The sequence below is a fragment of the Lynx canadensis genome, chromosome E2 (assembly GCF_007474595.2).
Source record: "Lynx canadensis isolate LIC74 chromosome E2, mLynCan4.pri.v2, whole genome shotgun sequence".
Classification (NCBI taxonomy): Eukaryota; Metazoa; Chordata; class Mammalia; order Carnivora; family Felidae; genus Lynx; species Lynx canadensis.
Window position 1 is genome coordinate 55,288,240 of NC_044317.1, and position 143,319 is coordinate 55,431,558.

The 143,319-nt window shown below is 44.1% G+C and overlaps 6 protein-coding genes and 3 pseudogenes across 6 annotated transcripts in view; 5 read left to right on the plus strand and 4 right to left on the minus strand.

Annotated features, from left to right (window-relative positions):
* Nucleotides 1–1,081: 1,081 nt before the first annotated feature.
* On the plus strand, nucleotides 1,082–2,104 carry LOC115503258 (annotated as a pseudogene).
* Nucleotides 2,105–9,883: 7,779 nt separating this feature from the next.
* On the minus strand, nucleotides 9,884–13,179 carry LOC115502176 (vomeronasal type-1 receptor 4-like). The gene is made up of 2 exons (XM_030297364.1): nucleotides 13,069–13,179; nucleotides 9,884–10,984 (listed from the first exon to the last, which is right to left on the minus strand). The coding sequence occupies exons 1-2, from the start codon at nucleotides 13,177–13,179 to the stop codon at nucleotides 9,884–9,886; spliced, it is 1,212 nt and encodes a 403-aa protein (XP_030153224.1).
* Nucleotides 13,180–23,849: 10,670 nt separating this feature from the next.
* Nucleotides 23,850–24,875, plus strand: LOC115503259 (vomeronasal type-1 receptor 4-like). The gene has a single exon (XM_030299384.1). The coding sequence runs from the start codon at nucleotides 23,850–23,852 to the stop codon at nucleotides 24,873–24,875; it is 1,026 nt and encodes a 341-aa protein (XP_030155244.1).
* An 8,031-nt stretch (nucleotides 24,876–32,906) lies between these two features.
* On the minus strand, nucleotides 32,907–56,222 carry LOC115502177 (annotated as a pseudogene).
* Nucleotides 56,223–56,562: 340 nt separating this feature from the next.
* On the plus strand, nucleotides 56,563–92,733 carry PPP2R1A (protein phosphatase 2 scaffold subunit Aalpha). Its single transcript, XM_030299328.1, has 15 exons — nucleotides 56,563–56,736; nucleotides 70,312–70,402; nucleotides 72,760–72,860; nucleotides 76,906–77,138; nucleotides 78,037–78,184; nucleotides 78,287–78,442; nucleotides 80,404–80,518; nucleotides 80,623–80,693; nucleotides 81,132–81,266; nucleotides 87,449–87,622; nucleotides 87,902–87,962; nucleotides 88,562–88,716; nucleotides 89,699–89,841; nucleotides 92,322–92,413; nucleotides 92,567–92,733. Exons 1-15 carry the CDS (start codon nucleotides 56,659–56,661, stop codon nucleotides 92,581–92,583), a joined length of 1,770 nt encoding a protein of 589 aa, XP_030155188.1. The 5' UTR covers nucleotides 56,563–56,658; the 3' UTR covers nucleotides 92,584–92,733.
* Nucleotides 92,734–105,427: 12,694 nt separating this feature from the next.
* Nucleotides 105,428–113,533, minus strand: LOC115502178 (annotated as a pseudogene).
* A 4,865-nt stretch (nucleotides 113,534–118,398) lies between these two features.
* Nucleotides 118,399–119,433, plus strand: LOC115502179 (vomeronasal type-1 receptor 4-like). Its single transcript, XM_030297365.1, has one exon. It carries the CDS (start codon nucleotides 118,411–118,413, stop codon nucleotides 119,431–119,433), a length of 1,023 nt encoding a protein of 340 aa, XP_030153225.1. The 5' UTR covers nucleotides 118,399–118,410.
* Nucleotides 119,434–119,649: 216 nt separating this feature from the next.
* Nucleotides 119,650–125,821, minus strand: LOC115502180 (vomeronasal type-1 receptor 4-like). The gene is made up of 2 exons (XM_030297366.1): nucleotides 124,815–125,821; nucleotides 119,650–119,677 (listed from the first exon to the last, which is right to left on the minus strand). Exons 1-2 carry the CDS (start codon nucleotides 125,741–125,743, stop codon nucleotides 119,650–119,652), a joined length of 957 nt encoding a protein of 318 aa, XP_030153226.1. The 5' UTR covers nucleotides 125,744–125,821.
* A 17,120-nt stretch (nucleotides 125,822–142,941) lies between these two features.
* The window catches only part of LOC115503262 (vomeronasal type-1 receptor 4-like), a 1,016-nt gene continuing 638 nt past the window's right edge, over nucleotides 142,942–143,319 (plus strand). Inside the window, exon 1 of the mRNA XM_030299388.1 lies at nucleotides 142,942–143,319. This exon is cut by the window's right edge and continues 638 nt beyond it. Within this exon, the coding sequence (XP_030155248.1) occupies nucleotides 142,995–143,319 (325 nt within the window). The 5' untranslated portion in view covers nucleotides 142,942–142,994.

Sequence of the window (143,319 nt, forward strand, 5' to 3'; positions counted from 1 at the left end):
ATCCTAGGGTCATGGATGGTGCCACGCATTGAGTTTGGCACTGAGCATGGGGCGTGTTTAAGGTTCTCTGTGTCTCTCACCCTTTGCCCTCTTTCCCACACATATGCTCTCTTTCTCTCTCTAAAATAAAAAATGAATTTTAAATATTATTATAGTACCAACATAATATAATACCAATCCAGATTCCAGATTATTTCACTTATACAATATACAAAGTTCTTGCCTTAACATCTTTTTCCATGTGTCTTGTATTTCAGTATCTTTCACAAAGCTTGCTATATTGCTACTAATTTTATTTAACTCAGGCATTAATTGTGCGTGCGTGTGTGTGTATACATTGAAGACAGTACTAATTTTGTTTCTAATGCACACAATTTAATCAGACAGTACTTACAGAGCCCCTATGTCTTGTGGTATTGCACTTTTGTTTTTGGAATGAAAGCAAATGATTCTTTCTGTTGCGTTTCCAATATCGAGCCCTCTCACATTCATTAATTCCAGGTTGTCACGGAGCAGGAACCTGCAGCCTTGTAGTTCTACAGTCTGTGCATCTACAGTTTACTGAGATTTCTAGGATGGGATTTACAGTTAATGCTTACCTATTGAAAAATACTTCATAAATAAGTGGAAACTTGTCAAAAATTTAAAATAAAATAACACCATTATAAATTGAAATGACCATGTGCAGACATAAAACTAATTTAGATCTGGTTTATTTGAAGAACCCAGCTAAGTAGTATTTTTGTATATTATGGATTAAATACACTAACTGTTACCGGCCCCCCAGGTTCCAATTCCTACTCTGCCTCTCAATTGTGAATAAATTCAGAGAGAGCACTTAACGTCTCTGCTCTTGTGGTCCTCATCTTCCTAAGGATTGCAGTGATGCCTGCCTCATGTATTTGTGAGAAATCAGAAGCGACCATCTGGGTGGTCATTATAACAGTGATTCACACATACTATGTGTTCTGTAATGGTTGTTCATACATCTCTTGGAAGACCTCAAATGACTGAAGAACTTTAAGTAATTATTTGAAAGTAGGAAGTGTTGGTGAGTGGAGAATATTGGATTTCAGCTGACATGATTCATGTGGCCCCTGCCTCTTATTCCCACACAGGATCCTCTAGCCCAGAAGACAATATCAGTCACTGAGGACACACAGCATGGCCACCAGGGATCTGGCAGTAGGAGTGATCTTCTTAGTGCAGACTGTGCTTGGAATCCTGGGGAACTTCTCTCTTCTTTACCACTGTGACCTCCTTTCTTTCACTGGGTGTAGGCCAAGGCCCACAGATTTGGTTTTCAAGAAGCTGATTGTAGCCAACATTTTGGTCCTGTTCTCTCTTGGAATACACCATACAGTGTCATCTTTTGGGTGGTATAACATGTTCAGTGATTTTGGATGTAAATTTTCCCCTTATGTTCAGGGCGTAGCCAGGGGTGTGTCCATTGGTGGGACCTGCCTCTCAAGTGTCTTTCAGGCCATCACGATCAGCGCCTGGAACTCCAGATGGGCAGCCCTTAAGGGAAAGCTCTCAAGTGCCTTGTCCCTTCACTTGTCCTGTGCTGAGTCTTGCAAATACTGGTAAACACGCTGTATCCCATATTTTTGAGTAGTATCCCATACTTTGAGCAACAAAAACATCACAAACAGGAAAATGTTTGGATACTGTTCAGCTGTTTGTTTGACAAAGCTGGGGACTCATTGTATGCAGCGTTGTTATCATTCCCCGATGTGTTATATTTGGGGCTTGTGCTCTGGGCCAGCGGCTGCATGGTTTTCATCATGGCACAAGCAGGAGGTCCAACAGATTCATCAGACCAATGTCTCTGCCACGTCATCCCCTGTGTCCACAGGCACCAAAACCATTTTTCTCCTGATGAGCCCCTTTGTCTGCTTAAACACCCTTTCTTCTATCTTTAATATTATTTTGGGTCTTTTTGAAAATCCCAGCTGGGTTCTCTGGATCACTGCTTCAGGATTCACTCTGTTTCCCATCTATCAGCCCCTTTCTGCTCATGAGTCGTGACCCCAGGGTATCCACAGTTTGCTTCTCCTGGACAAAGAATATAAAGTCTCCTCATTCTATGAGTAAGATGTAAATTGTAAGTGTTTCGGTGATACTCATCTGGTAGTTCATTCCTCACTCTCAGAGTCCCCAGTACAATGATGAGAGGCTAACCCGAGAATGGTAAACATTACATATTGAGCATCTTCTTCAATTAAGCAATAAGTTGCAATAGTATTTGTAATGAAACATAGTTATCTTTAAGTATTCATGTGATTGAAGTTGTGCTAAACGCTTGCAGTGAAAGAGTTCAGAAATTATGCAGTGTAATATCTGGGTCCTGAAACAATCCGGATATCATTGAGAAGGCTTTGAGCGTGTCCATTAAATTTGTCACAGTAAATTTCCCAGAAGTGAAGTAGGCATGGAATTATAAGGACAGGAGCATGAATGGGTGCCTGGCTGGCTCAGTCAGTGGAGTGTGTGACTCTTGATCTCAGGGTTGTAAGTTTGAGCCCCATGTTGTTTGTAGAGTTACTTAAAAAAAAATTTAATCTTAAAAATAAAACCAGAAAGAGCATGAAAATGGACCAGGTCATCAGTGACACTGCAGAGAATAGTGCTGGAGGGAAAATAAAGTCAGCAAGTAAAGCTTTGGGGAGCCAGGTATAATTGTGTACATGTCATACCAGAGGGGCGGGAGTCAGTCATGTGAAGTATGATGTTTGGGAGCATGGGAGGTGAGCTTGTGGAAACATTTTCAGGGAGAAATGTACAGGTTGGACTGGAAAGGGTAGTGGACAGCATAGAATTACATTTTAGCTGATTCTTTTTTTTTTTTTTAACGTTTATTTATTTTTGAGACAGAGAGAAACAGAGCATGAACGGGGGAGGGGCAGAGAGAGAGGGAGACACAGAATCTGAAGCAGGCTCCAGGCTCCGAGCCATCAGCCCAGAGCCTGACGCGGGGCTCGAACTCCCGGACCGCGAGATCATGACCTGGCTGAAGTCGGACGCTTAACCGACTGCGCCACCCAGGCGCCCCATAGCATACATTTAAAAGCTAAGCACAATGTCATTGCATTATGTAGTGTGCAACACTGCCTTTCCAGTGGAAGAACAACACTGTTCTATTTAGCATATCCCGTCTTTTTTGAATGGTGAGATTCATTTGAAAAATACAAAGGCCTGGGGTGCCTGGGGTGTCTGGGTGGCTCAGTTGGTAGAGTTTCCGACTCTTGATTTTGGCTCAGGTCCTGATCCCAGGGTTATGGGATCAAGTCCCCCATTGAGCTCCACACTGAATGGGGATCCTTCTTGGGATTCTCTGTCTCTCTCTCTCTCTCTCTCTCTCTCTGCCTCTGGCCCTCTCCCTGGCTTGTGAGTTCCATCTATCTGTCTGTCTGTCTGTCTCTCTCTTTCTCTGTTTCTCTAAAAAATTACAAAAAAATCTTTTAAAAAATATAAAGGCACAATCACTGGTAATAAGTATGTAGCTCAAGGAAAGTTCACAAAGCGATCACAGTTGTGTACTCGGAATTTTGTTCAATAAATAGACTATTGTCAAGCCCCAGATGCCCCTGCTCCTTTTCTTATGTCCTCCCCAGATTTTAGGCATATGTTATTATATTTATATCAATTTGTTTGTGAGTTTTTTGATTGACTTTTTACAGAAATATTCATTTTTACTGCTTGTGTGCTCCCTACGTTTATACTGTCACTTAGGATCTCTCCATTGCTCTCAGTGTTCCCCTTTTATATTTTTTGCAGGATACTGGTTTAATGATCACAAATTCCTTTAGTTTGTGTTTGTCTGGGAAACTCTGTCTCTCCTTTTATTCTGAATGATAGCCTTTTTAATAGAATATTTTTGGCTGTGGACTTTGCAAATCAGCACTTTAAATGCCTCAGGCCACTCCCTTCTGGGTTGCCAAGTTTCTGTTGAAAAATCTCCTGCTGCCTTATGGGTTACCTCTCATAAGTTAATGACTTCTTTTGTCTTGTGGCCCTTTAGATAAGATTTCTTTCTTTATCAGTATATTTTGCAAATTTAATTACAACAGGTCTTGGGGTGGATCTGCTTTTATTGACTTTTTGAAAAGTTTCTTCATTTATATTGAGAGAGCGACCAAGAGAGAGCAAGTGAGGTGCAGAGAAAGGGAGAAACAGAATCCCAAGAAGGCTCCATGCCCTCAGCAAGAAGCTCGATGTGGGGCTCGACCCCATGAACTGTGATATCATGAACTGCACCAAGGTCAAGAGTCAGACGCTTAACCAACTGAGCCACCCACTTCCCCCTGATTTCATTCATTTTGATGAGAGTTCCCTGTGCGTCCTGGACCTGGATGTCTCTCTCCTTCCTCAGATTAGGGAAATGTTCAGTAATTATTTCTTCAAATAAATTTTCTGCTCCCTTTTCTGTCTTCTGGGAGTCCTGTAATACAAATATTATTATGTTTGAAGGAGTCACTGAGTTCCTAAGTCTGCTCTTGTTTTGTATAAATCTTTTTGTCTCTTTTGTTCAGCTTTACTTTTCATTACTCTGTCTTCTAGGTCACTAATTCTAGGTCACTAGGTCACTACGTCTTCAATCCTGCTATTCCTTCCACCAGATGTGTTTCTCATGTGTTTATTTTTATTTAAAAAACATTTTTTTAATGTTTATTTATTTTTGAGACAGAGAGAGACAGAGCATGAACAGGGGAGGGTCAGAGAGAGAGGGAAACATAGAATCTGAAGCAGGCTCCAGGCTCTGAGCTGTCAGCACAGAGCCTGATGCGGGGCTCGAACTCATCAACTGATGAGATCATGACCTGAGCCGAAGTCAGATGCTCAACCGACTGAGCCACCCAGGTGCCCCCCTCATGTGTTTATTGAGCCCTTTGTCCCTGCTGTGTTGTTCTTTCAATACGTATTAAGGGTCTCACTCGTGTCTTCCGGTCTTTCTCAAGTCTGGTGAGTATTCTTATGACCATTGATTTCAATTCTCTATCAGGTATGTTACTTGTATCTGTTTTGCTTAGATCTCTGGCGGTGGCCTGTCCTGTTATATTGTTTGCGATAGTTATCTCTGTCTCATCATTTTACTGCCTCTCTGTGTCTGTTTCTGTGTGTTAGGAAAGTCAACTGTGTCTTCTGCTCTTGAAAGTAGTGACGTATGAAGAAGAGATTCTGGAGTTTGCCCATGGTGCAGTGTCCTCTCCTAACCAGAACCTGGCACTTTGGGAGAGTATCTTATGCGTATTGCTGACCCCCTGCTGTTGTGTCTGGTTCACTTTTCCTTTCCGTGTGGTTGTGGGCACTGACTCTCTGCCTGTTGTGGACTGTACTTGCTCTCTGTGGTGTTAGTGGGGCCCTGGAGGCCAGTTGTGAGGGGAAGTGCCTGCCAGGGAATTTGGGAGCCAGGCACCGGTGGTAGCAAATTTGCCCTGGGCCTCCAGTCCTATGTCAGGTCCCACTGAGCACCGTGACGGCTGGAGGCTGTGTACCAGCACTGTCGGGCACAGGGGGGTGGTTCCAGTGTGGGACAGTGACTGAGGGTGTGTGACTGGGTGCTGCCTCTGTGTGGGTCTGTGGGCAACTTTAACAAAATTTGCCCTGAGCCCTTGGCTGAGGTTACAAGTGTCTGTGCAGCCCTGCTTCCTGCGGGTGGCTCTGTGTTTAACTGGTGGGTGGGAGAGGAAAATGACAGCTGCCAGCTACCTCATGTTTAAAGAAGTCCCCCGACCTGCTCTGAAATCTCTATGAACAGATCTGCCTGCCTTTTCCCCTGGCAATGGGTAAACTGCCATGTTCGTGTGCCTCTCTGTGCAGGCTGCTATCTGTTTAATGGCTGGGACTCAGCCATTACTCACCCCCCAGCTCACCCAGGGCTGAGTGAGCTGACTGTGTAAGCTGCAGCCTTCAAGTCCCACTGGGTTTTACAAACTCCCAGAATTCAGCCCCTCTGGTTTTTAAAGCCAAACGTTACGGGGATTAGTCTGACCGATGTGAACACGCCAGTGTGAGGGCCTGTTTCTCTGTCCTCCCTGTGAGCGGAGCTCACTCTGTTCTGTCGGCAGCCTCCTTCTGCCTTTGTGACCTTCCTAGGCTTTCAAATGTACCTTCTTTATATTTACTTGTGGAGATTGCTCTGCCAGTCTTCGGATCGCTCTCTGATATATTGACCTGGATGTGCATGTTGTCTAGTTGTAAATGTGGGATGTGGTGATCTCCTCCTACGCTGTCATGAGTTCCCAAGCTCCTCCGTCCCTGACATTTTGATCTCTGCAAGAGGACAGCCGCCACCCATTAGCCATTCACGCACATTCCGACCTCCCACATTGTGGGAACTACTGATGTGTTGTCCATCTGTTTGAATTTGACTCTTTTGCATATTTCCTATAAATGGAATCACGTAACATGTGGCCTTTAGCTTCTGGTGTCTTTCCCTTAGCATAGTGTTTTCAGGGTTGATGCATGTTGTACTATATGTCAGTATTTCAGTCCTTCTAATGGCTGAACAATATTCTCGTTGTATGTTTACACATTTTGTTTCCTCCTTTGGCTTTTCTGAATAGTGCAGCTGTGAACATGTTTGTATATCTCTTTTGGAACTTTTATTTCAATTCTCTTTTATACTGAATAATAATTGACATATACCATTATAATAGTTTCAGATTTTATTTGTGTGTGTGTGTGTGTGTGTATGTGAGTGTGTGTGAGTGTGTGTGTGTGATGAGAACTTCTAAGATCTAGTCTCTTAGCCACTTTAATATTTTTCTTAATGTTTTATTTATTTTAGAGAGAGAGAGAGGGTTAGTGGGGGAGGGAGGAGAGAGAGGGGACAGAGGATCTGAAGTGGGCTCGTTGGTGATAGCAGAGAGCCTGATGCTGGGCTTGAACCCAAGAACTGTAAGATCATGACCTGAGCCAAAGTGGGGTGCTCCACAGAGTGAGCCACCCAGGTGCTCCTTAACCACTTTAAAATAAGCCATATGGTGTTGTTAACCATAGTCACCATGTGATACATTACATTTCAATGTCTTATTTATTTTATACCTGGAAGTTTGTACCTTTGACCCCCTTGACCCCTTCATTTCTTTAGACTTACATACATAGAAGTGGAATTTCTGGGTCACCTGGTAAGTCCTTGTTTAACTTACAGAGTAACTGCCACTGCATTTTCCATAGTGACTGCACCATTTTCCATCCTTCTGGTAACATATGAGGGTTCCATTTTCTCTACATCCTCACCAACATGTGCTATCTTTAAGTTGTTTTTTTAAAGAATTTTTTTTTAACGTTTATTTATTTTTGAGACAGAGAGAGACAGAGCATGAATGGGGGAGGGTCAGAGAGAGAGGGAGACACAGAATCCGAAACAGGCTCCAGGCTCTGAGCGGTCAGCACAGAGCCCGACGTGGGGCTCGAACTCATGGACTGCGAGATCATGACCTGAGCCGAAGTTAGACGCTTAACCGACTGAGCCACCCAGGCGCCCCAAGTTTTTTTTTTTTAATTTTTTTTTTCAACGTTTATTTATTTTTGGGACAGAGAGAGACAGAGCATGAACGGGGGAGGGGCAGAGAGAGAGGGAGACACAGAATTGGAAACAGGCTCCAGGCTCTGAGCCATCAGCCCAGAGCCCGATGCGGGTCTCGAACTCCCGGACCGCGAGATCGTGACCTGGCTGAAGTCGGACGCTTAACCGACTGCGCCACCCAGGCGCCCCCCAAGTTGTTTTTTTAAATAATACTCATTGTAGTAGGTATAATGGGGTATCTCATTGTGGTTTTGTGCCTTTTTTATTATGGTAAAATATACATAACATAAAATATATGTAACACTTTTACCATATTTAATTGTATACTTCAGTGGTATTCCTGTATTGTGCCATCATCATCAGTATCCATTTCCAGCATTTTAAAATCATCTCAATCTAAAACTCCATATCCTTTAAGCAATAATTTCCCATCTTCCTTCCCCCAGTTGCCAACAAGCATGATTTTACTGTGTGTTTATAAATTTGGTATCTCTAGGTACTTTGTTTAAGTGGAATCATACCTTATTTATCCTTTTGTGTCTGACTTACTGGATATAGCATGTCTTTCAGGCTCATCCAGGTTGTAGCCTCTACCATAATTTCGTTGTTATAGAAGGCTATTTATATTCCATTCTCTGTGTGTATATGTGTGTATCATATGGTAGACTCCACCAAAAAATTACTAGAAGTGATAAATGAATTTGGTAATGTTGCAGGTTACAAAAATCAATGTGTAGAAATCTGTTGCCTTTTTATATAGATGAATAATGAAACAGTGGAAAGAGAACTTAAGCAAACAATTTCCCTCGTGTCTAGCTATGACCCTGCAATTGCACCACTAGGTGTTTACTCAAAGAACAACAACAAAAAAAATATATAAATATTAATTCAAAGGATTCCATGCACCTCAATGTTTATAACAGCATTGTCAACAATTACTAAATTATGGAAACAGCCAAAATGTCCATCATCGGATGCCTGCATAAAAAAGGTATGTATATTATTTAGCCATAAAAAAGAATGAAATCTTGCCATTTGCCGCAACATGGATGCCTCTAGAGAGTATTTCTAAATGAAATAAGGTATTTAGAGAAAGACAAATACCATATTATTTCACTTTGATGTGGAATTTTAATAGTTTTTTTAAAGTTTATTAATTTATTTTGAGAGAGGGACAGAGTGTGTAAGTAGGGAAGGGTCAGAGAGAGAGAGTATTCTAGCAGCTCTATCAGCACAGAACCTGACATGGGCCTTGAATTCACGAACTGTGAGATCATGTCCTGAGTCAATACCAAGAGCCTGAGGCTCAGTCAGCTGAGCCACCCAACTGCCTCTTGTATGTGGAATTGAAGAAACAAAATAAGTGAGCAAAAGGGGGAAAAAGAGAGAGAGGAGTACACCAAGAAACAGACTCTTAATTATTGAGAAAAACTGATGGTTACCAGGGGGAAGTGGGAGGGGGATGGGTTAAATAGGTGATGGGGAGCAAGGTATGCAATTTTGTGATCAGTACCGGGTGTTGTATGGAAGTGTTGAATCAGTATATTGTACACCTGAAACTAATATTGCACTGTATGTTAACTAACTGGAAGTTAAATACAAACTTTAAAGTTTCATTTATTTATTTTGAGAGAGAGAGAGAGCAAGCGTACACATGTGACCAAACACAAGTGGGGAAGGGGCAGAGAGGGAGAGCATGAGAGAGAGAATCCCAAGCAGTTTTCCTGGTGACAGCACAAAGCCTGATGTGGGGTTCGATCAAATGAACCACGAGATCATGACCCGAGCCAAAATCAAGAGTCAGAGGCTTCACTGATTGAGCCACCCATGTGTCCCATTAAATACAAACTTTAAAAATGAAAACATTCCCATTTACAATTGTACCCAAACTAATAAGACACCTACAAATAAACCTAACCAGAGGCAAAAGTCTTTCACTCTGAAAACTGTAAAACATTGATGAAAGAAATAGAAGATGGCACAAAGAAAAGGAAAGACATTCTACACTCATTGATGGGAAGAACAAATAATGTTAACGTGTTCCTACATAGGGTCCACCATAGAAACACATGCAGCTATGCTATAAGATGCTGTATTGACTTTTTGGGGTGCCTGGGTGACTCAGTGTGTTGAGCATCTTGATTTCACCTCAAGTCATGATCTCATGGTTTGTGAGTTTGAGCCCTGGATCAGGCTCTGTGCTGACAGTGCAGAGCCTGCTTCTGGCTTGGGATTCTCTCTCTCCCTCTCTCCTTGCCCCTCCCTCACTTGTACTGGCGCTCTCTCTCTCTCTCAAAAGCAAATGGAGAAACTAGAAAATGATTTTTAGAGCAATGCTATATTGACTTTTCAAGTCTTAGGAAAATAAAAAACTGAATTCTGTGCAAAAACACACACTTTACATTTTTTGGTAAGGTTAGGAGATTTTGTGTTTCTTATGTGAGGAAAGCAGAGCCTGGGTACTGTGGAGTCTCGTGTCATGATCAGAAAGGGACTGAAAGTTGGAAAACACATAGAAGTTAGGGCAGAGGTGTTTACTAACCACCGAGTGGGATTATAAATAAGAGCAATACCAACATGAAAGATGGAGGAGAGGAAGTAGAAAGACACAAAGGTGCTCACCAGGACAAGGGTGCTCTGGATGGCTCTGGACTCAGCAGAGGATCTGGGGGAAACAGTGCTGTGAATGTGTTGGATGCGCTGCTTGTGTTTGTTCAGGATGAAGACCATGGAGCCACTGGCCCAGATCATCAGCCCAGAAAGTGAAACTTCAGGGAATATTATCAGTACTACAAAAAGTGGCCCTGTGATTGTCTCAGGATCAGAAATAGAACAGTATCCATAATCCCTTTTCTTTGTTATGTTTTTGCTGCTCTGTTTCTCAGACACATACAACCCATAAACAGGAATGATAAAATTTACCATGATGTGTGTGATCCAGCAGAGGGTAATGGAGAAACCAACATACTTTGGAGCTTTGACTTTAAGATCCTTCCACCAGGAGTTCATGGGGCTGATCATGATGGTCTGGAAGACACTCAAGAGGCAGATGCTGCTAATGGACACCCCCCTGCCCACTCTCTGAACATACAAAAGAAGTCTGCATCCCAATTTATGGAAGAAATATTCCAGCCCAAAAGCATTCAGTGTATGGGGGACTCCTTTTGAGAGCATTGATAGGGAGTTGGCTATAGTCAGTTGCTTGAGAATCAAATCTGTGGGTCTCAACCTCCCTTCAGTGTGGTAATGGAAGAGATAATGGAAAAGAAGAGAGCAGTTTCCCAGGATTCCAACTATCGTCTGTGATGAGAAGATGATTGCTATTGCCAAATCCATGGAAGCTATTGTATCATTCAGTACATTTTCCCTTAAATTATAGCAACAATCATTCCTGTGAACAAAAGGTTCGTTGAAGGTTTTGACATCAACAACCAGTTTGTTGGTTTGCTTCTGTGGGAGTGCCAGAGACTTGACGAAGCAGGAGCAGATAGAAGTACCAGCATCACAAACCCAGAGCTAGACTTTTTACACATGCTTGGTTTATTCTAGAAATAAAGTCACTTAGATGGTTTCTGCACAATGTGAAGTTATTCTTAAAGTTCCATCCGACTCTTCATTATTTGCATAAAGGCATTATGAGCACATCACTCATAGTACAGTGAATGTCGGCTGTGGTTCATGTAAGGACATGTGGGCAAAACATCAGTTTCTTAACTAAAGTCTTTCGGTGGCTAAGAAAACCCATTTTATTATCACTGGTATTCCTCACCAACAGTCATCCTCAGTGAGGATATCATTACATTATTTTAAGAGTCATCGGGAATCTGTCTTCACTTGCTCAGCTCACAACTGAGGAAGTTTTCCTCCCCTTTCTCTAGCTTTGCCATTGGATCTATTTCTACCACAAGAGAATCCTTCTGGACACACAGGTACTTACTCAGACTACATTTCCTTGTAAACTGTGCCTCTCAGACTGAAGTAGAAGTACTCACTGGACTCTTCCCTGTTGTCAGGACTGTTGGCTCTGTGTGAATCACAACAGCCAGGACATGTGGACAGGAGGCAGCCAGACTCAGATAAAGGTCTGTGAATCTGTGACCTCACCTCCCCTGGAAGTGTAATTATCATTTCTCCTGTACACACAATGACAGTTCAGCCGTATGCAGCTGAGGACACTCATGAATAAGTTGTTTCCCGGTTGCCAATTATAAAGACCAATTAAAAGTTCCTTCTGAGTATCTTCAAATAGACCACTGGAGTGTTTGAGAGAGCCTCTTCATTTTTGATGATCCCTATGGCAGGCAGGGTCTCCTAGGAAAGGAGCAGGAATTACTGAAGTTTGACTCATGGGGGACTGGCAGCCAAGCAGGTATATCTCATTGGATTCACTGCTTCCTTGAGAAGCGCTACACCAAATATATGCCATTCTTAATTTTCAATCCCTAAGTTGCACCATTATTGAAGTATTCAGGATAAGTGATATCAGACAAGGTAATTGAAAAGTTTTCTAATGAGAAAAGAGTAAAAGCAAAAACTTGAAAAGCTTTCTAATGAGAAAAGAGTAAAAGCAAAAACTTGATATCATTCATTTACTTCAGAAATTATTGGACACATTAATAGAGCTAAATGCTAATGGATTTGGAAATGATCTAGAAATTTCTGGGAAAATATACTTTAACAATATCAAGTCTAAACAAACAAACAAAATCCATAGAAATAAATGTTGAAGAAATGTCCACCACAAGTAAAAGCACCAGGATCAGATGGTTTCACAGGCAGATTGTATCCATCTCTGAAGTGTCATTGAAGCCAAAGCTACTTTCTTCATTCAACTATAGTGAATGCTTAGCAGAGTTCTCTAGACTTCCTTATGCTGAAATTTCCTAAGGGCACTCACTGATCATGTAATTAATTTCTTTTTTTTTTTTTTAACATTTATTTATTTTTGAGACAGAGAGCATGAACAGGGGAGGGTCAGAGAAAGAGGGAGACACAGAATCTGAAACAGGCTCCAAGCTCTGAGCTGTCAGCACAGAGCCCGACGCGGGGCTCGAACCCACAGACCGCGAGATAATGACCTGAGCCGAAGTCGGACGCTCAACCGACTGAGCCACCCAGGCGCCCCTCATGTAATTAATTTCTAATTAAAGAAGAAACATAAAGTATAAGAGTCAAAATCATTCTTCAAATTTTGCAACAGAGAAATCTAACATTTTGTGTACGTCTACCCTGCCTTCCCCCTGAGAGTTTTATCTCAACAGAGGAGTTAAAGGGACTGCTGTGCACACAAGACCACACTCAGTGCTGACACCAAGAGTAAGTTTGGATCTTCTGAAAACCGTGCTCAGTTTCCATACTTCTCTAGAAGGACTCATAGAACTCACTGAGAGCAGTTCTACTGACTGTTGTGGTTTATTACAGGGAAAGTGAACAGGTGAACATTAGACAGGGAAGAGACACATGGGGCAGAGTCCAGGAAATGTACCCAGTGTGGATCCCCTTGTTGTCCAATGTCTGGAGTCATGGAGTGTTACCTTCTGGGGTCCATATGGGATAACACTCATGGGGTATTGCCAGCGAGGGTGGCTCTCACAAGCCTTGATGCCCAGCAGTATTACTACAACTCTATCATTTACCTTCTGCATGGCTGACCTCACTGTCCATTCTGTCCCCAAGGTGAACTGATACCTTTAGCCTCTAGCCCTTCCAGAGACTGACATGGTACTTTGGGCCCAAAGGGTCATCCTAAACCTCATTGTTAGATAGCCTGGCGGTCAAACCCTCAAGCAAACAAAGACACCCCTATCAGGCATGAGATTCAAACGATTAGAGATCAACTCCAGTAGCAGAGGGCAAACGCCAGAACTCCCTTAGGTTAGGCTAATTCTTCTCTACACAAATCACTTCCTGGATTCTGCCCAGGACTCTCTCACAACAAAACACACATGTTTGTCTGGGCATCTACCTAATGGAAAGTACATGATCATCTGCAACAGTATAACTGGGAAGAAGCCCACCACTGGAAGAAGCAGGGTGAGGTGGGATGGTTTCAAAGAAACAGCTAATCTGTCCTCAAAAGTCAATACATATATTTTCATAATTTTGTACTAAATTGCTTATTTTCCTTTTGATCCATTGACCTCCCTTGGTAAGAGACGAATTTTTCTTTACTCACACCCTACTTGCCACATCAGGGAAAACAGCCATATGGCTCACAACCCATTCATCAACCACAGAAATGCACACACTGTGGAGGCTCAGACATATGTACAAATGCACGTATGCACACTCACTGACTGAAACATGCTGAAACATGTACTGAAATAAGTCCTTCTCATACACACGCACTGATTTCATGCACATGTCTACGTTCTGACACACAGTGCACCTACCCACACAGATGTCACTGTCCCCCTCACTTGCCCACAGTTACTAAGTCACCAGGTGGATATGTATTCCAGTAACATGTTTGTAGAGGAAAGTTTCATGCATATCTCCAGACCTGTGAGGCAAAACAAGAGGATCCTGGTTGCCTTTGAGACTCCCTGTCACCAAGCCCACAATGGCAACATTTAATGTCTTCAACATTTAAACAGTGCTCAGAGCTTTGCCACTTGAGGTGTGGAGTGTGGTGAGAAACTTTCACTGTGTGGGGTCTGTGAGCTGTGTTAGAAATAGAGCACTGGGAAAGGGGGTACAGGAGAATGGGGTGCAGAGAGCATGGAATGTGGTTGTGGGAGATCAGGGGATAAATATGCACAGGGATAAAATATATGGCATGTTTTAAGGACATCGCTGGGCCATATGGTACAATGGGACAAGGTGTGCAAAACGATTAGCTTGTAGCACCTATTGGAGTCTGTGAGGAAAGGGTGTACAGATCTCATGAAAACAAAAGATAACTGGGAGGAAAAGTGCACACAAGTGAATGAGGAGTATCACTGGGTAAGAGGCACAGAGTTCCTGTCCACAGTAGGTGAAGGAGTGTAGCAAAGGAAGGGGAATATATTTATAAGAATGGAAGATTCTTTTCTTTTATTCTGTTTTATTTAACTGATTTTATTTACTTTATTAATGGTTTATTTCATTTCATTTCATAAGAAATGCAGACTGCCCATGCCGCACCTCATTTGGATGTATCTGGAATCTATGAACCTTGACGCCCCGTACGTTCTGTTACTAATGGATCTTGAGGGTTTGTGTTGAGGGTCCAGCAAAGAGTGCAGCTACTTGCATCCTCTTGACCAAAGTGAGGTCCTCCCTTATCAGGGAAGGTCATCCTCCTCCACCCATTACACAGCTTTGGGAGGGATGCACATGCAGTGGCAAGGGAGGAACGGGTCACCCGCGTAGCCAGCCAGATGAGTGGAATCAACTCTGGCGATCACTGGGGTGCAGATGTAGCAGCCCCATTGCCTTCAAATCTGAAATATTCTTTTGATATTTGGACACAACACAATGACACTCAGATGAAAGGCAGCTTGACTCCAGAAGACAGGGAGGCCACACATGTGTTCCCCTGGAGGTCGAGGGGCAGCTTATGTATGGTAAAGAGAGTGGGGCTAGTTGGGTTTCTGGACTCTCTGATCATTGGCACATTGAATTCCTTAAGTTCTGGGGCATAAGATTGTTCCTCATTTGCTGGTGGTTGGTCCCAGACTGATTGGAGGTGATTCATGGTGGCCAGAAGTAGAGCTCCATGAAAGTGGTGGTGGTTATGTGGACTTGACCAGTTGCTCAGGAAGGAGAGACTACTGTCCTCCAGGCTGGGACTCCAAACTGGGCCAAGGTAGCAAAAAACAGGAAACTGAAAACTCTATTACAATGTATTTGGGGATATGAATTTCCTGGGGATAGTTAGTGTCGAGATAGTTAGTCTTGAAGGGGAGCAGGAGCCTTAGAGCGGGGATAATGGGCTCCTGCAGACAAGATCATTGTGGGTCATGAAATCAATGGGGGGAGTAGTGTGTTTGGGTACACGAAGGGGCCCAAAGGAGAATAGCATATGTAGGGTTGTGAATCGGGGAATACAGGGAGGTAATGACACTCAGTATTTGAAGGCTGGGATTTTGAGGGAAGGGTAAGAATGATAGGGAGTTGGGCTGAGGTCACTGGAGGAGAGGAAATACAGGTCCAGAGGAAGGCAGGGGCAGTGGAAGTCAGGAGTGTTTGGCTGAAGTCACAGCAATGGCATGGGGCAGAAGGAAGCTATTTTAGTGGGTGAGGGTTGGAGGTGGGGTATGGAGGTAGAAGGGTCTGGTGGAGGTGGAGGGAAAATGCAAATTAAGGAAGTAGAGGGTGATAGGGTATGATCCTAACTATGGACAAGACGAGAGGAATTATCGGATGAAGTTCTCAAGGGCAATAGAGATACAGAGGGGATCGGTATGGAGATTCAGGGGATGGTTTGTGGCACCTTGGGGGTCACTGATTCATTTCCCCACTGGTTAATACTCTCATTTCCATGGAGTCACACATTACTCATTGATGGTTTTTCCTTTGATCCCATGAAGCAAAACTTGTGCTTGTACGAGATGCCCCTACACAATTTTTAACATACTGTAAGGCCACAGGTAGGCTGTTGAGAAATCAGCACTCATCCCTATTTCACTCCTTTGTGGGAATTTCAGGTGGGGTGTGTCTGGGGCGCATCCAGCAGGAGAGCCTCTTCACTGGTACCAGGCACTCATTGTTGGCAGCGGGTGGCAGGCCTGACCCTTCCCGATACTGAGCTCTTCAAGAACATTCATTGTCCAAAACTGATTCGATGAAGTTGTTCTTTAGTGGAATATATCTGAAATGTAATGCATGCTATATAGAAGAAATAAAACATAAAACAGAATTGAAAAAGTGTAAGTAACGTTTCTTTCTTGTGTGAAACCATCTGAAAGTAATCCCTGGTAACAGGCTTATGGATGTAATTATAATTAAGAATATTTTTATTTTTCTCCTAAGGAAGTAGCACATTTCTGGTGTTATCCCTTCGTTTAATTGCCTTACATGGTAAAAGGGATTTTGCAGATGTAATTCAGAGACTCATCATCTGACTTAAAATAGGGAGATTATCCTGGATTGTCTGGGTGGACCAAATTATCATATGCCCCTGAAATCAGAAGAGGTCTTGTAGATGTAACAAGAGGAAGAGATTTGAAACAGGAAGGGGATTCATATGCCTGTTACTGGCTGTCAGGGTGGAGGGGGCCTCAAGGTGATTGTCCACAGAAAGGACCTCTGGCAAGAATGTGAATCAGTGTGGAGGTGAATCTTCTTCACAGGCTCCAGGTAAGAGCCCAGGAGAGCCAGCATCTACATTTGGGCTTCCTCACCTACTGACCTGTGAGAAAATCAATGAGCGGTGCTTGAAGCTGCTGATTTCATGGGAATTTGTTACAGCAACAACAGAAAGCTACCACGGTCACACCTCATTTTGTTGCACTTTGCTTTATGGCTGCAGAATCTGTGGTTTTTGCAAACGGAAGGTTTGTGGCACCCTACCTCGAGCAAGTCTATCAGCACCAGTTTTTCACACTATTGCTCCCTTTGTGTCTCTGTGTCACATTTTGGTAATAGTCACAATAGTTCAGACTTTCCCTCTGTCATTTTTTTCTCCTAGTTATCTATGTTTAGTGATCTTTGATGTCACTATTGGAATTATTTTGGGGTGCCATGAACCATGCCCATATAAGACAGCAAATGTAATGAATGAATGTGGGCTGCAGATGTGGTGGAGGAAGCAAGAGATCTGAATTAGATGTTGAGTCTGTCAGTGGGGCTGAGTTTCTGCAATCTCATGATCAAACTTGAGCGCATGAGGAGTTGCTCCTTCTGGAGGACTGAGATGGAATCGACTCCTGGCGGAGATGCTGTGAGGATTGTAGAAATGACACCAAAGGTTGTGGAAGGGTACATAGTCCTAGTTGGTAAAGCAGCAGCAGGGTTGGAGAGGATTGACTCCAGTTCTGAAAGCAGTTCTGTGGCTAAAATGCAACGAGACAGCATCACACGATACAGAGAAATTGGTGTGAAAGGAAGCCTCAATCAAGGCAGCAAACGTTATTGTTGTCTTTTTGAAAGATATTGCCACCTCCACCCCAACCTCGGTAACGCCCACCCTGACCAGTCAGCAGCCTTCAACACGGCGACAAGACCCTCCACCAGGAAAAAGTTTCTGACTCCCTAAAAGCTCAGATGATGGTCAGCATTTTCCTGAAACTAAGTATGGTTGAAACATGATGCATGTTGTTTTTTAAACATAATGCTAGTGCACACTCAATAGACTGCAGTACAGGGAGGACATGACTTATGTGCATGGGGAGGTGAAAAATTCCTTGGAATTCTTTTTGAGATATATGCTTTTTCGATGTGCTCTGGAACCGAATGTGCAGACCTCCAAGGTGTGCCTTTAAATATGGAAACATATGTAACGATAAACAATAACATGAGGTGTTGATACTCAAAACTGATGCAATTTCCATCTCCAAATGTAATGATTTTCTTCATATTTAGATTTATTTTGTTTCTCAACGTAGCATTGGAGTATATCTGATGTTATCTCAGAAATGACATAAAAATAAATACACGCTTTTGAAGTTACTCTGTTTTGATTCAGTGTGTACATAACTATTGTTATACTGGCCATACTTTACAATCAAATAGTTTTTATTGGTCATTAGTCTGTAAAGGAGATATCTTTATGCAATAGAAATAGCTCTCCAATATTCCCCGAAAAACTTCAGTTTATTCCCTGATGATTATTAATGAGTCATTTTATCTAAACACAGGCAAAAGTTTTTATGCGTATAAGAGTTAAATGAAAAAAATTCTTGATAGTGAATATCTGGGTAAGATGAAAAGACCTTTAATTTTCTCTGACTCTTTTTTTGTTAATTAAAACAATTTTAATGTTTATTTTTTTTATATATATATGAAATTTATTGACAAATTGGTTTCCATACAACACCCAGTGCTCATCCCAAAAGGTGCCCTCCTCAATACCCATCACCCACCCTCCCCTCCCTCCCACCCCCCATCAACCCTCAGTTTGTTCTCAGTTTTTAACAGTCTCTTATGCTTTGGCTCTCTCCCACTCTAACCTCTTTTTTTTTTTTTTCCTTCCCCTCCCCCATGGGTTCCTGTTAAGTTTCTCAGGATCCACATAAGAGTGAAACCATATGGTATCTGTCTTTCTCTGTATGGCTTATTTCACTTAGCATTACACTCTCCAGTTCCATCCACGTTGCCAGATGGCCAACAGGCACATGAAAAGATGTTCAGCGTCGCTCCTTATCAGGGAAATACAAATCAAAACCACACTCAGGTATCACCTCACGCCAGTCAGAGTGGCCAAAATGAACAAATCAGGAGACTATAGATGCTGGAGAGGATGTGGAGAAACGGGAACCCTCTTGCACTGTTGGTGGGAATGCAAATTGGTGCAGCCGCTCTGGAAAGCAGTGTGGAGGTTCCTCAGAAAATTAAAAATAGACCTACCCTATGACCCAGCAATAGCACTGCTAAGAATTTATCCAAGGGATACAGGAGTACTGATGCATAGGGGCACTTGTACCCCAATGTTCATAGCAGCACTGTCAACAATAGCCAAATTATGTAATGTTTGTTTATTTTTGAGAAATAGGACACAAGCCCGGAAGGGGCATATTGAGAGGGAGACATAGAATCTGAAGCAGGCTCCAGGCTCTGAGCTGTCAGCACAGAGGCTGACAGTGGGCTTGAACCCACAAACTGTTAGATCATGTCCTGAGCCAAAGTTGAATGCTTAACCGACAGAACCACTGAGGTGCTTCTCACTGACTCTTTAAGTATAGAGAACACGCTGATGGTTACAAGAGGGGAGCTGGATGCGGGGTATGTTTTAAAGACCCAGTGGGGAGTAAGGAGTGCACTTGTTGTTACGTGCACCATGTATTTGATGAAAGTGTTGAATCACTATATTGTCTACCTGAAATTAATATAGCAGTATATGTTGACTAATTGGAATTAGAAGAAAAACCAAAAAACAACTTTCTCTATTTTTTTTAAATAATATCCAACATTCCTATAGTATTAGGAAGAAATAATGATATTTTGTAATTTTTAAAAAAGGGTTAAATGTTGGCTATCCCACACATCATGGGGTATCAGTAGTCGGTCCAGTTGCTTTGTGCACATGAGGATAGTCTCAGTGGTTCTTGAGATGGGATGATCCCTCCACCATTTTTGCATGTTCTCACAGTGCATGCATACTTGCGAAATTGCCCTTGCAATGACTGTAAAATACAATATCCCAGGATCTGTGTACCCTCATGCCATAACTTTTCATTTAACGTTTACTTATAATGTTGAACAATTTAACAGAAAATGTAAAGGAGAAAATGTAATCTGAGAGCAAATGTAAACCTAGAGCAGACTCTTTTTTTTTTTTTTTTTTAAATTTTTTAACGTTTATTTATTTTTGAGAGAGAGTGTGCATGAGAGAGTGCAAGTGGGGGAGGGGCAGAGAGTGAGGGAGACACAGGATCCGAAGCAGGCTCCAGGCTCTGAGCTGTCTGAGCCCGACGTGGGGCTTGAACTCACAAACTGCGAGATCATGACCTGAGCAGAAGTCGGATGCTTAACTGAGTCACCCAGGTGCCCCTAGAGCAGACTCTTTATCTAAACCCACCAACCATTACTGTTTAGTCAGTGTCACACTCAGGATCAGCAGGGGGTTTTAGAAACACCATTACTTGTGCTTCACACCTCCCCCACCTGCATTCTGTGAGTTGTTGTGTCTCCAGGACTCATTTCTGAGAGTGGAGCCCAAGCTCTGGCCCATGGGGAGGTGACAGGGGTCTGCTGTGCCTGGTTTTGTAGGAGGATCTTGGTGCCGTCCTGTCCCCAGTGCTGTAGCAGGATTTGAGATGTTTCTAGGAGGGCAGTGTCTCTAAGACGGGGGAGGGGAAACTCATAGTACGATAACCTTCAGATCAGAGCTGTTTGTGTTGGTCATGAATCCCTCTTGTGGAAAAGGACATAGAAGGGGGGACTTTTCTGCATTCGAAGGTGCTTCTGCCCGTGAGGAGGCAGGTGGAAAGGAAGGTGTGACAGTTGCAGGGGTTGCCATAACAAGGACCCTACAAGGATTGGCTGAAACAACAGACATTTATGTCTGGTGGTTCTGGAAGCTAAAAGTTGAAGATTAAGTTGTCCTCAGGGGTGTGCTTCCTTTGAAGGCCCTCGGGGAATCCTTTCAGGCCACTATCCAACTTCTGCTTCCTTGAATTGTGGCAGCAAAGTTCATGTGGTGTTCACCCCGTGTGCATTTTTTCCCCAAACTTACGCCCCCCTTTTTTGTAAGGACACCAGTCATGTTAGATTAGGAGACTCCCTACTCTAATATGACTTCATCTTAAGTAATTCCATGTGCAATGACCCTGTTTCCAAATAAAGAGACATTCTGAGGTCCTGGAGCTTAAGACTTCAGCGTATTCGGTTTGATGGGACACAGTACAAACCATAAAAGAAGAGGTATGTTGATGCCATAAAAAATGTGTATTTACAAAATATGTTTTTCCAGAGAGTGAGAACATGGGTGGAAAATTGAAGAACAAAGGGGAAAACGTCTTTCTCAGACTCATACTGGTATCCAGGTCAAATGCTGCGTCCTTTCTTCCCCCTGAGAGGCCATTTGTTTATAACTTGAAAACCTTTACTTCTCTCTCTCAACCCTGTCACCCCAGCCCTTGACCTGGGCTCCGTGTCTCACAAATACCCATTCTCCCCTCCAGCGTTTTCTGTCCCGGGCCCACGGTGCCCTCCTGCCCAGGCTTCTTTCCCTCAGGCTTTGCGTCCTTTCCCACATGCCAGCGGTCTCTAGAGGTGCTAGCTAGAAACTTGTAGTTGTTCTTGGTAATTGGCCAGTGGGGAGAAAGTTGGCAAAAATATTCTCAGGTCCCACACCTGTCACTGCCAGTGCTGCTTCAGGTGAAATGCTGATTGCTGTTGTGAGGTGGGGGGGGGGGGCGGTCACACAGTAATAAACACATCTCAGGGCCCGGTTGCCCATCTTGCACACGCACTCACTTCTCTGACCATCAACACGGAGCCCATTATGCAGGCAGTAGGAAGAAGTTCATGGGTTTTCTCTGTGTTCATCTGAGAGGTAGACTCTGTAAGGGAAGGAACTGTGTCAGGAGTCCAGGTAAGTGACCAGATTGAACAAAGGGGGTTTTCTGCGTTTGAATCTGGCTCAGTGCCAAAGCCACGGGAAGCTGGATTATCTCCTGAGCCAGGAGCTGAGTTCGTATAGAGAGATGGGGCCCTAGACCTACACCCAACCCTGATGGCTCCTAAGGCGTGTAGTGTAATCCTCGCTGACAGTGATTATGTGGTTTCACCCAAGTGGTCATGAAATCTGTGTTTTTTAAGTTTTTATTTTAATTCTAGTTGGTTAATGTAGAGTTAATATAGTTATATTAGTTTAGGTGTACAATGTAGTAATTCAATTTCTCCAAAGGAATGTGATTTTTAATGTACTTAAGTACTGTAGTTCTGGAGACAGTCTGCTCTTGATTCTGTGTTACAGGGACCACAGACATTACTGTGAGGTTTCTAAGGTGCCCTCAGAACCTTGATTCGAAATAAAGAGTTTGATGAATCTCTAGTATCATATCACGTGTGTAGGAACAGTGTGTCTAAGGGGTACTTGGGTAGCTTAGTTGGAAGCTCATGGGACTCTTGATCTTGGGGTCATGAGTTTAAGCCCCATGTGGGATGTAGAAATTGTTCAAATAAGTAAAACTTTAAAAAAAAAAATTTTTTTTCCAACGTTTATTTATTTTTAAGACAGAGAGAGACAGAGCATGAACGGGGGAGGGGCAGAGAGAGAGGGAGACACAGAATCGGAAACAGGCTCCAGGCTCCGAGCCATCAGCCCAGAGCCTGACGCGGGGCTCGAACTCCCGGACCGCGAGATCGTGACCTGGCTGAAGTCGGACGCTTAACCGACTGCGCCACCCAGGCGCCCCAAATAAGTAAAACTTAAAAAAAAAATCTATAAACATTCTGTCTGATCACAGGTGCTGGTTTAGAATTGTTTTCTCTAACTCCAGGTATTTGAAGTGTTTAATAGATATAAGAAGTGTCTGTGAATTAAACATGGAGAGGCTTTTCCCAGTTAACAGGGAAGCAGCACGTAAGAAAAATAGAACTTAGTAAGTTTCTTGCAAGATTCTTAGCCTCCAATGTATCTTATGATATTTCTGCTCTATTAAATATTATAAAACCAATCCAAGATTATTTCACTTACAAGTCACACAAGGTATTTGCCTGACATTCCATTATGCATGTGTCCTGTCTTTCTTTTCTTTTTCTTTTTCTTTAAATAGGCTTCATGCCCAGCACAGACCTCAACACAAGCTTGAACTCAGGACCAGAGATCAAGACCTGAGTTGAGATCAAGTTTTGGACCCTTAACTTACTGACCCAGGCACCCCTTGTATTTCAGTATCTTTCACAAATCATGCTTAACTTTTACTAATTTTATTTAACTGAGGTTTTAACAAATTGATACCTATAGATTGTGAAAATAGTAGTAATTTTGTTCCCAGTATACATTGTTTAAGCAGGAACTAATGTTTTCTGTCTTGAGTTCCAAGATCTTAGGAATAGTACTTTTGTTTCTGGAAAAAAACAATGATTCCTTCTGTTGCCTTCCTAATATGGAGCCCTTCTTGCATTCATTAAAACTAGGTTTCCATGAGGCAGGAACCTGCAGCTTTGTTGGACAGCAATCAGTGCATCTACAGTTTTCTGAGATCTCTAGGGTGGTATTCACGGTTTATAGTTGCTTATAGAAAGGGTGTTCATAAATAATGGAACATTTTCATTAGCAAAAATTGCATGTAAATACCGCCATCCATCTTGAAATGGCAAAGTGTAAACATAAAGCTAAATATAGATCTGGTTTATTTACAGAACACAGCTAAGCAGTGTTTTTGTATATCATTAATTGAATGCACTAACTTTCTGCACAGCGCAGCCAGGTTCTCATCACCTGTCTGCCCCTAATTAATGAGTGAATGTAGACAAGCACTTAACCTCTCTGTTCTTCTGTGGTCCTTATGTTTCTAAGGAAGGCAGCAGTGCCTGCCTCATGTATTTAATGAGAAATAAGTTATTTCATGGGTGGTAGTTATACTGTTGTTTCACACATAGCAAGTGTTGTGTAATGGTTGTTCATGCAACTCTTGGAAGGCCTCAAGTGACTGAAGAACTTTAAGTAATTATTTGAAAGTAAGAAGTGTTGGTGAGTGGAGAATATCAGATTTCAGTTGACATGATTTGTCTGGCCTCTGCCTCCTATTCCCACGCAGGATCCTCTAGCCCAGAAGACAAGTATCAGTCACTGAGGACAGACAGGATGGCCACCAGGGATCTGGCAATAAGAGTGATCTTCTTAATCCAGACTGTGGTTGGAATCCTGGGGAACTTGTCTCTTCTTTACCATTATGTGCTTTTTTCTTTCACTAGGTGTAGGCCAAGGCCCACAGATTTGATTGTCAAGAACCTGATTGTAGCCAACATTTTGGTCCTGGTCTCTTTTGGAATACACCACACCCTGTCAACTTTTGGGTGGTATAACATGTTCAGTGATTTTGGGTGTAAATTCTTCCCCTATGTTCGCGGCGTGAGCAGGGGCGTGTCCATTGGCATGACCTGCCTCTTGAGTGTCTTCCAGGCCATCACGATCAGCCCCCAGAACTCCAGATGGACAGTGCTTAAAGAGAAAGCTCTCAAGTGCCTTGTCCCTTCACTTGTCCTATGCTGGGTCTTGCAGATATTGATAAATATCATGTATCCTGTGGTTATGGGTAGCACTTTGAACAAGAATAACATCACAAACAGAAAAAGTTTCGGGTACTGTTCAGCTGTTCGTTATGAGAAAACCAGAAATTCATTGAATACAATGTTGTTAACATTACCTGATGTGTTGTATGTGGGGCTCATGCTCTGGGCCAGCGTTTCTGTGGTTTTCCTTCTGTACCAGCACAAGCAGAGGGTCCAACACATTCATCAGACCAGCGGCTCCTCCACATCATCCCCTGAGTCCACAGCCACCAAAACCATTTTCCTCCTGGTGTGTACCTTTGTCTACTTTAATACCCTTTCGTCGGTCTTTCAAATTGTTTTGTCTGTTTTTGACTGTCCCACCTGGTACCTCGTGAACACCAGTTCAGTGATCACTCTGTGTTTCCCAGCTGTCAGTCCCTTTCTGCTCATGAGCCGAGACCCCAGGGTATCCATGGTCTGCTTTCCCTGTATAAGGAATATAAAATGCCCTCATTTTATGAGAATTGTGTAAATTGTAGGAATTTCCATAATGTTACTCATGTCAGTTATTCCTTCTTCACCTCTGAGTCCTGTATAATTGTGAGAGGCTAACTTAATAATGGTAAGCAGAACACGTTTAACATCTCCTTTAAAGTGAAAAATAAGTTACAATAGTAATCATAATGCAATATTATATCATTATCTTATAAATCCTTATTGAAGTTTTGCTAATGATTTTAGTGGAGGAGTTCATAAATTATGCAATTTCAATCATCAGATCCTGAAACAATCTGGATATTATGCAGAACTCTTTGGGAGTGTCATGTAAATTTGTTACAGCAAATATCCCTGAAGTGATGTAGGCATGGAATTAAAGCAAAAGGAGCCTGGAAATGGGTCAGCCTGTGGCTGCTCGACACTGACACTGAAGAGAATGGTATCAGAGGAAAAATTCAGTAAATGAATAAAGCCTTGGACACCCAGTTATGATTGTGGCACATTTCATCCTTAGGAAGGTGGTAGTTAGGTGAAGTATGATGTTATGGGAACATGGGAGGTGAGCATGAGTAAACATTTTCAGATAGAAATGGTCAGATTGGACTGGAGCGGATAGTGGAGAGCATAGATTAAAATTTTAGCTGATTTAAAAAAAAATTTATTTTAGAGAGAGAGTGTGAGAATAGAGGGTCAGAAGGAGAGAGAGAATCGAGCTGCGTGATAAATGTGGAGCCTGCTTGAGATTCTCTCTCTCTCCCTCTGCCCCCCTCCCAGCCTTGTGCCCTGTCTCTCTTTCTAAAAGAAAAAAATATATAAAAGTATGTTTTTAAAATATATAAAGGCACATTCTCCTGTCGTAAGTGTGTCGCTCAAGGAAAGTTCACAAAGTGATCACACTCTGTACCAGGTATTTAGTTCAATAGATAAAATATTGTCAGACTCAGAAGCCCCTTGTGCTCCTTACCAGTCAGTCCTCATCACGGTCATACATGCCGTGACATGGAACAGCATAGGTACTTTAGGCTCTTTAGTACTGATATAAAGGAAGTAATAGAGCACGGACTCTTTGTATTTGGCTTTTGTCATTTTTTCTGTTGTTTGTGAACTTACTGCTGCATGTTGTTACTGATCATTCATTGGCATTGCTGCAGAGAGGGTTCTCCTGCATAAATTTGAAACTATTAACTCAGTCACTCCACTTTTAATTAGGATAGTGGTGGTTTTCAGTTTGGGTCTATTAGGAATAATGCTGTACGTAAATTTCTACCATGCTTTGTTAGCACGCATAAAACTTTCTGCTGGCCACAGAAGTAACAACGGAGTTGAATGGTGACAGGTTTACATCTCTGCACCTTTAGGAAACAGTGCCCAAGGAGTTTGAAAAATTGTACAAACGTTCACACCCACCAGCAGTGTAGGAGGTTTTTGGTTTGTGGACGTGCTTGTCAACAGTGTTGGGTTTTTTTCCTTTTTCTTTTTGACTTCTGGTTGGTGTGCACTGGTATGAAGTAGTGAACTTCTTTTTTTTTTTTTAATTTGTCTTAAAAAATGCTTATTTTTGAGAGAGAGACAGAGTGTGAACAGGGGAGGAGCAGAGAGATAGGGAGACAGAATCAGAAGCAGGCTCCAGGCTCCGAGCTGTCAGCACAGAGCCCGACACAGGGCTCGAACTCACAAACCAGGAGATCATGACCTGAGCCAAAGTCAGACGCTTAACGGACCGAGCCACTCAGGTACCTCATCAAGTAGTGATTTTCTTATACTCTCCTTGATTACTATGGAAGTTGTGCATTGTTTCACATATTCCTTAGACATTGGGAAATATCTTTTTCAAGTATACCTTAGTTTTATTTTGTCCAGTTTTTTCTATCATGTTGTCCTTTTCTTAAAAAAAAAATTTTTTTTTTACATTTATTTTTGAGAGACAGAGAGAGAGAGAGAGAGCATGAGCAGGAGAGGGGCAGAGAGAGAGGGAGACACAGAATCCAAAGCAGGCTCCAGGCTCTGAGCTGTCAGCACAGAGCCCAACGTGGGGCCGAACTCACAAACCACGAGATCATGACGCGAGCCAAAGTCGGATGCCCACCTGACTGAGCCACCCAGGAGCCCCTCGTGTTGTCCTTTTCTCAATGTTTTGTAGTAGGTCTGTATATTTGTTAGGCGTGTTTCCTTTCTTGGTCTCTTTTTTCTCATGCTCTCTCTGTGTCTTTGTATGTTCATTTTTTTTCTTGAAATTTATTTATTTTGAGCGAGAGAAAGTGAGAGACAGCATGTGCACGAGTTGGGGGACACTCAGAGAGAGAGAGGGAGAGAGAATCCCAAGCAGGCTTGATGCTGTCAGCACAGAACCTGATGATGGGCTCAAACTCTCGAACTGTGAGGTCTTGACCTGACCTGAACTCAAGAGTGGGATGCTGAACTGACTGAGTTACCCACATGCTGCCTGTCGTTGTATGTGCTGATGAGAAGAAAGTCTTTAAATTCTTTTTATTTTCTAATGTTTATTTGTGAGAGAGAGACACAGAGTATGAGTGGGGGAGGGGCAGAGAGAGAGAGAGAGAGAGAGAGAGAGAGAGAGAGACAGAATCTGAAGCAGGCTCTAGGCTCTGAGCTGTCAGCACAGCTGACACAAACTCACAAACGGTGAGACCACGACCTGAGCCAAAGTCAGATACTTAACCAACTGAGCCACCCAGGTGCCCCGAGAAGAAAGAAGAAAGTTTTAATGTTAATATAACTCTTTCCTCCTTTATACATAATGCTTATTTCTGTTCAAGAATACTTCCCTTTTTTAAGTTATTTTTACTTTTATTGTAGAGAGAGAGAGCATGAAGGGGGAGAGGGGCAGATGGAAAGAGCGAGAGAAAGAGAGAGGGAGAGAATCTTTAGCAGGCTCCACTCTCAGGTGGAACCCAAGATGGGGCTTGATCTCCCCCTACTTAGCAGAAATCGAGAGTCAGCAGCTCAAATGACTGATCAACCCAGGTGCCCCCAAAATCTTTATATCACGTTAATCTTTAGATTGGCAGTCCTTCCAGAACTGAATTGCTGTATGTGTGGATAGTGAATTCTATTTTTTTCTGATAAGCTAACAAATTTCAATTCTTTCAGAATACATGATGTTATATGTGGAAACAAGGGGAACAGATGTGACCACGAATCTCTTGCTGCCTATTGTGTTTGAATAATACTGCCTTTTGTCTTGGTCCCTGGAGTCTCATGTCTTCTTGCAGCATCCATGCAGCCGGCAGGCTCACTTACTGGTTTGCAAATGGGGTAAAATCTTATACCCTTTACATTTCTTGAAGTCTTGGCAATGAGGATGGGATAACAATCGAGCAGTACAAGGACTAACCTTTGTGTGTTGCCATAGTAACAGTGGGAAGTTGAGTTGATGTGGTAATTGAGTGCTTTCTGAGTCTGTGTGGACTGCTACAAGAAAATTCACAAGTGTATAGTGTAGAAACGTGTTCGCATCTCCCAGGTATGGAGTTTGAAAATCTGAGATCAGGGTGCCAGTGTGGTTGTTGAGGGCCTTTCTCTGGGTTGCAGCCTTCTGCTATTGTCATAAGACAGAATAGGGGAGGGAGTTCTCAGGTCTCTTTGTAAAGGGCACCCATCACTTTCATGAGGGCAGAGCCTTCAGGACACTTCCCAAAGGCCCCACCTCCAAATGCCATCACCTTGTGGGTTAGGTTTCAATATATGTATTTTTAGGAAACACAAACAGACCATTGCAGGACCCTTTGGAACAAGTTCGACAACCAGTTTGTTTCTATGTCACAATGTAATAGGAATTGTTGTGTTATAGGCTTTGCTTCCCCATTCCAGAAGTTCCAGACGGGATTGTCCCAATCAGGGTGAGGTGCAGGTAGAGAAGTGTTACTGGGACACACAGCCTTTCATTTGCCATCATTGGGGGGTTTCTGTCCACCTCTGATGTACCAAGTTTTGATAACGTATGTGATATTCTGTCTGTTGGCCTGTTAGAGGCCTCAGTCTTAATTGCTCTGTCTAATGTGCCATCACCTCTGCCAGTAGGGGTGGCTGATATAACCCAAGCAATTCAGAACCCGATAAAGTTCACTAGTAAAGTGCTCAGTCCCTCCTGCAGTGAAGGAAAAATCCTCTTGTTTCCTTCCTATCACCTAGAAGGAAGTCAAGTCTTACTGAACCCCTCGGGTGTGGGAGACAGCACAGGTCTCTGTGAGTGCTGTGTCTGTCATTTGGAGCCTCTGGCAAAGGGAGGAAGCCTCGACCCAGAAGCACCCCATGGTATGTGATTTGGGGGCTCGTGCAACACAGTTAACTGGTGCGCTGTTTTGAAACAGCAGTTTTAAAACTAAATAAATAAATTTTTAACAATACACTGATTAACTTGCTAGTGTGCTCTCCTCAAAACTGACCCTTAGTAGTGCTTTCACTGTGTGGCTTCATATTCCACTTTTGGAATGAGTCAACATGGACTCACTGGGAAGAGAGTAAGGAAGGGCCTCACGTTTCTCGTGTCGAATGGAAGTGCCTATTCAAGAATGAGGGCACACTCTTTCCAGCAACATGCCATGTTGACAAGAAAAAGTCCTACCCATCCCTTCCGAAGAAATTTTTAGCTCCACGGCGTAGCCAAAGCCACTGGCACTAGGAACCCTCAATATCCTGAGGGTCCCCTAAATGCATGGCTCCCTTTGCTGATGGTTTAGGTAGGCTGAACTCTGGTGGTGTCCCCTGGGCCACTGGGTCTGGTTAGTCTCGGTGCTGGCTCTGCAAATCCGAAATCAGAGGCAGTCCTTCTTTCACTGGTCGTATGTCAGATTCCTGGGCTGCTGCCAGGGGTCTAGCTGTTGAGTGTGCGACTTGGAAAACAGTGGATGGCAGATGAATGACTTCCCTCACTCCCCCCCACCCACCGCAAACCTTAACGGGCTGTGAACAGTGGAAGCACATTTCACTGCTATAATAATTGTGTGGGTCCCTCATTCAGTGCCCTTGGTGAGGCCTGTTCTCACAGAGACTGATCAGAATGAAGCTGCTGATTGAGCCTGTTTCTGATCAGAGGTATCTGTGCATAGCACACTTGTGACTCCCTTGCACGGTTTTATTGAGGTATATGGGACGAATAAAATTGTATGATATCTAATGTGCAGCCTCAGCTAACAAGACCCAGAGCTGTTGGGGTGGAGCGAGATCCCAGAACATGGAGAGCAAGCAATGAAAAATGCAATGCCTCAACATCTCTTTTTATCGGAAGTCTTGCCCTTCTGTTGACACAATGAAGGGGGAGAGAGCATCCCAGGCCTTCCCTTCCCTATCGGCAAACTCACTGTAACAGTCTTCCTAAGATGTTGGTGGAGGTTGTTTTGAGTGAAACTTGGAACAGAGATTAGACCCAACATTTCCCGACAGTGTCAGAGGAGACAGACTCCAGGACATACTCACGATGCCAGGCCAGGGATGGAAATTCTGGGTCAGGGAGACAGACACGTGGTGGTGGAGTGTGGCTCTGGGGTTCAGGGCCAAGCCTGCAGAGGTGCAGGGAAGGGGAGACATCTATGCAACGATCTGAGAATTGAATGGGAACTGCTCTCTAAGGTATGGAATGGTTTGGACAAAGGCCTGTTTGGTGTGAGAAAGCGTGATGTGCTGAGGGGGTTCCGATTTTCCACAACTGCTAACCTCCACCAGTGGAAGTGACATGGGGCGTGATAGTCCCTGCGGTGCACCCTGGGGACTTGGAGCTCCAGACTGTGTCCTGAGCAGGATGCCTGGGCAGGCACAGTGTCTCTGGCCTCAAGAGACTCATGCCCTAGGTGGTCTCTGATTCAGAGTCTGAGGTGGATGAAAGATAGATAATGCCCTCGTGTTAGAAGTTTATTTGGGTGTCTCACTGAGTCTCAGGAACAGGGAGTATGATGACAAAGGGAGAATTTCTGGCAGGTTGATGAAAGAAGTGTATGACAAATGATAGAACTGTACATTGGACAGTAAAATTTGCTGTATGTACATTAGACATACATATTAAAAAGTTTTTTAAAAGGAGGCAGATCATGGGTGACTTGGTTTGTTGAGCATGTGACTCCTAATTGCGACTCAGGTCATGATCCCAACATGATGGGATTGAGCCCCATGTCAGGCTCCATGCTGAACGGGGAGATTGCTTAAGATTCTCTCTCTCCCTCCATCCTTCTGCTACTCACACTTTCCCTCCCTCCCTCCCTCCTCCCCCCTCTCTCTGTCTCTCAAGAAAAAAAAAAAGAGGAAATTCCTGACACATGCTACAGTGTGGTTGCATCTTGAAAATATTATGTTATTTAAAAGAAGTCAATTCCAAAAGATGATAGATTCCATTTGTAGGAAATGTCCCTACTGGACAAATGGATGGAAACAGAAAATAAGCTTATGGTGCCCAGAGTTTGGAGGGATGAGGCTACTTAGGGTGATGGTTGAAGGCTACAAGTTTTTTGTGTGTGTGGTGATAAAAATATTAGGAATTGATTGTGTTAATATGTGCACAGGTGTATGTTAAAAAAAAAAACACATTGAAACCACTGTGCACTGTAGGTGGTGAATTGCATGTGAATTGTACCACAGTGCTGTCCCAGAGATGGTACAGGAAGATAAGAAAGCTGCAGAGCCTAGTTTATATGATTTTACAAAGGAGACTTCAGGAAAAGTTGTAGGTAGCAGGAGGGATCTAACACTTTGAGAGAAGGATAAAGTTACCAGGAAGTTGTAACAATCCTGAAAGTCTGAGTACCTACCATCAGAACTTTAAAATTTGTGAGGGAGCAAAAGGAGAAATAGAGAATCTCACAATTATGTTTCACAATATTTACAGGCTGTGTATGAAGGTCACAGGAGATCAGTAAGGATATGGAAAACTTGAGCAGTGTGTCGATCATGGTGATCTAAATGGGGCACCTACTCCACAATGGCAGATACACATGCTTTACAAGGTCATGAGAACTATTCAACATGATAAGCCAAATTCTGGGACAAAACCAGTCTAAACAAAGGAATTACAAGACATAATCTGTGATCATAATGGAATGAAGTTAGTAGCTGGTAGGAAAAAGATATTAGAAAATTATCCTAGATAATCTGAACTCAGAAAACACACTTCTAAATAAAGATGAGTCGAAGTGGAAGGCTCCAATCAGGTGCCATCTTGAACTGATTTAATAAGAATAGTGCACGTCCAACTTTGTGGGATAGAGCTAACATACTGCCTACTGGGAAACAAAGCATGAAATGTTTTCATGGATTTTGTTTTCTGCCACTTGATTAAATTCCCTATTTAATTGTAGTAGATTTGTTATTTATGTTTAAAGAACTGCTTATTTTCTGTCAATCTGATTTCAATTTTGTTTTTTAAATTTTGTTCAAGTATGGGCCAGAAAAGCCTGTGTTTTATTTTGAGCATTTTATTTCCCCATTTGGTTAGTGAAGATGCTAATCTATAAATTTCTTGTAATGGTTTTGGCATCAGAAGAATGCTAGATTCATAGAGTAAGTTGGAATATCTCACTTCCTCTTTAAATTTGATTGGAGTTTGATAGAATTGGTTTGAATCTCATTATCCCTCCCCCACTGACTGGATGCTAGGTTATTGATTTTAACTGTTACCGTAGTTGCAAGGTTATTGGTTTGCAAGGCTTCCATGGAGTTGAAGAGATTGGATGAGGATTGGAACAAGTTACAGTGCCACAAGGCTCACTGTGATTTGATGTGTGGACTTAATCAGCTGCTCAGCAGGGCAGAAATTATTCACCTCTAACCAGGGCCTCACAAATGGGTCAGAACAGCACACAAAAAATTACATCAACATTTCAATATTCACCTAATCGATTCTAAGCTTGGAAGGGCAACCTGATCTCTCTGCTCTTCTCCTGACATCCATTTATTTCATATTCTTTCTCTCATCATGTAAATATATTCCTTGGGGTCTCTGTCTATTCTACACTTGACCTAGATATTATCTGGGTCTAGCTTTAACCCTCTGAAATCTTGTCTTTCAGTCTACCAGTTCCACAGTCTTGAAAGGCTAATGTTTTCCCAGGAGTTTGTGCTAATTCCCACAAGCTGACACTATCAGGATCTCCTGTGTTGTGAAAATAGCTTTCCCCATAAAATTAGACATGCTGTCTATAAGGACAGACATCAAACTGAAGCCCTCAGTGAACATTCCCAAAAGAATCCTCTTACACAGAAAAACATCTGAAATCTATGTGGATGTTGAAAGATGTGGTCAGAATGACAGAAGATTCCAGGGCAGTCTAGGGCAAAGAGTTGGTATCCTCTTAAAATAGTTGTTTTTCTTCCATTGGCCCTCTGAACTGCACTGTTTATGAGGCTTCTTGGATCTTTGCCCTCTTCCTATGCAGTGCCTTCCCCTGCAATTCCTCCCCTCCTGTCTGCCAAGTTGCTGATCTGCCCAAACAAGTTACCTTCTTCTCCATTTGGATAGGGATCGGTAGGCTCTCTCAAGTCTCCGTGCTACCCGAATACCTGAGTATATTGTGATTTAAAGAGTAGTTGAGCTTTGCTTCAGTATAATCCATATTTTAAAGAGTTTCTCCTATTTATCTATCTTCTATCACCTATATTTCAATCTCTGGCTCTGCCTGTTTGTTTTGCATCACAACTATGGTTATTTCAGAAACCGTGAGAGTTTGAGATTAGCCTGCAAGTCTTAATAGCTACCAGCAGAACACAAGAGATTCCTAGATTGAATACAAAGCACTTTATTACTCATGGTCCAGCAGGCAGCATGAACATCCTGATTCCAACAGTTTTCCAAGGCCCTCTTCCTTGTCCTGACCTTATTCCAATCATGGTTCCTTGGAGGGGTCCCAATGAATGCTACACATGGAGTGTTTACATCATACCTGAGGAACCCTGACTATACAAAATCCAAGACTTATAAGGGTATTCTAGCACACCTGCTGTACTCTTTGACCCTGGGGAAGACTTTAGCTTTGTTTCCCTGTACAGCAAATAAGTCAGCATGGTGTTCCAGTGGGTGACACTGTCCTTGTCTCCCAAGGTATTTTTCTAATCACACATAAGGTAATCCAGTATAGAAGAAAAGCTGTCCATGCTTCTGTAGGAGGCATGTACATACGTGAGAAACCCACGGTAGAACTGTCTTCCAACAATGTCTAGCAGTCATTTCTGGACTGTATTGGCTCCTGTCACAATTTCCCATGAATTCATCCCTTGTTCAAATGCTCTGATTAGTCTCACAAATGGCTAGGATCAGATTCATTCAATTTTCATCAAATAACATTTGATTGAGACCACTATCAACAGGATACTATGTATCAGGATGAGGTGAACCTGCATTATTCACCTCTACTGTGCCTATATGGTTCCTACATTCATCCATCAGAAGGAATCCCAAATACCCATTAGGGTCCACCATAGAATGACAAGTGGCTTACTCTTCTAGATGCCATATTGGGGTGCGTGGGTGGCTCAGTCAGTTGAGTGTCCGACTTTAGCTCAGGGTATGATCTCATGGTTCATGGGTTCTAGCCCCATGTCGGGCTTTGTGCTGATAGCACCAGATCTGATCTGCTTCAGATTCTCTGTCCGTCTCTCTCTGCCACTCCCCCACCCGACTTTCTCTTTCTGTCTCTCTCACACACACATACACACAAATGAATAAACATTAAAAAAATTTAAAAATAAGATGCTATTGACTTTTCCAATGTGATGAGTGAATAATCAACTGAGGATTGTGCAAAATGATACAACTTACATTTTTCTGCTAAGATAGTGTTCCTTATCCAGAAAAAGCAGAAGCTAGATACTGTGGAATCTTGTCTCATTATCAGAAAGGGACTGACAGTTGGAAAACATGCAGAAATTAGGTCAGTGAGGAAGTAATGGTGGGTTGCTCTAGACTCAGCAGAGGATCTGGGGGAAACACGAGTGCTGTGAATGTGTTGGACCTGTGCTTGTGCCTGTGCAGGATGAAAACCCTGGAGCTGCTGGCCCAGATCCTGAGTCCAGGAAGTGAAACTTCAGGGAATACTATCAGTATTGCATAGAGTGACCCTGAGATTGTCTCATGGTCAGATGTAGAACAGTATTCAAAATCCCTTTACTTTGTGATGTTTTTTTTTTTTTTTTGGCTGCTCTGTTTCCCTGACACATACAACACATACATAGGAATGATAAAATTTTCTATCATACATATGATCCAGAAGAGGGAAATGGACATGCAAACATACTTTGGAGCTTTGACTTGAAGATACTTCTATGAGGAGTTCATGGGGCTGATCACGATGGTCTGGAAGACACTCAAGAGGCAGGTGCCGCCAATGGACATTCCCCTGCCCACCCTCTGAACATACAAAAGAAGTTTGCATCCAAACTCATTGAAGAAATATTTTACCCCCAAAGCTGCCAATGTCTTGGGGACACCTTTTGAGAGTATCACTAAGGAGTTGGCTATAATTAGGTGCATGAGAATCAACTCTGTGGGTCTCAACCTCCCTTCGGTGTGGTAATGGAAGACATAATGGTGAGGAAGAGAGAAATTGTCCAGGAGTCAGACTATCGACTGTGGTAAGATTATTGCTATTGCCAAATCCCCAGAACCTATTCTATCTTTCAGTACATTTTCCTTTAAATTATAACCAAAGTCATTCCTGTGAACAAAAAGTTTCCTTGAAGATTTTTTACATCAAGAGTAACTTTGGTGGGTTGCTCCTTTGGGCTTGCCAAAGACTTGAAGAGGCAGGAGGAGATGGAGAGAAGTACCAGGATATTCCATGGAAGTGTCAGCACTAAAGATGAGGTGGTTTGATTGGGAAGAAGCAAAGGTAAGTGATAGCAAGTGGAAAGAACGCTGAGTACTAATAACAACCTTTTTAGAAACATAATCGTTACTCATATTGGAAAAAAAACATACAACGTGAATCATTACCTACATCATGGGATAAATCAATTCTGAATATGTTCCTGATTTATATATCAAAGAGATAATATGAAACTTGTCATTGCTTGAGTTGATCAAAATAGCAAGAGATGCTTGAGAGATCGATGGTACCATTGGATATGTCCTGCCAAAATTGTGTGGATAGAAAACAAAGTTAGATTCCAAATCATTGAGGAAATGTTTCAAATAACTCTATTCTTGTGGATACCTTTAAGGAGAATGATCAGGACTTGGGTAGAAACAGGTGCTTGAGAATCAAAACTGTGCACCTGAATGTGTAATGAGGGTGGAAAAGGAGGAGATGGGGGTAAGGAAGAGAGAAAGTGCCCGGAATCCCTAGATGGTCTGTGATAAGTAAGCCATTTATATTGGTAAGTGCTTTGATGCCATTCACACAGTTCCCAGTGACAGATCATCATCTTGAGAGCCTGAGGAGCCTGCCTGAGCACATGTGGTGTGGACTATATTGATCATATCAAATAAAATACAAGTATTCACTGAAAAATAATTAACATATTTGTTGTTGTTGTTGTTAAGCCTCCCAGAGTTGAGGTTAGAATTTTATTTTTTTTATTTTTTATTTTTTCAGTATATGAAGTTTATTGTCAAATTGGTTTCCATACAACACCCAGTGCTTATCCCAAAAGGTGCCCTCCTCAATATCCATCACCCACCCACCCCTCCCACCCCCCATCAACCCTCAGTTTGTTCTCAGTTTTTAAGAGTCTCTTATGCTTTGGCTCTCTCCCACTGAGGTTAGAATTTTAAATAACACTTAGTTTGCATGAATCGGTGCTATCATGTTGTACCTCTGGTATTTTCATAGGTCTTCCTACCTGTATAACGTAGGCACTGCCATTGCATTATTTTCATTGTAAAGAGGAGAATTTGGGACACAGAGGTTGAGTGATCTGTCTAAATTCACATGCTGGCAGAGGAGGGGCAGAGAGAGAGGGAGACACAGAATCTGAAGCAGGTTCCAGGCTCTGAGCTGTCAGCACAGAGCCCGATGTGGGGCTTGAGCTCATGAAGGGCGAGATCATGACCTGAGTTGAAGTCGAACGCTTAACCGACTGAGCCACCCAGGCACCCCTTTCTCAGACTCTTAAGTATAGAGAATACACTGATGGTTACCAGTGGGGAGGTGGATGCGGGGTATGGGTTAAATTACTGATGGGGATTAAGGTGTGCACTCATTGTTATGAGCACCAGGTATTATATCGAAGTGTTGAATCACTATATTACACACCTAAAATTAATATAACAGTATACGTTAACTAATTGGAATTAAAAGAAGAACAAAAAAAAAACACCTTTGTGTATATTGTTTGGAATAATATACAACTTTTCTGTAGTATTAGGAAAAATAATTATATTTCCTAATTAAAAAAAGAGTTAAGTATTGTCATTACACACATCATGGGATGTGGATTGTTAATCAAGTTGCTTTGTGCACATATGAATGAATGGTCTCAGTGGTTCTTGAGATGGGCTGACCTCTCCACCATTTTTGCATGTTCTCACAGTGCATGTATACTTGTGAACTTTCCCTTGAATGGCTGTAAAATGCAAGATCCCACCATCTGCATACCCTCATGCCTTCACCTTTTATTAAATGGTCACTTTTGATGTTGAACAATTTAATAGAAAATGTAAAGGAGAAAATGTAATCTTAGAGCAAATGTACACCTGCATCATATGCTTTATCTAAATTCACCAATCATTACTGTTTTCTCACCAGTTCTTTTTTATCTGTTGACATGTCTTTGCTGTTTCATGTGAGAATGATTTGTCACCATATTGACATTTTGCCCGAATACCAGAATATTTATCTCTTTACGTGAAGGTTATTCTGCTAATGCAATAAAACCTTCACACTTTCACACTTAAGAAAGGATACTAGTGTTATGCTATCATTTCATAGACAGTCCATAGACAGATTTCCCACAGTGATACAATGATGCATTTTTTGTCTGTTTTCAGAAATCTAGGATCCAGTCATGTCACAGGGACTTAATTTATTGTCTTCATTCTTTAGTTTCTTTAACCTAGAACAGTTACCACTCTTGTTTTTAATTTGTCCTCAGTGTAAGTGACAGTTTTGAAGAATGCACTCTTTGTTTTTCAGAATGTCTCTCAGCATGGATTTCTGTGATTGTGTCTGTTATCCTGTGTCTCAGGTACAACATTTGAGCAGAACTTCTACACACAGATGATGGTGGGACCTGCTGAGTGTATCACCTCAGAGGCAAAGGTTATAAGGAAATGTTGGTGGACTAGATGTGTGGGTAAGTTTCTTTTTGGGACAAGCAGGAGACTTGCCTTGATTGTTGAAGTGAGCTGGGTAGAGAAATTGTGCCCGGAAGATTTTCAGGGTCCTGAAGGAGCCCTGTCAGCTCCCAGATGCAGACTGATCAGAAGTCTAATTCTTAGCATAGAGTATCCCAAAGAATCTGTTTCAGAAAAATGCCCAGATGATTCCTAGGCTCATTAATTTGAGAAGTAATGTGTACCCAAATGGTCCCTGGCACAGGTTTCACATTTAGGATCACCATGGGGTTTCAGAAACACCATCACGTGTGCTCTACTGACGTCTTCCATTTTCATCCTGTGAGCTGTTATGTCTCCAGGACTCATTTCTGAGAGTGGAGCCCAAGCTCTGGCCCATGGGGAGGTGACAGGGGTCTGCTGTGCCTGGTTTTGTAGGAGGATCTTGGTGCCGTCTCGTCCCCTGTGCTGTAGCAGGATTTGAGATGTTTCTAGGAGGGCAGTGTCTCTGAAGACAGGGGAGGAGAAACTTGTGGTAGGACCTTCAGATCAGAATTGTTTGTCTTTGAATCCATCCTGTGGAAAAGGACATGGAAGGGCAGCCTTTTCTGCCTTTGATGGTGCTTCTGCTTGTGGGGAGGCAGGCAGAAGGGAAGGTATATCAGTTTGCTGCAGTTGCCATAACAAGGACCCTGAACAGAGTGACCAAAACAACAGAAATTTATTGTGTGGCAGTTCTGGAGGCTAAAAGTCCGAGATCAAGGTGTCCTCAGGGCCATGCTCTCTGTGAATATCCTGGGGGAGAGTCTGCTCCAGGCCACTTTAGCATAACTTCATGTTGTGTCTACCCTTCATGTATGTGTGGTTTATTTTATTTTATTTTTTAAATTTACATCCAAATTAGTTAGCATATAGTGCAACAATGATTTCAGGAGTAGATTCCTTAATGCCCCTTACCCATTTAGCCCATCCCCCTCCCACAACCCCTCCAGTAACCCTCTGTTTGTTCGTCATATTTAAGAGTCTCTTATGTTTTGTCCCACTCCCTGTTTTTATATTACTTTTGCTTCCCTTCCCTTATGTGCATCTGTTTTGTCTCTTAAAGTCCTCCTATGAGTGAAGTCATATGATATTTGTCTTTCTCTGACTAATTTCACTTAGCATAATACCCTCTAGTTCCATCTATGTAGTTGCAAATGGCAAGATTTCATTCTTTTTGATTGCAGAGTAATATTCCATTGTGTATATATACCACATCTTCTTTATCCATTCATCCATCGATGGACATTTGGGCTCTTTCCATATTTTGGCTATTGTTGATAGTGCTTCTGTAAACATGGGGGTGCATGTGTCCCTTTGAAACAGCACACCTGTATCCCTTGGATAAATGCCTAGTAGTGCAATTGCTGGGTTGTAGGGTAGTTCTATTTTTAATTTTACAAGGAACCACCATACCGTTTTCCAGAGTGGCTGCACCAGTTTGCATTCCCACCAGTGCAAAAGAGATCCTCTTTCTCTGCATCCTCACCAACATCTGTTGTTGCCTGAGTTGTTAATGTTAGCCATTCTGACAGGTGTAAGGTGGTATCTCATTGTGGTTTTGACCTGTATTTCCCTGATGATGAGTGATGTTGAGCATTTTTTCATGTGTCGGTTGGCCATCTGGATGTCTTCTTTGGAGAAGCGTCTATTCATGTCTTTTGCCCATTTCTTCACTGGAGTATTTGTTTCTTGAGTGTGGAGTTTGAGAAGTTCTTTATAGATTTTGGATACTAACCCTTTACCTGATATGTCATTTGCAAGTATCTTCTCCCATTCTGTCAGTTGCCTTTTAGTTTTGATGACTGTTTCCTTTGCTGTGCAGAAGCTTTTTATTTTGAAGAGGTCCCAGTAGTTCATTTCTGCTTTTGTTTCCCTTGTCTGTGGAGACGTGTTGAGTAAGAAGTTGCTGTGGCCAAGATCAAAGAGGTTTTTGCCTGCTTTCTTCTCAAGGATTTTGATGGCTTTCTGTCTTACATTGAGGTCTTTCCTCCATTTTGAGTTTCTTTTTGTGTATGGAGTAAGAAAGTGGTCCAGGTTCATTCTTCTACATGTTGCTGTCCAGTTTTCCTGCATGACTTGCTGAAGAGACTGTTTTTATTCCATTGGATATTCTTTCCTATTTTGTCAAAGATTTGTCATACATTTGTGGGTCCATTTCTGGGTTCTCTACTCTGTTCTGAGTGTCTGTTGTTGTGCCAGTACCATACTGTCTTGATGATTACAGCTTTGTAGTATAGCTTGAAGTCTGGGGTTGTGATGCCTCCTGCTTTGGTTTTCTTTTTCAAGATTGCTTTGGCTATTTGGGGTCTTTTCTGGTTCCACACAAATTTTAGGATTATTTGTTCTAGCTCTGTGAGGAATGCTGGTGTTATTTTGATAGGAACTGCATTGAATATGTAGATTGCTTTGGGTAGTATCAACATTTTAACAAAATTTGTTCTTCCTATCCAGGAGCATGGAATCTTTTCCCATGTTTTTGTGTCTTCTTAAATTTCTTTCATAAGCTTTCTATAGTTTTCAGTGTATAGATTTTTCACCTCTTTGGTTGGATTTATTCCTAGGTATTGTATGGTTTTTGGTGCAACTGTAAATGGGATCTATTCCTTGATTTCTCTTTCTGTTGCTTCATTGTTGGTGTAGAGGAATGCAACCAATTTCTGTGCATTGATTTTATATCCTGCCACTTTGCTGAATTCATGAATCAGTCCTAGTAGTTTTTTGGTGGAATCTTTTGGGTTTTCCATATAGAGTATCATGTCATCTGGGAAGAATGAAAGTTTGACCTCCTCCTGGCTGATTTGGATGTCTTTTATTTCTGTTTTGTCTGATTGCATAGGCTAAGACTTCCAATACTATGTTGAATAACAGTGGTGAGGGGCGCCTGGGTGGCGCAGTCGGTTAAGCGTCCGACTTCAGCCAGGTCACGATCTCGCGGTCCGTGAGTTCGAGCCCCGCGTCAGGCTCTGGGCTGATGGCTCAGAGCCTGGAGCCTGTTTCCGATTCTGTGTCTCCCTCTCTCTCTGACCCTCTCCCGTTCATGCTCTGTCTCTCTCTGTCCCAAAAATAAATAAAAACGTGGAAAGAAAAAAAAAATTAAAAAAAAAAAAAAAAGAATAACAGTGGTGAGAGTGGACATCCATGTCTTGTTCCTGACCTTAAGGAGAAAGCTCTCAGTTTTTCCCCATTGAGGATGATACTAGCGTTGGCTCATTCATATATGGCTTTTATGATCTCCGGGTATGATCCTTCTATCCCTACTTTCTTGAGAGTTTTTATCAAGAAAGCATGCTGTATTTCGTCAAATGTTTTCTCTGCATCTATTGAGAGGATCATATGGTTCTTGTCCTTTCTTCTATTGATGTGATGAATCACGTTAATTGTTTTGCAGATATTGAACCAGCCCTTCCTCCCGGGTATAAATCCCACTTGGTCATGGTGAATAATTTTTTTAATGTATTGGTGGATCCAGTTGGCTAATATCTTGTTGAGGATTTTTGCATCCATATTCATCAGGGAAATTGGTCTATAGTTCCCTTTTTTAGTGGGGTTGCTGTCTGGTTTTGGAATCAAGGTAATGCTGGCTTCATAGAATAAGTTTGGAAGTTTTCCTCCCATTTCTATTTTTTGGAACAGCTTCAAGAGAATAGGTGTTAACTCTTCCTTAAATGTTTGGTAGAATTCCCCTGGAAAGCCATCTGGTCCTGGACTCTTGTTTGGGGGAAGGTTTTTAGATTACTAATTTGATTTCCTTACTGGTTATGGGTCTGTTGAAATTTTCTATTTCTTCCTGTTTCAGTTTTGGTAGTGTGTATGTTTCTAGGAATTTGTCCATTTCTTCCAGATCGCTCATTTTATTGTCATATAATTGCTCATAATATTCTCTTATTATTTTTATTTCTGCTGTGTTGGTTGTGATCTCTCCTCTTCATTCTTGATTTTATTTATTTGGGTCCTTTCCTTTTTCTTTTTGATCAAACTGGCTAGTGGTTTATCAATTTTGTTAATTCTTCCAAAGAACCAGCTTCTGGTTTCATTGATCTGTTCTACTGTTTTGTTTTGTTTTTTGCCTTTTTTGTTTGTTTGTTTCGATAGCATTAATTTCTGCTTTAATCTTTATTATTTCTTGTCTTCTGCTGGTTTTGGGTTTTGTTTGCTGTTCTTTTTCCAGCTCTTTAAGGTGTAAGGTTAGGTTATATATCTGATATCTTTCTTCCTTCTTTAGGAAGGCCTGGGTTGCTATATACTTTCCACTTATGACCTCCTTTGCTGCATCCCAGAGGTTTTGGGTTGTGGTGTTATCATTTTCATGGGCTTCCATATACTTTCTAATGTCCTCTTTAACTTCTTGGTTAGCCCATTCATTATTTAGTCTCCAAGTATTTGTTACCTTTGCAAATTTTTTCTTGTGGTTGATTTCAAGTTTCATAGTGTTGTGGTCTGAAAATATGCACGGTATGGTCTCCATCTTTTGTACTTGCTGAGGGCTGATTTGTGTCCCAGTATGTAGTCTATTCTGGAGAACCTTCCATGTGCACTGGAGAAGAATGTATATTCTGCTGCTTTAGGATGAAATGTTCTGATTATATCTGTTAAATCCATCTGGTCCAGTGTGTAATTCAAAGCCATTGTTTCCTTGTTGATTTTTTTGATTAGACGATCTATCCATTGCTGTGAGTGGGGTGTTGAAGTCTCCTATTATTATGGTATTACTATCAATGAGTTTCTTTATGTTTGTGATTAATTGATTTATATATTTGGGTGCTTTCACATTTGCCGCATAAATGTTTACAATTGTTAAATCTTCTTGGTGGATAGACCCCTTAATTATGATATAATGCCCTTCTTCATCTCTTGATACAGTTTCTATTTTAAAGTCTAGATTGTCTGATATAAGTACAGCTACTCCGGCTTTCTTTTGTTGACCATTAGCATGATAGGTGGTTCTCCATCTCCTTACTTTCAATCTGAAGGTGTCTTTAGGTCTAAAGTGGGTCCCTTGTAAACAGCATATAGATGGATCTTGTTTTCTTATGCATTCTGTTACCCTGTATCTTTTGATTGGAGCATTGAGTCCATTGATATTAGAGTGAGTACTGAAAGATATGAATTTATTGCCATTATGTTGCTTGTAGAGTTGGAGTTTCTGGTGGTGTTCTCTGGTCCTTTCTAGTCTTTGTTGCTTTTGGTATTTAATTAATTAATTAATTAGTTAATTAATTTCATCTTTTTTCCCCTGACAGAGTCCCCCTTAAAATTTCTTGCAGGGCTGTTTTAGTAGTCACAGACTCCTTTCATTTTTGTTTGTCTAGGAAACTTTTTATTTTTTTATTTTTTTAACGTTTATTTATTTTTGAGACAGGGAGAGACAGAGCATGAACAGGGGAGGGTCAGAGAGAGGGAGACACAGAATCTGAAGCAGGCTCCAGGCTCTGAGCTGTCAGCACAGAGCCTGACGTAGGGCTCGAACTCACGGACCATGAGATCATGACCTGAGCTAAAGTCGCCGCTTAACCGACTGAGCCACCCAGGCACCCCTGTCTTGGAAACTTTTTATCTCTCCTTCTATTTTGAATGACAGCCGTTTTGGATAAAGAATTCTTGGCTGCATATTTTTCTGAATCTGCACACTGAATATATCCTGCCATTCCTTTCTGGCCTGCCACGTTTCTGTGGATAGGTGTGCTGCAAACCTGATCTCTCTTCTCTTGTAGGTTAAGGACTTTTTTCCCTTGCTGCTTTCATGATTCTCTCCTTGCCTGAGTATTTTGTGAATTTGACTATGATATGCCTTGTTGATGGTCGGTTTTTGTTGAATCTAATGGGAGTCCTCTGTGCTTCCTGGATTTTGATGTCTGTGTCTTTTCCCAGTTTAGGAAAGTTTTCAGCTATGATTTGCTCACATAACCCTTCTACCCATATTTCTCTCTCTTCCTCTTCTGGGACCCCTATGATTCTGATGTTGTTCCTTTTTGATGAGTCACTGATTTCTCTAATTCTTAAATTTTTAAAAATGTTTATTTACTTTTGACAGAGCGAGAGAGAGACAGAGCATGAGTGGGGGAGGGGCATAGAGAGAGGGAGACACAGAATCCAGGCTCTGAGGTGTCAGCACAGAGCCCGACGCGGGGCTCAAACTCACAGACTGCGAGATCATGACCTGAGCTGAAGTTGGACGTTCAACCTACTGAGCCACCCAAGTGCCCCTGATTTCTCTAATTCTTAAATCATGCTCTTTTGCCTTAATCTGCCTCTTTTTTTCTCCTTCATTATTCTCTATAAGTTTGTCCTGTATATTGCTGATTCCCTGTTCTGCCTCATCCATCCTTGCTGCTGCAGCATCCATTCGAGGTCACAGTTCAGTTACAGCATTTTTTATTTCATGCTGACTAGCCTTTACTTCTCAAAGAGGTAAAAAATCTGTATGCTGAAAACTATAGAAAGCTTATGTAGAAATTGAAGAAGACACAAAGAAATGAAAAAATATTCCATGCTCATGGATTCAAAGAGCAAATGTTATTAAAATGTCAATACTCTCCAAAGCAATCTCCACATTCAATGCAATCTCTATCAAAATGCACCAGCTTTCTTCACAGAGTTAGAACAATCCTGAAGTTTTTATGGAACCACAAAAGACCTCAAATAGCCAAAGGAATGTTGAAAAAGAAAACCACGGGCGCCTGGATGGCTCAGTGGGTTGGGCGTCCGACTTCGTCTCAGGTCATGATCTTGTGGTTCGTGGGTTTGAGCCCCGCATCGGGCTCTGTGCTGACAGCTCAGAGCCTGGATCCTGCTTCGTATTCTGTGTCTTCCTCTCTCTCTGACCCTTCCCCGCTCATGCTCTTTCCCTCTCTCAAAAAGAAATAAACATTAAAAAAAACGTGTAAAGAAAAAAGAAAGAAAACCAAAGCAGGAAGTTTCATAATTCCAGACTTTAGCCTGTATTTCAAAGTTGTAATCATCAAGACAGTATGATATTGTCACAAAAACAGACACATAGACCAATGGAATATAATAGAGAACCCAGAAATGGACCCACCAATGTATGGCCAACTAATCTTTGACAAAACAAGAAAGAGTATCCAGTGTACTGGATGGTGCTGGGAGAACTGGACAGCAACATGCAGAAGAATGAAACTGGACCAATTTCTAACACCATACACAAAAATAAATTCAAAATGGATGAACAACCTAAATATGATTCAGGAAACCTTCAAAATCCTACAGGATAAAACAGGCAGCAACCTCTTTGCCCTCAGCTGCAGCAACTTCATACTTGACATGTCTCCAAAGGCAAGGGAAATAAAGGGCAAAATGAACTACTGGGACCTCATCAAGATAAAAAGCTTCTGCAGAGCAAAGGAAACAGTCAACAAAACTAAAAGGCAACCAATGGAATGGGAGAAGATATTTGCAAATGACATATTGGATAAAGGGTTAGTATCAAAATCTATAAAGAATTTACCAAACTCAACACCTGAAAAACAAATAATCCAGTGAAGAAATGGGCAGAAGACATGAATAGACCCTTTTCTAAAGAAGACATCCAGATGGTGAACAGACACATGAAAAGATGCTCAACATCACTCATCATCAGGGAAATACAAATCAAAACCACACTGAGATACCACCTCACACCAGTCAAAGTGGCTGACATTAACAACTCGGGAAAGAACAGATGTTGGCGAGGATGTGGGAGAAAGGGGAACCCTCTTGCACTGTTGGTGGGAATGCATGTTGGTGCAGCCAGTCTAGAAAACAATGTGGAGGTTCCTCAAAAAATTAAAAATAGAATTACCGTACAACCCAGCAATAGCACTACTAGGAATTTATCCAAAGGATACAGGAGTGCTGATTTGAAGGGGCACATGCTCCCAATGTGTATAACAGCGCTATCAACAATAGCCAAAGTATGGAAAGAGTCAAAATGTCCATCAACTGATGAATGGATTAAGAATATGTGGCATATGTATACGTGGAATACTTGACGATGTAAAAGAATGAAATCTTCCCATTTGCGACCATGTGGATGGAACTAGAGGTGTTATGCTAAGCAAAATCAGTCAGAGAAACACTAATATCATATGATTTCACTCATGTGGAATTGGAGAAAGTTAACAGATGATCAGAGGGATAAGGGATAAGGATGATCATAGGGATAAAATAAGATAAAAACAGGGAGGCAAACCATAAGAGACTCTTAAATACAGAGAATAAACTGAGGATTGATGGGTGGGGAAAATGGATCATGAGCATTAACGACGACACTTGTTGGGATGACCACTGGGTGTTACATATAAGTAATGAATCAGTGGATTCTACTCCTGAAGAAAAGACTACACTGTATGTTAACTAACTTGAAAATTCAATAAATAAATAAATAAATTCAAGATAAAAAAAAAAAGGCGTATTTTGATGCCATAAAAAAAATGTATATTTGCAAACTACGTTTTTTCCAGATGATGAGAAAGAGGCCCGGAGAACTGAAGAGCAAAGGGGGAAAAAGTCTTTCTCAGGCAAATATTGGCTTCCAGGTAAGGTGCTGTGTCCTTTCTTCCCCCTGAGAGGTCATTTGTTTATAACTTGAAAACCTTTACTTCTCTCTCTCAACCCTGTCACCCTGGCCCCTTGTCCTGGACTCTGTGTCTCACACGCCCACTCTCTTCTCCAGCGCTCTCTGTCCTGGGCCCATGGTGCCCTCCTGCCCAGACTGCTTCTTTCCCTCAGGCTTTGCATCCTTTCCCACACACTAGTGGTCTCTAGAGATGCCAGCTAGAAACTTGTAGTTGTTCTTGGTAATTGGCAAGTAGGAAGAATGTTTGCAAAAATATTCTGAGGACCCAAGCCTATCACTGCTAGTGCTGCTTCAGGTGAAATGCTAATTGCCGTTGTGAGGGGAGGGGGGCGGTCACACAGTCATAAACACACATCTCAGGGCCCAGCTGCCCATCTTGCACACGTACTCACTTCTCTGACTGTCAACACAGAATCTGGCTCAGTGCTAAAGCCACACGGGAAGGTGGAATACCTCCTGAACCAGGAGCTGAGTTGGTATAAAGAGATGGGGCCCTACACCTACACCCATCCCTGTTGGCTCCTAAGGCTCATAGTGTAATCCTCACTGACAGTGATTATGTGGTTTCACCCAAGTGGTCATGTAGTCTGATTTTTAATGTGCTTGAGGGCTGTATTTGTGGACTCCCTGTTCAGCCCACTTTGCAGGAACCATAGACATAATGGTCAGGTTTCTAAGGTGCATTCAACTAAATAGTCAGATGAATGTACAGTAATCATCTGATTGTGTGCAGAAAACTGTGTCTGATCGCTGTTGCTGGACTAGAAATGTTTTCTGTAACTCCGCATCTATGACGCACTGAATAGATTAAATAATTGTGTCTCGATTATGGAGACACTTTTCCCAGTAATGTCAAGAAAACAGCTTTTAAATAAAATGTAACTTTGGTTTCAGGGCGAGATTTTTAGGCTCAAATGTATCTTGTGATATTTCTGATGGTTTTAAATATTATAATAGCAATCCAAAAAGTTGTATCACTTATACAATATACAAAGTTCTTGCATTAACATTTCATTTTGCATATTTCTTATATTGCAATATCTTTCACAAATCTTGCTTTATTGGTACTAATTTTATTTAACTCAAGTATTAATAAAAGCGATATTATGTACATATATATGTGTGTGTGTGTGTGTGTATGTGTGTGTGTGTGTGTCACCATACTTACAGAGTTCCTGTGTCTTGTGGTATTGCACTTTTGCTCATGGAATGAAAGCAAATGATTCTTTCTGTTGTCATCTTAATGGAACATGGGTCAGCATGTGGCAGGTCATTAAATCCAGGTTGTCACGGGGCAGGAACCTGCAGCTTTGTAGTCCTGCCTCAGTGCACCTACAGTTTACTGAGGTCTCTAGGGTATTATTCACAGTTTATATTTGCCTATAAGAAAAAGTCTTCATAAATAACTAGAAACTTGTTATTAATAAAAATTCAAATTAAATAGCACTAATCTAAATTGAAATGATAAGGTACAAAGACAAATCTAAATTTAGATCTTGGTTTATTTTAAGAACACACCTGGAACACTTATGTGGCTCAGTTGGTTAAGTGTCCGACTCTTGATTTCAGCTCAGGTCATGAGCTCAGTGTTCCTGAGATCGAGCCTCACGTTGGGCTCTGAGTTGGGATTTTCTCTGTCCCTCTCACTTCTGCCCCTCCTCCACTTGCTCTCCCTCTCTCTAAATAAATAAATAAAATATTTTAAAAATACAGAAAAAATAAAGAACACAGCTTACTAGCATTTTCTTATATTATGGATTAAATGCAGTAATTTTGTTCCCCACCCAGCCATGTTCCAGTCCCCACTCTATCCCTTATTTGTGAATGAATTCAGACAAAGCAGTTAACCTCTCTGTGCTTATGTGGTCCTCATCTTTATAAGGAATGTAATAGTGCCTGCCTCATGTATTTATAAGAAATACTAAGTTAGTACATGGGTGGTTGTTATAACACTGATTCACATGTAGCAAATGTTGTATAACGGTTGTTCATGCACCTCTTGGAAGGCCCTAAATGACTGAAGAACTTTAAGTAATTATTTGAAAGTAGGAAGTGTTGGGAAGTGGAGAATATCGGATTTCAGCTGACATGATTCATGTGGCCCCTGCCTCCTATTCCCACCTAGGATTCTCTAGCCCAGAAGACAAGTATCAGTCACTTAGGACTGACAGCATGGCCACCAGGGATCTGGCAATAAGAATGATCTTCTTACTAGTGTTTCCTGTCTTCTCTTCATTGTGATTCCTCAAAACCTAAACATAAGTGGAAGCATTTATTGTTCTCAGTATGTGCTGCTAAATAAAAAGGAAAAACGGAAAAAAAAATATAAAATCCCCTCGTCTTATGAGAAATCTGTAAATCGAATGTATTTCCATAATGTTTGTTTGGTAATTTACTCATCCCCCTCAGAGTCTCCAGTACAATTATGAGAGGCTAACCCAAGAATGGTAAACAGAACATACTAAGCATTTTCTTCAGTGTTAACAAAAAATTATAATAACTGTAATATTATATAATTATCTTGTAAATACTCGTGTGATTGACGTTTTACTAATGTCTGCCATTCTGGAGGAGTTCAGAATTTATGTGTATATAAACACCAGGTCTTGAAAAAATCCAGATATTATGGAGAAAACTTTGAGCATGTAACTTAAATTTGTCACAGTAAAATTTCCAAAAGTGAAGTAGGCATGGTATTATAAGAAAAAGAGCCTGGAAATGGGTCAGCATGTGGCAGGTCATCAGTTACACTGAAGAGAATAGTGCTGGAGGGAAAATAAAGTCAGCAAAGAAAGCTTTGGGGAGCCAGGTATAATTGTGTAATGTCATACCAGAGAGGCGGGAGTCAGTCATGTGACGTATGATGTTTGGGAGCATGGGAGATAAGCTTGTGGGAACATTTTCAGGGAGAAATGGACAGGTTGGACTGGAGAGGGTAGTGGACAGCATAGAATTACATTTTAGCTGGTTCTTAACCAATATCAAGTGATTGTGACATTTTTATAAGCCATGAATTCCATGGAATTGGTACCTGGAGAAGAAAGATTTTTCCCTCCTTTGTGAAGATGATTTGGGCATGTTGGGAAGAAAGAGGTTTGGAGGTGCACACTTGAGTCTTTGAAGTGAAGATATTAGTTAATGTTGGAGACTTCCACTCAATTTGGAGCCCTGAAGGGAGTGCCATCTGAAGGGCAGAGACATGAATCCATTCTGTTTATGTGGATTTTGTGACTACTTGACTTTCAATTCTCTTTGATTTTAGGAGAGATTTTTATATAGCTATCTCTGTATTCACATTCTGAACCTGATATAAACTATCGAGAATTTAATAATTTGAAAAAAATTTTTGACCCAATGGATATATCCATTTTTACAGATTAAAGATAGAACCTTGTACCACAAATGGAATCCATATTTGTAGCTCACATGAGGCACGTAAATATTAACTACATTTTTAGATCACAAAACACGAAGAAGAAAAATATATAAATACATGCCTACCTTCAATTATTGTGTGTAGGGATCTATATCTGTGTGTGATCTGTGTGTGTTTATACATATAAATGTAGACTTAATTATGTTTGTTATCTATCAATTAACATATTGGAAAATTGTACATTAAGAACAATTTTAGGGGTGCCTGGGTGGCTCAGTCAGTTAAGTAACCGACTTTGACTCAGGTCATGATCTCAAAGTTCGTGGGTTCAAGCCCCACGTCAGGCTCTGTGCTGCACACTTGCTCGGAGCCTGGAGCCTGCTTCAGATTCTGTGTCTCCTTCTCTCTCTGCCCCTACCCTGCTTGTGCTCTGTCTCAGTCTCTCGAAAATAAATAAATGTAAAAAAAATTTTTTTTTAAAAGAATTTTAAATAGTACTAGTTACAATTATGACAAAACTCAAAATGTATGTGATAGTATGTGTATATTTCCATGCTAGTTGTTTGATTGTAAAATTCCATAAAATGTATTTTTAATTTTTATACTTTAATTCAGTTTCTTTGCCATACCTCTTATGAAAACATCCAATGAATGTAGTAAAAATTGCTTGATTTTTAAAGGTATAATTAATGCATTTAACTGTAATATAATAATTGATACATTTGAATGCAATGGGGTTTATTATTTAATCTATGTTAACTACTCTTCTATGGATTGCAAAATATAATTTTCATTTATAATTCTACATTATAATTGAACTTCTTTCTTTGAAGTTGTATACTCATCATTTCTGTTTTACCTAGAAATTTCAGCTCACATTTAAAAGCTAATCACAGTGTCATTTTATTTAATATTCTTAAACCCCACCTTTATAATATATGGACAGCTCTAATCTATTTACCATATCCCATCTTTTTGAGGCTGATATGTATTTGAAAAATTTAAAGACACATGCACTGGTGATAAGTGCATTGCTCAAGAAAAGTTCACAAAGTGAACACATTCTGTACTCAGTACCTAGATCAATCAATAGAATATTGTCAGACTTTTGCTCCTTACCAGTCACTATTCCTCTGGGCCATCAGTACTCTGACATGCATGGCACAACATAGGTTACTTTAGCCTGTCTTGCATCTTATATAAAGAAGGTAATAGAGCATTAACTCTTTTGTATTTGCTTTTGTCATTCCTTCTGTTGTTTATGAATTTATTGCTGCATGCTGTTATTAATCATTTATTGGCATTGCTGTGTAGGGTTCCATTGTGTGCATATAAAACAATTTACCTAATCATTCCACCATTAATTAGCATATGAGTGGTTTTCAGTTTGTGACTATTAGGAATACCACTGGTATCTAAATGTAGACCATGCTTTGTTGGCACACATACATATTTCTGTTGGCTATATAAGTAACAGTGGAATTGGTGGGTGACAGGTTGACAGTTCTGTAGCTTTAGGAGATAGTGCCTAATGGGTTTGGAAAATGTACAGAGTTTCACACCCACCAACAGTGTAGGAGATTTTTGGTTTGTGCACATCCTTGTCAACAGTTTCAATATTTTTTCATATTTCTCTTTGACTTCTGGTTAGTGTCTGATGGTACCAAGTAGTGATTTTCTTTTAATGTCCTTGATTACTATGGAAGTTGAGCATCCTTTCACATATTTATTAGACATTGGGCATCCTCTTTTTCAAGTATGTGTTAGTTTATTTTGTCCATTTTTATTGTGGTTTTTTTGGTCGTTTGGTTTTTTTTGGTTTGTTTATTTTTTCTTATTGATTTGTAGTAATTCCTTTTATCTGCTGGATAAGTTTCCTTTGCTGGTCTCTTTTCTCACACTGTCTCTGTGTCTCTTGGTCTTTCCTGTGTGTGTTGTGTTTTGATGAGGAGAAAGTCTTAATGTTAATGTAACTATTTTCTCTTTTATAGATAATGTTTACTGTTCTGTTCAATAAATTCTTTCCTATTCTAAGACTACAGTTATTCTCCTTTTTAAAAACCCATATATCACTTTAAAATTTAGATTGGCAATCCATCCAGAATTGTTTTGCTGTATGTTTGGGTAATGTATTGTGTTTTCTTCTGAGAAGATAACAAGTTTGAATTCACTGAGGATATGTGATATTGTTCCTTCTTTTCATTTGCTTTCATCTCTCCTTGCTCATGCAGGTTGACACCACTGCTCCTTTGGATCCATCTGTCCTGTGAATGTCCTGGTAAATCTGGGTCTTTTCCTGCTCCTTCAGTCTTTCACAGTGCCACAGCACCACACAACCAAGGGCAGTCTTGGTATCAAAAATCTTCAATGGATCTTTTTACTCAATCAATCATAACCAAATTTTTAAGGGAAAGGTGCACCCTACGGGGAAACGATTCTGCATGATCCTCTCATTTTTTTTTTTTTTCATATCTTGTTTCAGCTTCTGTCCTGGAATGGCTTGCAAACATTTTTGTGTAACAGCCTCTGAGGATGGCAATACTGTCTTTCTTGGGGAAAGGGCAGATTAACTACCTGGCCAATGTACTAGAGATAATGCCTTCCTCAGAGGCAAATGTTGGGCAGATGCATTTCTCATTCAACTGAAAAAATTGGGTTTTCTGAACTTAATTTTCTCCAGCTGTGACATGAATCTACTGTGTGTGCAGCATCTTTGCATGGCCCCCGTGAGACCTGTGGAAGCAAAGGGAAGAGATGTGAACACAAAGCTCTTGCTGCCTGTTGTGCATGCATAATACTGCCTTTGTCTCAGTCCCTGGCATCTCGTGTCTTCTACCAGCATCCGTGCAGCTGGCAGGCTAACTTACTGGTTTGTAAATGGGGTAAAATCTTACACCCTTTACATTTCTTGACAGTCTTAGCAATGAGGACAGGGTAGCTCTTGAGCCATACAACCACCAGCCTTAGTGTGTTGTCATAGTAGCAGAGGAAAGCTATGTTGATGAGGTAGTTTGGGCCTGTCTCAATCTGTGTGGACTGCTGTAAGAAAATTCCACAGGCTGGGAATCTTATAAATGAATTCATGTCTCACAGTTTTGGAGGCTGAAAATCTGAAATCAGGCTGCCAGTGTGGTTGGCACGGGCCTTCCTCTGGGTTGCAGTCTTCTTGTATCTTATATTCACAGGGTGGAAGGGATGAGAGAGCTCTCAGGTCTCCTTGTAAAGGGCACCCATCCCATTCACGAGGGCAGAGACTCCCAATCATGTCTCAAAGGCTCCACCTTCAAATGCCATCACCTTTGGGGTTAGGTTTCAATATATGAATTTTGAGGAGATGCAAACAGACCATAGCAGGACCCTTTGGAACAAGTTCAACAACCAGTTGTTGCTTCTGCTGTTAGAATGTGACAGGAATTGTGTTATAGGCTTGTGCTTCCCCATCCCAGAAATTCCTGAGGGGATTATCCCAGTCAGGGTGAGGTGCAGGTAGAGAAGTGTTACTGGGACACACAGCCTTTCATTTGCCTCCAGTGTGTGTGTATAAGGGCTAAGGATTTAGGTCAACCTCTGATGTACCAGGTTTTCATGATACACATGATGTACTGTCTGTTTGCAAGTTAGAGGCCTCAGTCTCAATCACCCTGTCTCACGTGCTATCACCTATCTGCCAGTAGGGGTGGCTGATACCACCTGCTCAAGTTCAGAGTCCTGTATTCCAATGAAAATAGGTTAGAACTCTATGGGCACGTTTACAGTGCTCAATCCCTCCAGCAGTGAGGGAAAAACCCTTGTTTCTTTGCCTTCCCATCACCTAAAAGGAGGTCCAGCCCTTACTGGACCTTAATGGTGTATGGGAGATGGCACACGTCTCTGCGAGTGAGAGTCTGTCATTTGGAGCCTTTGGCAAAGAGAGTCAGCCTCTACCTAGAAGCTCCCTAGGGGGTGTGAATTTGAGGCTTCTGTGACACAACTCACAGGTGTGCTCTTTTAAAATAGCAGTGCTTAAAAACTAAATTAAATAAAGAGTTGTTTTTTTTTAATTTTTTTTCAACGTTTTTTATTTATTTTTGGGACAGAGAGAGACAGAGCATGAATGGGGGAGGGGCAGAGAGAGAGGGAGACACAGAATCGGAAACAGGCTCCAGGCTCCGAGCCATCAGCCCAGAGCCCGACGCGGGGCTTGAACTCAGGGACCGCGAGATCGTGACCTGGCTGAAGTCGGACGCTCAACCGACTGCGCCACCCAGGCGCCCCTAAATAAAGAGTTTTTAAATTTTTTTTTTTTTCAACGTTTATTTATTTTTGGGGCAGAGAGAGACAGAGCATGAACGGGGGAGGGGCAGAGAGAGAGGGAGACACAGAATCGGAAACAGGCTCCAGGCTCCGAGCCATCAGCCCAGAGCCTGACGCGGGCCTCGAACTCACGGACCGCGAGATCGTGACCTGGCTGAAGTCGGACGCTTAACCGACTGCGCCACCCAGGCGCCCCTAAATAAAGAGTTTTTAAAAGACTGATTAGCTTATTAGCTCTCCTCAAAACTGATCCTTAGATGCATTTCAACTGTGTGCCTTGATATTCCAATTTTGGACTGAGTCAACACGGACTCACTTGTAACAGGATAGAAAGGGCCCCAAAATTCCCATGTCCCATGGAAAGTGCATATTCAAGAATGAAGGCAAACTCTTTCTAGCAACATGTCAGCTTGACCAGAAAAAGTGGTACCTGCCCCTTGAGAAGACATTTTTAGCTCCATGCTTTGGTGAAAGCCACTGGCACTAGGAACCCTCAATCCTCTGAGGGTCCCCTAAAAGCATGTCCTTGTTCGCTGATGGTTAAGGTAGTCTGAACCCTAATGGTGTCCCTTGGGCCACTGGAATGGGTTAGTCTCAGTGCCGGCTCTGCAAATCTGAAATCAGAGGCAGTGGTTTCCTTCATTGGTCACATGTCAGATTCCTGGGCTGCTGCCAAGGGTCTAGCTGTCGAGTGTGCGACTTGGAAAACTATGGATGCCAGATTAAGGACCACCCTGCCTTTCTTGGGCTGTGAACTGTGGAAACCAATTGCATCGCTCAAATACTTGCCTGGGTCACTCATTCAGATGCTCATGGTGAGGCCTGTTCTTTACAGAGTCTGCCCAGAATCAAGTTGCTGTTTGAGACTGTTTGTGACTCAGAGAGTTGTCTGTACATGGCACGCCTGTGACCTCCCCACCCCAGCCTTAGTGAGGTATATTTGAGAAAGAAAATTTTATGATATTTAAAGTGCACTCTTACCTATGAAGACCCATAGTCTCAGTGAGCTGTTGTAGTGGTGGGGAGATCCTGGGCACATGCAGGGCAAGGATTGAAATATGTAATGCTACCACCATCTCCGTGTATGAGGAACAGTTGTCTAACTGGAGTGGGTAGGCATGTTTGGAAAAGAAGCTTGGGCTATTCAGACGTGTCCAGGAGTCCTAGCTCAGCTCTGGCTTTCAAGGGGGCAGTGAAGGGGGGAAAAGCATCCCAGGTCTTCTCTTCCCCATTCCCCAACTCCCTGTGTTAAGGTGCTCTTAAAATGCGGTGGGGGGCTGTGTTGAGTAAAGCTTGGAATAGAGATTAATTAGTAAGACCCAACACTGCTCCCACTCTGTGAGAGGTAAGACTCCAGCGCATAGTCACAGTGCCAGCCCAGGGATAGAAATTCTGGGACAGACAGATGAGAGACTGAGAGATACGTGGGTTTAGGGTGGGGTGGTGGTGGTGGTATGTGGTTCCGGGGACTGGAGGACCAAGCCTGAAGAGAGGCAGGGAAGGGGAGACATTTATGCAGAGATCTGAGCATTAAATAGGAACTGCTCTCCAAGTAGAAGAGATGGTTTGGACAAATGCTGTTTCACGTGAAAAAGCACGATGTACGGAGAGGGCTCTAATTTTCCAGGACTGCTGAAGTGCAAAACGGGGAATGGATGTGCCTAAACACTGCTTTGGAACCAGAACCACACGGGGCTTGAGCTTCAGGCAGAAAGTAAGGCAAGTCGCCGCCCTTGTGTGGGCCTCCGCAAAATAAAGCGTAAAACCAAAGTCTCAACCCCTACTCCTCCTTCACAAAGTTGCTGGGGATAGATCCATCAGCCACTAGAGCCACCAGCTCACAAGCCAAAACCTGCAGACTGTCTCGCTCCCCACATGACGTCATGCAACCCTAGCGACGCCGGCGCAGAAGCTTTGTGCAGGCTCGCCAGAAGGCAGGTTTTGCCTCCTTCGATTCCGCCCTTCATTGGCTAAAACAGCCGCTCCTCTGGGCCGTTGTTAGCGGCAACGTAGGCGGGCACAATCTTGGTCGCTAAGATACCACGCACTTCCGTTTCCTTCCCCTCTCTGCTATACTTAGGCAGCTTCAGCTCGTCCCCTCGACCAATGGCAAATGGGCAGTGGGCGGGGCTTCACTTGTCCGGACCAACGAAATGCAGGCTTGGCCTGGCGTAGCGCGGCCAATGACCGTGGGGCAGCCCCTGTAAAGTGGCTCGGGCGCCCCCACGCTCGTCTTTCGTCCTCTTCCCATCCCTGCCCCTCCCTGCACCGGGTTCAGCACGGCGCTGGCCGCGGTCTGACAGGAACGGGACGGAGCCAAGATGGCGGCGGCGGACGGCGACGACTCGCTTTACCCCATCGCGGTGCTGATAGACGAACTCCGCAACGAGGATGTTCAGGTCCGGAGGCCACGGGGAACTTGGGGAAGCCGGGAAGGGGTAATGGGGGCACGGACGGCCCTCGCGGAGAAAGCTCAGTGTTCGCTGGGAGCGGCGGAAGGGGGCCGCGGCCAATCAGCGTCCAGCTCTCACGTCTTCGGGTGCCAGGACTGGATGAGACGGCGCCGGGGATTGGGTGTCGGCCCACCGGAGGGCGGGAGGCAGGCCACCCTGGAGGGTCCCAGGCCTGCCCTGTCGAGTGCTTGCGGCTGCCGGGGTCCTGGGAAGCTTTGGCCGGGGAGGGGGTCGGGCCACTGGGTGGGGCGGAGGGAAAGCCTCGGTGATTGGCCGCAGCCCCTGAGTGGCCCTTTGGGATGGGGAGGGTGTGCGACTTGCTCCGAGTGGGGGAGGGGCGCCTGGTGGGTCGGGACCCGGGTAGGTTTTCCCCTTCCTGGGAGATCCGGCGGCTAGGCCTTAGCGCTGTGGGGGTAAACTCTCTAAACGGGGACTGAGAGATGACGGCTGTCTTTCCAGTTCCTGCTCTCCCTCCCTCTTCAGTTTTGGTGTAGATTCCCGGAGGGGAGGGGCGGCGAAAACCCCACTCCCAAGGGGGCAACTAGCTAAATTTAAGAGCGGATTTCGAGGTAGAAATTCTTTCCCCCCGCTTTTGGGATCCTGCGAACTGCGGGTGGGCAGTTTACTAAATAGGCTAACACTTTTCTGGTGAGTGGGATGGCAGCCCGGCTGAGCCGGGCTGGCCAAGGGTTGAGAAGACTAAGGACTCCACGGTTTGCCCATCCCAGCTCCACCTCCCACCCGTCGTGTGACCTTGTGCACATTACTTCACGGCTCTGGGCCCGCTTTCCCCGAAACGTGGGCTAATGATAGTTCAGGCCTCACTGAGTGCTTGTGATGGACTGAAGGAGTTAATACCGCAAGTAAAATAGAACGGTGCTTAGTTGTTATGAGGGCCTAATAAACGTTGGCTACAATTATTGGAGTGAGAAGTAATTGAAGAGGTCCCGTCCTCCCTTTATAGGGGCCAGAATTTGTCTGTTTATAAAATTGAGCGGATTGCGCTGGGCCCAGCCTCTGAGTGATCTCGAGGTAGAGCTTTCTGGCTCTGGAGTCAGACCGGTTGCTGTTGTACTCCTGGCTCTTCCACTTCTTGCTAATAGACGTGGGCAAGTTGGTTAATCTCCTTAAGCCTTGATTTCCTCTTCTCTCAAACGGAGGTCATTATCTGGTTCATGGGGCTGTTGTGTAAATTCATTTGTTCAGTAAACACCTGCCACATATCACTTATGGTGCTGAGGATATAATGGTGACACCATTTGTTATACAAGAGGCAGATGTGAAACAGCTGAATACATTATTAACACGTGTGTCATGTGGGGAGGAAACAACAGCGTATTGTGATAGTGAATGGGTTAGTATTTATTGGGCCTCTCCTCTGGGTAGGGCATTGTTCTAGGCACAGGTACACGGCAGGGAACAAGATGAACAAAAACTACCCGCCTCCTGGAGCTTTATGTTGCCATGTGGGGAAGCAGATAATAAGACAGTTAAGTAAAACGTATGCTGTCAGGATGGTAAAAGTGCTTTGGACAAAAATGAAGCAGGGATGGGGAGGACAGGAGAGTGTTACAGGTTCAGATAGAATGGCTAGGGAAGGCCTTATTGAGAAGGGGACATTTGAACAGAGATGTGAAGTGAAAAGCAGGCCCCATGGATGTCTGGGGAATAGCATTCAGCTAAAAGAATCAAGTGCAAAGGTCCTGAGGCAGGAATGGTGCAGCACGTGTTCTGGGAACTGCAGGAAGCCCAACGTAGCTGGAGCCAAGAGAATGAGCTGTTGGTGTTGGGAGATGAAGGTGAAAGGGGTCATGACTCACAAGGCTGTCCTGAGCAATCACTTAAACCAGGTGTTCCTGGATCGACGGTCAGAAAAGAATTCTTGAGATATTTTATGGTGCAGCTTAGTAAATTTATTTAAGTAGCACAGGGACAGGACCTGTGGGCAGAAAGAGCTGCACTTTGGCTGTATGTAGCCAGTGGTTATTATATGCTTAGTGCTCAAGGGTGAGGGATTTTGCAGGGAGTATTAGATCATAAATGTTTTCTTAGAATTTCTACTCCTAAAACTACTTTCAGAAGGTTTATCTAGTGATTATCATTTAGCTTGATATTAACTATGGGTGAGATGTACAGGCAGTCATGAGCCTCTTTAAGAATGTAGTAACCAGTACATATTTGGTCCTTATTGAAAGTAGGCAAGCTATAGGTCAGCCTTCTGGGCTAAAGGTGGACGTTTTCTGCTTCTGTCTTTCATCATCACAGGGGTTGGCAAATGGCCACGGGTGGCCCTTTGCCTATTTATTTTTAATAAAGTTTTATTGAAAACACAGACCCATTCGTTTACATACTGTCCATGGCTGCTTTTGTGACACAACAGTGGGGTAGAATTGAGAACAGAGACAGTCTGGCCCCTTTACGCCTTAAGTATGTACTGCCTAGTTCTTTACAGAAAAGAGAGTGCCAACCTTTGACTTAAACCATCTCTGTAGCAAATCCCATCCTCTCCTCCCCGCCCCCAGAGTAACCCATGTTGTCAGGTCCTTACAAATCTTCATAGGCGTGTGCAGTTCAGTGTGGTAGCCACTCTCCATATATGGCTATTGAACACGTGAAATATGGCTAGTTTGAGTTGAGATGTACTTGGAAGTTAAATGCATACCAGATTTCAAAGACACACAATGGAGAATGGAGTGAAGCTTTTTATCTTGATTACCTGTTGAAATGATAAAAATTTTGTTATAGCAGGCTGAATAAAATCTATTAAGATTAATTTTGCATGCTTCTTATTTTTTTAATGTTACCAAAAGATATAAACTTAGATCTATGGCTTGCATTTATTATCTGCATTAGATTTCTTTTGGAGTCTGCACTGTATTTGAGTGTGCTCCAGTCAAATATAGAAAAAGAAAGCAAGTGGCTTTTTATTTTTTTAGACATTAAATATTTTTTTCTGCAACTTGCACTTTTCCCTTGTGTTTTTTCCAGATCTTTTCACACAGATATATACAGATCTGGGTGTGAAAGGAATTTGAACATTTTCCTAAGAATCAGAGACAGAATCTCAGAGATTGCATCTGTGTCCATGTGTATGGTCTTTCTGAGGACAGGGCTTGGCTCTGATTCATCTCTCAGGATTCAGAGGCTCAGTACAGGCCTCAGAACAGAACCCAAAGTCACAGTCATCACCAGGAAGGCCTGTGGTGGTGCCTATGATATCCAGTGATACAGGAGCTCACAAAGGGTTGGATAAATAGTAATGATAGCTGATGTCTGTTGGGTGATCGCTCTAAGCTAATGGCTACAAAAGGCAGTACATTTGTGGGCTTACTGAATTCTCATAGCCATTCTCTGAAGTGGGTCCTGTGTGTACCTATATTTTCCGGATGGGGAAACAAGCACAGCACAGTAAGTAACTTGGCCAGATTTATGCAGCTGAAAAGTGGAGGACCCGGGAAAGGTTCCCAAAGGAAGGGTAAGACCTGAGGAGAGGACAGTATTTGGGGAGGGACAGAAACTTGCTATTTCCATATGCCAGATACTTTAACTGGCCTTTAATGAGACAGCCTAAGATACTAGAAAAAACATGGGATTTGCAATCCTCTAGTCTTGATTCATTTCTCAGCTGATACTTGTTCAGCACCTCCTACGCACCAAACTGTTTTAAATGCTAGGAGAGGGGTGCCTGAGTGGTTCATTCAGTTAAGCATCTGGCTCTTGGTTTTGGCTCAGGTCATGATCTCATAGTTCGTGAGTTGGAGTCCCACATCTGGCTCTGCACTGACGGTGTGGAGCCTGCTTGAGATTCTTTCTCTCTCCTCTCTGCCCCTCCCCCACTTGTGTGCGCATGTGCATGCATGCCCATCCTGTCTCTCTAAATAATAAATAAATAAACTTTAAAGGGTAGGATACACTGGGGAGTAAAAGAGCAAAGCTGCTGCCTTTGTGGGACTTGCGTTCTAGTAGAGGAGGCAGACGGATCAAGAATGTGATGCCAGTGGCAGTAATTGTTTATTAGAAAAATAAGGCAGTGACCCGGGAATACAGCAAGCCCCGGGCTGCTTTTTAGACAGGGTGTGTAGGGAAGGTTCTGTGAGGAAGGGATCGGGAGTAAGGACTTGAATGAATTGGGGGCAGGGAGGACTCTCCCAGCTGTTGGTACGTTGGTACAAAGGCCCTGAGGTGGGAGCGTGCCCCTTGTGTTTAGAGAACGGCCAGCAGGCCGGAGGCGTGGCTAAAGCAGAATGAATGGCAAAGTGGTGAGAGGTGAGGACCAGTCTGAAACGAGATGGAGTGAAGGCCTGTGGACCAGAGCAAAGGCTCTGGTGATGCTGCAAGGCTTTGGCTGGAGGAATGACATGTTCTGACTTAATTCTAAAGGATCCTTGTGGCTGTTTAGTGGGGGCTGGGCAGGAGCAGATAGACCTGCTGGGGTGCCGTCGCAGAGCACCCAGGACTGGTGTCGGCACGTATGTAGGGAGAAGAGGTTAGATTCCAGGTCTGTTGAGAGAAGGGCTGTTGGGGTTTGCCGGTGGATAGGATATAATGTGGTGGGTGGTGAAGGGGGAGTCAAGGATGACTGAGCTTTGAATCCCAGCTCCGCCACTTTGCTCCCTGTGTATCCTTGGACCAATTCCTTGTCCTCACTGGGCCTGGATTCCTCGTCCTGAGAGTGGGGATAATGATGAAGAAGCAGCATCTGCCATGGAGGTTGTGAAGATGCGGTAGACCCGACACGTTAAGTGGCTGCTTAGAAGCAGGCATGCGGTAGTGACGACCTTGGTCAGTGGTCGTGGTAGCTCATTGTTTATACTCGGGAAGGTGATGTGCAGAAAGATGGTGTCCCTTAAGTAAGGCCTGCCCAGTCCGTGAGTGGCAGAGGCCAGGTTGCAGTATCCACGAGGCCAGGTTGCAGTATCCACGGGTGCTTGGGACACGGTGATACTGACAGCATGGTCCCCTGGCTGAGAGGGTGGGTCTCTGTTAGGCTCTGTCTCTCTCAGTCTTCTCGTCTATAAAATGGAGTGGTTTTGTCATTTGGGAGTTCCTAAGGGTGTTGTGAGGATTCAGTAGTATAGCCTGTGGAAAATGCTTAGAACAGTGCTTGACGAATTCTGAGTGTTCGGTAAGTGTTGGCCGGGAGTAGTCTTAGTGGTGCTGAGATAATGGGGGCTTTGTCTGTCAAGGTGAGGGGCTTCGGGCATTTTTAAAAACTATTCGTGATCACTCTAGAGCAGTGGTTCTTGACTTGGGGTGACTTCGTTTCCCCAGGAGACAAATGTGGAGATGTTTTGGGCTGTCGCGACTGGTGGGAGAGCGCGTCTGGCATCCGGTGCAGGGATGCTGCTCAGCGTCCTGTGCAGCACAGGACGACCCCCACCGCGGAGACGGTCCCGTAGTGCTGAGGTCTAGAGCTCCTGCCATGTGCCCGGCGGCATGCTGCTGAGTACTCAGTGTGTGTTACTTGAATCTTCACAAAAACATCTTGCCTACTTTCCTTTAAAAGTTTTTTTCAGGGGCGCCTGGGTGGCGCAGTCGGTTAAGCGTCCGACTTCAGCCAGGTCACGATCTCGCGGTCCGTGAGTTCGAGCCCCGCGTCGGGCTCTGGGCTGATGGCTCAGAGCCTGGAGCCTGTTTCCGATTCTGTGTCTCCCTCTCTCTCTGCCCCTCCCCCGTTCATGCTCTGTCTCTCTCTGTCCCAAAAATAAATTAAAAACGTTGAAAAAAAAAATTAAAAAAAAAAAAAAGTTTTTTTCAGAAGGGGTGCCGGGTGACCCAGTCGGTTGAGTGTCCGACTTCGGCTCAGGTCATGATCTCCCAATTCGTGGGTTCGAGCCCTGCATCGGGCTCTGTGCTGGCGGCTCGGAGCCTGGAGCCTGCTTGGATTTCTGTGTTTCCCTCTCTCTCTCTGCCTCTCCCTCACTCCCGCTCTGTCTACCCTTTCTCTCAAAAATAAATAAACATTAAAAAAAAATTAAAAGTTTTTTCAATGGTTAAATATCAAATATCAACTTTTTTTCCTGTGTTCCTTTCCCTCCCTCAGGTTTTGGCAGGGGTGGGGGGTCGTTTGTTTGTTTTAAGTATTTTAAACATTTTTAAAAAAAAAAAATTTTTTTTTCAACGTTTATTTATTTTTGGGACAGAGAGAGACAGAGCATGAACGGGGGAGGGGCAGAGAGAGAGGGAGACACAGAATCGGAAACAGGCTCCAGGCTCTGAGCCATCAGCCCAGAGCCCGACGCGGGGCTCGAACTCACGGACCGCGAGATCGTGACCTGGCTGAAGTCGGACGCTTAACCGACTGCGCCACCCAGGCGCCCCTGGCCTTGATTGTTTAAAAGAAAAGAGGACGGAAGACAAACAGGCTGGGTTAGCGAGCTGTACCGCGTAGACAGGGCAGTCACTAGCCACCGTCTGAGACCTTGCAGCAGCACGCCCCATGGCCATGTCTTAGGAACGTGGCGTTACAAGCCTTGACTTCTTTGTGTGGAATGCGTGGGGGATTGGTGAAGCAGACCTTAGAAATGAGGTTGCTGTCTGAGAGTTTAAACTAGAGAAAGAGAAGTTGTGTAGGATGGTAGTGCGGAACTGGGTGCGAGTTCCAGGTTCTGCCACGGTTCGTGGGGCGGCCTGTGTTCCCCTCTCTGTACCCCACTTGCCCGTCTGTGGAATGAACACAGGGCTGGCGTCTACCTCTTGTGGGGTTACCAGAATAGCAAGAGAGAACATGTGTAGAGTACCTGGCTGTGTGCCTGGCATGTAGTAAGTACTCTGTAAATTAAATCGTTTCTATTTATGCCTTTTAGTGTGCTCAGCCCTGTCAAAGGTTCAGGAATCACCACTGGTAACAGTCCTGACCCTCGTCCCAGAGACCAGTCACTTTCCAAACCAGGGAGACAGGCGCGTCCATAAATAATCATCATGCCAGGCCGGCTGCGGTGGGAGGTACTCACTCTAGTGCTGCAGTTTCTGAGGGGGGGAGAGATTACTGTTGTTCCTCCCCCACCTCCGCCACCTCCCCCACGAAAAGCCAAATACACAAGAGACATGATAAGAATAACAGTAATACTTACGTGCTTGGTACCTGCCAGGCTCTGTCTCTAGGTTTCCCTCATTAGATCATCCCAGCAATCCTGTGAGTCCACAGGCACTGTTGTGATTCCCACTCTTCTCGTGAGGAAACCAAAGCTCCGAGTGGCCAGACTGGCCTGGGAGCCCTTAGCTAATGGGGAAAGCCAGAGTACACGCTCCTTTGTTACTAAAAAATTCACGTGATCTAGAAATAGAGGTTGTGATGCCCATTTCCACTCTTCAGCAGTGCTGAACGATTGCCAAGTGGATGCTTCATTTTTCACATCCACACACATTGTGTTCATTTAGAAACGTGATCCTTTGTGGAATAAGGAGGCAAGATATATAGGGCGTTAGAGGAGGTGGAGAGACTTCTGTCACTCACTGGGCACTTCCCCAGGCCGCAGCTCCTTGGTAAAGCACACACATTACGTCACAGACCCCACTGCCCCATTGCCAGCCACCAGCTGCTGCAAACAGTTCCAGTTTGGAGCGCATTCCTCTAAGAAACTTGTTATTGCTGCTTGTACTAACATCTGTGTTTCCTTTATTAAAAAAAAAGAGAGAGAAAACATTAATCCGGCAAATATTTCTTGTTCTAGCTCCATGCCAAGTGTTGTCCTAGGTGCTTGGCGCACAGGGTGGAGAAGGACAAACTGAACAAAGAAGTCTGTGTCAAGAGCGATGAGAGTTCATGCATGTGGAGAGCGATGGCCTGCTGTTTTCCCTGGGAGGGTCGTGTGTGAGGATCCGGCAGAGACCGGGGGTGTCTGGAGGGACAGTGTCTCTGGCTGAGGAAACAGCACATCAACAAGTGCAAAGAGCTGGGGGAGAGTTGGGGTGGCATTGGTTCGTTGGTTATTGTCAAGGAAACCGTTGTGACAGGATTTCTGGGGGCAAGGGGGTGGTGGGCGGTGAGAGTGGGTGGGGAGACGGGGGCGAGATTGTGCTTGGGCCTCGTAGGCCACAGTAAGGCCTTTGGGTTTCGCTCTTGATTGTGAAGGGAAGATGGACTGCGTGTGGCTCACCCCATACACACTTGGGTCAGGAAAGCTCCCTGGGGTCACACTGTGCATGTTCACGTCAGGGAGGCTTTGTGGATCGAATGGGAACATGGGCCTTAAAAAGCCAAGTAGTGCTTTTTATAGGTGGATGTGGTGGCAGGACGGGAGATTTTATCCATCATGTCGTTGGGTACTGGGCTGTGTGCTGAAGACTGCTGGGGATACAGGCATACCCAGCCCAGGGGCCAGTTTGGGGGACAGTGCACAGGGTACTCTTCCAGCACTGTGACATGATCAAGGAACAGGAAGGATTTCTTTTTTTTTTTCTTCTTCTTCTTCTTTTCTTATTTCTCATTGATGTCGGTAGCTACTCCATCAGGAATGTCACAGAGAGCCCAACAGTTGTCCCTACAAGTAAGGGTTCGTTTTTCCCTTCTGTAATGAGTTCAGCAGCTCAAGGGTATCACAGAATTGGGTCAGAGTATGCTGGTTTTTTGACCTGCCTAGTGTGGTCACAAGATTGCTGCAGTGTCTGCTGTCATTAAGTCCTCCCAGGACCACACTGAAAGCAGGGGCCGACCCAGGACAGAGAGGGTTGTTTGTGTTTGTTTTTGTTTTGTTTTGTTTTGTTTTGTTTTGTTTTGTTTTGTTTTGTTTTGTTCTGTCCTTCTCCCTTATTTCCCAAGGAAGAAAATCTTTTTTGGAAGCTCCTTGGCCAACTTGCTCCTTGTCCAGAACTAGGTCATGTGCTGAGTTCATTGGGATTCAGTTTGGCTGTAAATCATAGGAAAATTCAAAAGGAAGTTTAAATGAGCTTGAAGTTTATTTCTGACTCCTGTCTGATGGCAGTTCAAGCTGGTGTGGCACTCCGTGGTGTCAGGGTCTCAGGCTCTTACACATTGTTCGGAAGAAGAGTGTGACCCCAGATCCTCTCAAGGACACTTCTAGAAGTTACACACACCATTCCCGCTTGGATTTCACTGGCTGGGCGTTAATTTCCTAGTCATGTTGGATGCAGGCACGGTTCAGAAATGTCTTGAGGGGATCGTGTGCACAGCTGCAACCCAGGGGTTACGAGAGGCAATGTAGCCCATTGCAGGAGCTCTTAACCCAGGGCCTGTTTAGAATTCCAGCAGAGAATTCCCATCTGAATTCAGATGGGAAAAGTAATGCCTTTGTTGTCACTACCCTAGAACTCCGGTTTACCTTTCCTTCTATTACAAACTGTAGTGTTACGATAGCAGAGCGCAAATAGCGTCAGCAAAGCCTGTGGAAGTCATGACTGTTCATATCTCATTTCAGCTGTTGCAGATATTTCTAGGGTCGTCTGTGCTTTCCTCTCTTTGGGAATTGTGGTTGTTATTAGACCTGCTCAGGGTACCCCCACCCCCAAAGGAAACACACAGAAATACAAATTGATGGTTCTGGTGAAGAGCCAGGTAGCTGGGTTCCCATCCTGGCTCTGCCACCTTTGAGCTGCTTGAGGTTACTGAACCTCCCTGTGCCTTTGTTTTCTCTGTCATGTGGTGGGTGATCCTGTGTTTACCTCCTGGGGTGGTTGTGAGGATCCAGTGAGTTAAGACATGAAAGCACCTAGAACGGTGCCTGGCACACAGTATGTACCACGGAAATATCTCCCTCGAAGAGAAGGGAAGAGAGACGTCAGTGGATACCTACCCAGCTGCCACATAGCCCTTCTTGATACCTGAACAAAATCAGGTGCTACAGCAGGTGAAGTGGACACAGCTGCCATTATTGTCTTAGCTGGTCCTAGGGTGTTCCCAGGATATGTCACTCGGCACTCACAGTAACCTGAGGATAGGTGATGTTGTAATCCCCAGTTCACAGGTGAGGAAATTGAGGCTCAGAAAGGTGCAAAGAGTGGCTCAACATCCCATAGCTAATAACGCAAAGCTGCTTAGCCTTGAACCCAGGCCGTGTGGCTCCAGAGCACCACCCCGTGCTGCCTTTCTTGAGTGTTCACGGTGCTGTCTGTGCTGAAGAAAGTAATCTGACGTTCTCAACGACACCAAAACCAGAATCTCCAGGGACAGCAGGAGGGAAGGGGGCTCTCTCCCATGGCAGAGATGCCCCGGTTCTCATGCGTCCACCCCTTGGGCGTCTTTCCTTAACTATAGTGATGTTGAGATTAAGAGTCAGGGTTCCTGGCTTCCAGCCTGGGCTCTGCTACTTTCTGGCAAATGACAGCTTCTCTGTGCATCAGCATCCTTACCCTTAAAAGGAGGATTCCAATGACAATACCTGCCTCAGAACCCATTTCTAGGGATCAAATATGGTAATTCTCCACATCAAGCACTTGAAGGCTACCAAGCCCATAGTAAGTGATCAGTAAACATTAGCAGCTGTTGTTGCTGGCATTATGCATATGATCATTCCTTGCCACCATCTCCTTGTGCTCAGGACTGCCATTCACGTGGTGTGTGTGGCCCTGGCCCCTCTGTACATTTCCCCATAGCCCAGCCAAGAGAAAAACCCAGAGATCCAACTTGGAGGCAACAAGGTGGAAAGAAACTGGCAACTGAGTCAGTGCTCCCCCTGATATTTTATTATGGAAGACTTCAAACATGCAGAACATTTAAAGGCTAGTACCAGGGCCAGCAGACTACAACTCATGGGCCACATTAAGCCCACGGCCTGCTTTGCAAGTGCAGTTTTATGGGAACACAGCCTGGCCCATTTGTTGGCATATCGTCTGGTTCCGTGACTGCTTTTGTGCCAGTGCACAGGTGAGTAGTTGGGACGGACACTGTGTGGCCCAAAATGCTCAAAATATTCACTTGCCGGCAATTTACAGAAGAGGTTTATATTTACCACCCATATTCATTAACTGTTAGTGTTTACCATATTTTGCTTTTATGTTTTTATTGGCCTGTCTCTATATGTGTTTTAATTTTTGGCTGAAAATAACACGGAGGCCTCGTGACGCTTAATCTTGAGGTTCATTGCTGCCAGAGAGGTGAGCGTTTGGACCAGATTAAACCCCAAAACCCAGTGACATTGTATGAGAAGTTGTGAGTGCATTTTTCTGAGAGCTGAGGCTGCCGTAGCATTTGCTCAGAGTCCCACCAGTGTCTGTAATCTCAGAGAGACTTTTGAACCCCTGGACCGGGGGACCCACGTGGGATCGCAGTCACTGGCAGGCAGACCTCTTTGGGAAAAGAACCCGCCCAGGGAGCCCCGTGCCTTCTTGCTCGGCCTCTCCTTCCAGGAAGAGGATGCCCTCTGCGTGCCCGGCAGTGGCTTACTCATTCACAAGGGTGTTTCCTTCTACTCCCACGCGCGTGACCTCCCTTCATTCTGCCACAGCCCCTGTGGAACTGGAGGACCGAGAGGGCTTTCCGTTCCGGGCCTGCGTGCCAGGTCCCTGCTCTGCCAGCGCTCGCGTCTGCATGTGTCCGCCTCTCTGAGCCGGTCTCCGCGGGAGGGAAGGGGGCGTCGGATGCTGACCTCCCTGGGAGGTACTCCGTGTGAGACGGCTCCTGTGTTAGCCAGATGCGTTAGAGTCCTGGTGCCACAAGTGACCGCTCGCTTGGTGGCTTAATGCAACAGAAATGATTCTCACCGTTCTGGAGGCCAGAGGTTGAAGCAAGGCCTCAGCGGCGTTGGCTCCTCCCGGAGGCTGAAGATTCAGTTCATGCCTCCCTCCTGGCTTTGGGCAGCAGCTGGCAGTTCTTGACGCTCCTTAGCTTGTGGACCCATCGCCTCGGTCTCACCCTCCATCTTCACGTGGTCTTCCCCCATGGTGTCTCCATGTCTCCTTCTCTGTCTCACTGGGACACGGTCATTGGCCGTGCAGAGCAAAGCACTACCACACTCAGCGCTTCTGACACCACGTGTGAGGTTTTCCTCACGCCAGGCAGTTCTCTGTGACTCCAGCTGGGTGTCCCACAGTGCATTTCAGTTCTGACACTAACTGGAGTCAGCACAGATCCCGCAGGTTAAGGGCGCGGTACCCCGAGACCCCCGACCTCAGATGCCTGTTGCGAGTAATAGGTCCCCACGTCACCCACAGCTTCTGTCAGACTTGGCTACAAATTGGAGGTTCCCACGACCCTGTCCTTGCATTTGATTATTTGCCAGGACAGCTCAGAGAACTCAGGGAAACACTTAGATTTGTCAGCTTATTTAATAAAAGGTTTAAAGGATTCAGATGAACAGCCACGTGAAGAGCTACCTACAGGGTAAGGTCTGGAAGGGTCCTGAGTACAGGAGCTTCTGTTCCTCTGCATTTGGGATGCACCACCCTCCTGGTACGTGGATGTGTTCACTAACCTGGAAGCTCCCCAAACCCTATGCTTTGTGGGTTTTTATGGAAGCTTCATCATGCAGGCATGATTGATCATCGGCTCCCATTTCCAGCCCCTTTCCCAGTAAGGGGGGTTCCTGGCTGTGACCGTGGCTTGGTCTTCCTGGTGACCAGCACGCATCCAGGAGCCCACCCAGATTTGCTTCATTAGAACAAAAGACATTCCTGTCACTTAGGAAATTCCAAGGGATTTAGGAGCTCTGTGTCAGGAATCAGGGTCATAAACCAAATATTAAAATGGAAGATGCTCTTAGTGCTTTTACCACTTAGGAAGTTGCAAGGGTTTTAGGAGCTCTGTGCAGGAACAGGGGCAGGGACCAGTAAACATATTTTCTGTTTCACAGGGCTCCCCCTTGAATTAGATGATCTCATCTTGAGATGCTGACTTCATTACATCTGCAGAGTCCCTGTTTTCACGTTCATGATTACTGGGGTTAGGACGGGAGCATAGCTTTTGGGGGCCGCTATTCAACCTGTTACACTAGTGGTATTGTTACAGTTTACTGTAGTTTACAGTTTACTGTTTATGTAGCAGTGTTGCTGTAATATTGTTTGTCCTGTCATCATCACTGCTAGCTGGTGGTCCTGGGTTTCAGTCCCTGCCCCACGCCATGTGAGCTGTGTGACCTGTAGAAGGGACTTTTGCTCCCTGAGCCTGTTTCCCCCTATATAGAACGGGGCTTACCACAACTCTGCCCTCAGGGTTGTCGTGTGAGTGCCTGGCCTAGGACCACAGAGTAAACGTGCTGGAACGTGGCCGCCCCTTTTGGAGCCTGTCAGGTGCTGAGTGCAGGAGGGGCGAAAGCAGAGGAGGAGGATCGGGAGTGTGGGGAAGCAGTGAACGGTTTTAGAGCGCGGTCTAAGCGTGGTTTTAGAGTGTGGGAAGCACCACAGAATGAGTGTTGGCTCCGTAAGACTCATTACGTGCTTTTTCTGAGGCCGCGGCTACCATTGTAGTTACTGACTCATGCACCTGGTCGGTGTGTGCCAAGTCCCCGTTCCACCTCCTTCCACACATTAGTGAGGCTTCCAGAGGCTGTCTGGATCCAGAGCTGTCCCACACCCCTAAGTTGGGGCTCGCTAAGATTCTCTGACCCTGCTGTTCTTTTCTCCCATTAGCTTCGCCTCAACAGCATCAAGAAACTGTCCACCATCGCCCTGGCCCTTGGGGTGGAAAGGACCCGCAGTGAGCTTTTGCCCTTCCTGACAGGTAAGGAGGTGGGGCCCCGGGGCCCGGGCGGAGTGGGGGCTGCCAGGGGGGGTTCCTGCTAGAGAGGCCTCATTGGGGATTTAACACATTGTTTTGTGAGCGTCTGCCCTGTGCCGGGCACTCGTGGGTTGGGGGCTGGATTGGGAAAAGGGGTCTGGAGGCGGATGGAGCCAGGCTGGCACTGCTAACAGTCAGCAGCTGGTGACGTTAGGTGAGCTACTTAACCTAACTGTTCCTTATAGTTTTTCTGTGCAGAGCAGGGATGAACGTGTGCGTGCCGTAGCGTTGACGTGAACGTTAAGTAACAGTAATAATAAATGCTGCCGCTTCCCTGCCTACCACGTGCCCGGCAGTGCTCGCGACCCCCTCTCGGGAAGATTGGGTTAGTTCACGTCCTCAGACTGGGGGCCCGTGCTCAGTAAGTGCACGTCCCCATCGTTCTCCGAGTTCATCTCACAGCAGCTGTGTAGGTGAGGAAACTGAGGCAGGAAGAGGTGAAGTAATATATTGGCCGGAGATCCTACATTTAGGAGGTTATTTATCTGATCATGGGGAGTATGGGGAGTATGGGGCATGGGGAGTATGGCGTGTGGCACGGCACTGTAATAAAGTGGGTAAAGGAGTTGGCGGGACCTGGGTTTGAATCCAGCTGTGCCGGATATATGATATATGGAGTCTAGATTTTAATTCACGTCTCAGAAACCATTGGAAGATTGAGGCAGGAGAGTGTGGTGATTTGAAGGATCACTCAGGATTCTGGGAGGAGCCTGAGCAGTTTGGGGGCCAGGGCAGGAGCAGAAAAACCAGTTAGGAAGCAGTTGCAGTCACCCAGCAAGGAGGGTGAGGTCAGAGTGACCCTGAGGTGGAGGGTTGGCAGGTCTGTGTCAGGCGGGAGGAGGCGGCCCTATGCCTTTGAGGCCAGGAGAGCAGGGAGGCTGGGAAAGCAGTTCTGTGGAGCTGGGGACGGTGACAATGTGAGGTGCTGGCAGTTCTGCAGATTTGACTTTCAGGAAGGCGAGGAGTCTGGACTGCAGACTGAGTTGAACGTGAGTTAAGGCCGTGGAAATGCACAAGGAGATAGAGGAAATGGGGAGGGTGAGGTTAACTGTGTACAGGTAGGGCTTGGGAAACTGAGGTTGGGAAGGACCCGAGCGCCTGGTGGGCCCGGAGCCACTCTGGCCTGCATTTACGGAAGTCCTGACTCGGGCCAGGCCCTGTGCTGAGCTCCTCGAAGAAAGCGCCTCTTCACTTGGGTCTCACAACAGCTCTGCTGGGGTCTGGGGGTGAGAAGACAGGCTCAGAGGTGAGGTGACTTAACCACCACCACCCCCTCGCCCCCCAGCCAGCAGTAGAGCAGAGAACCCAGCACAAGATGAGCATGTGATGACAGAGCGCCGTGAGCAGAGAGGGAGGAGATGAGGAAGCGACCTGGAGTGGAACTGACCACTCGTCTCACACCCTGTTGGCCCAAGCATGGTCACTTGGCGTGCCAGCCGCGCGGGAACCTCAAGATGTCTGGCTGGGTTGCTGTATGCTTGGCTGAATCTCAGGAAGTCGAAATGCTAGCATAGGTGCCAGGGGTATTAGCTTCTTCTGTCACAGAGGTGAGCAGTTCCTGCCAGAAACGTCTTCTGCCACAGAGGTCAGCAGTTGAGGACAAAGGTCTTTGGGTTGAACGTGAGGACACAGCAGCTCTGTCTTCACACGGTCATCTGTCCTCTCAGCAAACCTGGGCTGAGCTCCTGCGGTGCTCGTCTCTGGCAGAAACTGGGGTACAGAGAGGAGCCAGTCCTAGACCCTTAACATAAGGACTCTGATCAAGGTGGCTTGAAGTTGGGGGGAGTGTGGAGAAGGGACGTGCCCTGGTCTGGTCAAGAAAGCTTCCAAGAAATAGTAGCTGAACTGAGCCTTGCAGGACAGAGAAGAATTTCTCAGGCTTAAGAGAAAGATGACCTCTTGGCAGAGAGGGCAGTGCTGAGGGTAGAATCTGGACCGAAGTGAGAAGCCCCCATGTCTCAGGTTCTGCACTCTGGTTGCGTGGTCTTGTTTGCTCCTCATTGACTCGTGGTGAGAGGTGGGCTAGCACCATCTTACAGGGGTAGTAATGGGCTCGCAGAGTGGTCTCACTTCCCCAGGGTCCCTCACCTCGTAAATGACAGAAGCGGGACTTTGGTGCTCTGTCCTCTGACCCAAGCCTGTGCCCCAGTGTCCGCACCAGCCCAGGTGGAAAGTGGGGAAACTGAGTGCTGACGGTTTGAGGATGCAGAACGGAGCCTGTTTGTTCCCAGCTTGGGTCACTGAGGCGCTGGGGTCAGACTTGGGGCGGGACTGTAACGGAGTCTGTCTTGGTTCCACAGACACCATCTACGATGAGGATGAGGTCCTCTTGGCCCTGGCGGAACAGCTGGGCACCTTCACCACTCTGGTGGGAGGCCCCGAGTACGTGCACTGCCTGCTGGTGAGTCTGGGAGGCAGGGTGGTCCCCTTGCCCTCCCCTTGGGATCAGACCCGTGGCCCTGGCAGGAGCAGGGTGGGAAGAATACAGCAGAGGCGGGGGCCACCTTCTAGGAACAGGCAGGCTTTGGACATTCTCTTTAATGCAGTAAGTCAGTAATGGCATTTAAGTCAGCAGTACCCAAAACGCACTTGTTTGCCTTACTGTTAGCTGGACACTTGCCTGAGCAGTGGCAGGCCCCACCCTTGGAGACCATCTGAGTTCTGCCGCTTATTTGCTGTGTGACTTGTAAGAGTTACTTAACCTCCCTGCGTTATACTTTATCTATCAAATGGGAGTCCTTAAAACCTGTCTTTATAATTGATTTAAGACCTTGGCATGTGGTAAGTACTATCAGGTGTTCACTGTCAGTGTCATTATGGTGTCCTGAGGTGATGTCCACCCTTTGGGGTAGGGACAGTTCCCTTTTTGTAGATGAGCCACTGGACACGCCAAGAGGTTGAGCATCTTGGCCAAGGCCTCACGGGTGTTAAGTGGCTGAGCTGGGATTCCAGGAACCTGCGTGAGCACCCCCGTGCTTGGTGGCATCTGGGGACACAGAAGGGGTTTAGATACTAATAGTAACTGCTGTTTGTGAGAAGAGAAGGGAGGACTCTGGTCCTGCGACCCGGGAGGGAGGAGCCTTGGGGGGTTCCCAGTCCTTTGGTTCCCACCACCCCTCAGAGCCCTGGGCCACTGCTGCCCCACCTCCACCCCACCCCCAGGAATTCTGTCTGTCATGGTTCGTAAAGACACAGTTGTATACTTGGGCATCTGCCCTTAATGATGTCTTAAATTTTTTATTAGTCTTTCTTCCTTTTAGTAGTGTATGCAATAATGACACTTCTTAAAACTAGGGAGTTTGGGATTTGAGCAGATGCAGTAATTTTTCTTCCAAGGAGAGGTACGTCTGAAGAAATTTGATAATTGTCATTAAATTTTGGTCTGTCCGCTTTCGTCTGTGTGTACATGTATAATTTACGTGTATGTACACACAGAAAATTGTATGCAAATGAGGCCATTTCATACATTTTGCATAGATTAGGGTCGTTTAACAGGAACATGAGGGGGTCTGGGGACCAGCCTAAAAGGAGTCCCTTGAATTCCACGGAACTTTCTGCAACCCCTGGCAGTTTTTCTGAGGAGAGAATGTATAGCTTTCAGCAGCGTCTCTGAGGACTTAGGAGCAGAAAACACGCACCCCATAGCTTCAACAAGGGGCCCAGGGCCCTCATCTGGCGTGGGCCTCCCCACTGGGGAGCAGGGCTGGAACCCTGAGGTTCTTTCCCTGCCATGTCAGGGTCATCCCATACTTCTTCTGGGGGAGAGTCACATGTCCTCTGGGGCTGCTGTTCTGGTGTTCACATGAGCTGGCAGGCACGTCCTCAGGGCCCTGGGCCGCGGAGCACTCAGAACCCCCAAGCACCAGCAAAGGCCAGTCAGGTCCAAATGCTGGTGCTCCTTGGTGCCTGCAGGTGCCTTCTGCACAGTCACCTGTCACCTCCCCTAGCGACCCTAGGAGATGCACGCTGGTGCTAGCCCCAGTTCACAGATGAGGAAACTGAGGCTCCAGGTCTGGTTAGGTGGATTGCCTGAGCTGAGAAGAGACAGAGTCAGGATTTGAACCTAGGCCCCTGTCTCTTAACCATTGCCACTCCTCTCTGCTACCCTCCAAGGGCTCTTGGTTGCTCCACAGGCTGATTGGAGCTGCACAAGAGGGAAGCTGGGGGAGCTTAGAGCCCAGAGGAGGCACCTAACCTGTTTCAGATGGGGTGGGGGAGCTGTCCAGGAAGTCCTCCTGGAGGAGGTGGCAGTGAGTCTGGATTTTGACAATTAAAGAGCGATGGAAAATGGCTGTTGTGCAGTTTGTTCATTCCACAAACATGAGTACCAGCTATGGGTCCTGGGAACCCAGAGGTGTGTCCGAGCCCTTGTTCTCTGCAGAGGTGAAATGGAATTAATTTCACAGGGACCCGTGTAGTTATAGCACGAGGATTGATTCTGTATCATCAACTCTTAACCCTTTTGGATTTATGGGTCCCTTTGAAAATCCGATGAAAACTCTAGACCCTCTCATAAAAGTACAGTGATTTTAGGAGATTCACACCTCTCCCCTCCCCTGCATGTTCTCTGGATTTGAGAGCTCCACCCTCTCTACTTTGTAGAGAGGCCCCGCGGTACAGCTCATCATGGGAAAACATTGTCTGAGTTTCCTAACCACACACCTTCCTGGGCCCCAGGATATTCTTATGGTCTGATATTCTTAAGGCCTGTGCTGGGCTAGGCCTCCTGAGTGATCCTGTTGTGGGTGGTCCAGACCTCGCTATGACAACCACTGCCTTCGGCAACCCACTGGGCAGAGACCCTTGCATGACATACGAGCCGCCTGGCCTTGGTCCCCAGGCCTCTGTTCTAGTGATAGGTTTTTCTCTGAGTGGAACAGGTAAATACTGATTGAGGTAAATACTGAACCTGGCAAATACTGATTGAGGACCTCCCATGTGCCAGCCGGGGGGGAGCAAGAAAACCAGGATAAGAGGAACCCAGCCCCTGCAGCAGCCCAGTGATATACCACCTTCAGCCACGCTCTGAGCTGGTCCAGAACCAGAAACCCTGCGATAGCCTGGCTTTATGACAGAGGCCACAGACTGGTGCCCCCCAGGCTGGAACAGCATTACATTTTCCTTTTGAATCATTGCCAGTCTTCGTAAATGAGATTTTTAAATTTTTGTTTTTATTGTGGTAGAATATATATGAAATTTACAAATTTAGCCGTTTTTAACTGTACAGTTTTGTGGCATGGAATATATTCACATTGTGGTGCAGCCATCACCACCATCTGTCCTCTTCCAAAACCGAAATTGTCCCATTAACCAGCATCTCCCCATGTCCCCTCTTCCCCTGCCCCTGGGACCCTCCTTTGTACTTTCTGTCTCTATGAATCTGATGACTCTAGGGTCTGCATATAAAGGAATCCTACAACACATGGCCTTTTCTGACTGCCCTGTTTTGCTAGGCAGAAGGTCTTCAAGATTCATCCGTGGGGTACCATGTGTTGAATGAGATGTTTGACGTATAAACACCTGGCCCTTTCGGCTGCTTTTGGAGAACAATAGATACGCTTTTACCAGCTGTGTTTTCCTGCCAAGCTAGTTGATGAAGCTGCCCTCCCCAGCTCTGCCGTTTTCCCTCCTCCCGCCCATCATCTTTGCTCCTTATTTCATTCTGTTGCCTTCCTGGGCCCTGGAGGCATTTCCATTTATGATGTCTTCCTGAATTTGACATGTGTCCAAGTACACTGGACTTTAAACTGCAGGCCTCCACACCTTTATTTGCACAGACTAGAGTCACTTAAGTCTCCCTTCATCTGGTCAGTAATTGCCAAGTTCCCACCCTATCCGAGGAGCTCTGCTGGGCTCTGGGGACATAGGGATGAGCCAGTCAGACATCCCTAAGGGAGCTTGCCCCCTCCAGGGTTTACGGTCCCCGGGCCCAGGTTCCCAGTGATGTGAGCTGCTGGGGGCAGTCGTCTAACAGAAACCACAGCCGTGCTTTCTACTTTCTGTCTGTGTAAGCTCAGGAGCCTGGTGGCCTGGTTTGGGTCCTGGCTTGTAGCTAGCACTAGCATGGGTAAGTGATTTAGCTTGTCAGTGCCTCAGTTTCCTCTTCTGTAAAATGAAGACAGTCACGGGACCTACTTCATAGGCTTCAGTGAGTTAGAGCCAGCATTGTCCCCTCCCCCCATCCTGAGTTGTGCGAAGCAATGGCCCTGTTTAGGACACCCAGCAAATAGACGTTCAGTCAACGTCTGTGACTATCCCTGCACTTTGAGAGCTAATGACAACTATGGCCACCTGCTCAGAAAGTGATGGGTATAAATGTGAGGTCCGTGGCTTTCACCGAAGCACCTTCAAGGGCCTTGGAGGAGATGCGCGAGCGGCATGAGGCGGGGCTTGAGGCTGGGGCGGTGGGGAGGGACCCTGCAGTGACCTTGTACTCTCTGCCACAGCCGCCCCTGGAGTCGCTGGCCACAGTGGAGGAGACAGTGGTGCGGGACAAAGCGGTGGAGTCTTTGCGGGCCATCTCACATGAACACTCGCCCTCTGACCTCGAGGCCCACTTCGTGCCGTTGGTGAAGCGGCTGGCGGGTGGTGACTGGTTCACCTCCCGCACCTCAGCGTGTGGCCTCTTCTCTGTCTGCTACCCCCGTGTGTCCAGCGCCGTCAAGGCAGAACTTCGACAGTGAGTCCCAGCCTCGCCCTTAGCGTGGACCCCTTCTGTCAGCTCAGCCCCCCTCCCCCACCCACCCCTGAGAGCTGGTGTCCCCAGGCCTGGTCCAGACACAGCCTCATGCTCACTTAGGAAATGAAGAAATGAGAGCTCCTTCCTCCCGTTGGGTGTGTAAGGATTTACAAGAATTACCACATACAAAGTACTTAGAATGGAATCTGACTCATAAAAGCACTCCACCCGTGCTGTGTGATGCTGTCTTCGCCTGCCCTAGGTCCAGAGCCCTCACACGTACGCTGGCTCAGTTTGGCTGCCTCCTCCACCCTCCTCCCTTAGTCTTGATACCCCAGAGAATTTCTTGTATGTAAGACTCTCCTGGAACAGTTCACAAAAATGCTTCTAATTGGATTAAAATCTCCCATTACTATGTGTTCCTGTCCTTGAGCAAGCTCAGGCCCTGAGCTCTTACATGACAGCATACTGATTTACAGCTAGCCACACGTGCTTCGTGTGTGTGTGTGTGTGTGTGTGTGTGTGTGTGTGTACACGTGTGTACGCTTCCCCCATGCATCTCTAATTGGAGCAGTCGCTCCTGAAAAGTAAAACCTTTGAGGGACCCCTTAGCTCAACAGCTTTATATGGTCATAATGATATAATCACCTTCCATGCACTGGAACTTAACCATGTGCAGACTGACTGCTCTGCTTTCACCCACATTATCATTTAAACTTCTTATCACCCTGTGTGGTAGGAAGTATCGCCGTCAGCTCCATTTTGTAGGCCTGGGAACACTCGGGAGAGGGGTCCTGACTTGCCCGGGGTCATGCAGGCAAAGCCAGCTGCTGTTTTCACTGTATACTGCTGTGAGATCTAGGGATTCCTCCTCCTGAGCCCCGTTTCCAACCCCCAGGTACTTCCGGAACCTGTGCTCAGATGACACCCCCATGGTGCGGCGGGCCGCAGCCTCCAAGCTGGGGGAGTTTGCCAAGGTGCTGGAGCTGGACAACGTCAAGAGTGAGATCATCCCCATGTTTTCCAACCTGGCCTCTGACGAGCAGGTGGGTGCTCCCCAGCCTCCTCCCCCTCCAAACCGTGTCTACAAGGAATCCCAGAGCTAACGGGCCTCTGCCTCCCTCTCCCTGCTCCAATCCTCTCCCCAGGACTCGGTGCGGCTGCTGGCGGTAGAGGCGTGTGTGAACATCGCCCAGCTCCTGCCCCAGGAGGATCTGGAGGCCCTGGTGATGCCCACCCTGCGCCAGGCTGCCGAGGACAAGTCCTGGCGTGTCCGGTACATGGTGGCCGACAAGTTCACAGAGGTGAGTGGGGACTGTTGACGTCTCACAGATGGGGAAACTGAGGCCCTCAGAGGGGAAGGAGCGGGGCCACATACAGGAGCTGGGGTTTTAGTTAAATCCAATGGAGTCATCAGGTATTTGAGCATGAAGATCTCTGATCATCTGGCTGGGTCTCCTTTCACATGGCCAACCCGGTTGAGTAATACTGGCAACTTGAAGTGCTGTGTTGGGAAGGATTCTGAAGCCAAGTTCAGGTTCTGCAGAGAGCCATAAGAGCAGAGAAACGGTAGTACCTGTGTACTCTTGACCTAATTGAACTTTGTCCTTTTAAAAAGGGAAGGCATAGCCTGTATTAGTTTTGGGGGCTGCCATAACAAAGTACCACAGACAGGGCGGTACTTCATTCCCTCACTGTTCCTGGGTGCCGGAGGTTTGAAATCAAGGTGTCCTCTGGGGTGGTTAATCTGAGGCTTCTTTCCTCGGCTTGTAGATGGTCTTTTCCTGTGTCTTTGCATGGTCTCCCCGTTGTGCATGCCTGTGTCCTAACCTCCTCTTACAAGGATTCTGGTAATTTTGGATTAGGGCCACCTTAATAGCCTCTTTAAAAATCCTGTGTTCAAGTCAACTTTGTGAGATAGTGAGGGGTTAGGACAGTTCAGCCCATAGCACAGCTCAAAACTTGGGTCAGAATGACTCCACTGGGCAGATAGAACAGGGACAAGATCCAGTGTCTCTGACTCTGAGGACAGTGCTCTTTCCATGGAGACCCAAGTTTGCTTTTCCCACCATCATGTTTGTTGACCACCAGCGCTTTTCTGGGTGCTGGGGATCCAGTGAATTCGCATTCCTGGCCTCCATGGGGCAGGCAGTCTGAAGGGGAAGGTCTACTGAGGTAGAGGGAAACAGTGCCCAGGCCGACAGACACGCATGAGGCACTGAGAATAGGAGGTGGTGCTGCAGCTGGTTCTAGAAGATGGGTGGGTGGGAGCTGGGATAGGGACTGTGTCCCAGCGAAAGGACAGCATGCGCACAGGGCCCTGGGAGGCCAGAGCCAGTGCGAGGGGCAGCATTTGGGGCTCACTCTTGGGGGCCCCATGTGAGGGAAAGCCAGAGAGGGGCTCAGGGTCTGACCTTGGGTGCACTCCACCCCATGGCTCCCCGTTCCTGTAAGTGTGTTTGTGGAAGGACTGGGAGCCTCCGGATAATATTTCCTGGGACCATCCATGTTCCCTGTGAAAATGTTAGCACGTGGCCGCACCCTCGAGGCTCAGCACCATGGTTAAAGACAATTCTGTCCTTGGCTTCTGGACAGCATGAACTGGATCACACTGGGTTTTAGATAAAAGCTCAGCAAAGGCAGGGATTTTCACACTGTTTGAGCCGCACTTGGCCTGCAAGAGATCCTCAGTAAATACCTGTTACGTGGAGAAGAGGCAACATTTGTTCCAGGTAGCATTGGGCCCTTCAGAGTTTTTGTCTGTCCCTCTCGGTCATGAACTGTCCTGCTTCCTCCTAGGGCTTCAAGAGTCAGGGGATAGGCAGGGCCTAGCAGGCCTTCTTCCCCCTTAATGTGTATACATTTATTTTCATTAGAAAAATAATTCATCTTCTGGTAATTTGAAAAATACAGATGAATATAAATTAAAAAGCAAGAGCCATCACATGACTGGAATGTTTTTTGGTGGGGGGAGAAAACCCCACTCCAAATAGCTTGAGTGGTAGAGATGTGTTACCATTCTTAATGCAGACAACAGCGCTATGCGATAGGTAGTCTCATGGCCCTCATTTTGCTTTTAAGGAAATGGGCTCAGAGAGGCTTGAAGACTTGGCCCGGCTCACCCTGTGGTGCTGGGATTAGATCTCAGCAGTGATTCTAAGGGCGCACTCTTACCCTCACTTCTGGTGCCTTGAACTTTGATTCTGGTCTCAATTGCCCAGAGTACCTGCCCAGCTGTCTCACAGCCCCTGCTTTCTGTCTGCAGCTCCAGAAAGCAGTGGGGCCTGAGATCACCAAGACAGACCTGGTCCCCGCCTTCCAGAACCTGATGAAAGACTGTGAGGCCGAGGTGAGGGCCGCAGCCTCCCACAAGGTCAAAGGTTGGTGCTGGCAACCAGAACACAGCAAATGGATCGGTGTCTGAGGGGTTTGAGGTAGAACCAGATGTCAGGTTTCACCTTCTTCTGCCTCCCTTCTTCCACAGAATTCTGTGAAAATCTCTCAGCCGACTGTCGGGAGAATGTGATCATGACACAGATACTACCCTGCATCAAGGTAATGGAGTTTGGTGGGAGGATTAGGGGAGATCTGAGTCTGCTAAAGGGATGGAGATGGGGCTTTATGGACATCCAGACGCAGATAGTCCCCAGCCTTCTGGGGCCAGGCAGACTTGGGTTGGAAGCAGTTGGGTTTCCTGAGTGCAGGCAGAATCTGAAGCTTGGGGCCGAGCTTGGAGGTGGGAGAGCTTCCTCTCAAAAGTCCCAAGAGCCTTGGGATTGGGTGGAGGCTACTGGGAACATGGAACTCTAAGCAGGTGGGACAGGTAAGAAACTGCCGTGTACCTGTGTGCCCTAAACCGTCCCTGCTCCTTGCGGGAGATGGGCAAAAGCAGGCCGTGGCTCAGGCCTCTTAGGAAGTGGGAGTCTGCTTGGCCATTTGCTGCTGCGGGGGTTGTCCTGATCCTGTGGCTCCCCTTTTCCCTGTCCCCCCCAGGAGCTGGTGTCAGACGCCAACCAACACGTGAAGTCAGCCTTGGCCTCCGTCATCATGGGCCTCTCCCCCATCCTGGGCAAAGACAATACCATTGAGCACCTCTTGCCCCTCTTCCTGGCTCAGCTGAAGGATGAGGTAATGGTGCCGGGAAGGCTCTGAGCTCTGTATTGGCAGAGGTGACAGGTGGGTCAGCTGCTTTCCTAGACTGGTCTGGAATCTCCTAGAATCTCAGCAGACACCCAGGTCCCGAATGAGTTGGATATTGGTGGGCACAACAGAGTGTGTGTTCACTCATTCACTTATTAGGCAATGTTTTGCACTCCCTTGCTCTGTGCTGATTCTTTCTCTGGGGATCAGGGACACCAAAAGAGACTAAGACACTTTCACTCCTCAGAGACCTTCAGAGACTGACACTGGAGAGAGAGAGATGGGCAATCCCATGATCGCATAGGTGCTGTGATAAGTTCATGTCTGCTAGGATTTAGGCAAAGATGCCGTAATAAAGACCCCCAAATACAGTGGCTTATGTAAGATAATTTTCTTACAACAGTTCAGAGCTAGGTGGGTCCTATATGAGGGGTTACCTCTGCTGACCTCCACACTCTCTGGGTCTGAGGCAGCTGCTCCAATCTTCACCATCCCCAGCCAGGATGAAGGCAGAAGGTATTAGACAACAGGAAATGTGTGGTCCTTGTAAGAGGGCACCCACCAGTCTGTTCCACGCCCCACACGCCCCACTGGCCAGAGCCAGTCATTTGACCACACCTTGCCATTCATTTGGGCTGGAGTACAGAAGATGAGAGTGCCAGGCGGGGGCTAGACAGGTTGTGGGGTGACAGCCAGGGAAGGAGTTTGGACTTGAACTATGGGCGTCACAGATGTGGGTGCCAGAAAGGAACCCTGAGGCTACTGTCAAAGAAAGATTGCAGCATGGAGGCCAGAAGAGGTGCAGGGAGACCAGACTGGTGGGAGAGGAGGTGTAGCTACAGAGATGGGGAAGGTCTATGTGGAGGGGGGTGGTTTGCAGGCTCCCTGGTTCCTGTCATGGTGGTGACCAGGCGGACGGTGAGACTCTTCAGTGCTTTGTGACTTCCTCGTTGCCAAAGGCCTCTGTCTCCCTCTCTCCCTGCCCTCCCCGCCCTTCCCCCAGCACACACAGTGCTAGGAAATCGCATCAGATTTCAGTCCCCTGCCACTCCCCAAAAATATCACATAATTAAATTCCGCTATGATGGGATAATCTCTCAGCCCCAGAATTACAAATCAAATTTGTACAAATTACAAATTCAACAAATCTTGTGTTGAAGACTGTGCACCTGCTAAAGAAAAGCTTAATAATCTTACTGTTGATCATTTATTTGTGTCACTTGTTACAGTTCAAACCAGAATTCATTTTTATAATGACTCAAATTTTATGACCTAAGTGAAGTGCTTCACACACACGTTTTCTTTTATAAGCATGCTTTTTGTAGCTATAGCTTGTTACAAATATAGTTTGTATTTGCTTCTGATGCTTAAGTGGAGACAGCTTGGCTGGTGAGCGTTGGCTTCTGTGTCCTTTTAACACCTCACCAGGGTCTCGAGGAGCATTTTGCTTCCTGGCATCAAAGGGAGCTCCACATTCAGCTTGCGTGTGAAGGTGAGCCCACATGTGCTACAGCAGTGCCACAGCTAGGGCCGGTTTCTGCACCGGCTTCGCCTTCAGCAAGTGCTACGTGATGGTCCTGTTCCCGCAGCCGTAGTGCGCCCCAGGGCAGCTTCTCTTGCAAAGGAGACAAGACCCATCGTGGTTTTCTTTGTCTTTTTCCTTTGTATTTTTTTTAAATATTTATTTAATTTTGAGAGGGAGAGATCGAGCATGAATGAGAATCCCAAGCAGACTCTGCACTAACAGACCGACATGGGGCTCAAACCCACGAACTGTGAGATCATGGCCTGAGCTGAGACTGAGTCAGACTCTTAAAACCAACTGAACCACCCAAGTGCCCTGACCCATCGTGGCTTTCTTGGTGTGCGATACTCATCTGGCTTGTATCTGGAATTTCAATTCTAGACCTGTAAACTTTACATTTCATACTTGATAAGATTTATAAACTTACCCAAATAAAAAGGGCCTTTTTCTGGGTATGCCTAAACAGAGGTTTTTAAATGGTTTAAGCCATCGTATTTGTATCTTCTCTTGTGTTCAGGACACTGGCTTGTGCAGCAGGGGCTCAGAGATGACCTCCCAGGAGCTGGGCAGGCGCTAGCCCTGTACAGTCCAGGCCTGCTGAGTTAACCCTTCACTGCACACACTCACTTGGTTTATTGGTTCATTTCTACGCCTTGTTCTTTTGTTTGCTTGTGTTTTAACAAGGAAATAGTTTTTTGCCATCCCCGAGGGCAAGTGGTGTCTGTGGGAAAGCCTTCATCTGAGAAAGGCCTCTCTTGTCTCTGGTCTCTGGCTGACACGGAGTCTCAGAATTGTACCTGACCTTTTCAGATGCCCCAGCGAGGGTTGCTCTTGAGCTGTGGCCCCGAGTTCTTCTTCTGGGCTTTCTGAGACGGCAGGTGCTCCACATCAGGGAATGACGTGGCAGCCGGGGCGAGGAAGCCTGTTGACAGAGGAGGCTTAGCTCGGCTCCTGTGCTGCTGCAGAGCCCAAATCCAGTTAGACGGTGTGCTTTGTTGGGGGCCCATTTCTTCCTTGTCTCCAGAGGTGAGACTCCCAAGTAGGCACACACCATATTTTTCCATCCTTAGAATTGTGTACGACTAACCTTCGGAGAAAGGAAATCGGCCCACTCACTGTCGGGACATTTCCGTTCACATCCCTGGATAAGTGCTAACTCCCCTAATTTTTCATCATGTTTGAAAACTGAGGCCGGACTCCTCACATGGGTCTCCGCTCAGTGCAGGAAGGCCATCACAGTGGTTTTATATGCATTTCAAATGTCTTTTATTCAAATGAGCCATCAATCCAGTTAGTTTTCAACTTCTTCAAAGAAGAAATTTCCCTCTCTTTTGGGTATTACAGATGCCTTCATTCCAAGTGGGGAAATGCACAAGGCTCTCTCCTCTCCCTTCCCAGCCCTGACTCTGACCGCATCTTGGTCCGCTCAGTTGACTTGAATCATCCTCATTACTTTCCCCTGGAGTAGATTGTGACTCATGTACGTCTACACTAACGCGCTTTTTCTAACCTGGGGTTAGGATGGCAGACAGGGCAGCTCCCGCTCCAGGAATCTTTCTTAGGAAAAGAAAGAAGAACAGGTATAGTCTCTCATGTAAGTTCAGGCTTTTAAACAACTGTCACAGGAAAAGGACACCAGCAGGGTGGACAGCACTGGAATAGTTCCTCCCTTCCTCAGCATCCTTGGCTCTAGAAAGAACTGAATTAATACCTTGTAGGGAGGGAAATGGTGTTGGTTCTGAGAGTTCTTTAGCCGTTGGACTGGCCAGCCGGAAACTGGCTGTCTTCTGTTCCTAAATGAGACCTTACAGTGTTTGATAAAGAAAAGATGTGCTCGTAGGCAGGGCCTCCGGGGATTCTACTCTGGAGGTAGCGGCCAAGCCATGCTGTCCTCACAGTAGTGGCCGTACCCGTCACGGCCGCTGCATCTACGTCCCCACCTCCATGCTCAGGGTCAGCGATAGGCTAGAACAGCCCTCTGCCCAGAAGAGCTGTCACACTTGTGGTTGCTGTTGATCAAAGTGAATGGATAAAGTCAGTGAGGGAGCAGGTGCACAGGAGACCCGGCACGAGCTCCCAGATGTCCTCTCCTTGCAGTCCTATGGACGGCGCTTAAATCTCCCACAAGTGATGTGTGACCGCGTGTTGCCAACCAAGGAAGCTCACTGAGCCTTGGTTTCCAGGGATTTTAGAGAGGGGTTGGTCAGATAGCCAAGGAATGGAGCTGCCTGCATGGCTGACCTCAGTTACTCTGTATCCAGCCCCTCCAGAGGTCAAGTTGGTACCTCATGGCCCACAGCCCTCCCTGTAAGTCATGTTGTTAGAGTTGTCTGTCCGGCATGGCCCAGGCTTCCCAGGTGACCACAGAGACGCTCTCATCAGACAGGATATTCTCCCAGGAGCTGGTCAGGGGCCCAGCCCTTGTTTGGAACATGCCTAATTGGATCTGGATCGACCTGGATCTGCGGAGTTAAACCCATTATGGCACTGTGTACTTGTTTACTTGGTTCATTGATTCGTTTCTTACTTGGTTCAGGTTACAAAGAACTAGTGACGTTTGCCATCTGGGAACATACGATTTGGAACAAGGTTCTAGTAGGGCTTCTGTTTTTTGTTTTTGTTTTTTAAATTTGCAAATTTTTTTTCTTTTCAGATTTCTATATAAATTTTAGTTAGTTAACATATAATGCAGTATTAGTTTCAGGAATAGAATGCAGTGATTCGTCACTTGCATACGGCACCTGGTGCTCATCACAGGTGCCCATCCCCCCACCGACCTCTTTCCATCAACCCTCAGTTTGAGTCTCTCATGGTTTGTTTCCCTCTCTCTTTCTCCCCTCCCATATGTTCATCTTTGTTTTTGTTTTTTTAATTTTTTGTAACGTTTGTTTATTTTTGAGAGAGAGAGAGACAGCATGAGTTGGGGAGGGGCAGAGAGAGAAGGAGACACAATCTGTAGCCGGCTCCAGGCTCTGAGCTGTCAGCCCAGAGCCTGACATGGAGCTCGAACTCACAAACCATGAGATAATGACCTGAGCCAAAGTTGGACATTTAACCAACTGGGTCATCCCGGCACCCCCATCTGTTTTGTTTCTTAAATTCCACATATAAGTGAAATGGTATGGTATTTGTCTTTCTCTTGACTAACTTCTTTCACTTAGCATGATACACTCTAGCTCCATCCACATTGTTGCAAATGGCCAGATTTCATTCTTTTTCATGGCCAAGTAATATTCCATCTATATTTATATGCCATATCTTCTTTATCCTTCCATCAGTTAATGGACATTTGAGCTCTTTCCATACTTTGGCTATTGTTGACAATGTTGCTGTGAACATCGGGGTGCATACACCCCTTCGAATCTGTATTTTTGTATACTTTGGATAAATACCTAGTAGTGCAATTGCTGGGTTATGGGGTAGTTCTATTTGTAACTTTTTGAGGAACCTCCATACTGTTCTCCACAGTGGCTGCACCAGCTTGCATTTCCACCAACAGTGCAAGAGGGTTCCCTTTTTTCCACATCCTCGCCAACATCTGTTTCTTATTTTGTTAATGTGAGCCATTCTGACAGGTGTGAGGTGGTATCTCATCGTGGTTTTGATTTGTATTTCCCTGATGAAGAGTGGTGTTGAGCATCTTTTTGTGTGTCTATTGGCCACCTGGATGTCTTCTTTAGAAAAGTGTCTCTTCATGTCTTCTGCCCATTTCTTCACTGGATTATTTGTTCTTTGGGTTTTGGGCTTGATAAGTTCTTAATAGATTTTGGATCCTAACCCTTTATCTGATATATCATTTGCAAATATCTTCTCTCATTCTACAGGCTGCCTTTTAGTTTTGTTGACTGTTAACTTTGCTGTGCAGACTTTTGTCTCGATGAAGTCTAAGTAGTTCATTTTTGCTTCTGTTTTGACTAACAGTAACTGTGTTTATGTGCCTTTTCTTTTAAGTTGTTCTCCTCCTTTAGGGAAGTAGGTGGGGTACATGTGTTTGTGTCTGTGTATCTTATATATGTGCATGTACTTATATAGTAAGTCAGCGCTCATAATATCGGTAGTCAACAGGCAGCTGTAAGTGCATTCCTTCAGCAGAAGTGTATTGAGTGCCTGCTAAGGGCCAGAGACTCTGCCGGGTCCTGGAGACATAAGGATGAATGAGACTTACTCCTTACAGAGCTCAAAGACTAGCGGGAAGAAGAGAAGTCATAGAAGTGATACTAATGAGCTCCCGCACATCACGCCTCTTGTGGATCAGACATCAGCAGGCACTTTAATGGTCTCAACCACCCTCGAGGCAAGATGTATGTTTCCCTGTCACAGATTAGTATCCAGGGAGGCCCTGTCCTTTGCTGCCGGGCTCACAGCTGCCACATAGCAGAATGGGAATGTTATCATGTCTGTTCTTTCCAGAGCACCATATTTTTGCAGCAATTGCTGCCAGTTCTTCAGAACAGCTAAGCATCTCTTATGCTCTGTGGTGAGATTCAAAAAGCTGCTCACATAATGTGCTTGCTGAAGAGGAGCTGGACAGGGCAGTAGCAGGCCCTCGGGAGGTGGTGTGGCTTCTAGGGAGTTGATGCTGTGCGGCTCTGTGAGCTGTCTTCTGGGCCAGGTGCATCCTCTTAGACCCCCATCCTCCCTTCAGTGCCCGGAGGTGAGGCTGAACATTATCTCCAACCTGGACTGCGTGAACGAGGTCATTGGCATCCGACAGCTGTCCCAGTCCCTGCTGCCCGCCATCGTGGAGCTGGCCGAAGACGCCAAGTGGCGGGTGCGGCTGGCCATCATCGAGTATATGCCCCTGCTAGCCGGACAGCTGGTGAGTGAGGCGGCCTGGAGTCAGGCCTTGTTGTGTTCAGCGTGTCCAGGGCTCTCACAGTGTCACCAAGGCCCCCCGAGGGCTGTCTGGGGAGTAGGAGGAAGGGGCATGGGAAATGGGGCTGTAAAGGTGAAGAGACTTCCGTTAGAACAGAGAAGGGAAGGGAGTCCCCCAGGGGAAGCTGAGGAGTATCTGATGTGTTTGGGTGGGTGTGTTTCCCTGTGTATCGCTGGAAACTCCCCAGTCTCCTTTGATTCCTTCTCTTTTTTTCTCCTGCAGGGGGTAGAGTTTTTTGATGAGAAGCTCAACTCCTTGTGCATGGCATGGCTTGTGGATCATGGTGAGTCCCTCCGACAGGCGGCGGAGGATGTTGGTGCTCCAGGAAGGATGGACTCGGCATTGACTGGGGCTTGCAGGGGTGTGGAGTCACTGCCCCAGGCCATCTGCCGCTTATGTGGACCAGCTCCCTTTTTAGAATCCTGGATAAGGGCAGGGTGGGAAGGGAAACAGCAGATCACCCAGGGGCGGCCTGGCCCGGTACAGTGTAGAGAGTGCCAGGGCGGCTGGGCAGGCGACTCGGGCTGGAATCCTGCCCCTGGCTGTGGAAACTCGAGCACACTCCTCTGTGAAACGGGTGAGAACTGCTCATTGTTTTCACTGAGGTAAAAGTGTTTGTTTGTTTCACTGCCATTCCAAGTATTAGTTGCTAAATAATTTGCTTAGGCATATCAGTTTACCCATCTGTAAAAAGGTCAGTAGTGGAAGCTGTGTCTTGGAGCTGTTGGGAAGATACTGCACGAAAAGAAACCGCACTTGAGCAAGTAGCACCGGCTTTGCTTCACCTGCAGCCCGGCACCCAGGGCTGCCCGGTCAGCAGTAGCGAGGGACTGCTCCCTGCCCGCTCAGCCCTTCACCTTCTGAATCCCCACCCTTTTGCAGTCTATGCCATCCGTGAGGCGGCCACCAGCAACCTGAAGAAGCTGGTGGAGAAGTTTGGGAAGGAGTGGGCCCATGCCACTATCATCCCCAAGGTCTTAGCCATGTCTGGGGACCCCAACTACCTGCACCGCATGACTACACTCTTCTGCATCAATGTGAGTGCCCCCACCCGCCCGCTGGCCTGTCCCCCAGCGAACTGAGAGTACCTGGGAAAGGAGGGATGGCCGGGGTCCTTAGGAAGACATCTGGCTCGGGAGTGGGGACGTGGTAGAGTTGGGGGAGGGGGGGAGGGCAGGCATGGGTCCCTGGGGAACTACAGGCCAGGGGTAGGGACCTGCATGGGGGAAACCCGGGACTGGGGAGGTTTGGCCTGCTGAGCAGTGACTGCCAAACCTTTCGGAGCATCCCTCTTGTTGTCTATAAAGTATATGTGTATATTTACATATGATACATTGTTTATGTGTGCAAGCTCTAGAGTCAGACCTACTCATTAATTCTAGTTCTGCCATAGATTCGTCATAGACCTTGGGACATTTCCCAACTGCTCAGTGTTTCAGTTTTCTTACCAATAAAGCACTCATCCTGTTAATCACAATACCTTACTCAGGAGGTTGTAAAGATTAATCTGGCCATACACGCACAGGGCTTAGAACAGTTGTGTTATGTGGAGCGAGGGCTCCTTTCTAGTCACTTAAATAAACCATCCACATAGCTAGAAATTAAAAGATAGAATTTAACAACATATAAATATAACTGAGTGTTCTAATGATTTCTTCCCACATCTCACTTTGGAAACCATCACACTAAGGAAAGCATCCTGGGGTTAGGAATCCAGCCCATCCCCAGAAGATAAAGGGAAGTCTGAGGATGGGGAGATGGGACCAGGACAGTCTGAGCTGAGGGCTTCCAGGATAGGGAGACAGTGGTATTAAGGTGCTAGGAGGGCGTTAGTAGAGATGGCAGCCTCGGGAGAATAAACTGTTCCAGAGTGAGTGAACCTGGGCTCAGAGGCCCCCATGTTGCTCAGCGACACCCTCAGGCGTGATGATCACTGAGGTGGCCTGGTCAGAGGAAGGAGGAAATGGGAGTTAGCCATGAGCTTTGTATAATCACCTCTCTGTCACTCACCGCCCCCAGGTGCTGTCTGAGGTCTGTGGGCAGGACATTACCACCAAGCACATGCTGCCTACAGTTCTGCGTATGGCTGGGGATCCTGTCGCCAATGTCCGCTTCAATGTGGCCAAGTCCCTACAGAAGATAGGGCCTATCCTGGACAACAGGTGAGGTCTGGACCCTCCTTCACACACCGGCAGGGCTGATTCTAGGCATCTTAATCTTTGACCTTTGAAGTTGGAGCCTAGGGTTGGAGACGCAGCGTGGCTCTTGCTGTGTAAGCCTGGCCGGTCTCTTCATCTTCCCAAGGTCTTAGTTTCCTCAGATGTGGAATGAGAATTCCCATGGCCCACCTCATAGTGGGAGGGAGGCAGTAGGATGGCAGTTGTGTATATACTGGTAGCAACAGGGAAGAAAATGAAATTAGCAAGTTTTAATTATTTTTGAATGTGTGTGTATGTGTATTCTTATTGCATCAAACCCGTCAGATATCAAGGAATAAATTTAATAAAAGATGTATAACATTTTTAGTGAAAACTATAGAACATTGCTTTGAGAAATTAAAGATTCACTTAATATTCTTGGATGGAATTGTTCCCCAAATTTATGTATAGATTCAGTATAATCTCAGTCAATCTTAGCAGGTTCTTTATTGAAAAATTGACAAGTTGATTCTGGAATTAACAGAAACGAAAACATCTGGAGTAGCAAAAGTGGTCCCAAAAAAGAAAAAAGTTGGAAGACTTCTAATACCAGATACCAAGACTTACGATACCATGGTAATTAAAAAGTGAGGTGTTGGCACAATAATGTAGCCCAATGACCCAGAATCAAGGGCACAGAAACAGACCTGTGTGTATGTAACAGTAGGTGCTACTGCAGTTGAGGAGTGAAATGTAGGTATTTTCATAGACAGCCCAGTCAGTTGGATATGCATGGGGGGGCGGGGGGCGGGTTCCCACTTCAGTGTGTGAGCGAATTAGAGATAATCGACCATAATCAGAAAAATAAAAAAGATTTTAGAAGAAAATTTGGGACAAGATCTTTAAGACTTAACAAAGATTTATTAAATTGCTCAGATTTGTTAAATAGCTCACCAGGGGAAAAGGTTGGTGAGTTCTCCTTGATTGAAAAGAACTTCATTGAAAGAGAACATTATGAGGGGCCCCTGGGTGGCTCAGTTGGTTAAGCGTCCAACTGTTGACTTTGGCTCAGGTCATGATCTCAGGGTCGTGAGATCCAGTCCCAGGTCGGGCTCCGCGCTGGGTGTGGAACCTGCCTAAGAGTCTCTCCCTCTCCCTCTCCCCCTCCCCCACTGCCCATGCCCCCTCTCTCTCAAAAAAAGAAACACATTATGAGAGTAAAATGGCAAGCCACTGATTGGGAGGATTGGGGGTAATACCTATTTCTGACTAAGGATGGACTCATCCAGACTACTTTCCTACTAATCAATAAGACAAACCCCCAAGAAAGATACGGGCAAAACCGACTTGAAGACGCACTTCTGAAAGAAGATCTCCTTGTAGCCATTAATATGTGACAGGGTGCTCAACATCATCAGCCATCAGGAAATCGCAAATGAAAATACACCCCAGAATGGCTTAACCTGAAAAAAATTCGGGGTCATTCGGCGTTTGTAGAATGGCTGGAACTCTCATACACAGCAGGTGAGGCCGTGAGTGGCATATAGGTGCAGTCACTCTGAAAACTGGTAGAATCTAGTGGAGCTAAGTGTAAGTACACTGTGAGCCAGCACAGCACGTCCATTCCTGGAGAAACGAGTGCTTATTTGTAGCAAAAGGACGTTCGTGGTAGCTTTATTCATATTAGCCACAGAATGGAAACACTCCCAAGTGCCCACCAGCAGTGCAGAGGATAAAATCCTGGTTTGTTCATACCGTGCGAGACTGTATTGAGCAATGAAGACGCCTGCTCTACTTAACACAGGTGATTCTCACCAGCGTCATGTTGAGTGAGAAGCCGGACGGACCCAGGGAAACAGCCTGTGTGATTCCACTTCTGTCAAGTTCCAAAATAGGCAAAACAGATCTAGATGATAGAAGAGAGAATGGTAGCTGTGTGGGGCAAAGGAACGGTTCTGTTAACTGGAAGGGGACATGCCTTCATTTCCCCAAACACTTGACTTGCCGTGTGGGTGCATTTCCCAGGGGCCCTTACTGGAGAGTAGATACCTCCCCCTTGGCGCCTATTGGGCCAGGTATTTCTCCTTCAGCACTTGATACGTCTCTGTTAATTATCGTCAGTTTGGTCTGTGTCTTCCTCCTCGCCCAAGCCCTTGCCACGGGCAAGGCTCAGGTGTTGGATTTACCACTCTGCTCACACCTAATGCATAGTAGGCCTCAGTAAATATGTTAAATAAAGACATCCATTTGCTGAGCCTCTGAGACTTGTGGGTCTTGTGATTCTCTGCCCCACTTTCCCAGACTGACTGACCTCCTTTGTCTGTTCTGGATCCCGAAGACCTCTGTCCTAGTTTGTTAGACTTCCAGCCCGCAAAGCATTTCATCTCTGGGCACATGTGCGTGTCTGTACCTGAACCCCTCCTGGCCCAGAAACCCTCTGCCTCCCTCACGCCCCCAGCCTAGATTGCCTCACCCTTTCCCTCGCCTTTCCTTTCTCCTTCCAGCACACTGCAGAGTGAAGTCAAGCCCATCCTAGAGAAGCTGACCCAGGACCAGGATGTGGATGTCAAGTACTTCGCCCAGGAGGCTCTAACTGGTAAGGCGTGAACTCAGACACCCCGGCGGGAGGGTGGTGTACAAGGATGAGCCTAGGCCTGAGAACAGCAGCTCCTGGGAGGGAGAGATGCAGAGCAGTTGGGGGCAGAGGGCTAGCTGTGGTTCTGACTCCCTCCTGTTCCTGTTCCCCCAGTTCTCTCTCTCGCCTGATGCTGGAAGAGGAGCCGACGCTGGCCTCTGGTGTTCACCCTCCCCCCCAAGTCCGTCCCTCAGGGAGACGGTGGGGGGCCTTTGGCTGTCACTCCCTGTGCATGGTCTGACCCCAGGCCCCTTCCCTCAGCACGGTTCTTCCTCTCCCCAGCCTGGGAATCCGACTTCTTGCTGTCCACCTCCCGAGGGCCTTGGGGAGCACAAGGTGGGACAGGGCAGTGACCCTGGGAGGAAGGGGCCACTTCCATCCGCAGAGATGTGAATGTCCAGGGTCACTGGCTCCGGCTGCTGTAATGGGGACCCCCTACCCCATCTTCTCCACCTCCTTTCTCCCTTCCTCTCCCCACCCCCCTCAGTGGTTTTTTTGTGTGTCGACTGTGCCGTTTTTATTTTGTTTTTTCCCTTTTCACAGAGAAATAAAGGTCTAGAAATAGCTGGTCCTCTGGTTTTAGTCACTAGCATGGAGGAGGGGTGCCACACCAAGGCCATGCTTTCTCCCACTCTCTTTGGGGAAGACCTAATTATTGGGCTTGGGATTTCTCTGGGGAACCACCAGGAGTGTAGCTGGCCTGCAGGGTAGAGAGGGTCCATGAGGTGTCTGTGGCCAGCAGAGGCCTGGCTGCAGCTTAGACTCACAGACATCAGCCAAGTATGTGGTGGTTCATAGCAGGTGCCTTGGAGCCAGACTGCCTGGGTCCAGATCCCAGTTCTTTTAGAAATGGCTGTGTGACCTTGATTGAGTTGGTTACCCAGTTTCCCCAAGCTCAGTTTTGTACTTTGTAAAATGGGGAAAACGGTAGAGTCGAGATTGCAGTGTGAAGACTAAAAAAGTTCATATATGTCAAGTGGGTAACCGCGCGTAGCACGTGAGAAGCTATGCCTTGCTGGAGAGCCCCCTGTGGGTCAGGCCCTGCTGCTGAGGAAGCCCCAGGGCCATCACAGGGAATGAATGGGAAGGGTTCCGGCAGGATGGAGCCCGTTGTCCCTCAATACCAGTTCTTCCCATTTCTTCACTAATAGAGACACTCTGCTTTGTAGCTAGGCACGTCTTTCTGGATTCAAGGCATTTTCCAGGTCTCTTGACATTCGAAGTGGCATTGTGACTAAATTCTGCCCAATAACATGTGAACAGAAGCGGTGTGTGCAGCTTCTAGGAAGTGTTCCCCAGGAGGAGCTATGCACCCACTGCTTTTCCTCCTTCCTGCATTTTAGACTATAGATCAGATGACTGGAGTGGGAGCAGCCATCTTGGGCCAGTAAGCCCAGCAAGGTAGCAGAACAAGATAAGAGGAGCCTGGGTCCCTGATGCTGTGACAGCCCACACCAGTGTGGGTTACTTGGGGGAGTTAAACTGTTTGACTCACTGTTCATTTGGGGTTTCATCACTTGCAGGTCACCAAATTCTAACTGATGCAGGGGCCAAAGAGCCCCGGAGAGAGGAACAGGAGACTTAGTGGATGGTGGTACGTGTAAGGTTTCACAGAGGACACGATACTGAGTGAAATTTTGCTCAGCCGGGTGGACGGGAACTTGGCACTGGGTGGCAAAGCGATTTCACCAGCTCAGCCCTCGTGTTACTGAGTCCCTACTGTTAGGCCCGACTGCGCCCTGGGGGATGGGGGTGAAGGAAACCGTTCTTCCCGTTTTTGACTTACGTTGGTTTCATAAGGGAAGGGTCTGTGGCTTACATTCAGGCCCCACCCTGCACCCAACACAAATGTACCTTTCCTGGGGTATAAATATTTGAAGGACTGACTGAGTGAAGAATTGATGAAGTTGGGGGTGGGGCAGTGTGGTCACTTTCAGCATGATGAACGTTCAAGTTCAGTAGGCAGTCTACCACTAATTGTTGAAAGAACATTCAGATGGATGCTGCGTGGTGTTTCATCTGTATTTTACTGTGTAACAACACACCTGCAAAACTTGGTGATTGAAAACAATGAAAATGTATTCCTCATCATTCTGCAGCCTGGGCTCAGGTCAGTTGGAAGCTTCCTCCATATGGTATCTGCTGGAGTTGGAATGTTCAGGATGAGTTTGTCACTCCCGTGTCTGGGAGTACCACCTCATCCGAGACCTGTTACAGCACCGTGACCTCTCCAGGGTGGCTGGACCTCTTTATCTGATGGCTTATGGTTCCAAAGCAGCTTCCAAGAGAACGAGTCCCAGTTTACTCGCTTTCAAACCTCTGCTCGCATCACAAACCAAAACAAGTCACATGGTGAAGCTCAGAGTCTGTGTGGGGAGGGACCTCGCAAGATGTGAAAACCTGGAGGGTATGGTTCACTGGGGGGCTGCCAGTAATAATCTCCGACACATGGTCCAGAGAGAAACTTCGAGTTCCATCTTAGCTCTGTTAGAGGCGGGTGGAGGCATCAACAGCATAAGGTGAGGCTGATGGCAGAGAGTATAGAGCATTTGGAGAAAGCCGAAGATGTATACTTTATCCTGGAAGCTGAAAGCAGCCACAGGGATTTTGGTAAAGGAGTGACAGCATCAGAATTAGAGGGGGTGGGAGGACCTGGAGGATATGGTCTAAGCAAGAGAGGAGTTTTGAGCTGGAGCAGGTACTGTGCAGTTGGGGAGGTTGTGGGTTAAAAGGGAAGCGAAGCTTCTCAAGGGGACAGATTGAGACTGCGTAACACTTGGATCTGGGAGTAAAGGGAAGGATGCAGTCCTCTTGGCAACCAGGGTTCAAGCCTTCTGAGACCACCTGCTCTTCTCTGAGAAACCGTCTCGGTTCCTGCAAAGCTACACGCGCTTCAACATCGCCAACCCTTTGCGCGTAACACGAACCTCTACCTGGAAAGCTTTCCCTCCTCACTCCTCAGGAAACAGAAGTAATTCAGTGTGGAGAGTGGGAAAACAAGTGGGGAGTGGCACCGAGGAGAAGTATGTGGGGGCAGATTTTGAAGAGCCCTCAAATACAGTGAAGGGATTGATTGTGACCCTGAGGGAAGATCCAGCAAGATTTAGGGGAGATCCTTCTGGGGTCAAATGAGGCCAGGGGGCCAGAGAGGAGGCTGGGATGATGGTCCTAGGGGGCAAGGGCAGGGCCTCAGCGGGGGCTGTGGCTGAGGAGAGCAGATTGAGGAGGTAGACTTGAGGCCACTTCTGCTTTTCAAACGCACAGGGAAGTTACACAAGATGAAGCTGGAAGGAAGGCCCTGTCCCCATCCTGTTCTCAGATCTAATCAAAATTTAAAGCCTCAGCATGTGCCTTGTCATCGGCGCTCCTGTCTAAGGAAATCCCTGCTCCAACCACTCCCTTTAGTCCTTCTCTGTGCAGCTGTGTTTTTCAGATGACGAAACAGACCCAGAGTGTTTTGGGTTTCTGATGTGGGCTCTTATGGGCATGCCAGATCAGAACTCCACAAATCTCTCCCAGAAGAAAAAGTGCCTTAATTTCTTCTAGTAGCCCAAGATCCTTTTAGGTCCTAACCAAGGAGGAAAGCTGGCCCTATAAGCTAGGCGAGAAGAAGCAGAGCATGGCTGGCCCTATAGGAAATAGGGTCCTGGTCTCTTAACCATAATGCAAAATCTAGAAATCCATGGTCAGCTTTTTAATGAGTTATTGGGGGCAAAACCTGATCGCTCCTGAACTACTATAGTCTAAACAAAGCCTAACTTTAGAGCTTTTATTCCTCTTACATAGAATATACATCACAGCAGAAATCTCTATATCAGGAATATATGGAATGCATTTGATGGGTAATCAAGAGTATCCACAAAAGTCCAGGCCCAGATGGCTTGAGTAAATTCTACCAAAACATTTAAAGCATTAATACCAATTTTTCACAAACTCTTCGCAAAAGTAGTAGTACTTCCCAACTCATTTCGAAGCCAATGTTACCTTGATACTAAAACCAGACAACAACACCAGAAGAAAACTACAGACCAATATCCTTCATGAACATAGATACGAAAAACCTCTACTAAATACTAGCAACCCAAATCCATCAGTACACAGAATTAGGCACCATGATCAAATGAAATTTATCCCAGTCATGCAATGTTAATTTAACATCAGAAAAATCAATAAAAGATAAAAACCATGTGATCATCGATGCTGAAAAAACATTTGGCAAAATCCAACATGCTGTCATAATAAAAACACTCAACAAATGAAATAGAAGGGAACTTCCTTAACCTGATAAAAGGTATCTACAAAAACCTGAAACTAATGTAATGGTGAAAGACTGGATGCTTACCACATAAGATCATGAACAAGACAAAAATATCCACTCTTGCCACTTCTTTTCAACCTTGTGATAACAGCTCAGAGTAATTAGGCAAGAAAAGTGAAAAGGCATGCAGATTGGAAAAGAAGAAGTAGAACTGTATTTGCAGATGATATGACCTTCTATAGGAAATCCTAAGAAATCCACTAAAAAAAAAAGAGTCTAATAAACAAGTTCAGTAAGATTGCAGTATGCAAGATAGATACACAAGAATAATTTGTATATCTGTACATTGGCAGATAAATGTTGGTAAGGATGAGATACTGGACTCTTCATATACTGCTGATGGGAATGTAAATGGTATAGTCACTTTGGAAAACAATGTGTTGGTCCCACAGAGTTACCATTTTGCCCACTCATTCCACTCCTAGGTATATACCCAAGAGAATTGAAAACATACGTCCTTACAAGAACTTATACGCAATTATTGGTAACAACATTCTGGACAATAGCCCGAATGTGGAAACCACCCAAATGTCCATCAACTGATGAATGGACAAATGAAATGTAGTGTGTCCATATAATGGATATGAGTCAGCCATAGAATGAATGAAGTATTGATACATGCTACAACATGGGTGAATTTTGGAAACATGTCAGGTGAAAGCAGCCAGACATAAGAGGCTGAATATTGTAGGATTGTTTTACTTGTACCTTTGGTGTCATTTCTAAGAAATCATTGCCAAATCTAATGTCATGAAGGTTTTGACCTATGTTCTCTCTCCTAAGAGTTTTACAGTTTTAGCTCTTACATTTAGGTCTTTGTTTCATGTTGAGTTAATTTTTGTATATGGCGTTAAGTAGGGATCCAACTTTTTTTTTTTTTTTTTTGCCTGTGGGTATTCAGTTTTCCTAGTACCATTTGTTGAATGGTCTTGGCACTCAAAAATCATTTGACCATAAATGCCAGTACCATGATATTTTGATTACAGTAGCCTTGTTTTCAAATCAGGAAAGTGAGTCCTAGCTTTGTTCTTTGTTTTGGTTTTTTTTTTTTTTTTTTAATTTTTTTTTTTTTCAACGTTTATTTATTTTTGGGACAGAGAGAGACAGAGCATGAACGGGGGAGGGGCAGAGAGAGAAGGAGACACAGAATCGGAAACAGGCTCCAGGCTCTGAGCCATCAGCCCAGAGCCCGACGCGGGGCTCGAACTCACAGACTACGAGATCGTGACCTGGCTGAAGTCGGACGCTTAACCGACTGCGCCACCCAGGCGCCCCCTTTGTTTTGGTTTTTAGGGGCCCTTGAGATTCCATATGAAGTTTGGGATGGGTTTTTCTTTTTCTGCAAAAAACATCATTGAGGTTTTGATAGGGATTGCATTGAATCTGTAGATGGCTTTGGGTCATAGTGACATTTTAGCAATAGTAAGCCTTCCATTCCATGAACAGGGAATACATTCCCATTTATTTAGGTCTTTAATTTCTTTCAGAAATGTTTAGTAGTTTTCATTGTAGAAATCTTTCACCTTAATTAAATAAGGTTAATTCCTTATTTTATTTTTTTATGCTCTTATAAATGAAATTGTTTTTGTAATCTTTTCAGATTGTTCATTGCTAGTATATAGAAATGCAACTGATTTTGCTGTTGACTTTTTATTTTGCTACTTTGCTGAATTCATTCATTCTAACAGTTTTATTCTGGAATTTTTAGGCTTTTCTACATAGAAGATCATATCATCTGCAAACAGATAATTTCACTTTGTCCTTTCCAATTTAGATGCCTTTTTTTTCTTGCAGATTTATTCTGGTTACTATATTTATCATTATATATTGAATAGAAGTGGTGAGAGTGGGCACCATTGTTAATGTCAGGAAAAGCTTCGGCTGTAACTCTTGAGTATGAGTTTTACAGTTGTGGGCATATTATATATGAAGAAGTATATATGGTTGTGGGGATATTATATATGACCTTTATTTTGTTGAGGTACATTCCTTCTGTACTCAATTTGTTGAGAGTTTTCATTATGGAAAGATACTGAGTTTTAGGTGCTTTCTGCAACTATTGAGATGATTCTATAATTTTTATTCTTCTATTAATGTGGTCTGTCACATTTATTGATTTGCATATGTTGGACCATCCTTACATCCCAAGGATAAATCTTATTTGATTGTGATGTATGGAACTTTTAATATGCTATTAAATTTGGTTTGCTAGTTGGTTGTTGAGGATTTTTGCATCAATATTCATCAGGTATATTGACCTGTAGTTTTGTTTCCTTGTAGTGTCCTTCTCTGACTTTGGTATCAGGGTCTTGCGGACCTTGTAAAATGAGTTTAGGAGTATTCCCTCCTCTTCAACTTTTTGGAAGAGTTTTAGAAGGACTGTTGTTAATTCTTCTTTAAATGTTTGGTAGAATTGACCTGTGAAATGAACTGGACCTGAGTTTTTCTTTGTTGGGTTTTTGATTCCTTATTCAGTCTCCTTATTGGTCTGTTCAGATTTCTGTTTCTTCAGTATCCAGGAATGGTAGGTTGTATGTATCTAGGAATTTATCTGTCTTCTAGATTATCCAGTTTATTAGCATATTATTTTGCATAGTAGTTTCTTATGATCCTTTGTATTTATGTGGAATCAGTTATAATGTTTCCTCTTTCATTTACAATTTTTCTGAGTCTCTTTCTTGATTTGTCTAGTTAACACTTTGTCAGTTTTCTTTCTTAAAGGAACCAATCCTTAGTTTCACTGATTTTCTTTTGTCCATCTTGTCTCTATTACACTTTTTTCTGCTCTGGTCTTTATTATTTTCTCCCTTCTGCTAGGTTTCTTTTAGTTTCTTGAGATATGATGTTACATTGCTTATATGAGATCTTTTTTTTCTTAATGTAGGCATTTTCTTAATGTTGGTGTCTGTGCATTACATAAACTTCCGCCTTAAAAGTGTTTTGCTGCATCTTACAACTTTCGGTATGTTGTGTTTCCATTTTCATTTGTCTCAGTATACTTTCTGATTTCCCTTTTGATTTTTTTTATTTGTTGGTTCAGGAGTGTTAGTTTTCACATTTTTGTGAATTTTCCAGTTTTCTTCTTTTTATTGATTTCTAGTTTCATGCCATTATGTGTTGGAAAAAATATTTGATAGGATTTTAGTCTTCTTAAATTTGTTAAGACTTGCTTTGTAGCCCAACGTATGATCTGCATTATAAAACGCTCCAGGTACACTCGAAAAGATTGTTTTCTGGTGCTGTTGGATAGAATGTTCCATGTATGTCTGTTAGGTCCGTTGGGCTATAGTGTTCTTTAAGTCTGCTATTTCCTTGCTGGTTTTCTGTCTGGATGATCCATCAATGTCGAAAGTGGGGTATTGAAGTCCTTTTACATTATCGTATTATTGTATTTTCCCCTTCATCTCTGTCAACATTTGCTTTAAGTATTTAGGTACTCGAGGACTGGCTTATATATATTTACATTTGTTGCATCCTCCTGATGGATTGACCCCTTTATCACTATATAGTGACCTTGTTTGTCTCTTGTGACTGATACTGCCTGAAAGTCTATCTTATCCGATAGAAGTGTAGCCACTCTTGCTCTCTTTGGTTTCTATTTGCATGGAATCTTTTTCCAACCCTTCACTTTCAGCCTACGTTTATCCTTTCTTCTGCTCTAGACTGTTGTTCAACCCTGAAGTAAATCTTTCAGTTCAGTTGTTTTATCCTTTGGCTCCAGGATTTCTGTTTGATACTTTTTTCTTTCTTTTTTTTTTTTTTTTTAATTTTTAAATGTTTATTTTTGAGTGAGACATAGAGACAGAGCATGAGCAGGGGAGGGGGAGGGGTAGAGAGAGAGGGAGACACAGAATCTGAAGCAGATTCCAGACTCTGAGCTGTCAGCACAGAGCCCGATGCTGGGTTCGAACCCATGAACCGTGAGATCATGACCTGAGCCGAAGTCGGACACTTAACTGACTGAGCTACCAGGTGCCCCGGATACCTTTTTCTCTTTTTTAATATTTCTTCTGTCTTTGTTGAAATTCTCACTTTGTTCATGCATTGTTCTCCTGACCTCATTCAGTAACCTTATGATGGTTATTTTGAATTCTTTGTCAGGTAAATCATATTATTTCCATTTCATTAGAGTTGGTTTCTTGAGATTTATCTCATTCCTTTGTTTGAGATATAGTTCCCTGTTTCATCATTTTCCTTGACTCTGTGTTGGTATCTGTGCATTAAGAAAAACCCAGCCACCTCTACCAGTCTCCATGGACTGGTCTTGTAGATTCTGGGAGTCTCTCAAATCTTCACACTAGTCCGAAATACCATCTTTGTTGTAGTGGCCCCAGGCATCTAAAATATGCTGGGTCCTGTCAGTCTGAGACAGGTGAGACAGAAGCCAGTCCTTCAGGCATCCCACAGAGAAGTTGGGACTTTGGATATGTGGTCCATTCTTTCTCTGCCCAGGGAGAATATGGTATCTGAAATTTTTCTTCTGCCTGTACTGTGTTGAGCTGAAAGAGGGGTTATGGCGCCTGCTTGTATGTTGGTTTAAACCTGTGTTTATTCTCACTGGTCTCCAGGCGTCTAGAATATGCCAGGTCCCATCAGCTGTCTGAGACACAAAACAAGCCAGTCCCTTGGGCAGCCTTTGGAAAAGCTGGAACTTTTGACGTTTGATCCAGCTCTTTCTTCCCTAAGGGGAAAGCTAAGAGCTATGCCAGGGGTAGGTATTATGGCAAGGAGACTCAAATTTTCCTACTGGTCTCAGTCTGACTGGTTTGACATTCACCCAGGATGCAGGAACCTCTTAACTAGCTTATGGATTTCTTACAAAAGGAATTCATCTGTTTATGGTTGTTGAGTCACTGAGTCTATTGGGGAAAGGAGCTTTCTGGGCATCCTGTTCTGCCATTCTGCTGACATGACCCTCATACGCACATTTCCTTTTTGTTTTCAGTAGCCTTTGGCTGTTTACAGGTCAGTGATATGAAAGTATAATGCTTTTTATTCATGCATTTCTGTGTCAGTCTTGATTAACTCCTCAAAAATAAATAATAAACTACAGTCAAGCGTCTTGTTTTGGGCCTGCCTCTTACCCATCAGCCTCTTTAACAGGTAGGACAGTACAGGCCCCTAATGCCACCTGGCCCAGCTCTTGGGTAAATTTGTCCCAGAAAGCCTTTTCATATCCCCTGTCATTTAGTATTTTCTGTCATTTTCACTTTAGTCTTGTGGTTGGTGTGTGATGTTAAACCAGGGAGTGACTTTATTTGCAGTTCCTTTATTACTTGGGAAGTTGAAGAGGATTCTGAGGATTCTGAAAGGTCTTTGTAATTGCCTCTTTGAGAACAAAGGTTCATCTCTCTCAGTATCTCATCCTCACTAAGACTGTCAAGAAATGTGAAGAATTGTCTTAGATTTTACCCCATGTGCAAGATAAATCCTGTCTATTTCATGAATGCTGATGGAAGGCATGAGACTCCTGGGTCTAAGACAAGATTTTATCATTTATTTTGTTTATTTATTATTTATTTATAATGACACAGTAAACAGCAGGAGCTTCATGTTTGCATTTGTTCCCCTGGTACTCCTCAAGTCCTATGGTGGTGATGCAAAGAGACCCAGGTGGACGCTGTGCACTTAGTAGGTTTGCATTACCACTGAGTAATGTCAGTGCTTAGGACTTAAGAATCTCAACCTTTTAAAGTTGTTACAAGCGGGGCGCCTGGGTGGCGCAGTCGGTTAAGCGTCCGACTTCAGCCAGGTCACGATCTCGCGGTCCGTGAGTTCGAGCCCCGCGTCGGGCTCTGGGCTGATGGCTCAGAGCCTGGAGCCTGTTTCCGATTCTGTGTCTCCCTCTCTCTCTGCCCCTCCCCCGTTCATGTTCTGTCTCTCTCTGTCCCAAAAATAAATAAACGTTGAAAAAAAAAAATTTAAAGTTGTTACAAGCAAAACTGCCCAAATTTTTGCCTCGGGAAGCATTATTTTTATGGTGGTCAAGTAATTTGCCCTTTTCCCTGAAGAGGGATATTGTAGGCATTGCCTGAGGCCAACAAAAATCCTTGAAATGATAATTCAGAAGCTGATACAAGCAGTGAAAACACTTAAACCAATGGAGAACTGTCTCTCATCTTGGTGCAGCTTTCCCTGTAAAGCAGGGGAAATAATCCTCTGAACAGAAAGTTCCACTGAAGATTTCTGACACCAAGACTAACCTTGATAGTGTGGTACACTGGGGTCGTAAGTATTGAAAGAGACCCAGAGAGAGAATTACCAGGAGGCTGGACAGAAAGCTGCCAAGGCAAGGTGATGTTAAACCAGGTGAGGCAATGATCAGTAACCAAAAAGGAAAACGAAATATCACATTTTTTCTTGAAGGGGGAGAAAAAAAAGACTTAAGTCACTACCTATACATAAAACAAATAGTTTCCAAATGGATGCTGATGGAAATTTTAAAGGCATAAATGGTGTTTTGAAAAGGAAACAACACCTATGAGATTTTATAAAAGGACTTCTTAAACAACGACATTAACTATAAAGGAGGACAAATTGAGAGCTGCTACTCATCAAAAGACACTAAGATTAGAGATAGAGCCAAGAAAGGATTTCCATCCAGTATACTAAAGAACTTTATAAAATTCAGTAAGAAAATGATAAAAAATAAAACAGGAAAAAATGAACAAAATAAAAGCAGACACTTCAAGAAAAAAGTACCCAATATCTAATAAACAACAACAGCAATGAAAAACACGATCAACTTCCTAAGTAATAAAGGAACTGCATATAAAGTCACTACCTGGTTTAATATCACACACCAACCACAAGACTAAAGTGAAAATGACAGAAAATACTAAGCATGAATAAAGACGTGTATAAACTGGGCATGTTGTACACTGTTGGTGGGTATGAAATTCACACAAACGTTTTGGGAAAATTGGCAGTTATCTCCAAAAGCTGAGTAGATACAGACCTGTGGCCCAAAAGTTCTTCTATCACATATGTACCCAACAGAAATGCATACATGTATCACCAAACCACATTGTAGCGTTTACATGCCAGTGCTATTCATGATAGCCTCAAACTGAAACCCACTTTTGTGTGCATGGACAGAAGGGTTAACTTGACTGATTGATATTCAGACAAGGGAATTCTAACACCAACAGCATGAGAAAATACAGATAAATTAACAAACGTGGAATTGTATTTAAAAAAAAATTTTTTTTTACATTTATTTATATTTGGGAGACAGAGCACAAGGGGGGCATGGGCAAAGAGAGGAGACACAGAATCCGAAGCAGGCTCCAGGCTCTGAACTGTCAGCACAGAGCCCAATGCGGGACTCAAACTCACAAACCACGAGATCATGACCTGAGCCGAAGTCACACACTCAACTGACTAAGCCACCCAGGCGTCCTGACAAACATGTGGAATTTTAAAAGCCAAATACAAAAGAGTTCCTGCTGTAGGATTCCATTCATACGAATTGCAAAGAGGTGAAATTGTTTTAATCTAGGATCTATACACAGGTGTGTTCAGTTTGGTATTTTAGTGCACTTATGAGCTGTGCATAAATATTTTTATAATACATATCGGCAACTAAACAAATTAGTTGTAAGAAGGTAAATTAGGTTAATATGCAATGACCCTATATTGTCATCTGTATTAACTATATTAAATAACTTTACATAATGATTAGTTTTTACAAGTACTTTGCAGAATAGTTTTTACAAGTCAATTCTGGGTTGGAATCTATGAGATGTTAAGTTTATAGCACCGATAAAAAGGGGTAAAATGTAGAATTATTAAAATAAACACAGAAGAAGTCAACATTGGAAGAATAAGAAAATAGAACAGGTATCATGAAGCATACATAATAACTTGGCAAATGCTTTCCAGATTTGCCCATTATTAAACTTGAAAGACAATTGGGGTGCCTGGGTGGCTCAGTCACTTAAGCGTCTGACTCCTGATTTCAGCTCAGGTCATGATCTCATATTTGTGAGATCGAACCCCATGTTGGGCTCTGCTGGGCCTGGAACCTCTTGGGATTCACTCTCCCCCCTCCCTCTGCTCCTCCTGTGCTTGCATGCACATGTGAACATGCACACACTCGCTTCTCAAGAAAGAGACTAATTAATCTTGTTAAAGTCAAATATTATTTGACTTCATTTGGATATGTTTATCAAGAGACATTGCTAGGACATAAGAACTAAAGTAGATAAGTGAAAAATACATTCCATGTATTTTGACAGGATAATCAACTAGAAGGGCAAGATGAAGATCAGTATTTTAAATTCTCAGTTTTACATTGTTACATGCAATTTTCCAATACTGTTGCCTGATGGGTAATCATAATCAGATTGGTATGCACATACGCATGTGCAAACACACAGCATACATTTATAATATACAAATATGTGTACGTGTGTGTGTGTTTACCAACACTCTTGTAATGTCACTGTTTTGTACAATCCCAAGGGGGAGGAGTGAGTAAATGACTGAACATTGTGCGAAAACACCTAGTTTACATGTTCCTCCTAGATGAGGGACTTCATATTATTTAGGCAAAGCAGAGCATGGACAAACTGGGGTCTTGACTCATGAGCAGAAGGGCTGATGGTTGGGAAACAGTAATGACTGAAGTGGTACTCAAGAGCATCCAGTTGGTGTTAATCAAAAAGAGACAAAATGACTTGAAAGGTGGAGGAAAGGATGTTACAGTAGACACAGGTGCACACCAGGAGAAGGATGGTTTTGGTAGCTCTGGACTTGGGATGATCTGGAGGAAACATTGGTCCTGTTAATGTGATGAACCACTGCTTGTGTCTGTGCAGAATGAAAACCATCATGGCCCAGATCATGGGCTCCAAACATAACACATCACGGAATGATGACGCTGCATACAGTAAGTCTCTGGTACTGTCCAAGAACAGTATCCAAAATCATTTGTTTTTTGTTTTTGTTGCTCTGTTTACTGGTGATATACATAAGAAAAATTGTGTTCACCAGCATGTGTAGGATTCAGCACAGGAATATGGAGGTGCTTATGTACTTGGGAGCTTTCACTTTATTGTCCACCTGGAGTTCCTGAGACTGATCATAATGGCCTGGAAGACACTCAAGAGGCAGGTGTTACCCGTTGACATGCCGTGCCCACTCCCTGGACATACAAAAAATGTTTGCATCCAAAATCATTGAGGAAATGTCTCAACCCAAAAGGTGTCATTGTGTGGGGACTCCTTTAGGCAGAATGCCCAATGAGTTGGCTATAATGAGGTGCTTAAGTATCAAATCTATGGACCTTGACTTGCAAAGTAAAGGATGATATGATGGTGAAGAAGAGAGAAATTGCCCAGGATTCCAGCTGTGGTCTATGATGATATCATTCCCACTGCCGAATCCCTGGCAGCTATCTTGTCAGTTCCCAGTGACTGAATTTGTCTTCTAAGCTAAAGGACCCTGAATGAGAACAGGTTAGATGTATCATGTCAATAGTAATCCAATATTCTCCACTTACCATTAGTTCTAAGAAATGTTGGCTTAATGTTTTTCTTTTACTAAGAGTTTTCCAGAGGTTGAACATATAACTTTTAAAGAGCCCTCATAGCACCTTTTGGGATGAGCACTGGGTGTTGTATGGAAACCAATTTGTCAATAAATTTCATATATATAAAAAAAAATAAAGAGCCCTCATAATGTAAAACCAGTCCTGTGAAGGCACTCATGTGAGTGAAGCCTTCATGCTTCACAAATCTGTGGGGCTGGCACTGCCGTGGCTGTAATTAGCAGATGAAGAGAACATACACACAGAAAGGTTAAGCATTTGTCAAAATTTGCTCCTTAGGGCAGAGTGGGGACTTGAAATGGGTGGGCTGTGTCAAAAATCCAGAAATAGAATTAAAACACCCAAATCAACACATAGTATTTAGTAAGAGTTTATTGTGCATGTGAGAAATGTTCATGAACAGGGAGTTTTCAAAATTAAAACTGATAAGAAGGTCAGGGGCGTAATGTTACAGGATGGCTTGTAAAGGGATTACAGTGGTTGGTTATTACAATGGGGGTTTCCAGATGACAAGGGGTTGGTTAAAGGTGATTGTCTTATGCCATTTTTAGGAAGATAAATTTTTATGATTATCAGAGGCATTCATAAGAAATAACCTATATTTTGCTTATGTTCATGAAATAAGCTAGATTTTAGTTTATTTTATGTGGCTTCAATGGTTTTGTCTGCTCAGGGAATTTTCAAGTCCAGTATCCATTTTGTATGTAATTTAATGGCTGGTAACAAATACAGTGCATTAAACTACTACTCTACTAAAAGCTAGTTCATCAAATCATCCAAATTTCTGTTAGTTTTCATTTTATACCTTGTCAGCTGACTTTAGATGTTTGTTATTGCAGTGTCAGATATAACAAGTTTCCATTTATTTGTAAAGCTTTATAGGCCAGTATCAATTATGAATAAAGCTTTAGAAAGCTTAGGAAATGTAGATGCATTGCTGGCAACAGAATACTACAGGAACCTGCTCCGTGACAAGTTACATATGATGGATGCAAGACCGGCCTGATAATAGAATGGCAACGAAAAGGCTCATTTGCTTTTATATCAAGAACACAAGTGTAATGGCACCTATCACAGAAATTGTGGAATAATCAACAGCATTCCTTACATTTGGGGACATAAAACACCCATATATAACAAAATACTGTAGGCCAGAAACTGAATTATTATTTTTAGATCCCATATTTACTATTAATATCAGAGTTAACTAAAATTATTTGCACCGATGCCATATTCATAAACGATACATGTACAAGATGGCAGGCGTAAAGCATGAAATCTTGTGTATTTTATAAATTGATATAGTAGATTTTTGGATTATAATGAGAATATAAATACTTTAACAGACTTCATTTTTTACATCAGTTTTAGGCTCACAGCAAAATTGAGCGGAAGGTACAGAGACTTCCCATATACTCCCTATCAGAATCCCACATTAGCATGGTACCTTTGTAACAAGATGGTAGGAACCAGGCAGTTGCTATGTGAAACACATAATTATTATGTCAACCTTTCCTTTAATGTTCCTCCCCTACATTTAAGAGGGAAAATAGCTTCACCATAATCAATAGACTGCAGAGTTTTCAAGAGACCCATTATGGTCTCCATTAATTGTCTCCAGAGTTAGAGGTAATCTTTCCATTCAAGCCATTACCATTTGGATACACATTCTGTGTGGGATCAGATAATTCCTACAAATTCATCGTACTCTTTATTCCAAGCATGGAGGTATTATAGATGCACCTCTGGTAATCCTGAAATTTTGGTCTGTGATTCCTGTAAAGTAGGCCGGAATGGCAGATTGGTTTCACAACTACATCCTTAAGCACCTTAAAACTCAGTTTTTATTATTACATTAAATACCACCAAACTCTGCCAGAGAGGATTTTACTACATTGCATTTGGAGCTATCAGGTAGGATGTAGAACTCCCATCTCTCTTTACTAGCTCATCCAATACCTCAGGAATTCTCCCTCCTGTGTGCTTTGGCACTGGCCCAGGTTTAAAACCAGAGAATGCCTTTTTCTGACATAGTCACCTATGCAGAATCCTGATATGCCTCCTTCCCGTACAGATTCTGCCTCTCAAACTGAAATAGAAAATACCCGACTCTTTCCTGCTGCCAGGAGAGTGGGCTCAGTGTGATGGTCACTACAGGCAGCCAGACCCTGACATGAGTTTGCAATTTTGTCAGATCATCTCCATCAGAACTGCAATTACCATTTCATCTGTGGCCGCAATGGGAGCATAGGCTTGGGAGTTGAGAAGACTTTTCTGAAACCTTTTTTTCCTGTTGCTAATTACCAAAAACAATTACAAGTTTCTAGTTAGCGTCTCCTAAGAGTATTGGAGTAATTTTGAGAGGCTCTTTCTTTTCCATTATCCCTGGAGGCAGACGGGGTCTCATAGGAGGGACAGCAGGAAATGCCAGGGTCTGCTGTGTGAGGAACTGGCAGCCATTACATGTGTCTCACTGGGATCTTTGCTTCCCCAAGCACTTTCCCCAATGTCTAGTTCTTTCCCAGGCTTCATTCCACTGAGCGTTTAAGTCATTCGCAGAGAAATGGAATGAGACCAAATACTTAGGAAGGGCTTTCAAAGAGATGCAAATAGACAAAGAACATGATGCCAGCAATTTACAAACTGAAACCATTGAACTCAAACATCAGAGTCCAAATTTGGACTCATTTGCACAATTAATTGCCAATTATTAATGGAAATTTTGAAGGAAAATAACCTTTACCATTGTCGACCTCCCTGTAATGATAGGAAGTGGTCACAGAACAATACCCACAGAAGGAAGAGAGAAGATTCTAAAAGGACCCCTCACAAGTAAAAGCAGTGGGATCAGATGGCTTAACAGGGAGATTCTACCATTCCTAAAACTATCATATTAGCCAGTGTTACTTACCTAATTCCAGAGCAGCAAAAAGTTACCAGTTCTCCACACTTTGGCTAAATTTGCAGCATGAGCACTTGATGCTTTGATAATTAAGAAATATAAATTTGGAGTTCAGGTTGGCTCTTTGATTTTTCTTACACACAAATCCACAATTTGATCCGGATTCACCGTCCGATCACCCCCAGTTTTCAAGTCAGGGTTTGGAGCTACAATGGTGGGCAGTCCAGACCACACACACACACACACACACACACACACACACACATTCATTTATACACTTCCACAAAGACACAATTGCATGCACACTCACGCAGTGAAATACACACTCATATGCATTCACACACACACACGAACACTTACTGTGGCATCACCTTAGCTATACGTTCAAACATTCTGGAACACACCACACACAAACTTGCAAACACAGCCTTGACAGTTACTCCTTTTCATAAAACCACACAGAGTCACCCAGCATGTGTACATCTCAATAGCATGTTCTCATACAGAAGATTTATTTTTTTTCAATTTTTGTAAATGTTTATTCATTTTGAGAGAGAGAGCGCATAAGTGCACATGCGTGAGTGGGGGAGGGACAGAGAGAGAGAATGCCAAGCAGGCTCCACACTCATCACAGAGTCAGACATGAGGCTTGATCTCCCAAACCGTGAGATCATGACGTGAGCTGAAATCCAGCCAGACATCTAGCCGACTTAGCCACCTAGGCGCCCCCCAGAAGAATAGTTACACCTCCATACCTCTGGATGCCTAAAAATGGGGCGTTCTCTTTCCACCCTTTATAGTCCTAATCCTGCAATAGCCTACAAAGGCAGTATTTATAATATGCAGGCTTTTAAAAATGCTATAAACAATACCAGCTTAGGTCAGGACATGTGGTAGGAACATTGGGGTGTGTAGGAGAGTGGCAGTGCATGGGTGAGTGACAGAGCAGGTGAGAGAGAGGACACAGGGAAAGAAGGACTTAGGGACTGGATGGTGGTGCAGAGGTCTTGCGAGTGAGGGGAGAAGAGAGGGCAGGAGAAGAAAGAAGGCAGAGGGATAAAGACTGTGTGCTGAATATCACAGGGGCATTGCCATGTTTGCGGGTACAGGGAGACAAAGTGTGCAGGGGAGTGAAGGGTATGAGGCATATTGGGTTCTGGGGAAAGAGGTGCGGAATTTCATGGGAAGGAAGTGGTTAAGGAGGATGAGCACCAAGTAGGGAAGATACTAGTGGCCTGTGGTTGGAATTCACAGGAGACCAGGTCTGCCTTCCATCTATTGTAGTGTCATTCTGTTACATCCCACCATCGAGAGAGTCCTTAAATCTTCCAAAACATAGACTCCTCCTCCCCTGTGTTCTTTATTCCTTGTGGACATGAACCAACTCACCTGTTCCTTTTACCCAGCCCTGCCCTTCGTCACTTCTGCCCACTGTCCCCTGCCAAATATCCCCTTGGTTCCCAGGACTGCTGTAGCCCTTATCACGCAGCGCCCAGTATGTGTTGCACCCTCCACTGCTTTGCACACTTACCCTCTGTGTGCCCTCGGATGCCTGAGTGCCCTTTACACACACAACACCTTTGAACTTCGTGTGCACTTACCTTCTGCACCCTCTTCCTCTGTGTCCCCCAAACCCCATGCTCGTGAACCACCTCCCTCTTACCCTTATGCCCCCTTTCCTGTGCCTTCTCTGTCAGCCCTGTTCTCAGTCACACCCACACTCCCCACCTTCGCCTCATGTGGCAGAGCTCATGGGACTTTTTTTTCCTAATTTTGAAGATTGTGATAAATCTTAAATGTAACATACATTTTACCATCTTAACTGTTTTTAAGTGTACACTTCAGTGGTCAAGTGTTTTCATATTTTTATGCAACCTTATCACCACTTGTCCTTCCCCAGAACCCTTCATCTTTCAATTCTGGAACACCGTACCCATTAACACCCAACTCCTCATCTCTCTTCCCCCAACACCCCGGCCCCCACCATCCTACTCTCTGTCTCTATGATCTTGACCGTTATAAGCCCCTCATATAAGTGGGATCATACAGAATTTGTCTTTCTGTGACTGGCTCGTTTCACTTAGCACAATGTCCTCAAGGTTCATCCACGTTGTAGCAGGTGTCAACTTCTCCTTCCTTTTTAAAGCTGAACAACATTCCACTGTAGGTAAATATCACGGTTTGCTTATCCATTCATCAGTTGTTAGACACCGGATTGCTTGCACGTTTTAGCTATGGTGAAATAATGCTGCTGTGAACACGAGCTCACGACTATTTCTTCAAGACCCTGCTTCCGATGCTGCTTTTCAACATATACCTGGAAGTGGGGGTGCTGGATCCTGTGGTAATTCTGCTTTTAATTTTTTGAGGAATTGCCAAACTGTTCTCTACAGTGCCTGCTATTTTTATTCCCCACTCTCAGAGCACAGGGGTCCCAATTTCTCCACATCCTTGTCCTTACTTGCTATTTCCCATTGTTTGTTTGTTTGTTTTATAGTAGCCTTCCTAGTGGATGTGAAGTGCTACCACATAGTCATTTTGACTTACACTTCCCTAACCAATTATGATGTTCCATTTGCTTTTTTGCCATCTGTGTATCTTCTTTGGAAAAATGTCTGTTCGGGTCCTTTGCCAGGTACTGAATTGGTTTTTGTTTTTGTGTGTTTTTGTGTTGTTTTTTTTTTTTTTTACTGTTGAGTCTTAAGAGCTTAAGAGTTCCCTATGTATTCTGTATATAATCCCTTAACAGATACATGAATTGCAAATATTGTCTCCCACTTTGTTGGTGGCCTTTTCACCCTGTTTATAGTGACTTTTGATGCACAAAAGTTTTAAATTTTCATATACTCCAGTTTTTCTATATTTTCTCTCGTCACCTGTGCCTTTGGTATCATACTCAAGAAATCATTGTCAAATATACTGTCATGAAGATTTTGACCTGTGTTTTCTATAAGGAGTTTTATTGTTTTAGGTCTTACATTTAGGCCTTTGATCCATTTTGAGTTAATTTTTGTTTATGGTGTTAGGTAAGGGTTCAACTTCACTCTTTTGTCTGTGGACTTGGACTTGGTCCTTCCTTTTTTTTTTTTTATTTTATTTTTCCCTGTATGTGACCCTTTCTGCCTTTAGGGATCATGAAAAAATAAGAGCCTCTCCCAAACACTACAGTGGTCTCTTTGGAGATACTCACAAGAAACTTGTAATTGTTTTTAGTAATTAGCAACTGGGAAAAAGGTTTTCAGAAATGTTCCCAGGTCCCCAAGCCTGCACTGTCATTCCCACTACGGGAGAAATAATAATTGCAGTTCTGAGAGGAGGTGAGATCACATATTGACAAACCTCTGAGTCTAGCTGCCTCCCTCCCACCTGTACTGGCTGTCCTGCCTGATCCGCACACTGAGCCAACCATCCTGACAGTGGGAAGGATTCCAGTGAGTATTTTTAATTCCAGTCTGAGAAGCAGGGTCTGCAAGGAAAGGAAGTCTGAGTAAGCGCTCAGGTCTGGAGGAGAAATAGATCTAGTGGCAAAGCCAGACATAGAGGTGGAATAATTCCTTAGCTAAGAGCTGAGCTGGTAAAGAGAGATGAGGGTCCTAAATCCTGTGCCCAATCCCTGATGGCTCCTGATGTAATTTAGTGTGATCGTCACTGAGGACAGTTATTCGTGAACAATCCCAGTGATAATGAAATCCAGCCTTTAAGTGCTTAAATGTTGTAGTTATGAAATGAATACACTATTCACATTTCCTCACAGGAATCATAGATTACATTTCAATGTTGTTAGAGGTATGCTTGTAATACCACCATACTTATAATAAAGAGTACGATGAAAAGATAAGAATTATTTCAGCCTGTGCAGGAACCACCTATCTGCATTTGTTTCTGGAATACAAATGTTTTTGATCTAAGTCTGGGCCTAGGAGGCACTTCATGAAAACGGTACTCGTGTCTCTAAAACACCTGTGAGTTGATTATGGCCAGACTGATTTCTGTGTTGAAGTTAGAGAAGAAGCATTTAAGGAAAAGGTAACTTTAAATTATGGGTTTGAGACAAGAGGTGTCAGGACCACATGATTTTATTTTTGTTTTATTTTACTTTATTTTATTTATTTGTTTTATCATGGTAAGAACACATGAGATTTACCTTCTTAACAATTTTGTAAGTGTACAACCCAGTATCGTTAACGGTGGGCACAATGTTATACAGCGGGTCTTCAGAACTTACTCATTTTGCATAATTGAAACTTCATGCCTGTTGATCAGCAGCTCCCCATTTGTGCCTCCTCTCCAGTCCCTGGTAACCACCATTGTACTCATTGATTCTATGAGTTTGACTCTTTTGGATTCCTCACGTAAGTGGAATCACGCAGTATGTGTCTAATGACTAGCTTATTCTACTTAGCCTAATGTCTTTCACATTCATCCGTGCTGCCCTGTATTGCATTATTTCCTTCTTTTTTAAGGCTGAATAATATCCCATTGTATATCTATGCACCACACTTTGTTGTTGTTTTTTTAATTTTTTTAAAATTTATTTTTGAAGGAGAGAGAGAGACAGAGCATGAGCGGGGGAGGAGCAGAGAGAGAGGGAGACACAGAATTCAAAGCAGGCTCCAGACTCTATGCTGTCAGCACAGACCCTGATGCGGGGCTCAAACCCATGAAACATGAGATCATGACCTGAACCGAAGTCGGACCCTCAACCGACTGAGCCACCCAGGCACCCCTGCACCACACTTTGTTTTTCACTCATCCATCGATGGGCATTTAGGTGGTTTCCATGTCTTGCTACCGAGAATAGAGCTAGAGCAAACAGTGGGGTGCTAATATCTCTTTGATTCTATTCTTAGTTCTTTTGGATAAATACCCTAAAGTGGGATTTCTTGAACACATGGTAGTTCAGGTTTTTTGTTGTTGTTGGTGGTGGTGGTGTGTGTGTGTGTGTGTGTGTGTGTGTGTGTGTGTTTGAAGAAACTCCACACTGTTTTCCATAGTGGTTGTACCATTTTGCATTCCCACCAACGGTGTACATAGGTCCCAGTTTCTCCATATCTTCACCAATAGTTGTTGCCTTTGATTTTTTTGATAATAGCCATCCCCACAGGCGTGAGGCGGTATCTCAATGTAGTTTTGATTTGCAGACATTGAGTGTCTTTTCATAAACCTGTTTGCCATTGGTATGTCTTCTTTAGAGAAGTGTGTTCCAAATGCATTTTGTGTTCTTTTCTCTGGTTTAATAATATTCTAACATCAACCCCAAAGTTCACTACCCATTTCCCTTACATTTCAACTTACATAACGCACATACCTCTTTCAACTTACATGACACACAGTCTCACCTTGTTGCCAGTATCTTCATTTAACGTAGGTATTAATAAACAGATAAGCACTTGAATCAAAATTATTAATGATTTAGTTTCTATCCTACACTGTTTTATCATATATTAATGTTTTGTGCATCACAGTTTAGAGAACAAATAATTGTTTTCCAATAGCTTCTTTGACAAATGACATTGTATTTTTCTTCCTATACCAGTATGACAACAAATGAGTCTTTCTAATGTCAAGCTAACATTGAACAAACCCTACATTCATTCATCTGACTTGGACTTGGGGCAGGTTCCCGTGTGATAGACTGTAATTAGTGAATCTGCATTTTATTAGAATCTCTGAACCTTTATTCATATTTGATATTGACTTTTAGACTAAATCAGGAGACATAAAAAATTGTTCCAACCAAAATTGTAAAATAAAATACCAGTATTGTAAAATAAAATGGCAGAGCAGTAAAACAAAACTAAATCTAGGTCAGGATTACTTGAAAACACAGCTGACATGATTTGTTAGTGCACATAGTGGTTAAGGCTCTGTCTTTCATCCAGTCTAGCCAGGTTCAAGTCCCTTTTGGGCCCCTACCTAGCATGTGGATTTAGATTATTCAAACTCTCTGTATGAAAGTCCTCCTTATGGTGAAAATAATGGCAGTATCTCCATGAAAAACACAAAGAAGATATCATATATATGGCATTATAGCAGCCATACATTGTACATTGTAAGTGCTATTTAAAGGTTGTATGTTTAACTCTAGGAAGACCTTTAACCAAACAAAACCTGTAGTAGATCCTATAGTGAGAGTAATGAATGTCTGTTAATATATAATAAATGTAGCCCACACTTCATATTCTCATGCAGGTTCTCCTGGCTCTGAAGACAAATACCAGTTAGTGGTAACTGGCAGAATGGTCTCCAGAGATTTGGCAATAGAAATGGACTTCTTATAACAGACTAAGTTGTAATCACAGGCATTTCCTGCCTCTTTATCATTGGACCTTCCTTTCCTTCACTGAAGGCAAATTGAAATCCACAGTTTGATTTTCATACATCTGCTTATAACCCCTCCTCAGGCATTCTATGCAACGGTGGCTCCTAGATTTATGGCAGCTTTTAGGTTGAAGCATTTCCACAATGACTTTGGATGCAAATTTGTTTTATTCCCCCACAGAGGTGGCACAGTAGGCCACTGACATCATCACCTTCCTGCATGTCTCCACCATCACGATCAGCATCAACTCCAGGTGGGCAGAATAAAAAAAGCTCCCAAATATATTGAGGTTTCTGTTTTCCTCTGCTGGATCCTGTATATGCTGTATAAAATTCTTCTTATTTATATAAGGTCAAACACAGCAGCAAAGACATAACAAAACTCCAAAGATTTCAGATACCATTCTGCTGAATTTTGTGACAAAATCACAGGTACTCCCTATGCAGCATTGTTATTAGTCCTTTATGTTTCTTGTTTGGGCTCGTGATCTAGGCCTGTGGCTCTAAGTTTCATCCTGCACAGACACAATCAGCAGGTCACACATATTCACAAGAACAACCTTTCCCCAGCTACTTCCAGTTTTTTTGGGGGGGGGGGCGGTTTGGTGTTGTAGATTTTTTTTAATTTTTTTTTTCAACGTTTATTTATTTTTGGGACAGAGAGAGACAGAGCATGAACGGGGGAGGGGCAGAGAGAGAGGGAGACACAGAGTCGGAAACAGGCTCCAGGCTCTGAGCCATCAGCCCAGAGCCCGAAGCGGGGCTCGAACTCACGGACCGCGAGATCGTGACCTGGCTGAAGTCGGACGCTTAACCGACTGCGCCACCCAGGCACCCCATGGTGTTGTAGATTTTTTAAAACATTGTGGTGCCTGGGTGGCTCAGTCGGTTAAGCGTCCGACTTCGGCTCAGGTCATGATCTCACAGTCCATGAGTTCAAGACCCATGTCAGGCTCTGTGCTGACAGCTCAGAGCCTGGAGCCTGCTTCAGATTCTGTGTCTCCCTCTCTACCCCTCCCCTGCTCATGCTCTGTCTCTTCCTGTCTCAAAAATAAATAAAAACATTAAAAAAAATTTTTTAAATAAAAAAATTAAACACACACACAGGATATAAGTGCACAGCTCAGTGGAATTTCACAAACAGGATGTGACCCTGTACACAATGCCAACATCAAGAAACAGAATTCTGTCATTCCCTCAGAAACTCTTGTGCCCCCTTTAAAGTACTGTCCCCAAGGGGCGCCTGGGTGGCTCAGTCGGTTAAGCGTTTGACTTCGGCTCAGGTCATGATCTCACGGTTTATGAGTTTGACCCCTGCATCAGGCTCTGTGCTGATAGCTCAGAGCCTGGAGCCTGCTTCGGATTCTGTGTCTCCCTCTCTCTCTGCCCCTCCTCTGCCTGTGCTCTGTTTCTCTCTGTCTCAAAAATAAATAAAACATTAAAAAAAAATTAAAGTACTGTCCCCAAGGGTATACTTCTGCTGCATATATTCATAGATTTGGAGTTCTTGGGAATAAGTTTACAGCCATTCTAACATTTAAGAGATTAGATCACTGTTGCCTGTATTGCACTTTCTATAAATGGAATCATATAGAATGAACTCTCTCATATTGGCCTTTTTTTCCTCAGTCTATCTGATTTTGTGAATTTATCCATATAGTTGCATACAACCGGTTACTAGCAGTCATTAGCATTGCTGTATAGGACTCCATTATGTGAATATCACTTGATTGACTCATTCTACTGTTAATGGGCAGGTGGGTAGTTTTGAGATGGGAGCTACTATGAGTAATGGAGTAGTGCTGGCATATAAACTCTAATAAGTCTTTTGGTAATACCTGTACAAATTTCTGTTCAGTAAATTTGTAAAGGTGGAATTGTTGAGACATAGGATTACATCTGGTCAGCTAAAGTAGATACTACCACACAGTTTTCTAAAATGTTTGTAGCAATTTTAACACCCACCAGCAGTGTATGAAAATCTTGGTTGACCCACAACCTTGCCAAAATGTGGTATTAACTCACTTCATTTTAGCTTTCTGGTCAGTGTATGGTGGTACCAAGTAGTGGTTTAATTTTAATTTTCCCAATTACTAAGGACATTGAACATGTTTTGGACATGTATTACCCATTGAGTAACCTCTTTTGAAGTTTCTGTTGGAAAGTTTTGTCCATTTTTTTCTATTGTGAGCCTGTAAGCGTTCTTTGTACTATACACAATCTCAATCTCTTCTCTTCTCTTCTCTTCTCTTCTCTTCTCTTCTCTTCTCTTCTCTTCTCTTCTCTTCTCCTCTCTCTCTCTCTCTCTCTCTCTCTCTCTCTCTCTCTCTCCCGTGTGTGTGTGTGTGTGTCTTTTGAGGAGAACCGGCTCTGAATTTTTATAATTTACTTTGTCATGTCACATATACAGTTAATATGCTTTGTGCTGTTTAAGAAATATGTTTTTATCTCAAGGCCACAGAATATTCTCTTTTTGTTTTTCTATAAATGTCATTATTTATCTCTAAAATTTAGATGAGCAATCCATTCAGAATTGATTTGTTGTATGATATGGGTAGTTACTGCGGTTTTCTTTTACCTAATATGGCTAGCAAATTTCAGTTTATTCTGAAAATGTTGTATTACGCTCTCTCTATATGCTTTTGCTTATCGTAGCTTCACCCAGTTATGATCACCTCGTTCTTAGTGCTGACTTTTCCATGGAGTATACTGGAAAGTTTCTCCATTTACTCCTGTCTCTTGCAGTCTTTGGCAATCTCACAGGACCACAGAAGTTACTCTTGGTGTCAGATTCTTCAATGAGTCTCTTTGCTCAGAAGAATGATTGTTACTACTATTTAGAGGAAAATGTGCTAAATGACAGAATGGCCCCCAGGGATTTGGCAATAGCAGTCATCTTCTTATCACAGACGATAGTTGGAATCCTGGGCAATTTCTCTCTTCTTCACCATTATGTCTTCCATTACCACACCGAAGGGAGTTTGAGACCCACAGAGTTGATCCTCATGCACCTGATTATAGCCAACTCCTTGACGATGCTCTCAAAAGGTGTCCCCCAGACATTGGCAGCTTTTGGGCTGCAATATTTCCTCAATGAGTTTGGATGCAAACTTCTTTTGTATGTTCAGAGGGTGGGCAGGGGAATGTCCATTGGCAGCACCTGCCTCTTGAGTGTCTTCCAGACCATCACGATCAGCCCCATGAACTCCTGTTGGAAGGATCTTAAAACCAAAGCCCCAAAGTACATTGGCTTCTCCATTTCCCTCTGTTGGATCCAGTTCACGTTTGTAAATTTAATTTTTCCTATGTATGTGTTATATGCATCTAACGACTGGCACATGAAAAACATCACAAAGAAACGAGATTTGGGGTATTGTCTTTCTGTAGATACTGAGACAATCACAGTTTCTGTATATGCAGCATTGATAGTATTTCCTGAAGTTTCACTTTCTGGGCTCACGATCTGGACCAGTGGCTCCATGGTCTTACTCCTGCACAGACACAAGCAGCGGGTCCAGCACATTCACAGCACTAATGTCACCCCCAGATCCTCTGCTGAGTCCAGAGCCACCCAGAGCATCCTCGTCCTCGTGAGCACCTTTGTGTCTTTCCACTCCCTCTCCTCCGTCTTTCATGCTTGTATTGCTCTTATTTATAATCCCAGCTGGTGGCTGGTGAACACCGCTGCAGTAATTTCCGTGTGCTTTCCAGCCATCAGCCCATTTCTGCTCATGAGACAAGACTCCACAGTATGTAGGCTCTGCTTTTCCTGGATAAGGAACACAAAATCCCCTAATCTTACCAGAAAAAATGTGAATTGTATGTGTCTGAGCAATGCCCAGTTGTTTATTTACTCCTCCTGCTGGAAAAGTCAATACAGAACCTAGGAAGTAACCACATGACTCTCCAGCGTGGACACTAATGGGCATTGGTGGTTGCATCACCTGGTTGAAATGGGCCATATACTGGCAGACTGGAAGTGGACAAAGCTGTTTGGCCTCATTCTGATGCCTAGTATTCTGAATATAGCTGTCTTAATGAAATGCTATTGAGGGAAATTGAGTGGATTTGATTCTAGCTTCTTATCTGTTGATTGGAGTGCTTCACTCAGGGATGTACTCATAGAAAAATCTGCCAGAGTTTAATACTGTGAAAAAATGGGTTATCAATATTGTTGGAAGGCAATTCTCCATGGGTTTCTCATGTATGTGCATGTCTTGTGGGCAGAGGCATGGGGAACTTTTGTTCTGGACTGTTTTTCATAGATGTTTGTATAAAGAAGTACCTTTGAAGATAATAGATTAGTGTCATCCTTTGGAGCAGTGGACAGATTAATTTGTTGTACAGGAAAATAAGAAGCTTTAGCCGAGAAATGGCAATGACAAAGGTGACAAGAATTTTGGAGATCTGAGGAGAGAGTTAAGCCTGAGAAGTCTGCTTGAACATCTAGTGGAGTCCTGAGACATAGTGAGTTAGAAAATCCTCAGAAGTTGAAAGGATATCTGAGTCCTCATCTAAGAGCTTCAGGAACCACACCATCTCCCCTCCACAATAAGTGCTGGTTGCCACCATTCTAGGAAAGTCATTCCTTGAAAACATCTTACTGGTGAGTTTAAACTAAAACTGGAAGTAGATGCCCAGAGCCAGCTTCAAATATGTCCCACTGTAATAACCTTGCTTGAGATACGTATCAGCTTTTAATGTCGCATGGCTTCATTCTCGGACTGTGCTCAGAAAAAAGGTGATAGCCTCTCAGGTGCTATATGTCTGTGTGGAGGACAGAGGATGCAGGTTTATTTGGAATCCTATGCCCCAAAGCTGCATGTTCCAAAGGATGAGAATTTAGCCCCAATTGAATGATGATGATCCTAGAAGAATCCTAGGATGAATGGTGATTCTAGGAGACTGAAATCAGTAGGGCATTAAGGAGAGAATGTGAAATGATATGTCCCATTCAAGAGGGAAATCCTCCTGCCCCAGACAAAAGTGTGGTTCAAAACCTTGTGAGTGAGACAATCCATTCCTGCCACAGAAAGGGCACACTCTCCCAAAACTTGAAGTCAAAAAGAAGACGAAACATATGTATCAGTTACTGCACCCCAGAAAACAAATAATTTGACCTTTTTTTTTTTTTTGGCATAAAGACAAGTCAAAGTCAGCTTCTGACAGAGGTGAAATCCACTTGAAATCAGATCTTTCTTTGTGAACAGTAGAGACTCTGAAATTCGGGAAAGTGAGACAGTCATTGGCCCAATCCCAGGGGAGAAGCTGTGCTTTTCATATGGACCGCAAATCTGGGAGGAGAGTCAGTTCAAGGAGTGATTCCTGTCCAGACAGTGCCCATGGATGGACACATGAGTGACTGCAGGGATTCTTCCTAACTTGAACAAAGGACAGTGATGAGTGTTACATTCAACGTCCAAAAACCCACCTCTGGGAGCCGGAGATCTCTCCTCTTTACAGGTTCGTTCTCTCTCTCTCTCTCTCTCTCTCTCTCTCTCTCTCTCATATCAACCCAGAACTTCACTGGGGATGTGAGATTGCACAAGCCTGGAATTGCAGTGCAGATGCAGGAAAGAAAGAAGAGAAGGGTGAACTACTTTTCAAAAAAAAAAAATAGGAAGCTCTAGTGGTACCTTCATCTAATTCTCCAAGCTGGAAACTAGGAGCCTTGTCTAGAGGTGGTAAAATAAAGGGTAAAGAGATTTTTTGTTAACGTCTATTATTGAGAGACAGAGAGACACAGAGCGTGAGCAGGGGAGGGGTAGAGAGAGAGGGAGACACAGAATCTGAAGCGGGCTCCAGGCTCTGAGCTGTCAGCACAGAGCCCGATGCGGGGCTCGAACTCACAGACCGAGAGATCATGACCTGAGCTGAAGTCGGCCGCTTAACCGACTGAGCCACCCAGGCGCCCCTAGTTCATTTTTTTAAAGATTTTTTTTTCCAACTTTTTTTTTGGGGGGGGGGGGACAGAGAGAGACAGAGCATGAACGGGGGAGGGGCAGAGAGAGAGGGAGACACAGAATCGGAAACAGGCTCCAGGCTCTGAGCCGTCAGCCCAGAGCCCGACGCGGGGCTCGAACTCACGAACTGTGAGATCATGACCTGAGCCAAAGTTGGTCATCTAACCAACTGAGCCACCCAGGTGCCCCAAGGGTAAAGAGATTTTACAGGAAGGTGAGAAGAATGCCCTTTTGGGTGGAGTCCAGTACCTTTAGGATCTGACAGCATCAGGAACTGGGTGCAAGGACAGAAGTTCTATGAGCATAACATGAAGGCTCACACAGGTGCTTTCACAGGGAGAATCCCTGTGAGGGATGCAGGCAACATGCCATCTCCCAGGAGGAATCTGACAAGCAGGGAAGTTAACATTTGTCCAAAGTCGGGACTGAAAGTTCCGCTTCCAAACCCAGCCAGCAATCCCCCCACCCTCCACTGAACCTCATCCTCCCCCAGTGGAAAATAGCCTGTGCTGACTCCCTTCTCCTGATTCCCGTGGATGGGCAGGCAGAGTACGGGAGACATGTCCCAGCCTCTGTTTCCCTGCTGTGGCCCCCCTGTAAGGGCTCTGCTCCCGGAGAGAGTCAGGCCACAGCAGCTGACATCTCAGAGACTGGGGACCTGGGATCCCATTGAAAGAGATCAGGGAAGCCAGAGACACAAGGATTTTTTTCCTTTACTCCTGGACGGATTAAGCACTGTGAACCTGTCCATAGATTTTCACTTTAATTTTCACTGGAAAATAGGGCTCTCAGTTTGGTGGGGTTATAACAGCCACACATATTGGCATAAGACAAGGTGATTGAGACTGAAGCCTCTAACTTGCCAACGGAGAGCACATCATGTATGTAATGAAACTTTATTTGGTGATCATGTCTCCTCTGACTCCTCTTTGCTGTGACAATTTATCGGATTTTCCTCATTTTTGACGATCATAATAAAGACAAACCTTGAAGTATATGTTACCTGATATGTAATTGCTGTGCTACATTGTTAAAGTGTTTTAAATTCCATACAATATTTTTCACTTTTCTACTTCAATTCTTATTTTCAATGTTATTCTTATTTTTGACTGTTCTTATTTTCTATTTCAATTCCTGTAGGTCTTGAAAAACCTCTTACAAACAAGCATACATTTGACCCCTTTCCTTTGGAAGTTGTACCGTTAGTATTGGTTTTTCAACCTAGAAATTTCAGCATGATTTGAAAAACTAATCAGTCTTTTTGGCTAGTACATTAAACTCTTTCTTGACAATGTAAGGACATTATGCATAAATCTCACAAGAGCCCATGATTTTATTGGTGATATATGTTTTTAAATACCTACAGCCCTTTAATACAGTACATAGATCAACGACACTATGCCCACTGATCACATTTCTGCATGCAGCGCAGACATCAATGCACAGAATATCATCAGACCCCCAGAAGTCCCCATCTGCTGTCCCTCTCAGTCACCACTCATAGGGTAAACACTGCTGGGACCCCTACCAGCATAGGTTATTTTTGCCTGTTTGGTATTTTATATAGTAGAATAATAGAGCATGAACTCTTTTGTATTTGACTTTTTTCATTTCTTATGTTGTTTGGGAATTTATCCTTCCATATTATTCATCCCTGGCATTGCTGTATAGGATTCCATTTTAGGAATATCAAACAACTAATCATTCCACTCTTACCAGGAGTGAATCTAGAGAAACAAGATTTAAGGAAGAGATTTCTGAATGGGTTCTTGAGTAGAAACCAAAGAATTAGATTTCAAATCCCTTTAGATTTAAAAATGCAAAAGAGGGGCGCCTGGGTGGCGCAGTCGGTTAAGCGTCCGACTTCAGCCAGGTCACGATCTCGCGGTCCGTGAGTTCGAGCCCCACATCGGGCTCTGGGCTGATGGCTCGGAGCCTGGAGCCTGTTTCCGATTCTGTGTCTCCCTCTCTCTCTGCCCCTCCCCCGTTCATGCTCTGTCTCTCTCTGTCCCAAAAATAAATAAACGTTGAAAAAAAAAATTTTTAAAAAATAAAAATGCAAAAGAGAGCACTGATAACCTATCACGCAATATCTTCCCTCAACACTCCTAATCAGCTACTTAAAAAAAAAAAAAGTATCTGGGTGAACATGTGTTTGATACTTGCAAAGAATTTTGGAAAACTAATAAACATGATAACATTGGCTGGTTGCTCTTAATGTTGCTGGACAAAGAGGTCAAAGAAAAGGCTGAACTTGGGAGTTTGAGGTTCCAGCTGAAGCTCCGTGTAAATAAATGACCCCAAGGCCTGTATGTGCCCTGAAGGAGACCCAAGCGTTTCCCTCCAGACCCCATCTTGCCAACGTGCCCAGGTCATCTTAACATAATAGAGAAAAATCCACTTTTTCCTGATCACAACACATGTCTGTTTACATTGTTAACACTCACTTGACGGTCTTCAAATATCAGTGGAAACAGTTTTTCGTTTTTGTACTTTCCTTTGCCCCGATGCTCTTTATCCTGGCCATTTCCTCATGAAAATATAGTAAACATGGTGATCTGCCTTCGTAACATCATGTTTCAAATGAATCAGTGCCCTCTCTGTAAGGGTGTGACTTACCTACAAAAGTCCTAACTGGCTCCCAGAGACACTACTGCCCAAGAATGGATTTTTCCTCCAGCCCCACCCAGGCTATTCATTATTTAGTGGGGACATTATATTCTTCGGTTGAAGGCATGACAAGGCCACATGCTAAGCCATATTCGTATAACTTTTCCCCAAATTTCATGCCAGGTGCATTTCTTGGAAATTTATTGCATTAGATTGAAAGCCACACACTGGAAGACTTCTCTGGAATATACAGATTGTTTCCAGACCAGGCATTTATTACTGCATATAAATTCTGAACTCCTCTACTGAAAGTATTAGGAAAACTTCAATTATATAAGTATTTACAAGATAATTTTATTTCATTACAATGTTATTATGATTTATTGTTTATTTTGAAGAAACTGCTCAGCATGTCCTATTTATCATTCCCTTTTGACTCATAGTGTTATTTAGAACACTGAAGGGGTGAATTAATTGGCAACTACGTTATACAAATACACACAGTTTACATATATCTCCTAAGATGAGGGGATTTTATTATTTAAAAAAAGTTTAAGTTTATTTGAGAGAGACAGAATTTTTATTTGAAAGAGAGAGAGTCTTAAGCAGACTCCATGCTGATTCCACGACCCTGGTATCATGACCTGAGCTAAAATCAAGAGTGAGATGCTCAGTGGACTGAACCACCCAGGCACCCTGGATGAGGGGATTTTATATTCCTTGTCCATGCAAAGCACAGCCTGGGTACCCTGGAGTCATGGCTCATGAGCAGAAAGGGGCTGACAGTTGGGAAAAACACAGACACAAGTGCAGTGACATTCATGATGATCCAGCTGGGATTTTCAAAAAAAGCCACAACAACTTGAAAGATGGAGGAAAGGGTGTAAAAACAGACAAAGCTGCTCACCAGAAGAAGGATGATTTTGGTGGCTCTAGACTCATGGGAGGATCTGGAAGAGGTGTTGGTTCTTCGAATATGTTGGACCTGCTGCTTGTGCCTGTACAGGATGAAAACCATGGAGCTGCTGGCCCAGAGCATGAGCCCCAGACATAACACATCAGGGAATGATAACAACACTGCATTCAATGAGTCTCTAATTTTGTCATGACGAACCGAAGAACAGTATCCAAAATCCTTTCTGTTTGTGATGTTCTTATCACTCAATGTGCTCGTTAAGTAGATAGGAAAAATGATATTCATCAGCATTTGCAGGACCCAACACAGGAAAATAGAGGGGAAAATGTATTTGGGCGCTTTAACTTTAAGCTCTGCCCACCTGGAGTTCCCAGGACTGATGGTGATGGCCTGGTAGACGCTCAAGATGCAGATGCTACCAATGGACACTCCCCTCCCCACTCTGTGAAGAAGGGAAAGAAGTTTGCATCCAATGTCACTGAGGAAATGTTTCCGCCCAAATGCTGCCATGGTCTGGGGGACTCCTTTGCAGAGTAGGGCTAAGAAGTTGGCTACAATCAGGTGCTTATGAATGAAATCTGTGGACCTCCACCTGTACTCAGTGAAGGAAAGGATGATATAATGACAAAGAAGTGAGAAATTGCCCAGGATTCCAACGGTAGTCTGTGTTAAGAAGATCAGACCGATGGCCAGATCCCTTTTGACCATTCTCTCTGGTCCCAGTCACTGACCGTTGCCTCCTGGGCTAGAACTTCCTGCATGGAAATATGAGACATAGGCAACATGTATCACGTCAGCTGAAATCCACTATGTTCTGCTTTCCATTCCTTGCCCCTTGGATACGCCTACTTGAGGTCTTCTTTTCACAGCAGCTTCTGAGGGCTGAATGTAGAACTTTTCAAGAGCCCTTATAATGTAAAATCACTCCTGTGAAGGCACTCACGTGAGAACTTCTTCATGCTCCACACATCTATGAGGTCAGCACTACTGTGGCTGTAGTTAAAAGATGAACAGAACAGACACACAGAGAGGTTAAGGATCTGTCCAAATCTCCTTCAGGCTGTCATATTGGTCTGCTAGACGGCTAGTTAGCTGTGTCCATCTAACAATCCAGGTCTATAGTTACTTTTGACTTGACCCCTTGTAGTTGATTTTCGAGTGGTGGTATTATATAATTTTCATTACAACAAGTTCCCATATACTTGTAAAGATTTATTTGATGGAACACTATCAATTCCGGGTCAAGCCTTAAATATCTTAGTGAATGTCATGCACTGCAGGCAGTAGTTTACTGCAGGAACCTGTCCCGTAACTAGTTACATGTAGTGGATGTAAGAGGAGGTTGATACTAGGAAGGCAGAAGAAAGACTAATTTGATTTTATGTCAAGAACCCAAGTGTAATGGCAGCAATCACAGGAATTGTTGAATGATCACATGTGATGCCATAAACTTTGGAACATAAAACACTAATGCCTGATAAAATAGTGTAAGGCAGAAACTAAATTATTAATTTCAGATGATACAATTATTAATACCTGAGTTAAGACTACTAACAACTAAGATTTGTGAATGATACTAGCATAAAAGATATTAGCGCAAAATGGCATTTGCAAGGTGTGTGTTGTTATGTAGTTTATAAATCAAAGTACTAGGTTTGTGTGTTGATAGCGGAATAATTTTTAACTGGGTGGAAAGAAGATGATATGAACCTGAGAACTGCCACCCGGAACTTAAAATTATGCCAACTGTTCCTTACCTGTTCACTTCCTAACTTTCAGAATGAATGTAGTTACACTATAATCAACAGCTTATGGATGTTCTCAGTGGAGACTCAGTTACTGTCCCCAGTAATTGCATGGTACATCCAAAGGTAGAGGAAACCTTTCAGTTCAAGCCATTATCATTTGGATACACTTTCTGCACAGGATCATATGATTCCTGTAAATTCATCATACTCTTTACTGCAAGCATGGAGGTGTTACAGATGCACCTCTAGTAACCCTGAAATTTTAGTCTATGAATCCTATAATGTAGACTGCACAACAAATTGATTTTATAACTCAGTCTGTAAGGACTTAAAAATCTCTGTGTATTATTACTTGCATTAAATGCCAAGAAATCACTATGAACAGAGATGGCATTTACTGCATCAAGAGCCATCAGCGATTGGTGAAGGGCTAGGACCCCATCTCCTCTTAACTAGCTCAGCTCAAGCCTCAGAATTATTCCACCTTCCTGCATGGCTTTCACAATGAACCAGCTAATATAAAGAAGATTTCTGATATGATCACTCACCCGGACTCTTGATACAGACACTGCCTCTCAGACTGAAAGAGAAATCCTCACCGGCTCCTTCCTGCTTCCAGGAGGGGCTCAGTGTGAAGGGCATGGCAGACAGTCCATGTGTGGGAGGGGGGCAGCCAGACACTGTGATATAGCTTTGTGATCCTGTGAGGTCACCTCCCTCACAACTGCAATTATTTCATTTGTAGCCACACTGGGAATACAGTCTTGGGAGCTGAAGATGTTTCTCAAAAATTTCCCCAGTTGTTAATTACAAAAAATGGTTATGAGTTTCCAGTTAGAACTGTGTAAGGAGACTGAGTATTTGTGAGCAGCCTTTTTCCCACTTGATCCCTGTAGGTAGACAGCATCTCCTATGAAGGACATCAGGAAATACTGAGTACTGACATGTGAGGGATTAGTGGGGAAGGATGTGTATCTCCCTGGGTTCTTCACTTCCCAGGGAAGTTCCTCTACCCAGAAACTAGTACTTTCCTAATCTTCAGACCACGGAACTGAACCATCAATTAAGGTTATTTGTACAGAAACAAAATGACACAAAAATACCTGGGAAGAACATGCAGGGATACAAGTAAAAGGAAGTCCATGATGTAAATAAATTATTATTGAAGTCACTTCACAATCGAAGTTAATGAATTTGGACTTGTTTGAATAATTCAGTGCCAATTCATATGAAAATTATGTAGGAAAATGTGCTTTACCCACTACCTCACTCCCACTACCCTAGCTGGCCCCGACTGCCTGTGCCTCTTTCACCTCTTTCACAGTCTCCTCCAGGTTTCCTCTCCTAACATTCTGTATCTAGCTTGTATCGCACTGTCTTCCTCCAAGGCCCAACTGCCCCACATATAAATAACCTCCTTGCTCCTCTCCCACCATGATTGTAACCCCTTCGAGACATTGTCCCATGCGAATTCCACCAACTGCAGACCACTAAGAACTTCGGTACAAAGTGCCCATCCTTGGGGCGCCTGGGTGGCGCAGTCGGTTAAGCGTCCGACTTCAGCCAGGTCACGATCTCGCGGTCCGTGAGTTCGAGCCCCGCGTCGGGCTCTGGGCTGATGGCTCAGAGCCTGGAGCCTGCTTCCGATTCTGTATCTCCCTCTCTCTCTGCGCCTCCCCCGTTCATGCTCTGTCTCTCTCTGTCCCAAAAATAAATAAACGTTGAAAAAAAAATTAAAAAAAAACAAAGTGCCCATCCAATCACGTGGCGCAATCTAATCCCCAGTGTGATGGCGTTTGGATATGGGGCTTTGGGAGATGCATAAATCATGAGGATGAGCTCTCCTGAATAAGAACATTGACCTTGTAAAAATGACTCCACAGAGTTCACTAGCCCCTTCCACCAGGAGAGTACACAGCTATAGGATGGCCATCTATGAGCCAGAAGTGGGTGGGCACGGGAAATGGTAGTTCTTAAAATCTCTCAGGTGACGGTAACAGAAGCTAGCGTCGAGGACCAGTTAACCAAACGCTGCCTCTCAAAGTGTTATGTGTATGTGAATCTGCATTTCTGTTGAAACAGAGTCTACAGGAGAACCCTACTCTAAGAGATTGAGATACAGCTGCGGTCCGGCCGATGAATTAGCATTTTCAACAGAGTCTCTGGTGGTGCTGCTGCTTCTCTCCCCAGAACTCTGTTTCCACAGCATCCCCCACCCAATCCCCCTTTCGGTAGCACTAGAGAGAGCAAGCAGAGCACACCTGACCCTCTTACTCGCTAACGTCCCATCTCAACACAGATGCTGTGGGTTCCTCACATGTAGCAAATGAAGAGGAAGGAACAGAACCAGCACAGGTGATTCCCGTGGGGACGGAGGGGCTGCTAGAGGGAAAGTCTGAGGACCCTCCAGGGGAGCCTGAGCGCGCAGTTGCACGTGGCAGGTCCTAGGAGGGGGTTGGCCTTCTTGGGCGGCCTCTGCGCAGGCGCGAGCTCGGGGATGGGCGTGTGGGCGTGGCTACGGCCTCGTTGCGCCTGCGCGCCTGCCCGGCAGGGTCAGGTGAGCGTTGAGCTCCCGCAGACGCCCTTGGCCCTTGCAGATGAGGAACTGGCTTAGAGCTGCGGCTTCTCCTCCTGGAAGGTGAGTTCTCAGGGAGTGTGGGCTGGCGGTGGCCTGGGGGTGCTTGCGGGCCCCAGGGAGGCACGGGACCGCGTGCTGAGGGCAGCTCGGCTCTGGGCTCACGGCTGCCCGGAGCCTGCCCGCGACAGGCGTGTGTCAGGGTCGCGTGAGAGGGACAGATGCGCACTAGAGTCTGGTGGCGCTTTTAACCGTGTGTCTTCGGTGACGGGTCCCAGTACCCGGTGCTGCCCTCGAGGGCGTCTAGGTTGGAATGGAGGAAGGATTTGGGTTCCCGGGTGGGGGTGGGGTCGAGGGGAGTTGCAACGTTCGCCCTTTGGTGCGCACGCACGAGGTCCTGGGCTGCAAGGGAGTGGAATGAGCGAGTTCCAGGACCCACCTGGAGAGGAGAGAGCGCGTGTCAGTGCCACGATGGGTTTTGTGCTTCCATTTGAGGCTGCAGGTAGAGCGGAATATGAGCCCCGGTCAGTGAGCTTGGGTTGAAATGATCTTGTGGGGGTGGTCGAGGGGTCCAGATGGTGGGGGATCAGGTGTGGACTGGAGGTCCTGAGCGTGACGGGGGCAGGGTGGGCCGGAGACTTGGGCATAATGCGAGGTGGGTGAGGGGGCGCGTGTAGCAGGACGTCTGGTTGTGTGCGGGGCTGAGCCACCCGGTGTGCAGGCGCCGGCGCAAGTGTGGGCCGAGCAGCGAGCACGCCGCTTCTAGCACTCGTGATCCACGTGGCAAGTGCAAGCGCTCGGGCCCAGACGCTGCCGGAGGAGAGCCGAGCTGCCAGCCACGTGCAGAGGCAGGGCCTCCAGGGCCTCCACGTGGCCACCTCGCTTGACTCGTGTCTTCACCTGGACCCGCGTGCTTCTGGAGGAGTGGCGCGATGTCCCGGCGTAAGTCTTGAAAATTGCACTCCACGTTGCCCGCCGATTCTTCTCACGGTCGGATTTGTCTCAGAGATTCTCGCAGCGCACACGTGAAGGTATTTTCATCCCAGATTTGTTTGAAAACGAACAAGTGGAAGTATTTTAAACGGGCAACGATAGATGTTTGAATTATGTGTGTAAGGGACTGAAGCCTTTGGAACCGTTACCGTAAATGTATATTCGATGACATACAAAGATATCTTTAACCCATATAAATAAAAGCGGTTATAACACAGCGTTTAGAGAGTGTCAGTTTATTGTCACCTTTTGAGTGCAATATATGTATCCTAGGGGTGTCAGGTATGGAAAATAACGTGTGAAGGTTATCGTATATTCACATCACAAGTTTGAGCGTGTATTTCACTCTGTTATAGGACCACAGGCTTTTTTTTTTTTTTTAATTTAGTGATAGTTTCTCGTGTTAATAAAGTGTATTGGTTAAGATAAAATTGTAAAATAATCATTTCAGTTTTCCCATGTAGTTTTTTAAAGATTTGTTTACTTTTTAAAGTTTGTTTATTTAAGGAATCTCCACACTGAATGTGGAGCTCCAACTCACAACCCAGAGATCAAGAATCACATGATCTATAGGCTGAGCCAGCCAGGAGCCCTATTTTTTTCCCATATTTTTTAAGAACATTTAATCTGTTCACAATGTTACATGTAGTAATGTGTTGCATTGTCTACAAAGCATTACAATTAAATCATATCTAGAAAAATAAGGCAAGTTGAATATTTAGGTTATAAGATTAACATAATTTAATGCCTCTGTACCAAAAGTTTTCATTAAGTGATTTTTTGTTAGAATTGCTTAACACCTCTATAACACTGATCCCTAACTAGGGTAATTTTCCTGTGGTTTCCCCCCCATCCCCTGCCCGGCCCAAGATCATGTGGCAGTGTTTAGTGACCTTTACATTTGGGGAGGAGTGAGGTGCGGGTTGCTTCTGGCACATAGTGGAGTGGGAGATATAGACACATATCCTGCTATGTACAGGACACATCCCACCACGGAGAGGTATCTAGGTCACAGGTCAGTAGTGCCAAGGTTGGGAACACTGATCCAAAGGGTCTGATGATTTTTCTTCTATAAAATTCTCATTCGTTTGTATATTGGTGGATTTTGCACAGAAGTACATGCATTTCCTTTTTCAGAAATTGCAAAGAGTTCTATCTTTGGGGGAGGAAGACAGACGTGTGGAACTGTTGGAAGAAGGGATGAAACCTGTGAGGTTGAATTGCAGTTGGAAATTCCAATAGGAGATTCAGTTTTTATTTTTTTAATTAATTAAGTTTTAATTTACATCCAAGTTAGCATAGAGTGCAACAATGATTTCAGCAGTAGATTTCTTATTGCACCTTACCCACTTAGCCCATCCCCCCTCCCACAACCCCTGCAACAACCCTCTGTTTGTTCTCTATATTTAAGAGTCTCTTATGTTTTGTCGCCCTCCCTGTTTTTATATTATTTTTGCTTTCCTTCCCTTATGTTCATCTGTTTTGTATCTTAAGTTCCTCATATGAGTGAAGCCATATGAACTTTGTCTTTCTCTCACTGACTAATTTCATTTAACATAATACCCTCTAGTTCCATCCATGTAGTTGCAAAAGGCAAGATTTTATTATTTTTGATTGCCGAGCAATACTCCATTGTATACATAAACACCACATCTTCTTTGTCCATTCATCTGTCAACGGACATTTGGACTCTTCCCATACTTTGGCTCTTGTCGATAACACTGCTATAAACATAGGGGTACATGTGCCCCTTTGAAACAGCATACCTGTATCCCTTGGATATATTCCTAGTAGTGCAATTGCACGGTCATAGGGTAGTTCTATTTTTGATTTTTTGAAGAACCTCCATACTGTTTTCCAGAGTGGCTGCACCAGTTTGCATTCCCACCAGCAGTGCAAAAGAGATCCTCTTTCTCCGCATCCTTGCCAACATCTGTTGTTGCCTGAGTTGTTAATGTTAGCCATTCTGACAGGTGTAAGGTGGTATCTCATTGTGGTTTTGACCTGTATTTCCCTGATGATGAGTGATGTTGAGCATTTTTTCATGTGTCGGTTGGTCATCTGGATGTCTTCCTTGGAGAAGTGTCTATTCATGTCTTTTGCCCATTTCTTCACTGGATTGTTTGTTTTTTGGGTGTTGAGTTTGATAAGTTCTTTTTAGATTTTGGATACTAACCCTTTATCTGATATGTCGTTTGCAAATATCTTCTCCCATTCTGTCAGTTGCCTTTTAGTTTTGCTGATTGTTTCCTTTGCTGTGCAGAAGGTTTTTATTTTGATGAGGTCCCAGTAGTTCATTTTTGCTTTTGCTTCCCTTGCCTCTGGAGACGTGTTGTGTAAGAAGTTGCTGCGGCCAAGATCAAAGAGGTTTTTGCCTGCTTTCTGCTCGAGGATGTTGATGGCTTCCTGTCTTACATTGAGGTCTTTCAACTGTTTTGAGTTTCTTTTTGTGTATGGTGTAAGAAAGTGGTCCAGGTTCATTCTTCTGCATGTCACTGTCCAGTGTTCCCAGCACCACTTGCTGAAGAGACTGTCTTTATTCCATTGGATATTCTTTCCTGCTTTGTCAAAGATTAGTTGGCCATACGTTTGTGGGTCCATTTCTGGGTTCTCAATTCTGTTCCATTGATCTGAGTGTCTGTTCTTGTGCCAGTACCATACTGTCTTGATGATTACAGCTTTGTAGTGTAGCTTGAAGTCTGGATTGTGATGCCTCCTGCTTTGGTTTTCTTCTTCAAGATTGCTTTGGCTATTTGGGGTCTTTTCTGGTTCCATACAAATTTTAGGATTATTTGTTCTAGCTCTGTGAAGAATGCTGGTGTTATTTTGATAGGGATTGCATTGAATATATAGATTGCTTTGGGTAGTATTGACATTTTAACAATATTTGTTCTTCCTCTCCAGGAGCATGGAATCTTCTTCCATGTTTTTGTGTCTTCAGTTTCTTTCATAAGCTTTCTATAGTTTTCAGTGTATATATTTTTCACCTCTTTGGTTAGATTTATTCCTAGGTATTTTATTGTTTTTGGTGCAACCGTAAATGGGGTCGATTCCTTGATTTCTCTTTCTGTTGCTTCATTGTTGGTGTAGAGGAATGCAACCAATTTCTGTGCATTGATTTTATATCCTGCCACTTTGCTGAATTCATGAATCAGTTCTAGCAGTTTTTTTGTGGAATCTTTAGGGTTTTCCATATAGAGTATCATGTCATCTGCGAAGAGGGAAAGTTTGACCTCCTCCTGGCCTGTTTGGATGCCTTGTATTTCTTTGTGTTGTCTGATTGTAGAGGCTAAGACTTCCAATACTATGTTGAATAACAGTGGTGAGAGTGGACATCCCTTTCTTGTTCCTGACCTTAGGGAGAAAGCTCTCAGTTTTTCCCCATTGAGGATGATATTAGCATTGGCTTGTTCATATATGGCTTTTATGATCTTGATTTATGATCCTTCTATCCCTGCTTTCTTGAGGGTTTTTATCAAGAAATGGTGCTGTATTTTGTCAAATGCTTTCTCTGCATCTATTGAGAGGATCATATGGTTCTTGTCCTTTCTTTTATTGATGTGATGAATCACATTAATTGTTTTGCAGATATTGAACCAGCCCTTCCTCCCAGGTATAAATCCCACTTGGTCATGGTGAATAATTTTTTTAATGTATTGTTGGAGCCAGTTGGCTAATATCTTGTTGAGGATTTTTGCATCCTTGTTCATCAGGGAAATTGGTCTGTCATTCCTCTTTTTAGTGGGGTTGCTGTCTGGTTTTGGAATCAAGGTAATGCTGGCTTCATAGAATGAGTTTGAAAGTTTTCCTTTCGTTTCTATTTTTTTGGAACAGCTTCAAGAGAATAGGTGTTAACTCTTCTTTTTTTTTTAAATTTTTTTTTCAATGTTTATTTATTTTTGGGACAGAGAGAGACAGAGCATGAACGGGGGAGGGTCAGAGAGAGAGGGAGACACAGAACCGGAAACAGGCTCCAGGCTCTGAGCCATCAGCCCAGAGCCTGACGCGGGGCTCGAACTCACGGACCGCGAGATCGTGACCTGGCTGAAGTCGGACGCTTAACCGACTGCGCCACCCAGGCGCCCCAGGTGTTAACTCTTCTTAAATGTTTGGTAGAATTCCCCTGGAAAGCCATCTGGCCCTGCACTCTTGTTTTGGGGAAGGTTTTTTTTTTTTTTTAATTAAAAAAAAATTTTTTTTAACGTTTACTCATTTTTTTGATATAGAGAGACAGAGCGTGAGCAGGGGAGGGGCAGAGAGAGAGAGGAAGACTCAGAATCTGAAGCAGGCTCCAGGCTCTGAACTGACAGCATGGAGCCCAACGCAGGGCTAGAACTCACGGACTGTGAGATCATGACCTGAGCTGAAGTCGGATGCTCAACCGACTGAGCCACCCAGGCACCCCTTGGGGAAGGTTTTTGATTACTAGTTTGATTTCCTTACTGGTTATGGGTTTGTTCAAATTTTCTATTCCTGTTTCAATTTTGGTAGTGTATGTGTTTCTAGGAATTTGTCCATTTTTTCCAGGTTGCCTATTTTATTGGCATATAATTGCTCATAATATTCTCTTATTGTTTTTATTTCTGTTGTGTTGGTTGTGATCTCTCCTCTTTCATTCTTGATTTTATTTATTTGGGTCCTTTCCTTTTTCTTTTTGATCAAACTGGCTAGTGGTTTATCAGTTTTGTTAATTCTTTCAAAGAACCAGCTTCTGGTTTCATTGATCTATTCTGTTTTTTGGTTTTTTTGTTTGTTTGTTTGTTTCGATCGCATTAATTTCTACTCTAATCTTCATTGTTTCCTGACTTCTGCTGGTTTTTCGTTTTATTTGCTGTTCTTTTTCCAGCTCTTTAAGGTGTAAGGTTGGGTTGTGTATCTGAGATCTTTCTTCCTTCTTTAGGAAGGCCTGGGTTGCTGTATACTTTCCTCTTATGACCTCCTTTGCTGCATCCCAGAGGTTTTGGGTTGTGGTGTTATTTTCATTGACTTCTATATTCTTTTTAATTTCCTCTTTAACTTCTTCCGTAGCCCACTCATTCTTTAGTAGGATGTTCTTTAGTCTCTAAGTATTTGTTACCTTTGCAAATTTTTTCTTGTGGTTGATTTCAAGTTTCATAGCATTGTGGTCTGAAAATATGCACGGTATGATCTCGATCTTTTTGTACTTGCTGAGGGCTGATTTGTGTCACAGTATGTGGTCTATTCTGGAGAACGTTCCATGTGCACTGGAGAAGAATGTATATTCCGCTGCTTTAGGATGAAATGTTCTGAATATAACTGTTAAGTCCATGTGGTCCAGTGTGTCATTCATAGCCATTGTTTCCTTGTCGATTTTGCAATTAGATGATCTGTCCATTGCTGTGAGTGGGGTGTTGAAGTCTCCTACTGTTATGGTATTACTATCAATGAGTTTCTTTATGTTTGTGATTAATTGATTTATGTATTTCGGTTCTTTCACATTTGGTGCATAAATGTTTACAATTGTTAAATCTTCTTGGTGGATAGACCCCTTAATTATGATATAATGCCCTTCTTCATCTCTTGATACAGTTTCTATTTTAAAGTCTAGATTGTCTGATATAAGTACGCCTACTCCGGCTTTCTTTTGTTGACCATTAGCATGATAGATGGTTCTCCGTCTCCTTACTTTCAATCTGAAGGTGTCTTTAGGTCTAAAGTGGGTCCCTTGTAAACAACATATAGATGGATCTTGTTTTCTTATGCATTCTGTTACCCTGTGTCTTTTGATTGGAGCATTGAGTCCATTGATATTAGAGTGAGTACTGAAAGATATGAATTTATTGCCATTATGTTGCTTGTAGAGTTGGAGTTTCTGGTGGTGTTCTCTGGTCCTTTCTAGTCTTTGTTGCTTTTGGTATTTAATTAAATTAATTAATTTCATCTTTTTTCCCCATCACAGAGTCCCCCTTAAAATTTCTTGCAGGGCTGGTTTAGTGGTCACAAACTCCTTTCATTTTTGTTTGTCTCGGAAACTTTTTATCTCTCCTTCTATTTGGAATGACAACCTTTCTGGGTAGAGAATTCTTGGCTGCATATTTTTCTGATTCAGCACACTGAATATATCCTGCCACTCCTTTCTGGCCTGCCATGTTTCTGTGGATAGGTGTGCTGCAAACCTGATCTGTCTTCCCTTGTAGGTTAAGGACTTTTTTTCCTTTGCTGCTTTCATGGTTCTCTCCTTGCCTAAGTATTTTGTGAATTTGACTATGCTATGCCTTGTTGATGGTCGGTTTTTGTGGAATCTAATGGGAGTCCTCTGTGCTTCCTGGCTTTTGATGTCTGTGTCTTTCCCCAGGTTAGGAAAGTTTTCAGCTATGGTTTGCTCACATAACCCTTCTACCCGTATTTCTCTCTCTTCTTCTTCTGGGACCCCTGTGATTCTGATGTTGTTCCTTTTTAATGAGACACTGATTTCTCTAATCTTAAATTGTGCTCTTTTGCCTTAATCTCCCTCTTTTTCTCTGCTTCGTTATTCTCCATAAGTTTGTCCTCTGTATCACTGATTCTCTGTTCTGCCTCATCCATCCTTGCTACCACAGCATCCATTCGTGATTGCAGCTCAGTTATAGCATTTTTTATTTCATTCTGACTAGTTTTTACTTTTTTTTTTTTTATCTCCACAGAAAGGGATTCTAATCTATTTTCGACCGCAGCTAGTATTCTTATTGTCATGATTCTAAATTCTGGTTCAGACATCTTGCTCGTATCTGTGTTGGTTAAGGCTCTGGCTGTCGTTTCTTCCTGCTCTTTATTTTGTGGTGAATTCCTTTGTTTCATCATTTTGAAGGGAGAAGAGGAATTAATGAGGTTAAAAAGTTAAAATTAAAAAAATTAAAATTAAAAAAATATTACGATTAAAAAATTAAAAACACACACACACACAAATTGAATGAATGATGCTAGATCCTAGGTGTGTTTTGGTCTGGGTGTTTAAGTTGCTTGATGGATTAGAGAAAAAAGGGGAAAGAAGAAAAAAGAAATTGTGTGAAAATTTGAAAAAATGATTACACTGAAGTGGACTAAAATGAAATGATGTAAGTAAACTAGAATTTGAAACAACTGACACAAAAGTGAAAAATATAGTAGAAAAAATTGAAAATATTTTTAATAAAAATTAAAAATAAAAATGAATTCTTTCTCTTTCTGTATTCAAGGAAAAAGAAACAAAAAAGATAAAAAAGGAAATTGATAATTTGAAGAAATGAATATAGTGAAGTAGAGTAAAATAAAATGATGGAATTAAATAGAATTTGAGAAATTTACACAAAAGTAAAAAATATAGTAAAAAAATAAAAATATTTTTAATAAAAATTAAAAAGAAAAATGAATTTTTTCTCCTACTGTAATCAAGAAAAAGGAAATGGAAAAGAGAAAAAAGAGAAAAGAAAAGGGAAAAAAAAAGAAAATTGAATAGATTGGGCTCCTAACAGACTGAAATACGATTGAAATTACTTCGTTTTTCCCCTAGAAGTCGGACTATGAAGTGCTTTATAGTCCACAAACTAAGCAGGTGTTGAGACTTCTGTTCTTGAAGAGTGAGGTTGGCCCAGTTGGGCGGGGCTTAATGTAATGGCTCCATTCTCCCCTAGTTGGCGCTGCCAGCCTATTGGGGTGGATTGTTGTGGCGCTTGTAGGTGGGTATGCGCATGTGCAGGAGCGGTGAAAATGGCGTCACCCAGCTACCCCGTCTCTAGTATTGGAACTCTCTTCTCCCTGATCAGCAATCGCTCACCTGTCCTTTGTCTTCAGCTTTCATTCACTCCCCACTTTTATGCTGTCCCTGACCAAGCCCCAGGTAGTACCTCTCTCCTGAGTTTTGTCTCAGATGCGACTGCCTTCCCCGGCCCCCCACTTCTGAGGTACTGCGGCTTTGACTCATTGGAGGGTCTCACCGAGCAATGGCCAGGTGCCAGCCCCACCCAGGCAAGTTTGTGGGACTGTGCTGCTGCTGATGCCCAGAGACTGCAGCCAGGTGCCAGCCCGCCCCAGAAAAAGTTCACGAGATAGTGTAGCAGCAGCATTTCAGGGATTATGGAAAATCAAAGCACACATCTGGCACCAGGCTTCACCCTTAATGACCTTGTTCAGCACCAGTGAATGCGACCATTGTCTGGGGTCTGCTGGGCCCAGGTGGCCTCACAGCCTCTACCAAGTGTCCTTCCAGCAGTGGAACCGCTTCTCCCTGTGTGGCCCAAGAACCTCCCAGGCCCCACTCTGCTCCTGGGGATTTGCCCTTCCCACCAGAGCACCACCAGGTATCAGGGACGCCAGGAATTGGGGACGTCTGTGAGACACACACACTCACTGCCAGTCCCTTAGTTGTCTGACATCAGTATTTCCTACTCCTTCCCTGTGAGCCCCTCTCTGCCATCAGGGATCGTGAAAAGTAAGAGCCCCTCCTAAAGCAGACAACAGTCTCTTCGGAGATACTCACAAACTTGTAATTGGATTTGGTAATGAGTCCTGGGAGAAAGTTTTTCAGAAGTATTGTCAGCTACCGAAGGCTGTGCTGTCATTGCCACCACGTGTGAAATGATAATTGCAGTTCTGACGGGAGGGGAGGTCACAGATCACAAAGCCTTATCTCTGGTCTGGCTGCCTCCCTCCGTCACACGTACTGGCTGCTGTGACCTTCACGCTGCGCCCCCATCCTTCAACATGACGAGTCCAGTGAGTTCTTTCTCTGTCAGACTGAGAGGCAGCACCTGTAAGGAAGGACGTGTGAGTAAGTGTTCGTGTCTGGAAAGGGATCCTGAGGGTCGGGACAGACCAGGGGAAGAGCTAAAGAGGGAGGTGGAGTAGTTCCTTGGGTGTGAGCTGAGAGTTTTCAGTGTCAGTAGAGGTGTCCTTGCAATGCCTTATGCTTATAATACAGAGAAGGGTAGAGCAGAAACAGTTTTCTAATCCTTTACAGAGATCATGTAGATGAATCTGTTTTTAGAATTTTTTAAAAATACGTTTATTTCTTTATTTTGAGAGAGACAGAGATAGCAGAGTGAGGTAGGGGCAGAGAGAGAGGGAGAGAGAATCCCTATCAGGCTCTGCACTGTCCGTGGGGATCCCAACATGGGGCTCAAACTCACAAAACCATGACATCATACCAGAGCAGGAACCAAGAGTCAGTTGGGGCAAAGTTCACTGTAATTATGGGACCAGACAAGAGGTGCCTGGGGCATGTGAATCTTGGCTCATTCTCTCTGGTTTAATAATATTCTAATATGAATCCCACTCTCAGAACTAATATTCTAATGATTTTTAACTTACGTGACACACATAATTCCATATTCTTAGAACCATTTTACATGTGTCTTGTATTTTACTGTCTTTTACAATCTTGCCTTAGTGCTAATAGTTTCACTCAATGCACATTTTGTTAAATACCTCAGCATTTAAAACATAATCATCAATAACTGTTTCATCTTATAGTAGGATTTTATAAACCGTTGATTGGAGAACAAGGTACTATGATGTAATATTGTGTGTGTGGAAGCCATGACTTTTGTTCTTACTGTGACAGGAAATGACGCTTTCTACTGCCAAAGTATTGTTAGCAAATACTGCATTTATTAAATCTAATGTGGACACAGGGATGTCTCCTGCAGGATTAGCCTGTAATTCATGCCTCTGAACTTTATTATGATATTAAAACTTTATTTACATATGTTATTCACCTAAATAAAATATCCTTAATGAAAAATGTATGCTTTTTACACCAAACATATAACATATAAAATAAAATATAGTGTGAAATAAGATGGAAAAGTATAAATGCAAAATTAAATATGCGTCTGGATTATTTGAAGGCACAGCTGACGTGCATTGTTAGCGGAGTACAGAGGTTCAGACACTGTCTTCGCTCCAACGTGCCAGGTTCCAGTCTCCACTCGGCCCCTAACCAATGTGTGAACTTAGATTGCTTACCCTGTGTGCCTAGCTTGTCTTTATCTCTGCCATGGAAATAATGTTCGTGCCTCCATCATGCATTTAGGAAAAGAAAAAAGATTCCATACGTATGGTAGTAGGCAGTGATTCATGCATTTTAAGTGGTATTTAAAGGTTATTTTTTGGGGGCGCCTGGGTGGCTCAGTCGGTTAAGCGGCCGACTTCGGCTCAGGTCATGATCTCGCGGTCCGTGAGGTCGAGCCCCACGTCGGGCTCTGTGCTGACAGCTCAGCCGGGAGCCTGTTTCAGATTCTGTGTCTGCCTCTCTCTGACCCTCCCCTGTTCATGCTCTGACTCTCCCTGTCTCAAAAATAAATAAAACATTAAAAAAAAAATAAAGGTTATTTTTTCCACTGTGGGAGGCACCTTGACACAGTCAAACTGAAGTAAGTATGTTTCCCAGAGATAATGTGTCTCAACTGATATGATACATGCAGTCGAAAAGACATGTTCCAGTGCAGGATACTCGAATTCTGAAGACCAGTATTACTCACTGGGATCTGTCAGAATGGACTCCAGGATTTGGCAATGAGAACAGTTTCCTCTTCGTTGATGATGGTTGGAATCCTTGGCATTTTCTCACTTCTTTACCATCGTCTCTTCCTCTTCTACAGGGAATCCAGGTTGAGAGCCTGAGATGTGATTCTTAGGCACCTGATTATACTTGCTTCTTGGTCATTTCCTTTTACAGGTGTCCCCAAGACATTGGCAGCCATTAGTTGAAACATTCTTCCATGCATTTCTGAGTGCACATCTGTTTTCTGTCCTGACAACGCTGGCAGAGTGTGTTCATTGGCACCAGCTGCCTCTTCGCCCTGAGACCTCCAGGTGGGTGGAGATTAGCTAAAGCCTCCCCAGGATATTGGGATTTCCATTGTCCTTTGCGGACCCTGTATGTGCTGGTAAATATCGTTACTCCTATGGCAAATATAGCAAGAAGGAACAAATATTTAGGATGCTGCTCTCCTGAATTTTTTTAAACCAAATCTCAGACTCATTATAAGCACCATTATTATTCTGTGATGTTTCCTCGTTGACCTCCAATCTGGACCTTTTGGTCCATAAGTTTTCTTTCTGTACGGACTCATTGAGCAAGCCAAACACATGCACAGAATCTTCTCAGCTCCCTGAAATTTTATTTCGATGGTTTGTATTTAAAAAACTAGAAGATCTACACGTTTTAATGATGCAACTCACTGGTATTTCACAAGTGACCACACCGGTGTATGCAATTCCAAGATGAAGAAACAGGTGGTTGTCAGAATTCCGGGTATCTTCTTGTGTTCTCTCTAAGTCACTGTCCCCACAGGTATAGTTTTCTTGGCTATATTTGTAGGATTGTGATGTTTGGGAATAGGTTCATAACTCTCCAAGATTTGAAAGATTAGATCACTTTTCCCATTTTGTAATTGATATACATGGAGTCGTACTGCCTGAATGTGTAATGATGACTTATTTCTCATGCCATATGACTTTTGAAAATTGATTTGTATTCTTGCGTAGTCTTGTTAGCATTTTAGATCTGCTGTAGAAGACTCCATGGTGTGACTATGAAAACATTCACCGATGGCTGGTCCTGTTAATGGGAAGTGGGTATTCCTGAGTTTGGACTACTATGAGTAACGAGTAGTGCTGGTATATAATTCTGTAACCAGTCTTTTAGGGATACCAGACAAACTTTGTTGAGTATATTTATAGCTGTATATTTGTTGGGACATAGTATATCTAAGACAGCTAAAGTTTATACTACCACACAGTTTCCAAATTTTCATGTTTGCCAGTAGTTTCAAGATTCTTGGTTGATCCACAAGTTTGCAAAGACTTGTTGTTTCTCTCATTCTCCTTTTATTCTTTTTTTTTAAGTTTGTTTATTTTAGTAATTTCTGTACCCAATGTTGTGTCTGAACTCACAACCCTGAGATCAAGAGTCTCATGGTCTTCCACCTGAGCCAACAAGGCACCCCTGTCCTCCTTGTTTTAGATTTTTATGTTGTGTTTGATGGCACCAGGCGGTAGTGTCATATTTGAAATTATGTGACTACTATAGACATAGAACATTTTTACACCTGTATTATCTATTGCGTAACCTCTTATTTGAAGTTTCTGTTGGAACGGTTTGTCCATTGTTTATTCTATTGTGTGGTCTTCAGGAATTCTTTCTGCTGGTTACAGATTGTGTGTGTGTGGTGGGGATGTTTGAATGAGAACCACCCATTCATGTAATACAAAGTCATTTTACTGGCATGGTTAATGTGCTCTGTGCTGTTCAAGAAATATTTTCATGTTCTAAGGTATAGACATTTTTTTTTCTTTTTCAGGATGAATCCATTGTACCTTTAAGATTTAAGCAATCCAGTCAGACTTAATTTGTTTTAGGAAGTGATAGTGATCAAGTTTTCCTTTTTCCAATATAACTTGCACATTTCAGGTTGTTCTGAAAATGTTGCCTTGTGCTTTCTTTCCATTTGCTCTCACCTGTCATTGCTTCTCCAGGATAACAGCACTTCATCCTTACTGCGGACTTTTCAGTTAAATACACTGCAAATCTCTCCATCTCTTCCAATCACAGGAAGTCATGGCAATCAAACCGGAGCGCTCAATTCATGTTATTTGTGGTGTAAAAAACCTTCAGCGAGGCTTTGCCCAGAGAAATGATTGTTGTCATAATATAAAGGAAAACATGTATGACAGATTAGCTTCAGGGCATTTGACAGTAGGAATAATCTTCTTGTCACAGACGACAGTTGGAATTGTGGGCAATTTCGTTCTTCTTTATCATTACATGTCCGTTTACCACACTGAACGCAGGCTGAGGTTCACCCGTTTGATTCTCATGCACTTGACTATAGCCAACTCCTTGGTCGTTCTCTCTGAAGGAGTCCCCCAGACATTGGCAGCTTTGGGATTGAAATCTTTTTTCACTACATTTGCATGCAAACTTTTTTTGTACGTTCAGAGAGTGGGCAGGGGGTTGTCCATTAGCAGCACCTGCCTCTTGAGTGTCT

Coding starts and splice junctions, on each gene's coding strand:
- LOC115502176 (XM_030297364.1), bottom strand. CDS start 13,179: ATGCAGAAGGTAAATGATAGAGTTGTAGTAATACTGCTGGGCATCAAG. Junction 10,985..13,068: donor TCCCATATGGACCCCAGAAG/GTAACACTCCAT, acceptor GCACTCCCACAG/AAGCAAACCAACAAACTGGT.
- LOC115503259 (XM_030299384.1), top strand. CDS start 23,850: ATGATTTGTCTGGCCTCTGCCTCCTATTCCCACGCAGGATCCTCTAGC.
- PPP2R1A (XM_030299328.1), top strand. CDS start 56,659: ATGGCGGCGGCGGACGGCGACGACTCGCTTTACCCCATCGCGGTGCTG. Junction 56,737..70,311: donor TCCGCAACGAGGATGTTCAG/GTCCGGAGGCCA, acceptor TTCTCCCATTAG/CTTCGCCTCAACAGCATCAA. Junction 89,842..92,321: donor GGGCCTATCCTGGACAACAG/GTGAGGTCTGGA, acceptor TTCTCCTTCCAG/CACACTGCAGAGTGAAGTCA.
- LOC115502179 (XM_030297365.1), top strand. CDS start 118,411: ATGGCCCCCAGGGATTTGGCAATAGCAGTCATCTTCTTATCACAGACG.
- LOC115502180 (XM_030297366.1), bottom strand. CDS start 125,743: ATGGTCAAAAGGGATCTGGCCATCGGTCTGATCTTCTTAACACAGACT. Junction 119,678..124,814: donor ATAAAATCCCCTCATCCAGG/GTGCCTGGGTGG, acceptor AAACTCTGGCAG/ATTTTTCTATGAGTACATCC.